The sequence below is a fragment of the Gossypium arboreum genome, chromosome 3 (genome assembly GCF_025698485.1).
Source record: "Gossypium arboreum isolate Shixiya-1 chromosome 3, ASM2569848v2, whole genome shotgun sequence".
Classification (NCBI taxonomy): Eukaryota; Viridiplantae; Streptophyta; class Magnoliopsida; order Malvales; family Malvaceae; genus Gossypium; species Gossypium arboreum.
In genome coordinates this window covers 8,444,800-8,588,978 of record NC_069072.1, presented here as the reverse complement: position 1 = coordinate 8,588,978, position 144,179 = coordinate 8,444,800, and the positions used below count along the sequence as shown (strand labels likewise).

The following is a 144,179-nucleotide window of genomic DNA, read 5'->3' as shown; positions in this document are numbered from 1 at the left end:
TGCTCAAGGACTACGACTGCAGTATTGAGTACCACCCCGATAAGGCCAATATGGTGGTCGATGCATTAAATCGTAGGGCTGTAACTGATCTGAGAGTAATGTTCACTCGATTGAGTCTTTATGATGACAGAAGTCTTCTGGCAGAGCTACAAGTGAAGCCGACATGGATTGAACATATTAGAGCTAAGCAGTTAGAGGATAAGAATCTCGAGATGCAATTTCGTCAGGTTGAGACTGAGATTACTACAGATTTTGGGCTGAATAATGATGGGGTATTATGCTTCCGAGGTAGGATCTGTGTACCTAATGATGAGGATTTGAGGCTATTGATTTTGAGGGCAGCACATAGTAGTCCATACGCTACGCATCCTGGTGGGAATAAGATGTATAAAGATCTCCGAGAGTTGTACTGGTGGCCAGGGTTAAAGTGTGAAATGACTGATTTTGTTGCTCGTTGTTTGACTTGTCAGCAGGTTAAGGCTGAGCATCAGTTACCTTCAGGTTTGCTACAGCCAGTTAAGATAGCGATGTGGAAATAGGAACGAGTAACGATGAACTTTGTTAGTGGGTTGCCCCTAACACCCACTAAGAAGGACTCTGTTTGGGTCATCGTGGACCGATTGACCAAGACCGTACGTTTCATTCCTGTTAGGACAGACTTTTCTCTACAGAAGTTGGCCAAGCTGTACATTTCTGAGATAGTGAGGCTGTATGGGGTACCTGTCTCGATCATTTCTGATAGGGATCCTCATTTTACGTCTCGATTTTGGCAGAAGCTTCTGTCAGTCCTTAAGGAAGCTTCTGCCAAAATTAATACGTAAAATCGAGACGTAAAATGAGGACTCAGCTTGCCCTTAAGGAAGGACTCATTTCAAATGCGGATTTAAAAAGGAAGGACATGATTGTTCTTAAGGTCTCGCCATGGAAGAAGGTTCTGAGGTTCGGTCATAAGGGCAAGTTGAGTCCTCGATTTATTGGGCCGTACCGGATTTTGATGCGAGTAGGGCCAGTAGCATATCAGTTGGAGCTACCTCCAAAGTAGGATCGTATTCATGACGTGTTCCACGTCTTGATGTTGAGACGTTATCGCTCTGATCCCATACACATTGTGCCTGTGGAGGAGATTGAGGTTAGACCAGATCTAACGTTCGAGGAGGAGCCAGTTCAGATTTTGAATCATGACGTTAAGGTTCTGCGTAGGAAATCTATTTCGTTAGTGAAGGTGCTGTGGCGGAATCATAGCACTGAGGAGGCTACTTGGGAGCCAAAGGATTCAATGCTTCAGCAGTATCCTCACCTTTTCTGATCAGGTAAAATTCGAGGACGAATTTTCTTTAAGGGAGTAGAGTTGTAGCGCCCTAAATTTTTATAAATTCGACTTTTGTGATGGTTGAGCATCGAAATATCTGAACAATTTCTATTGTGTTATTTTGGTGGTTAAGAGGATATATGATTTGGGGTGTGTTTGGGAGGTCCCAAGTTCGAGCCTTAACTTAGGCTAAATTTTAGTTTTTATTTGGATAAAGCTTGACTTTTGGTTAATGGGCTTATGAGAATTTATTGGTAGGAACTTAACAGAATGGGCCTGCTGGTCTGGTGGTTAAGTGGAGTGTCAGTCTGCTCAGGGTCCTGAGTTCGAATCTCTACAGTGGCTTTGGGATTATTTTTGTTGCAAGTTTCCGCTAAATTTTGGGCTTTATTAAAATTTTGAGTTTAGGGTTTAGTGAAAATTAGGGGTTTTCAGTATGTCATTATTTTCCTTCTTTTTAACAAAAGCTTTTTCCTCTGCCGTTTTCTTCTTCCAAACCCTTGTTGTCGAAATTCTCTACTTCTTTTCCCATCTTTTCCGTTTTTCTTCTCTTTTGATTGGTTGTGGCGTGTTGTTAGTGGTTTCGTCGATTCGGTAAGTTTGGTTCTTAATAAAGTTAAGTGATTTCCTTGGAGAATTATTTAAAAGGGATTTTATTTGCTATTTAGGGATTATCGAGGTTCTGTGGATCGCTAATCAGGTTCTAAATAGTAAAGAATCACCGTTATTCATTGAAAGCAAGTAGATCTCTCGTTTCGGGATTTGCCTATTTCTCAGTAACTTGAATTAAGTGATTAAAGGGTGAAATACTGTTTAATAATAGGTTTTGGAGTGCTTGGGATTACGTTAGGCTTCGATTGAAACCAGATGTGTACTCCGATTACGTAGAAAATGAGTTTCGACGAAAGCCGAAAAGTGGCATGTCGATGCCACATGGGCGTGTGGTCTGCCAGTGTGGTAGCCTGCGTCGCGAGACACGGGCGTGTCACTAACGAGTCAGGACGTGCGCGCACTACACCGATACGACAGACACGGGTGTGTGATGGCTTGTAGGCCGTGTGTTAGGCACGGGCTTAGGTAAATAGGCCGTGTGGGCCACATGGGCGTATGGGCCCATGCGGGTGAATCACACGAGCGTGTGGGAATATGGGCTAGGCCGTGTGTTCCACACGAGTAGGGCACACGAACGTATGAGCCTAAGTTTGCTGATTTGTTCTGTAAGATTGCACGAGTCGCCTAAGTCGATTGTGACCTGACTGTAGGTGCGATAAGCATTACTTAGTCCCTAAACTCTGATTGGTTATTGAAAAGTATGTTAACATAAGCATGTGTATCTGTCTGATTCTATAAATCTGCTCTGACATGATGTTGATATGATCTGTTATTTGCATATTAGCATGCCATGATATTTATGATGCATTGCATAGGGTTGGGATTGTTGTGAAGAGAAGGAAGTCTGAGAGGTGATTAGCCTGTTATCTGGCAGCTAAGCTGCATACTTATGATATGTGCAGCAATGTGGTACTTTATGGTGTGTAGGGTTGGATGGGTCGATTATATCCCCATATACGGTGTGCAGAGATTGGTGGGTCGATTTTATCCTCACATGGTGTGTTGGGTTGGACGGAGATGGTGTGCAGGGTTGGTGGGCATGTTTTCTGATATCTGATCTGTTATGCATGCTATATCTGTATGGCTAAGGCCGAATAAATTTATTCTATTATCTGTTTGTATGCATGTTGTTTGTGGGTATGTACACACTGAGTTTGCAAAAACTCACCCCTTTGTTTATTTTGTTTGTTAAGTAATCTTCAGCAGTAGATGGATCGGTGTGATAGAGGGCTCGATGGTGACCACTGGTAGACATTTACGGATTTTTGAGTAACACTTTATTTTGCCTGCTTTATTTAAATATAAGTTTTGGGATTAATATGTATTTGGACTCGAACTATTCTTGGGTTTATTTTTGGATTTTAAATTGTTAAATTATTGATTTATGAATTAATGATGTTTTAGTTTCCGCGTTAACAAAATGTTTTCACGTAATAATTGGAATAGAGATTTCCCGACGTAAGTAAAGATAATAAACTGAATGATTTTTCACTTGATAAGGTTTCCTAAAAGGGTTTCCTAAAAGTACTCTCATGTGACGCCGCCAGATTCGGCCATAACGTCTAGGCCGGGTTTAGGGTGTTACAAGTACATACGATGTGTACTGAACTGTAATCCATTAATTCATATACATGTATGCTTATTCGAGCTATGAATCGATATGCTCTCATGAGCTGTAAATTGGCAAAGCTCACACGAGCTGAGAATCGATAAGCTCTTACAAGCTGAGAATCGGTAAGCTCTCACGAGCTGCAAATCAGTAAGCTCATACAAGCTGTGGTATGTCCGCAATGCATGCAGGACCTCAATCGAATCGGTAGCCCTAATGACATGTCATTTGTATCCAATGAATTCCTAAGGTTCAAACGGGACACGGTAATTGTCGGATATGCGATCGGTATTTATACGAATCACATACATATAATTCAATTTAAAATATATAAATTTACAATTTAATTACACAAACTTACTTCAACAAGTATACGTAGATATGGAGACGACTAATCTGATGTTTTCTCTTTACCTCGATCTAACTCTGTACAAGGTCTAATAGGATCTATACGAATGAATTTAACTCATTTCAATATAATTCTCATTCAATTTAATCCAACATGAAAATTTTGGCAAAATTACCATTTTACCCTATACTTTTAATTCCTTTGTAATTTAGTCCCTAAGCTCGAAAATAAATTTCATGTAATTTAATCCTTACTTAAGCCTAACCGATTTTTATACATATTAATAGCAGCCTATATAATTCACAATTTCACAAATTTTACCATAAATTTATCACCTTTTTCAATTTAGCCACTAATTGATGATTTCACAAAAATTCTCTTTGGAAAAGTTGTTTATCTAACAACAACCATTTATTTTCTATCATCAAACTTCAAAAATCAAGTATGTTCATCAATAGCAAAACCCTAGTACTTTAACAGCTTTGCAAATTAATCCCCGGGCAAGCCAGATTAAGCTACAATGAACTCGGAAACATAGAAATCATAAAAAACAAAACAAAAATACATACCTAATTGAGAAAAATAAGCTAGCCTAAATTTCAAGCTTCTATGGCTAGGTTTTCTTTTCTTTTTTTAAATTTTGGTGGAAGATGATGATAATGGATGATAATAGTTTATTTTATTTAATTTATTATAGCTTTAATCATTAATCTCCAAAATTAACCTTAATATTTCATTCAATTTCCAATAATGACTACTCATGCTTATCCACTAAAAATCTTAATGGCTAATTACTATATAAGGACCAATTTAAAATTCTAAAGCTATTTAATACCTTTAGCTATTAGAACTCAACTTTTGCACATTAAGCAATTTAGTCCCTTTTATCAAATTAAGTATGTAAACGGTAAAATTTATTAACGAAATTTTTATACAGTACTTCTATCATATAGTTGAACATAAAATAATAAAATAATTTTTTTGACTTCGGATTTGTGGTTCCGAAACTAGTATTTGGATTTCACTGAAAATGGGCTATTATAATGTCATATCAGATTTGTCATGAAGTCACATGCACGATTATAAAACAGAATCAGTAACTGTAACACCCCTATACCATGCTCGACTCAAGGAACCTAATATAGGAATATTACATTTGGTGCCAAAGTAATTCTTGGCTAATCACTAATATATTAGAACATAAAAATGGACACTTGGAACATACTTAATATTTTTCCTAAGTACATGCCATTCTATTCAAATTTTTTAAAACATACCCTGTTGTTGCTTGAAGATGTGATGAGATGAAAGCTTGCAATCTCAAAATTCAACTCTTCAAAAATTCACATACCTAATCTGCAAGACGGAAACAAGTCAGACAATGAGTATACACCCAAGAGTGTTACTATAATTCAAATACTTAAGGTAAAACAATATATATATATATATATATATACATACATTAAATCTTACCACTACTTTACCTTAAATAAATCTTTCATGCATTTAAACTTTAATTTTAATTTAATAATATGTATTTTAAATGACTTTTCTTCATTTTAATTTATATATCTTCTTACTACATCAATAGCCATTTCATGCATTTCATCAATAACCATTTCATAAATCATTATTTTATAAATTTCATTTCTATATCTCAATTCAATAACTTATTCTCAAGAAAATATTCATTTCTATTCATAATCAATCAATAACAACCAATTGTTCAAGACTTTAATATAATCATTGAGTAATCATCGTTATTCAGTAACATTAGTCTTTCAATAATTATTTAAACCAACATTTTCAATAAAAATAATTATAATTAATTCATATGATTATATTCAATTAACTCATACACTATTTTATTATTTCCTATTCATTTTATTTTCACTTCTTATTTCGATATCTCAATTTCAATTTATATTTCAATTCATAATTTTACCTTATCATACTTTCAATAGTTCAATCGATTAAATTCATTTGATTTTCTCATTTTATTTATTCAACTGAATTCAATATCGATAATTCGGTATTTAACAATTTTATGAAGCTTAAGCTCATGTTTCAAATCTCATGTCTCAATTCAATTTACAATTCAACTCATAATTTCTTTCTAATATCTTTAATAGTACGATTAATCAAATTTATTTAATTTTCTCATTTCAGTTATTCACCCTATTAACTAACCCGGACCTTGGCAGATACACGGATCCCACCAACACACACTCAATGCCTCATTGGCTTTGCCAAAGTAAATAGTAACAGTACGATACTCAGTACCTTATCGGATTAAATTGAAGTAACAGTAACAGTACAACACACAATGTGCCTCATCGACTTAAAGTCGAAGTAACAGTACGACACTTAATTTGCCTTATCGACTCAAGGTCGAAGTATCCCTGAACACTTCCAATCTTATGGCATGCCAACTATATCTGACTCAGCCTAACTAGTTAATAGGGCATTCAAATCATTTTTCTATTTCAAACTCACTTTCAATTCAATCACAATTCAATTCAAATTCACTTTTTCACTTTCTAATCAATATACAATTCAATACCAATACATATGTAATATCCCGAATTAGGGCCTAATCGGAATAGTGGTTTCGTGACCACAAATCCGAGATAGAAATAATTATTTTATAATTATTTTGAGGTTTATGATATGATTTCATGATTGTGTGAAAATTTCGTGACGAAATTCTATGCATAAAGTGCTTAAGTTGAAATTAGGGACTAAATCGAATAATTTACAAAACTTGCATTCTAGAAGTTTTTAGTATGAAATTGCTTTGGAATATTAATGAGGAGGTCTTAAATAGCAATTTGACTAATTTCTAAGTTTATGGACAAAAATTGGACATGGATGGAATTTTTGAAAGTTTAGTAAGGAAGGGCATTTTGGTCATTTGGCTATTAAATGAAATAAAATGGGAAAAATAACACAAAAATGATCATCTTCTCCATAAGTTGCTGCCAAATTTTTCTCTCCACCATATCTAGGGTTTCAACACTTTTAAGCCTTGATTGTAAGTGATTTCTATGCCCGTTTTTAATGATTTTTATGTTTTTGAAATCCTGGTAGCTCGATTTAGCTTATGCTAGCAATAATTCAACCTAGGGTTCATATTTGGAAAAATAACCCTAGGTGAAATTTGTGTATTTTGGTGTTTTATGATAGAATATGAGGTTTTAAATTATGATAGACAACTTGTGGTACTCGGTTTTAAGTGAAAACGAGTAAAATGGCTTAATCGGTAAAAATACCTAATATTCTTAAGTACATGTTAGAGTGTGAATTTGATGTTGCTATAGAAGGGAAAAATGATCAGCATGTCATAAAACATAAGAATAAGGGATGAAGTTTAATTCCCGAGCCTAGGGGCAAAAGTGTAAATATGCAAAAGTTTAGGGGCAAAATGGTAATTTTACCAAAGTTCGTACTAGGGGCTGTTTTAATGAATGTATGTATTAAATAAATTAATTTGGTATTATAGATCAAGAGAAATAAGATTCAAGTCGTGATCGAGGGAAAAATAAAGTTTACGAGGAATAGGCTCGATTGCTAATATTTTGTATCGAGGTAAGTTCATGTGTAAATAAGGTAACATAATTTTATTTTAAGTGATTTAATGATATTTGTATGATATGATATTTATTATCATGAAATATTGTGCTTTGTGAATTATTATTTGGTAATATGCAAATTATGTGAACAACTTGATAAGTTTTCGAAGAAGGTGATCAAAATGTAAAATTGAGAAGAATCCCGTTTGAACCTTGGGAATAGATTAGGGTACAAGTGACTTGTCAATAGGATGGTTGAGTTCCGAACTCGTTGAGTTGAGTCTGAGTTCGTTTATGGGCGGGTTACATGGTAGCTTGGCTTCATAGATTTCAAAAGCTATTGAGCTTGTTTAGCTATGAGTATATCACTTATGTGCACATTATCTGTGTATCCGAAATCATATTCCTATGTGTTCAACGGGAGAATCCTAAGAGAATATGGAGAATACTTAAAACGAAAGTGATTCAATGATGAATGTGTTGAAGAAGTGAAAATGGACAGGTATGAGTTTAATCCTTGGTTGAGAATTTGGTAAGACAAAATTGTGGTAAGATAGTAAGTATTCTTATGATATGAGTGTCTTAATGATGTTTATGTTGTATTGCATGATCATGTTACTTGTTATTTGCATGTGAACTTACTAAGCATTTATGCTTACTCCCTCCTTTTCATTCATTGTAGTTTTGATAAGCCGGCTTGAGAATCAGGATAGGTTGAAGGCTCGTTCACACTATCCGAATACCTAAATTGGTAAAATGGCTTGTATATTTTGAGTGTGGCATGTATAGCAATATACTCACTTGGTGTAAATGATCATATGATATGGTTATGGTTTGGTAAGAAAAGGGTTTGTAAATGATTAGCTATTGGAATGGCTAATCAAGTTTATATATGATAACATGTATGCTTTATGTCTTAACTAAACAATGAAAATCCTTGGAAAGGTAAAATTGGCCACAAAACAGAATCAGACAGCAGCAGTGACATGAATTTAAAAAATCACTAAAAATAGTATAAATGGAATTAAAGAATGAATAAGTTATGAAATAGAATCTTGATGAGTCTATTTTCATATGGATGGAACAAAACAGGTAAATGAGTTATATTTTATGAGATATTTAAGTTTTGGTGGAACAGGGTTAGAGTGGTCTCTGAATCCCCTGTTCTGAATTTAAAAATTCACCATAAATTGTAAAAAAATAATTACAAGTCATGTTTTATATGTATAGATTCCTTATTGAGTCTAGTTTTATGAGAAATAAATGGAATAATCATTGAAACTCTCTACAGGGATATATATGATTCGTAATACACAGGGGTCAGAGTAGTTGAACCCTGAAATAGGGGAGAATTTAATCAATAAAATATACTAATTAGCTAGACCAAAAATTCTAGAAAAAAATTAGTAGATAGATATATGAATCTAGTTTTAGGGAAAATTTACGGATCTTAATTTCAAGTTTCGAAACTCGAGATATGAATTTTTAAGCGACTGTGACGCAGTTAGCCAACTTGTCTAGAAATTCTAAAATAAATTGTTTAAGCTGTTTAATTAATGAATTAAGCTTAGTAACACCTCGTACTTGACTCCGGCGAAGGTCTCGGGTACGGGGGCGTTACAACATATTTCAGATAAACACATAAAATCATACTTTGATTCAATTCAATCCACTTTTCAATCAATACACAATTCACATATTCACCATATTCATAATTTAATTTACTTTTATTCAATTCATATTTTCGATTCATTTTCCATTCAAGTTCAAATCACTAATCACTTTTCAATTAATATACATTTCAAATAATCACATATTTTCTTCATTCAATTCATTTTGATTCAATTCAAATCACTTTTAATTTCTAATTTGTTCACATTTAATTTCAATAGCCATAAACACTTTTAAATCAATTTCATTCAAATCAATATCATTATTTCAATTACTTTCCTAAATTTATCTACCATGCTTTTTAATTAAAATATAACAATTAATAATAAATAGATTTGAATTATAGTAATACAAACCCGGATTTATTTGATTACTACTCGACAACTTTTTCCTTTCCTTTCGATGCCGATGCCTAGGGTTCCTTGTTAGCTACAAAAATTAAAATTATTATATCATTAATTACATCACTAATTATAACAAATAATTAAATTTTTATTCAATTTACACCTTATTTTCAATTAGTTCCTAATTAACTCATTCACTTTACTATCTTAATTCTCACCTCATTCTTATTCAAATTCCTATCAAATTCAATCTAACTATCAAGTATTCATAATAAAACCCTAATTTAAAATTTCTTTCAATTTAATCCCTCAATCACAAAACTTATAGCTTCTTTTACAATTTAATCCCTTTATCACTTCTAACTTGAAATTCATTCAATTAAACCCCTAATTCATTTTTTTTTTGTTCAACGTGAACTATATTTGAAAACCTATGAACTTCCAAAATATTAACTTAATTTCATCAAAACCTTATTTTAAAACTTCAAAAACATCAAAATTAAGTAAAAAGAATTTAATTGACTTACCTTTTAAAGCTTAAAGCTTCAAATCCCTAATTTTTTCTTTTTCTTTTCTTTCTTTCTGGCTTTCCCTGTTTCGAATGCTCTTTGTTCTTTCTCTTTTTTTATTATTCTTTTATACCTTATATATATATATATATATATATATATATATATATATATCTATATATATATACACTTTATTTTATTTATTTACTTAACATATATTATAATATATTTATTCTAAATATCTATTAAGTATTTAATCATATACATACAAATGTACACCATCAATACCATGCAATTGTCATTATTTATTTTATTTTTCACATAAAAATCATATAATTTAATTATTTAATTAACAATAATATATTTTAATCTAATTATCTATTACATTAATATTTAGTAAATAAATTATTTTATAATAAGAGTACATATATCTATTTATTACAAATGTACCAATATTTTTATTACAATTGTCATTATTCAATTTATTTATTATACAAAAATCTCATAATTTAATTATTTATCTAATAAATATCTTTTATTTTACTAATGATAAATAATAAATATCTTATGCTTAATTAATAAGTAAATTAAATCTATAATTTATAATTGTATGCTTATTTTAATTACACATGTATTATTATCACATATTTGGCTTCATTTTAATAATAATAATAATAATAATAATAATAATAATAATAATAATAATAATAATAATAATAATATAGTTATACTAATAATAATAATAATAATTAAATCTACTTGCTGCCTCAACCATTAAGAATGATTTATTTGCCATTGTGATCCCCCTTTCTTTTCATTAATCTATAATTAAACTTTTACCCTTAATTCAATTTAATATTTTTTTTAATTACCCTAAATTAAGTTACCTAATTAAAACTTAATTAGGCACACTACTAGACTCATAAATATTCCTAATAATTATTTACTAATTCGGTTTACTAAGACAAAGGCCCGATAATTCACTTTTCTGATGCCTGTGAATTTTGGGTCATTATAGTAACAATCAGTCTAACATGTTTAGATACTGCATTTTCTTCATCAACAGGGTAACGTAGAGGCGTACCGACAAACTTAACAGAATACAGATCGTACCTGATAATTCGCACACATAGACAATAGCATATTACGTTTTGACGGATCCTACTCACTTAGGTTCAAACATAATAGATACAAGTACATATTACAAGTTGTTCATCATCAGTCTAACACGTTTAGATATAGCATATATCATTCATATATCAGTCTTAGAGCATAACATAGTCCTCTTACGATCAAATTCATGTCATAAATACATTATGGAGGTCAGTGCTTGTGTTGGGAAACACTCATGGCCTCAAAAATAAGAATCAAATCCTATTCATATGCCACATGGCCTGGACACATGCTCATATCCTTACCCGTGTGGCTCACACGGCCTGGGCATATGCCCATGTCGTTTTCCCATGTGGTTCGAAATTATAAACAGTGAGTTACACGGCCTGGACACATGCTCATGTCCTTGCCCGTATGGCTTACATGGCCTGGGCACAAGCCCATGTCCTTACCCGCGTGGTTCACACGGACTGAGCACATGCCCATGTCCCTGGCCATGTTGTTCTAAAGCATAAACAGTGAGTTACACAGCCTGGACACAAGCCCATGTCCTTGCTCGTGAGGCTCACACGGCCTGGGCACACGCCCATGTCTCTAGTCGTGTGGCGTCGACAGTCCTGTTTTTCGATGATTGAAAATATAAAAAAAGAGGTGTTTCGACACCCACCTGATACAGACTCAATGTAGGAGCAACATGGATGAATTCCTGTCCCAACTGGTGAATTAACTAGAAGGAGAAGTCAGACCCGTTACAGAATTGGTATAATGTAACATAACAAAAAGAACGGTCACTTGATAATAACGAACCCAAATGCATAAACTGAAGAACGCAAACAAAATGATAGAAATTGTCGCAGAACAAGAAAGAACAAAAAGAAAGCAATAGCGCTGGAGGTTTCTAGAAGGTTTTAGATAACCAACAGAAACTAACTACCTTTTAACAAATTTCAAAAATAAAACATTCCCTATTGTTTCTACCATGATTCAAACACAAGACCAAGGATTATACAAAAGCTTAATCATTGAACAACTAGGCTCATTGTTGACATCAATTGACTGAATTTAACTTATAAGCCAAACATTGAAGGGTAAGGGTTTAAGCAAAATGAAAAAATTTTCAAAAACAAAATTTGAACCCAGAACCTCGCACACATACCTAGAACATTTGACCACTAAACCAAACCAATTTACTTGTCAAGAATTTCCAAAGTCTAAATTAAAATCAAAGGATAACCTCTTTTGGTTCCAAAACGTGATTTCTTCTAAGCCAGTTTTTAGGATGTTACAGCTTCCAATGATTCTGCACAACCATAGAAAGAACCAAACATATCATTGTAGGTTTAACAACTAGGTTGAACGCAAAATGATAATCTACTCCTACAATTTGAGTAGAACCTTTTGCAACAAGTCTCACTTTATAACTATCAATAGAGTGTTCATATTTTTGTTTTAACTATAACCAACAACTAGTTGGATTAGGTGGAACCAATTCGCAAGTTCTATTTCATTTTAATGCATCAAACTTTTCTTGCATTGTTGCTTTCCAAAGATGATATTTTTAACCATGTTTATAAGCCGTGGGAGGGATGGAGGTGGTAACATTCGCATTGTAGTCAATAGGCTTTTTGGGCTTGAAAATGCTGTTTTAGGATCTAGTATTAGAACTATTGTAACCAGATTCAGTTATATAATTCAAGGATCAGTTATTCGGTTGTAAGCTTTAGCTTTTCTCATGCTAAGGTGTATATATACCCTTCTTCTATTCAATGAAATTCAAGCTAGAATCATTTCTTTCATTCATGAGTAATTGTTAGTAGTAGTTATTACCTTGTGTGAGATATACTTTCATCTAGAAATTGTGGGATGGAATGGGCATGTTTGATGGGTTGGGTTTGTTGGATGTCTGGGTTTTGGGATGATGTAGGAGGGTAAGGAGTAGTAGATTGAGGCATAATGGATGTTTCAGCTGAAGCAGGTGAAAGAAGGTTGATTTGAGAGGATGTGGTCCTCAAGTTTTAAATAGATGGTGGTCAATTTTTATGGGTATAAGTAATAAGGGAAGGTGGTGGAGATGGAGGAGTAGCAGAGGAAAAATAAAATTCGACATACTTGATTTTGGTAGTTCCAATGGAGGTGCGGCAATTTTGGTGTAATATGAGAAGAATGCACGACAATGTTGGCGTAATATGAGAAGAATGCAAAATTGCAATTTTGATAGGTGGTAACATATTAAATCAAAATTCTAGGAAGAAGTTCAAATTTGGAAATATCTTAAGAGATATTTGAGGAAGTAACATTGAATAAGGATTTTTTACTAGACTCGAAAATATTTTGGATGGATAAAGGATAAATCCAATCAATTTTTGAAATTTTCTTTTTTATGTTGGAAAAAAAAATTTCTTCAATAAAATTAACATTTCTCATGTGGCAAATTTGTTATTATGGTTGAAACTTTTTTAAAAAAATTGATTGGAAAAGTGTGTACAATCAAGTATATTTGGTGTAGTGATTCACAAAAATGTCATATTAACCCAAATAATTTCTAAGGGCTGAAATGATTAAAATGATAGTATTTAGTGGCAAATTTGTTATTATGGCTTTCCATTCTAACCAACAGAGACAAATTCAATGGACGAAACCAGATGATGGTGGAATGATATGTAAGCTTTATTTAATTCAAAAACAACCATTGCTGATTTTAACGAGGAACTGCAAGGCATCATCCCATCTACACCCATATATTTATTTCCATATGTAAGCTTCTACACAAAACTTCAAGAATTTTAAAGAAAAATTTAGTACAACTGAGGAGGCCTGGTGAGGCAGTGAAATTCAAATAACACATGCATCAGCATCACCACGGTTTCAAGTCCCCAACTGGTCCTGCTGTCCAGTTCAAAATCTTTTCACCAGGCTTCAAGTATATACTCTTCTGATGTGGCAATTTACGAGCTAGCCCATTCAATATTTGATGGAAAGCATCTCCTGGTAGTGCAGGTTGCGGGAACAACATGGCTCGTTTCATCGAAGGATTAGCCAGAAGCCTCTGTTTCCTTAATATTACTTCCGGAGGTATAGATGTGAGAATCGTATCTAACTTAGGAACATCTTCTTCTGCAACAAACACTCCGATTTCCTCCCATGGAATAGCATCAGCAAAGGGTAACACTATATCATCAGCAATGATGACAGGAATGCACCCAAATACCACAGCTTCCACTAGCCTCGGACTCCAGGGTGCCCACCCTAGTGGGCACAAGCAGAATATAGCTCGTTGCATGTCCTCGTAGTAAGTAGTTGGATGTTCAGTGGAGATGTCGAAAAGTGGATTGTTCTTGAAGTTCTCCCAAACAGCTGCCCTTGCACCTCTGCCATTCGCCATAGGAGTCAGTGAGGATCAACAATCAACCTAACAGACTCAATAAAGCAAGCAACTTGATGCAAGGGATGAAGCCAAAATAAAGCACGAGGACATGGCATCAAATCTAGATATAGAATAAAAAAGTCTCATGTCTACTTCATGTAGTCATTTGAGTAAACAATCAACCTGAACACAAAAATACCTTGAGCACAAAAGAAACATACCTTGCGTAGTAGCCACCTTCAGGGTCATTATTCACATCATAAAACAATCCACGGAAGTAGACAAAAATAGACCGTGGAGTATCTAGTGGAATCTGGCGGGCCTGCATCTTTTGAGGGGGAGCATAAGGAGGAATTGTGATTGAACCCTCGTTCAAGCACACATGGTTCCGTTGTCCAAATGTCTGAACCAAGGTAGCACGCTGCAGGATTGGAAGGATTCCCCTCTCAATTGCTTTCTCTTCCTGGAGAAGATTCAGAAAACTGAAATAATCACGGATAATCAACTATAAACAAAAAGTACCAAAAATTAACATAGAGCAATCATCAGTTCATTACTTCAGTGAGTACCAATCATCCTGATCTAGGAGTCAAAAGTTCACATCCCAGCATACATGTTGCCACATATAACTTGCTGATATTACACTATCTATTGATTACCAATTTGGTTGCATATGAAGATTAATGCCAAAATGGATTGAAAACATCTTTAAGTATATACCATGCACGGTTACGTAAATTGCCAACCTCAACAATACTTGTAAATACAAAGAAGTAGAGAACCGGTTACCTGATAATGAAAGCATGCTCCAAAATCATGGGGTACAACAAAGAAATGATCAGCACCCTCTGATCTATTCCAGTAAGGCCAGCTTGAGGAAATAAGCTGTATAGCACTTCTCACCATCCGTGGAGACTTGAAGGGCAATGGCAAGCCAGTAGGTGTAAGATCACAAGTGGCATAGATAGGGGTATAAAACCAATCAGCTTCCTCTGGATTGAGGGTTCGAACAGGACTGGATAAAAGGAACCTGTGCATGTAGATCTCAGCAGCAAACATATGTGAAAGACATCTGGGGTCTTTCTGAAGGATTTTCTTGTTGTATTTGCTCGGAAGCTCGTATACATAAACTTTTAACCTCCCTACTGGATCATCTTCCAACACATCACCAGCACTTCCTACATTATTCAAAACCAACAACTTTAAGTGATTTAAATCCAACCAAATTTGAACAACATTAAAAAAAAGAAAAAAAAGAAAAGAAAAAGAGAGATACCAGAAATTCTCTCAGTGCGAGGGTTGCGCTCAGCGGCAATGCTACAAACAAAACCAAAAGCAATGAAAAGAAAACCCCAGAACCATTTCCTCATTCTGGCAGAACCTGAAGCACTCGGAAGAAGGATGGACAAAGAAATGAAAAGGGGCCCTTTATGAGATTGAAAATAAAAACAGGCATATTTAAGAGAAATGTAAATGGCATACGTTTGTTCAAATATGGTGGGACGTCATTAGGAGTAGTAGTTGAGTGAGATTCCTTAAAGTTGAGTTTATATTGATTTTTGGGGGTCTGAATAAGAAATGGAAATTTCCAGTTAGGGAATTGAAAGTGAAAACTGGGAGGCATTGCTTCAAGAAACAGGGAGGACATTTTCCTTTTAATATACATAAATGATGTTTGAACGGTTCTGTATAATATATATGTATGATGTTTGAAGTTTGAACTTAAAAAATGTAGCCGCCACTTACGTGGCTGGCTTAGTAGCAAACTTGGGGTTTAAGTTGATTAATATGACTCTTAATTATTCACTTGTATAATAAACAAAATTAAGTGAAAGCAGCGTTTGTTTTGCCGGTTCGATGACAGGTCGGTGTCGTGTTTTCCAGAAATTATTGGGCCTATTGTTGTTACTACTTCTCTCTAACTCTTTTTGGGCTAAATTTCGAGCCTATTCGAGAATCACAAATCAAATCCATGAGTCATCTTAAAATTTAAGAATAATCACCCATTTTGCTCACTTAAATATTATTATTTATTTAGTTATTTAATTTTTTAAAATTAAATATTTTAACCACTTTCCTATCAGTTTCCATTACATGGATGACGGATAACTAATGTGGCTTTTTATTGATTTATTAATAAATTTAACCTTCTAATTTTTACATATTTTATTAATTTGATCTTAAATCTTAAAACTTTTAAAAATCAACCCTCAATTTTTACAATATTTTTCATTTTAATTTTAATTCTAAGAAAATTCGATGATTTTAGCCTTCAATATTACAAAAATTTTAATTTAGTAACAAATATGAAAGTTTCAACAAAAGGAAAAATAGCTAAAAATTTATTTTAGATAAAATATTAAAATTTTGATTTAAAAATAAAAAGTATAAATAAGCCATAAATAATAAATAAAAATACAAAAGAGAGGAAATATATCAAATGATTCAAAAAGAAATGAACACAAAATGAATTAATGATTATTAAAGAGAGATATGACACAACACACCTGATCCGATCATCGAATATGAATGCGAGATATCAAATTCGTTGCTGAAGCAACTAAGACTAATTTTATACTTGCATCTAGATATCAAACATGAGATCATTCATATCAAACCATTTCAAGTAATTCAATTCGTTGTTTAGACTTTTAAATCAAGTTGGAAGCATTTCAAAACAATTTCTAGGTGTCCAAAGGTGATTGGGACCAAGTACGTGTTACAAAAATCGGTTAAGAAAATTGTAATTTTAGGTACAACAAAAGTTTAAAATTTTTCTAAAACTGAGTATTTGTGTTATTTATAGCAATAAACCAATTGATCGAAATAGTACATGTGTTTTGTATAAGGTAATTAAGTTGATCCCAGTTTTCAACTAAACAACATTTTTCGCTATCCTCAAATCATGAGTTGCTTTGAGTGAGGGCTTAAGCAACACGAACTAAATAACATAATGAAAACTTTTAATTAACTTTCAATAGGAAAATTAATTTCTCTCTAAAATTAGTATCTACGCGTTTTTTTCTAGAAAGTAGATTTACTTTCTGGTAGAATAACAACATTATATGATGTGTGCAAATTGTTTAACTGGTGGTTCCTATTTATACAGATAATACAAGAGTTCTATTTGAATAGGGTCTAATTAAATAATAATAATTTAATAGAAAATATAGTTACTAGGGTTGTCGCCCTTACATGGTATAAGGCCAAATTGGGTCTTTTTGTATTGGGTCCAATTATATGTATTCCTAGACTTTAATCTAACACTTATAATTTAATCCAATATTTATTTTCTATTACCTAAAGCATTATTTATTTATTTATTTTAATTAATTTTATTTAAATTAATTTCTTAATTAAATTATTTTCTCAACCTAATTCTAATTCTATTAAAGCCACTGCAGACTTTACTATTAGAATCTATTAGAAAATATATTTAATTATATTATTTAAGAAATTATTAATGACTAATTAATTTAATTCCTATTTTAAACTTTAATTATTTAATTATAATTAATTAAAATAATTTTAAAACATTAAATTAATTCTTAAGTTATTTTTATCTTGTAATACTCCCTACCCATATTCATTGCGAATAAGGTACGAGGTATTACCGGAGTTTACGATTTTTTTTATATATATTCAATATAGCCTCTTTATAAATATCTAACATTGCCTGCAATATTAAATCGAGACAAAAAATAATCCACATCAACCAATCCAATTCAACATATTTTCAAGATAGGTTAACGCATATATATTCACGCATATTTATAAGATAACATCATCGTATACCAAAACCAAGATTTGTTAGCCATACCATTGGTTGTCCTTACATTCATTTCACAGAATCATTTACTTTATTAGCTTATACATGCCATTGATTTCCAAAATAATTTTTTTTTATATACTGAAATCTTGAGGTTGATAGTGTGATGTGTTTCCGACCAAATCTGACCTCCGAGCTCTTAACACTACAAAAAGGGAAAAAGGAAACGGGGTAAGCACTTCGTGCTTAGTAAGCTCATGTAACAAGAATTATATTTACCTAATATTTTCAATACAATACAATAAACATTCATATATCCATTCAATGCATTATTACCCTAATATGCACAAACTCAACATTCAAGTTAGTACAAAATTTCCATGTACCAATAATATATACCATGATTGATGAGCTCATCAATACCATGATTTCCATTTCCTTGTTATTTTTCCATATTTATCCCGTTGAATTTATCGAAATTTCGATGGATTTTTCAGAGGTACACTTTTAGTGTACAATTCCGGGTCCGTCAATTCATATTCATGTGCGCACATTTCCATTTCAGAGAGTACACTCCCGCGAACCTCAACCTTACAGCGGGATTACCAGTCTAGGCTAAATCCCCTGTAATATAAACTCATAGAGTATTGTCGGGATTACTAGTCCAGGCTAAATCCTCAGAACGACAATTACTCTAATGAGCTTGGATCTGAATTACCGTCCAAAGCTAAATTCGCACCCTAATTCGGATTACTCGTCCGGGCTAAATCCATTTTCCACATATTCTTCGGGAGGGCTATATCAGGATAGGATCACCCGTCCGGGCTTGATCCTTTTTACCGTCAATTCCTTTTCAGAGATCCATCGAATTTTTCTTTCATTCAACCGGGATTTCTTCCTCTTTTATCAAATATGTCAATGTTTCATAAAATTTCATATAATGAACATTCAAATCATATTCATATAAAAAACATGCATTTCAAGCATTTAAGGATATAATTCAAGTTACACGAACTTACCTTGATACTTATTTGTAAACAAAAAAAATCTACTGATCCCGAACTTTTTCCTTTCCTCGATCTAGCTTCGTATTTGAATCTTCTGGATCTAAATAAATAAATTTAATTATCAATTAAATGCATTTCATGTTCATATGCAACATTCTCTATAATTCAACTATTATTATTTATAGTTTATTCAAAGCTGTCTATTTGAGTCATAGTCACTAAATTATTTATAACCAGGGATTTAAATAGAGGTCCGATATCGTTATAGTGACCGTTATATAGTGGTAGCGGCACCGTCCGAAACCGCTATTGCTGAAAATAGCGGTGTGAAGCGGAGTCACACCAATAGCGGTGGGTCGCGGCCGCAATTTAACGGGTAACGGCCAATTGCGGCAATAACGGACTGCTATTTTCGTTATTTCCCGTTACAGCAAATTAAAAAAAATGCATCTTCTCTAAACAAAAATCAACAGCAACAGTGAAACACAATCAAAGGGAATATATTCCTCTACCTCCAAAATCAGAGTGTTTTCAATAAAAAATAAAAAGAAGACCAAATAAACAGGGGAAGAGGGCCTCGCCTCACTATTGTTCATCATCTTCGTCCCCTTCATGACCACGCCCACCTTTTGCTTCCTCCCCCTTCTTCTTTTGCTCCCTGCTTCTAGCCATTCCACTTTTTGCAGGGGAATAAGCTGAAATTTTGTCTTGATTTTTGCTTTTTTTGCAGTGCAAATAGACTTTAGGTTAGGGATGAAGATGAAGGGAGAAGGCCTCTTCAGTTTGATAAGAGTTTTGAGAGGATATGATATGAGTTTTTTGAGACTTGAGAGGACGATTCACAATAGAATTTAGGAGGCCTCTTCAGTTTTTTCTTTTGATTTCCTTTTTTCTTTATTTTTTATTTTTTTTCCTTTACCCACCGTTTCTAGTGTTCTCTTAACTCTTAAGTATTGAGTTTGACAGGTAGTAGGAATGTAGGACAGCTGTTAGTTTATTCTTAATTAAAGAATTAATGTTTGACTTAATATGATATAGCCTATAGAGACTTGAAATTAAAGCTCATAAATGAAATTCATTATACTGATTAAACATATATATAATTATTTTTAAAATAAAACCACTATGTATTATTTAATGAGAATGATATCCTCACTATGTTTATTAAAATTAATATAAAAATTTTGAATGATAAATTTGAGGATTTGAAAGTTTTAAATTTGATTATTGTTTATATTTTTCTATATGTATTTTGGATTTAAATTAATTTTTATATTATATATAAAATGTAAAAAACTTTTATATTGTAATATTTGCTATTTTATATAAAATAATTAATGATTATAAAAGTTGTGCTCTCAATCTCATATCATATTAAGTGTTAGAAAACACTCTAAAATTATTAAAATGACTTTTATAATTATAATTATAATTATTATGATTTACAATAAGTTGTGCGAATTTTAAAAAAATTCCCGACCGCGATACCCGCAGTGACCGCAATAGCATCCATTATGTCCGCAACCGCAATAAACGCAATGCAACCTAAAACGCGGCCGCGACCACAATTTAAATCCCTGTTTATAACTCAAGCTACGGAACTCCAAATTAAGATCTATTAATTTTCCCTAAAACTAGACTCATATATCTTCTTACCATAAAATTTTCAGAATTTTTGGTTTGGCCAATAAGTACAGTTTATTCTTTAAAGTAACCCCTGTTCTGCTGTCTGACAGTTCTGACCCTTCTTCACTAAAAATTAATTATCTCTTCATACAGGATTCAAATGATGTTCTTGTTTATTTCTATTAAAAATAGACTCATTCAGGATTCTATACATATAAATTTAAGCCCCTAATTATTTTTATTAAATTTTTTTATGATTTTTCAAATTCAGAATAGGGGAACCCAAATTCATTCTGCCCTTGTCTCACAAAATTCATTATATCTCAAAATTTACAAATCTATTGCTTACGCTATTTCTTCTATGAGAAACTAGACTCAATAAGCTTTAATTCCATATTTTTTTCATCTTCTAATTCGATTTCTACAATTTATGGTGATTTTTCAAAATTAGTCTACTGCTGCTGTCCAAACTGTTTTTGTGCAAGCTGTTTATTACCATTTTTCCCCTAAGCTTTTAATAAATGATAATTTCGTCCCTACTCAATTAGCCTCTCAATTGACCTGATTTTTCTCAATTAACATTTTATTCTATCACCTTAAACTAGTTTACAACCTTTAGGAATCATAATTTCAGCAATAGACTTTAATTCCAAGCATTTTCACAATTAGGTCCTAAAAATCAATTTCTATTGAAATTACCTAATAAAATCATCTCATAAACAAATTAAAGCTTTAATTTCATTCTATTTCATCATAAACTTACAGCACTCAACCATGGTGACTTTCAATTTCATCCATGAAATCAAAAACTAATGAATTTAATAGTAGGACCTAGTTGTAAAAGTCTTAGAAACACAAAAATTACAAGATAAAGGCAAGGATTAACTCACTTGGTGCAAAAATTATGAAATATCAGCTTAGAGAAACCTCCTATGGCGTTTTTAGCTGCTGGAATTGAAGAGAAATGAAGAGAAATCTAGATATTTCCTATTTTGTCCTAGCTTTATTTAGTTAATTTTACAATATTCCAATTTTGCCCTTAATTTATCAATTTTCCTGCTGATTTCATGCCCTTGCCGTCCAGCCATAATAAATTTTGGGTCTAATTGCCTTTTAAATCCTTTCTCATTAGACTCTTAAGCTATTTAATTATTCTAGCAATTTTTACACCTATTACAATTTTGTCCTTTTCATTTAATTGACTACCCAAACATTAAAATTTCCTAATGAAATTTTAATACCACATTACTAACATTTCATAAATATTTATAAAATTATTTTTGACTCGGTTTTACGAGATAGAGGTCCCGATACCTTATTTTTACCCAATTTCTTCAATAATTTCTTTTCCTAACTAACCACTAAATCGGTAAAAATTTTCTATCAATATTTTCATATGATTTTCCTATCATATCAATTTTTATGCAAAAATATTGAAATAAATTTCTCTTTAAATCGGATTTGTGGTTACGAAACCATTATTTTGTTAACCTTGAATTTAGGCCATTACAACTCTCCCCCCTTTTAGGATTTTCGTCCTCGAAAATCTTACCAGTAAAGAGGTTTGGGTATTGTTTCCTCATTGCCTCCTCCGGTTCCCATGTCGCTTCCTCAATCCCATGCTTTTGCCACAATACTTTAACCAAATTTATCTTTTTATTTCTAAGCTCTTTTGTCTCCTATGCCAATATCTTGACCAGTTCTTCACTGTAAGTCATATCCGGTTGAATATCCACTTCTGTCGGAGAAATAACATGTGAAGGATCTGACTGATATCGTCGTAACATAGATACATGAAAAACATTATGAATTCTATCAAGTTCCGGTGGTAATGCCAATCGATAAGCGACCGGTCCAATTCTTTCTATGATTTCATATGGCCCGATAAATCTCGGACTCAGTTTACCCTTTCGACTGAATCGGAGAACTTTCTTCCAAGGAGACACTTTCAAGAATACCTTGTCACCGACTTGAAATTTAATCTCTTTTCGTTTAAGGTCGGCATATGATTTTTGACGATCGGAAGCTGTTTTTAGACTATCTCGAATAACTTTACTTTTTCTTCTATTTCCCGGATCAAATCAACCCCATGTATCTTCCTTTCACTGAGCTCTGTCCAATATAACGATGCTCTACATTTTCTACCATACAAAGCTTCATACTATGTCATTTTAATACTCGACTGATAACTATTATTGTAAGCAAATTCAATCAAAGGTAGATACCTCTCCCAATTACCTTCAAACTCTAGTATACAACATCGGAGCATGTCTTCCAATACTTGAATTACACGCTCAGATTGACCATTTGTCTGAGGATGAAATGCAGTGCTGAAATACAACTGAGCACCCAAGGCTTCTTGCAATTTGTCCTAGAAACGAGACGTAAATCGGGGATCTCTATCTAATATAATGGTGACAGGCACTCCATGTAGCCTGACAATCTCAGATATGTATAGTTCAGCTAATTTATCTAAAGAATAATCCATACGTACCGGAATAAAGTGAGTTGACTTTGTCAATCGGTCAACAATCACCCAAATAGCATCTTTTTTCCTCGGAGACAAAAGTAACCCCGATACAAAATCCATAGTGATTTTTTCCCATTTCCATTCCGGTATAGTAATTGGCTAAAGTAACCCCGAAGGTACCTGATGTCCAGTTTTAACTTGCTGACATATTAAACACCTTGATACAAACTCAAAGATATCACGTTTCATTCCCGACCACCAGTGCATCTTTTTCATATTATTATACATTTTATTACTCCCCGGATGTACAGACATAGTACCGCTGTGAGCCTCGCGTAGAATCTTCTGTATAAGCTCTGAATTCTGAGGTACACATACCCTACCTTTGAATAATAAACAACCATCAGAACCAATCTTAAATTCAGAATCATTACCTGACTCACACTGTGCCCCTTCAACCTGTAACTTCTCATCATTCTTCTAAGTTTCACATATTTGTTGTAAAAATGTCGGTTTAGCTTTCAATTCAGCTATGATTAAACCATCATCAGTCAGTGATAACCGGGTATTCATAGCTCGTAAAACAAACAGAGATTTTCGGCTCAAAGTATCAGCTACAACATTAGCTTTACCTGGATGGTAATTAATAATCAAATCATAGTCCTTTATCAGTTCAAGCCACCTGCACTGTCTCAAATTCAAATCTTTCTGTGTCATCAAATATTTCAAGCTTTTATGATTAGTATAAATATGACATTTCTCACCGTACAAGTAATGCCGCCATATCTTCAGCGCAAATACAATAGCAGCTAATTCAAGATCATGTACTGGGTAATTTCTTTCATGTGGTTTAAGTTGTTTTGAAGCATAGGCTATTACTTTACCTTCTTGCATTAAGACACAACCTAAACCATTTAATGAGGCATCACTATAAATAACAAATTCCTTACCCGGTTCAGGCTGTACTAATACATGTGCTTTTGTTAGTAGATCTTTCAATCGATTGAAACTCTGCTGACATTCATTAGTCCACTCGAACTTTACATCTTTCTGTAATAATCGAGTCATCGGAGAAGCTATCATAGAGAATCCCTGTACAAATCTCCGATAATAACCAGCTAAACCCAAGAAACTTCTAACTTCAGATACATTCTTTGGTGGATTCCAATTGACAATAGTTGAGATTTTACTTGGATCTACCCTGATGCCTTCGGCCGATATAATGTGTCCAAGAAAACCCACTTCTCGGAGCCAAAATTCACATTTACTGAATTTAGCATATAACTGCTTCTCTCGCAGAATTTGCAATACAATTCTCAAATGTTCTGCATGTTCTTCTTCATCCCGAGAATAAACCAAAATATCATCAATGAATACTACTACAAATCTATCTAAGTACGGTCTGAATATCCAGTTCATCAAATCCATGAATACTGCAGGTGCATTAGTTAGCCCAAACGGCATAACCAGAAACTCATAATGTCCGTACCTGGTTCTGAAGGCTGTTTTTGGCACATCTGACTCCTTTACCTGTAGCTGATAATAACCCGATCGAAGATCAATCTTTGAAAATATAGTAGCACCTTTTAGCTGATCAAATAAATCATCAATCCGGGGTAACGGGTACTTATTCTTTATGGTTACTTTATTAAGCTGTCGGTAGTCATACACAATCTCAAAGACCCATCTTTCTTTTTCACAAACAAAACCGGAGCACCCCAAGGTGAATGACTCGGTCGAATAAAACCCCTATCAACAAGCTCTTGCAACTGTGTCTTTAACTCTTTTAATTCTGTAAGAGCCATCCGGTACGGAGCTATGGAAATCGGAGTAATTCCCGGAATCAACTCTATAGAAAATTCCACTTCTCTTTCTGGTGGCAATCCTGGTAATTCCTCTGGAAACACATCGGAAAATTCACATACCATCGAATCGCTCAGTATTTTGACTCGAGATACTTTGGTGTCGAGTACATAAGCCAAGTAAGCATCATACCCTTTTTGACATACCTCTCAGGTCATCATTATCGAAATCACATCGATAACCCTTCATCGATCGATTTAACCCGGAGCAACTCACTATTCTGACATTTTAGCACAATATATTTTTGTCTACAATTTACTACTGCATCATGCTGGGTTAACCAATTCATGCCCAATATCACGTCAAATTCATCAAATGGCAGTAACATCAAATCAGCCGGGAAACAATAACCTCTTACCATCAGTGGATAATTTTTACAAATTTTTTCCACCAATACAGACTGGCCCAGGGGGTTCGAGACTTGAACCACAAATTCAATAGGTTCAACAGATAAATTTTTAACAATTGCAAGTTTAACACATATATATGAATGCGTAGAACCAGGATCAATCAATGCAGTAATATCAGTATCAAGTAAAGAAAATGTACTAGTAATAACATCGGGTGCTGAGGCATCTTCTCTGGCACGAATGGCATATGTCCTAGCAGGTGCTCATGCCTCAGACCTGCCTGCAATATCTTTCGTAGCTCCTCGGCTACCACTAACATTACTAGATGGTCGAGGTGGTCTACCGCTCGAAACTGGATTACTCGGCTTTGATATCTGTTCAGCTTCTTTTTCACCCCTTTCTAGACAATCTATGAGGAAATGGTCAAAAGAACCACATCGGTAACAAGCCCCGCTCTTTAATCGACAATCACCAAAATGAGCTTTATTACAGTACTGGCATCTCGGCTTAGAAGTGCTAACACTGCCAACACTGGTCACTGATGGAGTGGAAGGTCTTGGATTAGTGCGTTGAGAACCTCGCTCTCTACCCGAATACCCAGTGGCTGAGGTAGAACGATCCTGGTACTTCTTCAATTTCTTTGAAGCAGAAAACTAGGATTTTCCCATCAGTCTTTTACTAAAAATTCGAGCTTCCCTCTCAGCCTGTTTCTTTTCTTTGCTCAATTCTTCTGCTTTATAAGCTCTCTCTGCCAATGTAGCAAACTCTCGAATTTTAAGAATTCCGATCAGTAGCATAATGTCTTCGTTCAACCCTTCTCCGAATCGTTTGCACATTTCAGCTTCTGACTGTACCCATTCTCGAGCATATTTACTCAATCGAACAAATTCTCTTTCATACTCGACATCGATGATCATTCGTGTTTCACTCAAGAAATTCTTTTCTCTTTTGATCGAGAAACCTCTGACTGATATATTTCTTTCTGAACTCGGTCTAAAAGAATTCCCATGTAATTTCTTCTTTCGGAACAACTAAAGCTTTAGTATTCCACCAATGGTAAGCTGTGTCTTTTAGCGGTGAGACGGCACATTTGAGATATTCTTCTGGTGTAAAAGATAATTCCTCCAAAACCCGAATAGTGTTTTCTAACCAGAATTTAGCCCGTTCGAAATCATCATCAACTCTTTGCTCGAAATTCTTATTTATATTTTCGAATTTTATCTCTCGGAGCTTTCCTTTCCTAATGATTCAAGACTGCACTGTGGGATTTGGGAACCGGTGGAGGAGCAGGAGGGAAGCTTGAACTTGTCGCACTCTGAGGTTAGTTCTTAAGTATTGACTAAACCATTCATTCATCATTTGAAAGAAGGTTGTTTTTGCCTCCTCCCCTCGACCCTCTGTCTCGGGCCTTTTACTGCTAGTTTCTTCTCTTTGTATTGAAGCCGGAGCATGACTCCCAGCTTCCTCAGATTGAGCTCGGTCAAATGACATTACTATAAGAAAAACACATTTTAAATAGTCAGGAGATATCAGACTATCAATAATAATTTAAATGGCATCTATAGCTAATCCCGTATTTGCTACATCGGTCCTAGAACCGGCTAAACTGTAGCTCTGATACCAACAAATGTAATACCCCCTACCCGTATTCATTGCCAGAATAAGGTACGAGGTATTACCGGGGTTTATGATTTTTTTTTATATATCCAATATAGCCACTTTATAAATATCTAACATTGCCTGCAATATTAAATCGAGACAAAAAATAATCCACATCAACCAATCCAATTCAACATATTTTCAAGATAGGTTAACGCATATATATTCACGCATATTTATAAGATAACATCATCGCATACCAAAACCAAGATTTGTTAGCCATACCATTGGTTGACCTTACATTCATTTCACAGAATCATTTACTTTATTAGCTTATATATGCCATTGATTTTCAAAATAAAGTTTTTTGTATATACCGAAATCTTGAGGTTGATAGTTTGATGTATCTCCGACCAAATCCGACCTCCGAGCTCTTAACACTACAAAACAGGGAAAAAGGAAACGGGGTAAGCACTTCGTGCTTAGTAAGCTCATGTAACAAGAATTATACTTACCTAATATTTTCAATACAATACAATAAACATTCATATATCCATTCAATGCATTATTACCCTAATATGCACAAACTCAACATTCAAGTTAGTACAATAATTTCCATGTACCAATAATATATACCATGATTGATGAGCTCATCAATACCATGATTTCCATTTCCTTGTTATTTTTCCATATTTATCCCGTTGAATTTATCAGAATTTCGATGGATTTTTCAGAGGTACACTTTTAGTGTACAATTCCGGGTCCGTCAATTCATATTATTGTGTGCACATTTCCATTTCAGAGAGCACACTCCCGCGAACCTCAACCTTACAGCGGGATTACCAGTCCAGGCTAAATCCAGTAATATAAACTCATAGAGTATTGTCGGGATTACCGGTCAAAGCTAAATCCTCGCAACGACAATTACTCTAATGAGCTTAGATCTGAATTACCAGTCCAGGATAAATTCAGACCCTAATTCGGATTACCCGTCCAGGCTGAATCCATTTTCCACATATTCTTCGGGGAGGGCTATATCAGGATAGGATCACCCGTCCGGGCTTGATCCTTTTTACCGTCAACTCCTTTTCAGAGATCCATCGAATTTTCCTTTCATTCAACCGGGATTTCTTCCTCTTTTATCAAATATGTCAATGTTTCATAAAATTTCATATAATGAACATTCAAATCATATTCATATCAAAAACATACATTTCAAGCATTTAAGAATATAATTCAAGTTACACGAACTTACCTTGATACTTGTTTGTAAACAAAAAAAATCTACTAATCCCGAACTTTTTCCTTTCCTCGATCTAGCTTTGTATTTGAATCTTCTGGATCTAAATAAATAAATTTAATTATCAATTAAATATATTTCATGTTCTCAGTAACACCCTATCCCGTGAAATCGCGCTGAATAGGTAAGGGCATTACCGGACTTGTAACTCATGTCGAACAAGAAAATTTTGAACTTTTCTTGAAATAAAGATCGCTCATTTAAATAAGTACTAAGCACAACCAGAGGTAAAATTTAAACTTCACTAAGTAAACATTCAAAGATGCCATTTTCGCATGGCTTATATACATTAACCAAAAATATTCTTCCGCCACTAGTCTATTCTATACATGCCATAAAATAATTCTAAACATAACAAGAACAAGCGGTGGATAGTGATAGTGTGACTAGTTGTTTGACGATCCCCGAGCCAGTAGCTTCAAGAATGAGATTTATAAAACAGAGGAAACAGAGTAAACGGAGTAAGCATTACAATGCTTAGTAAGTTTTAAGCAAGGTCAACAGATAACAATCAAATTATAACATAGTTGTTCAGATATTTTATTTCACTCTTCCTTCGGGCATACCATCTCTTTACCGAATATGCACATCTCATCATATACAATAGGCAAATAAACTTTCACATAAAAGTGAGCTCATGTGACATAAATATATTATATGATTTCACATAACCTCTCACACTGATCTGATGTCACATAATCATAGGAATAGTCTCATAGATTGCTCTCGTATGCATCACATAACTACCTTATGATTTAGTTCAAATCAAGCTCACATATAAACTTGGAGTACATACTGTTTAACCTTTCGCATTGAATATATTTATAAGCAATTCTTATTACGAAGTCTTATAGCTTTAACCTCTACTCGGATTATCGGCGAGACCTTTAGCTCGATTTAAATCTCCACACGGTTATCGGGTCTTACCGGACAAAATCTCCACACGTAGTCATCGGGTCTTACCGGACATAATCTCCACACGTAGTCATCGGGTCTTACCCGAATATATTTCAAGTTTCATGTACATTTAATCACATGTTACAACATTCACATCGACTGTCATATTTGTAATTCATTTGCCTCATCAAATATCTAATAATACACACCTTTCACATTGGTCGTTCGGCCACAATATACGCACATCGCCTACATATTTCACACTAGCCATTCGGCTTTACCACATATACATATCTCATATATATATTTCACATTGACCATTCGGCTTTACCACATATGCATATCTCATACATATTTCACATTAGCCATTCGGCTTTACCACATATATGCATGTTCATATTCACCACATTGGCCATTCGGCCTTATAACACATATGCATGCTCACATTCATCACATTGGCCATTCGGCCTTATCACATATATGCATGTTCACATTCATCACATTAGCCATTCGGCCTTATCTCATATATACACATTCACATTCATCACATAAAATCCTAAATCAAAATATAAATTTTCATGTATTCACATCACAATTATCCAAATATACTTCACATTCCACATATACTATCATGTATACACTTTGTCTTAGCCAAATCTACATCAATCATTTTCCAATGAATAATTCAATTTCACGCCATACTATCATTTCATATTCGAATACTCATAAACTTACAATTTCACAAATTTTAATATCAAAGATCCGTCTAACACTCATATATCGTTTTACAATATCACGATTTAGAATTCACGTATGGGTTTAATCAATAGCTTATGAGCAACTAAAACAAGTTTTATCCATGTTTACAACAAAATCACATATTCACTACGAGCTGTTTTCCTGAGCAATAGTCACTAAATTATTTATAACTGGAGCTACAAAACTCCAAATCACTTGCCGTTAATTTTCCCTGAATATAGACTCGTATATATTCCATCCATAAAATTTCCAGAATTTTAGGTTTGGCCAATCAATACCAGATTTTTCTTAAAGTTTCCCCTGTTTCACTGTTTGACTAATCTGACCACTCTTCACTACGAATCAAATTTTTCATTGTACAGAATTCATAATGTGTTCTATTTGATTTAATTTGAAAATAGACTCATTAAGGAGTCTAAGCATATAAATCTTATCTTATAACCATTTTTGTACAAATTATAATGATTTTCCAAAAACAGAACAGGGGATTTCGGAGTCATTCTGACACTGTCCCACACAACTTTAAATATCTCTTTATAGGAAATTTCTTTGCTTCCACGGTCTCTTTTATAAGAAACTAGACTAACTAAGCTTTGATTACATATTTTATTCAGCCTATAATTACACACCAACAATTTATAGTGATTTTCTAAAATCACGTTACTGCTGCTGTCCAAAGCAAATTATTACAATTTGCTCTTAAATTTCCAAGTCCAAACACTTATGAACTTACCATTTGAGTTTAAGACATATCATGACCACATCATATCTTATTAAATCAACTCATTATGTCCTATTATGATTGAATTTACTCAACGTTTAATCACTTAAAACTTACCTCGGAAGTGGTCGACGATTAGATGTCCACGGCTATTCGTTTACTTTCTCTTTTCCCCTATCCGACTTTGATCCTCTTTGCTCTTAAGCTTAAGTAAAACAATAAATTGCTTAAGTACTTAACTAATATTATTCACTTAACAATCACATTTGGCAATCACATATCATTTAATCTTTGATTAACCAATTTAACACATACCAAAATCCAATCATACATCTAACCTTTATCTCAATACCAAACCGAGTTATAAGATCATACATTATACTAAGCATATCATTAAACATACCTATTCAATTTAGCTAATTTCATAACCGATTAATCACCTTACCCCACATTACTCAATGCTGAATATTAACCCAACATCACAAGCATAATCACCATGAAACTTACCTTAATACACATTTTATCCCATTGCCGAATACATATATATATATATATATCATCAAACAAATATTTATTCACATAACAACAATTCAAGCACATCAAAGCATAGTCGAATGTATCATTCTTCTTAAATTCAAAAATAAATACATGGGCTAACTTCAAAATCTATTTAACAACTCAACTTTATAAACACATATTCGGCTAGGAAGAAAGATTGATAATTTAACAGCCTTAGCTTAACATATAATTTGTTGTGACACATCTTTAAACATTCTTTTATTCCATCAACTCAAAACACATTCATCACTCTCAATAACTAAACACATATTCGGCTAGGAAGAAAGATTGATAATTTAACAGCCTTAGCTTAACATATAATTTGTTGTGACACATCTTTAAACATTCTTTTATTCCATCAACTCAAAACACATTCATCACTCTCAATAACTAAACTCATATTCGGCAATAGCCTCCAATATAGTGACTGATTCTTCTCAACTAGCACCTAGTGTACACACATGATCATTTGTTTGATTCAAGCACCTATCCACCAAAAATTCATCCAAATTAACGAGAACAACAACCACATTCTTTGTTATCTACCATGACCGAAACCCATATTCATTCACCAAATATCAAAAATTTATCATCAATTTGACATATAAGGACATAACCAAATGTTTCTTGCAACACAAACTCAAAAATTAACACATGGGTCATGTTATGAGCACCAAAACAAACTCAACTTCACAAAATTTCCAAAAGAATCACATGATATCATACCTTAATTCCCCACACAAGATGGCCGAATGCCTTAGGTGTGCTTTCTTCCATTTCTTGGTTAGTTTCGGCTTAAGAGAGGTAGGAGAAGAAGATGAACATTTTTTTTCTTTTCTTTTGTTTTCTTCCTTCAATTCACGGCAATGGAGGGGGAGGGGCATGGATGAGACAACTTTGTTTTCATCACCCCTCTCTTTTCATTACTTTATTACTAACCTCTTATTTTATTCTTTCTAACATAACACACTAACACAACATGTTTCCAACATGTTTCACCCCATAGCATGGCCGGCCACTAGCTTTAATTTTGGGTAATTTGACATGCAAACCCATCATTTTCATAACATGCATTAATAGGCTACTTTACATTTGCCTAGCACATTTCTAAATTTTCTCACATAAGTCCTATTTAATAAAATTCACTTACAATTAACAAAATTCAAACATGAAATTTTTACACATGCATATATACATATAATAAGCATCAGCTATGACGGTTAATTATTTTTATGACTCGATTTTGTGGTCTCAAAACCACTTTTCGACTAGGGTCAAATTAGAGGTGTCACATGTTCATATGCAACATTCTCTATAGTTCAACTATTATTATTTATAGTTTATTCAAAGCTATTTATTTGAGTCATAGTCACTAAATTATTTATAACTCAAGCTACGGAACTCCAAATTAAGATCCGTTAAGTTTCCCTGAAACTAGACTCATATATCTTCTTACCATAAAATTGTAAGAATTTTTGGTTTATCCAATAAGTACAGTTTATTCTTTAAAGTAACCCCTATTCTGCTGTCTGACAGTTCTGACCCTTCTTCACTAAAAAATAATTATCTCTTCATACAGGATTCAAATGATGTTATTGTTTGTTTCTATTAAAAATAGACTCATTCAGGATTCTATAAATATAAATTTAACCCCCTAATTATTTTTCTTAAATTTTTTATGATTTTTCAAAGTCAGAACAGGGGAACCCAAATTCAGTCTGACCTTGTCTCACAAAATTCAGTATATCTCAAAATTTACAAATCCATTGCTTACACTATTTCTTTTATGAGAAACTAGACTCAATAAGCTTTAATTCCATATTTTTTCATATTCTAATTCGATTTCTAAAATTTATGGTGATTTTTCAAAGTTAGTCTACTGCTACTGTCCAAACTGTTTTTGTGCAACCCGTTTATTACCATTTTTCCCCTAAGCTTTTAAGAAATGATAATTTCGTCCCTACTCAATTAGCCTCTCAATTGAGCTGATTTTTCTCAATTAACATTTTATTCTATCACCTTAAACTAGTTTACAACCTTTAGAAATCAGAATTTCAGTAATAGACTTTAATTCCAAGCATTTTCACAATTAGGTCTTAAAAATCAATTTCTATTGAAATTACCTAATAAAATCATCTCATAAATAAATTAAAGCTTTAATTTCATTCTATTTCATCATAAACTTACAGCACTCAACCATGGTGACTTTCAATTTCATCCATGAAATCAAAAACTAATGAATTTAATAGTAGGACCTAGTTGTAAAAGTCTTAGAAGCACAAAAATTACAAGATAAAGGCAAGGATTAACTCATTTGGTGCAAAAATTATGGAATATCAGCTTAGAGAACCGTCCTATGGCATTTTATCTGATGGAATTGAAGAGAAATGAAGAGAAATCTAGATATTTCCTATTTAGTCCTAGCTTTATTTAGTTAATTTTTCAATATTCCAATTTTACCCTTAATTTATCAATTTTCCTGCTGATTTCATCCGTTGCCGTCCAGCCATAATAAATTTTGGGTCTAATTGCCTTTTAAATCCTTTCTCATTAGACTCTTAAGCTATTTAATTATTCTAGCAACTCTTACACCTATTACAATTTAGTCCTTTTCATTTAATTGACTACCCAAACATTAAAATTTCCTAACAAAATTTTAATACCACATTACTAACATTTCATAAATATTTATAAAATTATTTTCGACTCGGTTTTACGAGATAGAGGTCCCGATATCTTATTTTTACCCAATTTCTTCAATAATTTCTTTTTCTAACTAACCACTAAATCGGTAAAATTTTTCTATCAATATTTTCATACGATTTTCCTATCATATCAATTTTTATGTAAAAATATTGAAATAAATTTCTCTTTAAATCAGATTTGTGGTTACGAAACCACTATTCCGATAACCTTGAATTTAGGCCATTACATATACTTAGCGAGAAAACACATTCATTGCGAATATTGATACATATGATCTATTTCTCTTACTTCATTGTTTTTATTCATTCCATTGTTATTGGTTCTACATGCAATTCATTTTTGGTTATCTCGATCTAGAGACGGGATCATTTGAAGATAATTAGGGCTTAAATAATTTGTAATTAAGTTTTGGCTTATCGCCTATTAATTATAAAATTATTTAGTCACGAAGTCATTTCATTAAAGTATCATGATTGAACTCTCTCTTATTATATACCATTATGAAAGCCACTCATTGAGTGCTTGTCTGGTATCCTTGTCATAAGTGTGTTACCCTCATAAGATATCCTTAATCTTTTTGGGATAAATTTATTCTCCTAATATAATTATATTTTATCTCATTGGAACCATTGCATATTCCCTAAGGAAAAGTTAATTACTAACAAATAGTAATTAAATTATTTATCACTCAGACAAATGACCCATGGTCATGTCACTTTCATCTATCATTTAATGCCAATGAGAGGATATCATTTACCATTTAATTGGGATATGAATTCTACTATTGTGGAATGATGCTCCTTATTGTAGAAATCGTATACTCAATGTTCCAACTTTTAGTTCATTATCTATTTGAAATTAGGTTTTTATTTACATCAAAGCATAGAAGTCACATTGATATAATCTATCATCCACTTAGGATTGAGTTATAACACAGAAACTTAGCTCTGATCAAAAGAACCAAAATTTGTAGCTCGAGTACCCGAACCATGGTTGGTACGACTAGCATTTTGTTTCATGTCAACATCAGTATTATCTCCATTGTTCGTAACATTATAAGCATGTGACTCCTTATTCTTATAATCTTTGGACTCTATCCAAGCCAAAGTTTGGCTATGAGATTCGACAACGACTTCATTGTGAATAACATATGAGTTTGTCTTATCAACCTTTTTATCTAAATAATCTAATTTTCTCTAATTCATTGTGATTAGATTTCACAAAAGCTTTTAGTTGCATCATCTCTCTTGTGAACTTGTCCATTATACCAATAAGATTTTCAACGGTAAGGACCAGTTTATCATTTGTGTCCTCTTTACTACGTGTACGTGTCACGGGCCAAAGTGCAAAGCCCGTGACCATGTTAGAAGATGTGCCCCATGGAGGTCTGTCAATTAGTTGGGGATCATTTAGCACATAAGAATTGGCTTGATTTCAAGAACTATTGGAAAAGCCTATTAGACTGAAGCCTGGGTGACCCAATGATGAAGATATGGCAACATAGGGCATCTTGATAAAGATAGGAACTAATCTTAAAAGATTGATAGGAATCATATATTTTAAAGATTAGATTAGATTTGATATTTTGTAATCTTGTAAATCCCTAAAATCAAGGGATAGGCTAATCTCGTCGTCCATTTAATTTGGTCTTAACCGTTGGTTTTAGGGGAGCTCAACTATAAATAGAGAGCATCCCCCTCACTTGTAAACCATCCATTGTAACTTGAATTCTTAAGAGTAATAGAATTCTTTGAGCATTTACTCAAACACCTTTTGTGCGTTCTTTCTATAGCTTTTTGTTGTTCTTTCGTAGCTTCTTTTGGCACAATTACTTTTGCTATATAAATTGGTGCCCTGGAGGAATTCTAAAAGAATCCACACTTTTGGGAGTAAAGGCTGACTTAGGCAAGTTTGGAGCAAACAGATCGCCTAAAGCCACAAGGATTGCGAGACGACAGATCTAGCCCCTTGACAAGCGGTATCTGAGCTATTGGTTCGAAGGCACTATTGGGATATTAAAAGAAGTTGTTGATCAGAATGAGCCAATTGAGACTTATGGGAGGGCCAAAAAAGTAAGTCGTTCGAGGAACATGCTGTTAGCTTTGGAAAATCGAGTGGGTAATCTCGAGGAGTCCATAGGGGATATAAAGAAGACGCTTGAGTTGGTTGAGGGACACACAGATGAGTTTGATTCAATGGAAGAGAAAATAAGAGAATTCATGTTAGATTCTCTCGGTGCTAATGCTGAAAAGATGAATGGATTAGTCTATTCCACTACAGAAAAGCTAGCAGAGAGGGATAATACTCTCGAGGATATGGTGTTAGCCATGAAAAAGGAAATCGAAGAGCTTAAGAGGGAGTTCAGAATTTACAAAGCTTCTTTGAGTAATGGGATGTTGACTTCGAGGCCGAAGCAACAAGCAATAGATGTTTCCAAACCAGAGAAGTTTAAGGGTGCAAGGTTCGCAAGGGATGTGGGCAATTTCTTGTGGGAAATGGAGCAATACTTTCGAACGATTAGTGTCGAGGATGATGCCATTAAAGTAAACACTGCTTCAATCTATTTATTGATGTTACTCTCTTGTGGTGGTGTCGTAGGTCCACGAATGAGAAACGTGGTAGGAACGCAATTGGGAATTAGGAGGAGTTCTAAAGAGAGTTGAAGAAGAAATTTTACACGCAGTATGCCGAGAATGAGGCTTGGGTATAGTTGCGTCGTTTTACGCAACAAGGCACTGTTCGGGAGTATGTTTGAGCATTTAGCAAATTTGTAATACCCCAAAACCCAGCCTAGAAGTTTAGATTGAATGTGAAACGACCCAAATTTTAAGGTCATCGAAAAAGTGAATTTTCGGGTCTTTGATTCTGAAAATTAGATTCGTAAATATTTATTAGAAATATTTACGAAGTTAAGTAAGAGGTTAATTAGATTTTAATTAAGTAAATCTAGCTTAATTAAGGTTAATTTAGTGAAAGGACTAAATTGAATAAAGTGTAAAAGTTTAATTATAAACTATAGAAAAGTCAAGGGACTAAATTAGCAAATAAACCTTATGTGACAAGTGTCCGTAAGTATAAATACATATGTATTATTTTAATTGGTACAAATGTATGTATATATATGTATTTACTTATTATATAAGTAAATAATAATATAAAGTAAATTATATTATATTATATAATTATAATATATTAATTAAATAAAGAATGAATAAAGAAAATAAAAGAAATAAAACATAAAGAAAAGAGAAAGAAAGGCACGAATAGCAGGGAAAGAAAGAAAGAAAAAGAAAAGGAAAATTTAGGGTTTTAGAGTTTCAAGCTTGATTGGTAAGCCAATTTAATCCATGTTCTTGTAATTTTGGTGTCTATGGAATCCTAGGAAGAAATACTAATTGAATTATGTTGAAATTTAGGAAGATAGTGAATTTTTAGATATTGATTAAGTTGAATTATTGAGTAAATTATGAGATAAAATGATAGAAATTTAAGTTAGAAGTGGGAGAAGGATTAAATTGTAAGAGAGAGATATAAGTTTTGAAATAGTAGGGATTGAATTGAGAGAATTCTATAATTAATGTTTTATACTGTAAAATTTAAGAGTTGAATAGTCTAAAGTGATAATTGAATGAAAATATATGATTTATTTTGAAGAAAAAGAATGGTTATGGTGGAAGGACTAAATTGAAGTTTATGTAAACGTTACATAGAAATAAAAGAGTGTGTTATTAAAAAACATACATTGATAATTTTAAATGTTAAATTTTATGTAGCCAACGAAGCACCGGAAACGTCATCGAAAAAGAGAAAGGAGAAAGTGAACGAGGATATCGAGTAAACTCGAGAATTACGGTTTGTATTTCTATAAACTATGCTTAATAATTTAATAAATGTAATTGTTATTTTTAATTGGTTAGTATGTATGATAAATGATGTGATAGAAATTGTTACTGTTTATGTATCAAAATGAAATGATTCAAATACCCTATTAACAGTGTCGGGCTAAGTCGGATATAGTTGGCATGCCATAGGATTGGAAATGTACAGGGATATTCCGACTGTGTGTCGATGAGACATCATATCGCTTCTCGATTCGTTCCAAAGAGGTACTCAGACTGATCGCTCTTTATCATTATCGTTATTACCCTTACGGTGTATTTCGGCTTCGACCGATGAAATACTGTATGATATCTCGGTGTGTGGGTTGGATCCGTGTATCCATCCAGGTCCGAGTTATGTTAATAGGGGTAAATGAAAGTACTGAAGACCGACTGCTATTGATTATGTGACTGTGACTGTTATACGATTGTTGAAAGGTATCGAATGATATGAAAAATATATAAAGAATTGTTTAATTACATTTAAGAGCTAAAAGATGAAGGCAAGAGATTAAGCTATTAAGACTATGAAAGTAAAAGTTTTGAGTTACAATACATATACATGGCTTATTATTGTTCTAAGCATTAGTTATAGAAATACCACTGAGTGTATACTCAGCGTACGGTTTGTTTCCGTGCACAGGTTAGGTACAAAGTAACTAACATCTCAGCATCCGAGCTAACTCCCGAACTCAAGTAATTGGTGAAGTTTCTTGTCTTAAAGAATGACATGTACCTAGGTCGTTTTAATGTTAAATTGTTTATAAGTGAAATTAGTGAAGAATGTTAGTAGATAGTTAATGGATGTAATGAGTGTGTTATAATATAGTCCTTTTTGAATTGAATTGAATGGTACTTAAGTGCAAATTTTGAAATAGTTTGTTTAAGGGTTATTGAATATAAGTGTTAGACTATGGTATGATGGTTTAACGAGTATTAAGTGTGTTTATCATATTTTGGATTGGTTGAAAGTTTGAATATTAGATTGCTTATTGTTTAAAGTTTGCAAGGTTGGTAAATTTGAATTCTAAAGTTCTTTTGGAGTCCATACGGTATGTCACACAGGTGTGTGACCAGACCGTGTGAGACATACGGCTTGCACACGGGCATGTTGTTAGGCCGTGTGTCCCCTGCACCTAAAATGCTACAAACAGGTTGTCACACAGGCTGAGCACACGGGCGTGTGCCTTGGCCGTGTGAAATTAATTAATTTATAGGTTTAAGTCAGAGAGCCCCACGGGTTGATGACACAGGCGTGTCACATCAGCCACACGAGCGTGTCACATCAGCCACACGGGCGTGTGGTACTATTCAAAGGAAGAAATTTTGAAATTTCACGAAAAATTTTCTAAGCTTTCGATCGAGCCCTGGTTTGTTTAATATGTTCTTATTAAGTATCGTGGGCCTATTAAAGCTATATTTAGATGTATAGTATTACATTTATTCTTGTTTTACGTGTAAATGTACTGTAATGACCGGTAATACTCCGTAATCCTGTTTTGACGATGGGACGGGGTTAGGGGCGTTACCTTTAGTGGTATCAGAGCTAATCGAGTTTAGTCGATTCTAGGATTAAGTCAAGTATTAAAAGGAGTCAAGAGGTACATGCCATTTTTATGTTAAATTTGAACCAGGATTGGATGCTGATATATATATACTGATAAATTAACTCTGTTTTATAGTGAGTAAAAGATGTCTAACGAAAGTATCGAGGGTACCGATCAAGAAATGTACAGTAGAAATGAATCACGTGATGTAAATGAATCTGAACCCACAACCCCAAGTGTAGACCCGGTAGGTAACCAACCACCAAATATTGGAAGGGATAATACAGAAATATTTAGAATGATTGTCGAAGCTCTTCAAAGAGTGGTAGGAAGTATACCTACTACTACTTTTACCCCTGCTACCCGACGAGCCCCTATTAAGGAACTACGAAAGTATAGAGCTACAGAATTTCTGGGATGAAAGGGAACTGATTCAACAACAGCTGAAAATTGGTTAGAGATTACCAAGAGAATTTTGAAGCAATTAGAATGCACACCACAAGAAAGTTTAGTGTGTGTTGTTTCTCTGTTACAAGAAGAGGCTTACAGATGGTGGGAATCAGTGATTCAGAATGTACCAAAAGAACAAGTAAACTGGGAATTCTTTCAACGGGAATTTCAGAGGAAGTATTTGGGAGAGACATATATGGAAGACTGGAAACAGGAATTTTTAATGTTGAAGCAGAAGGATATGTCTGTAGTGGATTATGAATGAGAATTCTTGAGACTGAGCAGATATGCAACTGAATTTGTACGTACTGAAGCTGACAGATGCAAGCAATTTCTAAGAGGACTACGAGATGAATTCCAACTGCAATTGATGCCTCTACGGATTATAGAGTTTGCAGATTTAGTAGAAAGAGCTAAAATGATTGAACAAGTACTAGGGAAGAGTAAAAAGTCTGAAACTGCCTGTTCAACTACAAAACGTCCTAGAACTGTTAGTTCAAGTCTACAATTCAAACGATCGAGGGAATCTCAGGGTAGTGGAAGATTCAGTTCAAGACCAAAAAGAGGAGACAGAAGTTGAAAGAGACAAAGCATCAGATTCTCTGGCGATGTCGAAGCCCATTTCGAACATTGAAATTCCAGAATGTGAATATCGTGGAAACAAACATAAGGAAGAATGTAAAAAGTTAACTAGGGGTTGTTTTCGATGTGGATCCACTGATAATTTTATACAAGACTGTCCAAAGATTGGTAAGGTAACACCAATGGTATCACAAAGATCTTAATCTGTTTCCAAAGGTCAAGGGTCTGGCCAAAGTGGTCCAGTTGCTAGAGGAGGTACTAGAAGAACTAGTGAAAATGCTACACAATAATTTGAAGTATGAGTTTCAGCCCAAGCATATGTTGTAGAAACTCGAGATAAGGGAGATGCTCATGATGTGGTGATAGGTATATTCTTATTACATTCAGAACCCGTTTATGTTTTAATAAATCTAGGATCGTCACATTCCTATTTTAATACAAAATTGGTTGAGACGGGAAATTTAATACCTGAATTGTCTAAAGTAACGATAAAAGTGTCTAGTCCATTGGGGCAAACTATGTTAGTGAATTAGATATGTCGAAGATGTCCATTAATGATTCAGGATAAAATCTTTTCTGTTGATCTGTTGATCATGCCATTCGGTGACTTTGATATTATATTGGGTATGGATTGGCTATCAGAACATGGAGTAATTTTGGACTGTAATAAAAAGAAATTCACTGTTCAAAATGAAGATGGTGATCAGATTGAAGTAAATGGTATTCGGACTAGTGGTTCAGCTCAAATCATTTCTACAGTTAAAGCTAGTAAGCTTCTTTATCAAGGATGTGCTACTTTCTTAGCATATGTTATTAATTCCAATTCAGCTGAAAGTCAGTATAGTAAAATCCAAACTGTATGTGAATTTCCTAATGTGTTTCCTGAAGAATTGCCTGGATTACCTCCTAATCGGGAGGTTGAATTTGCGATTGAAGTATACCCGGGTATAGATCCAGTGTTAATACCTCTATATCAAATGTCACCTAATGAGTTGAAGGAGCTGAAGGTACAACTGCAAGACTTATTGGACCGAGGGTTTATACGACCTAGTACGTCACCGTGGGGAGCTCTAGTGTTATTTGTTAAAAAGAAAGATGGTTCGATGTGGTTGTATATTGATTATCGACAGTTGAATAGGGTGACTATCAAGAATAAATACCCGCTACCTCGCTTTGATGATTTATTTGATCAACTAAAAGGAGCTTCTGTATTTTCAAAAATTGATTTGAGGTCAGGATATTATTAGCTAAAGGTAAAAGAGAGTGATGTACCGAAGATAGCATTTCGTACACCGTATGGACATTATGAATTTTTGGTGATGCCATTTGGGTTAACAAATGCTCCGGCTGCTTTTATGAATCTTATGAACTGAATTTTTCAGCCATACTTGGATCAATTCGTAGTGGTTTTTATAGATGATATTTTAGTATACTCGAAGTCTGAAACTGAACATAAATAGCATCTTCGAATTTTTTTACAAATATTGTAAGAGAAACAACTATATGGGAAATTGCCTAAGTGTGAGTTTTGGTTAACGGAGGTTGTATTCCTTGGTCATGTAATCTCAACAGATAGGATAAGAGTCGACCCAAAGAAGATTGAAGCCATACTTTAATGGAAAGTTCCCAGAAATGTGTCAGAGGTACGTAGTTTCCTTGGGTTGGTCAGATATTATCGAAGGTTTGTGATTGGATTTTCAAAAATAGCTTTACCGATGACAATGTTATTGCAAAAGAATGTTCCGTTTGTTTAGAGTGAGCAGTGTCAAAAAAGTTTTCAAATGTTGAAGCAAATGTTGATAGAGGCACAAATGTTGACTTTTCCAAAATCGGAAAAAGATTTCGTTGTGTGCAATGATGCTTCCTTAAATGGTCTCGGGTGTGTACTGGTGCAAAATGGAAAGGTAATTGCTTATGCTTCACGGCAATTGAAACCGCATGAATGTAATTATCCAATACATGATCTAGAATTAGCAGCAGTGATATTTTCCTTGAAGATTTGGAAACATTACCTATACGGCGAAAAGTGTTATATTTACTGTAACACCCTAACCCGTATCCGATGTCGGGACAAGGTACGAGGCATTACCGGACCTAAACATACACATACATGCAAAAATCGGGCCATAAAATTTCTTTTAATTCAAACTTTTCAAACACATGCATGCCGTCCCTTAATTGGGTCTACGAAGCCTAAAACATACATTGGGATTAATTTGTGACTAAACTGAGAGCTCTGAGAAGATTCGGGAAAACTTAGGAAATTTTCCCAAGAAATAGGGTCACACGCCCGTGTGGACATAGGGACACGCCAGTGTGTCTTTGACACGTCCGTGTCCTCAGGACGTGTAACTTTCTATTTATGATGTTAGCATGCAAATCGAACCACACGGCCGGGCCACACACCCGTGTCTCCAAGCCGTGTCCCTCACACGGTTGAGACACACGACCGTGTCTCAGCCCGTGTGGCTAACACTTAGGCTATTTTCCAAGCCATATTTCTCACCAATTTAATTATTTATTTCCACCAATATTTTAATACATTTATGAATCAATTTAAGGTATTCAACCAAGCCTTATAATTATCATCGTTTGTTCATTTCGTAGCCATATCAATCATGATAAAATCATAATAATTTGAATCTCAAACTTACTAAATACAAGCCATACCAATGGCTAGTTACAGTTATACCATTCATAAGCCAACATTGACTATTCAATTAATATATATCAGTCATATCTCTATAATTTAAATATATTTTCATAACAACTTATCTTGATTTCATACTATTTCATATTTGAGCTTAAATAACCAAAGTATTTGAAATATCATCTTTATTCAAATAGCACACATGAGATACATAATTCCATAATTATGAATGAACATATTTATCAAACATATTCCATATTCATATATTAATGTCTCATGTCTCGATATATCAATAACCGTCATTTTCATGAATTTTGAGTTCAATTTCATAATTATTTGTCTCGTGTTTAGTTTATTCCATGTCGGAACTTTATTCATTTGATCATTTGAAATATCAATACATACGGACAGTACACTCAAGATGAACAATTATATAATCACAAATGAATTCATTCATCAACCAAGTTCTATATTCATGTCATATCAACTTGTACTTCCTTATATCACATAATTCCATATAACACTTACCAAACTTTGTCAAATTAGTGAACGTCTTATGGAATTGAGTACTTCATTTTCTCGATGCCATAGTTCAACTATGGTCTTACACATCTTCACATAATGATGCCAAACCCTAACTATGGTCTTACACATATTCATATATCGATGCCATAGTCCAGCTATGGTCTTACACGGATCACATATCACATATTGATGCCATAGCCCAGCTATGGTCTTACACGAATCACATGTCTCATTGATGCCATATCCCAGATATAGTCTTATACAGTAGCATATATACACCGATGTCATATCCTAGATATGGTCTTATACGGAAGCACATAATTACATCTCTCCGATGCCATAGCCCAGCTATGGTCATATATGGAAATCACATATCACATGTTGCCATGGTCCAACCATGGTCTTTTCCTTCAATTCGTTTTAGCCACTGAACGAAAGTACTCAACCATGAAGCTAGAGTATGAAAACCAGCTTGAACCCTCTTCCGTGTCTGTTTTTCAGCTGATGAAAATGAAGAGAATAGAAGAGAATTCTAGATATTCCCATTTGGTCCCATTTTTATTTAATTAATTTTGGCAATTTTCTAATTTTTCCCTTAATTCACCCATTTCCTGATTTTTCTCAGCTATTGCCGCCCAAAATATCTCTTATGGGCTTACTTTCACTTTAGGTCCTTCCTCATTTGACAATTGAGCTATTTAATCCTTTTAGCAACTTTTACACTATTTTCAATTTAGTCCTTTTTATTTAATTAACCACCCAAACGTTAAAATTTTCTGATGAAATTTTAATACTACCTTATTGATACTCCATAAATACTTATAAAAATATTTACGGCTCGATTTATAAAATCAAGATCTCGATACCTGTTTTCTTCAATTTCTTGACTTAATAAATTTTTATAAAACACAAATTACTAATTTAAAAATCTCTCAAAAATCACATTTGGCTCATAATTATTAAATAAATAAATTTACGAGCTTATTTGTCAAATTTAGTGGTCTCGAACCACTATTCTCGACATCATTGAAAGCCGGCTATTACATTTACACTGATCATAAAAGTCTCAAGTATCTTCTGTCACAGAAAAAATTAAATTTGAGACAACGTCGGTTGATAGAACTTTTAAAAGATTATGATTGTGTTATTGACTATCATCCGGGTAAAGCTAATGTTGTAGCTAACGCACTGAGTAGAAAGACTGCAGTTGAACTGAGAACAATGCTTGCACGACTTAGTATCACAGATGGTGGAGGTCTTTTAGCTGAATTGAGAGTAAAGTCAATAATGTTTAATCAGATTAGGTCAGCACAATTGACAGATGGCAAACTAATGAAGAAAAGAGAGATGGTACAGAACAGTACAGCAGGGAACTTTAATATTGAAGAAAATGATTGTCTGAGATTTCAGAATCGACTTTGTATCCCAACTACTTCTGAAATAAAGGAATTGATTCTTCGAGAAGCTCATAATAGTCAGTTTGCATTACATCCTAGAGGAACAAAAATGTACCGTGATTTACGGGAAGTGTATTGGTGGCCGGATGTGAAGAAAGATATAGTGGAATATGTGGCTAAATGTTTAACATGTCAATGAGTTAAAGCTGAACATCAGGTTCCGACCGGATTACTTCAGCCCATTAATATTCTTGAATGGAAATAGGACTGCATCACGATGGACTTTGTAACCGGGTTACCATTGTCAGCAAGTACGAAAAATGCTATTTGGTTGATTGTCGATCGACTTACAAAATCAGCTCATTTTATAGCAGTCAGAACGGATTGGTCACTACAAAATTGGCAGAAACTTATGTCCGGGAAATTGTGAGATTACATGCTATTCTTGTATCGATAATTTCTGACCGGGATCTATGGTTTACATCAAGGTTTTGGAAACAGTTGCATGAGCCCTCTTGGTATTCGACTTCATTTTAGTACAGCTTTTCATCCACAGGCCGATGGAAAATCAGAACGAGTTATTCAGATTTTAGAAGACATGCTCTGATACGTGATATTCGTGATAGGTTTTAAATATTTATAATCAATCGTTCTTGAAACTAAATATTATCACGATGAAGGCAAGTGTACCAATCGAACAGTAGTATAGCTTTAGCAAGACCGGATTATCGAACCCAAAGGAACTAAAAGTACTAGTATCAACTTTCTTTTTATTATCTAGCTTAAAAAATAAAAGTGTTTTGTTTATCTGACTAATTAACTAAACTAAGAAATCACAAAAAAAATTTTAAGGAAAATACTTTTTGGAAAACTCGATTGATTAAGACTAACAATGTCTAACCCTAGATTGAATAATTGAAATCTCTTTCTAATTAACCCCCTAGAGTTGCATTAACTCGATCTATGGATCCCCTTATAAGGTTTCACCCTAATCCGAAAAAATCTTGTCACCCTATCTCTAGGCGCACAATCAACTCTGCTTAATTATAAAAAATTTACTCTTAGACAGGGTCTATTCCTCCTCTGAATAAGAGCCTAACTTGAATCAATACTGTGGAATATCAAAACAAGAATTAAGAACACATAATTAAGAACAAGTCAAATATTTATCATACAATTCAGATAATAATAACAAGATCTGTCTTAGGTTTTATTCCCCTTAGGTATTTAGGGGTTTTAGTCCATACTAATGAAAGAAAACATCTTGAAAGAATAAAAATAACAAAACATATGAAAACCCAAAACTCCTGAGGGAATTTAAAGATAGGGAGAGAAGTGAAACTTCCTGGATGATGAATGAATTCCTTGAACTAGAGTTTTGGAGAATAATCGGCGTGAGAGTAGAGGAGGATACTCCGGTGGTGTTACAGGTTCATTAGTCCATAAGTCCTGCGCCAAAAGAATATTATATCTGGTGGTAGCTATGGTCGTGGTCGAGCAGGACATGGCAGTTGTGGAGAACCTTTCCCGATGGAGTTTTTAGTTCCTATGTGATGATGAGCTTGATGAGCTCTTTATAACTGTGATAAAATCAGGAAATTTTTAGGAAGTATAAGGAAGCATAATTACTCGAAATGGAATAACTGAAGTTGATAATTATAAAATAAAAATTATAAAATCTAATAGAAATAAGATTAAAGAAAAAAAGTAGTCTTAAAATAGAATAAAAATAAAAACATAAAATAATAAATAAAAGTTTTTAAACATCTTCATCGCTAGGTGGTTCGCGAGGTGGGGGTGGCGATAAGATGTGGAAGTACTGACAAATCTGTTGTAAAGTAACATCAATATTATCAAAGCGCACTGTTGCTCAAATCGGGTAAGGCGCTCAGAGATGTTAGCGTATGAAACCGCCGCATGAATTGGACGAGAGGGTGATGGTGGCTGAGACGGTGGGTCCTCATGACGTAGAGGGACATCATCAGTAATATCCTCAGGGTCTCCTTCCTCAGCTGATTGGGCAAGGCGATACTGAGAAGGGTGGGTTCCTTGACACTTCTCGATCATCCTAATACTAAGCATGCTCGAGAAGCCTTGTGGGGACATCTGGCCAGTAAGAGTAAGGGAGGATGATTAGGCTGCTATGTTGAGGAGCCCGAAGTGCCGTGCCAGTCGAGTCATGTAAAGGCCAATGGAGATGACCCCCCTCCGATGTCGTTCCGTCTGGTGGCGAATGGCGAGGGCAATAAAGTAGGCGAGGTCAAGTACATGTCCGTTTGCCATGCTCCATAGAAAGTATGCCTCATAAGTATTGACGACGTCGATGTTCTCTCAACGTCCTATCAAAGTGTGTGCCAATATGGCGTGTAGGTACCTCAAGGAGGGAGAGAGAGCTGATGCTTTAGAGCAGCTCAGGTGGTAGGTGGCTGAACCGGGGACCAAAGCGTACCAGCACTTCTAGGGAGAGTAGTGGATGTGGCGATGGAGAGTGTCGAGGTCGTTCTCATCCATGAACTCCTCTGTGTACAGGCCCAAAGCTATACCGAACTCGGGCACACTCAACTGGCAGACTAAATCGCCTAGACAGAATTGGACTATTCCAGGATCATCAAAGTTGGTCATGACATCTTGAACATGGAATGTCGAGCAAATTTCAATTGTGAGCTCAAGGTACGTCGGCTCGATGATCGCAATGAAGAGGTCCCATGGATTGGTTGTCAGGAGTGCTCGTACATCGTCAGCCAACTGGACTTGTTCAAGCGCTGTCCAGTCAATGCAGCGGCCCACACCTAAAGGTCAGGCCCGTAGGATTTGGAATAGTTCCTCCTGATTGCCGGGTGGAAATTGGAGGTATGAGTGGTAAATTTTCGAGGTAGGGCCCGAGAAAGGCGCCCATTTCCGCTTTTTTGAAACGGGAACGGCAGTTTTCTTGCCACGTGAGCTTGAGTTGGTATACATGCAAGAAGAACAAAGAATATAACATAACTAACTAACTCAAGAAGTAATCATGAATATAGTTAAACTAATCAGTCCAACCAACAATACTCAGCAGTTTAATCTAAATGATAGAAGTTTATATAGCAATTGACATAATAAAAGCATGATTATTTTCAACATAAAATGACTGAACTAGACTCTTATGGGAACACACGAAAAGAATGAATGTATCAGAAAGCATTGACTAAAATGACAAAGAATAAATGTATAAGCATGGCTATAGTGAGAACTATGAATATAAATAAAAAATCTGCCAAATAAAACCATAAGAGTCATAAAATTAGTAAAAGGGATGAAGAAAATAGAGAGAAAAGAGTTAACAAACTCTAAAAAGATGAGAATAGGTGTCAAAAATGGAGTTGGAGGCGGTGCATTGGCGTGGCAGAGAGGCCATGTGAACTTGCAGCGGGTAGGGTTAGGGATTTTGGGTAAAGAAGATGATGAATAGTAAAGGGTATTTATAGTTTTGGGACACACGGCCAGGGGACACGCCCGTGTTCCCCAATTTTTTTGCCCATATGATTCGAAAATTTTGAATTTGGGCGCGCCTGACATTTGACCCACGCCCGTGTTCTTTGGACGTATAGGTGCACACGGCCGTGCCACACGCCATGTCTGTCTTTGTTCGCTTCTCCCACGCAAGTGTATCTAGGCCTACGCCCGTGTTAATCTGACAGGTTCGACCACAGGTTCTAGACACGGGCGTGGCGAATGCCCGTGCTATTTTTTTAGGTTCAACCACGATTTTACGACACAGGCATGTCGCACGCCCTTGTTGTTTTGGCAGATTCGGCCATGGTTCTAACGCACAGCCGTGGCGACTTATCGCATCCCGTGTTGGGGAAAATTTTGCCTTGTTTTCACACGGCCTAAGGCACGCCCGTGTGCCTGGCCGTGAGTGCTTTAGAAAGCCTGCGTTCCATGAGTTAGTTAGTATGTTAGATGTTAAAACTAAACTTTAAAGAAATTAATATTTTTAGTGCTCGGGTTATCTCCCGAGAAGTGCTTATTTATAGTCTAAGGTCGATTTACCTTTTTGGTGAATGGTTATAGTGGTTCAAGGAGTTTATACTCCTCATTCCTGCTATGAATCTCATCAAAATAAGGTTTTAGGTGGGTATTGTTTACCTTAAAGGTGTTGAATTTGGGATGACTTACCTCGACTGTACCAAATGGGAAAATGCTAAGTACCGTAAGAGGAATTTCTTCATTCGGTTTGACAGTGCCAATGTGAGGATCTGCGACATCTAATGAAACTTTATCTCCAACCTTAAGTTGATTTGGTGAGGCATTGAGCTCGTTCTGACGTAGTTTTGGTTTATTGTATTTTCTCGGTTTAAATGTCAGCCATTCATCTAACTCCTCGATTCGTAACCTTTGTTCTTCATGGGTAGATTCTTTGTTGTGGATTGAACATGGCTCATGTGTGTCCTTCGAACTTATTTCCTGCAAAATAGGATGCATTGTATGATCAATCTTAGTAAAACAATTTGTACAATCATCTTCAATTTTCGATGTATTGTTCGGGTTGCGAGCTTAAAGGTTGATTGTTTCGTCTCCTACACAAAGTGTGAGTTCACCTGTGCCAACGTCAATAATTGTTCTAGCAGTTGCTAAAAAGGGCCTTCCCAAAATTAAAGGAGCATTACTGTCCTCTTCTATGTCTAAAACAACAAAATCAACTGGGAATATAAATTTGTCAATTTTAACGAGTACATCTTCAATGATACCCCAAGAAAATCTGACATTTTTATCTGCTAATTGAATGTTCATCCTAGTTTGTTTGGGTTTCCCTAGACCTAGTTGCTTAAACAATTTGTAAGGCATAACATTGATATTAGCGCCTAGATCAGCCAACGCATTATTAACATCTAAACTACCAATTAAACAAGGAATCGTAAAACTCCCTAGATCTTTTAGTTTGTTGGGTAGCTTATTCTGAAGAATGGCTGAGCAAACCGCGTTCAACTCCACATGCGACCTTTCATCTAACTTTCGTTTATTTGCTAGAAGCTCCTTTACAAATTTGACTGCGTTCGGCTTCTGCGAAAGTGCTTCAATAAACGGTTGGTTAATATGTAGTTTCTTTAAAAGTTTAAGGAATTTACCAAATTGTTCGTCTGAGCGGTCTTTTCTTGTCGCATTGGGGTATGGCACACAAGGTTTATATTCTGTACTTACCAATTTTTTTTCATTTTGGCCTACCTTATTCTTACCTTTGCTTACCATCGGTTTTGGCATTGGTTTTGCCAGTAACCCTTCATCATTATGAATGGCAATTGTGTTGAGTTTCTCCCTTGGGTTAGATTCAATGTTGCTTGGCAGGCTACCTTGTGGTCGTTCGGAAATCAACTTGGCGAAGTGTCTAATCTGAGTTTCGAGCCCTTGGATTGATGCGTGTTGATTTTTGAGTGCCGTCTCAGTATTTTGAAAACGAGTCTCTGACACCGAGATGAATTTGGTTAGCATCTCTTCAAGGTTCAGCTTTTTCTCCTGCTGGTATGGTGGTTGCTGAAAGCCTGGAGGGGGTGGTGGTTTTTTATTTCCATGGCCTCCCCATGAAAAATTTGGGTGATTCCTCCAACCTGCATTGTAGGTATTGCTATAAGTATTGTTTTAAGATCGAGGATTATTACCCATGTAATATAACTACTCGTTCTCTATGTTGTGGCCATAATATGGGTATTCTGAACTGTTCGATCCACCTCCACTTACTTCGTATTGCATTACTAGGTGAACCTGTGAAGAACTAAGAAAACCATCAATATTCTTATTCAAGAGTTCTACATGATTAGAAAGCATGGTGACCGAATCAACGTTATAAACACCGACTGTTTTCGTTGGCTTTGTCCTCATGACTTGCCACTGATAGTTATTCAGTGACATCTCCTCTATAAATTCATAGGCATCTTCAGGTGTTTTATTATTGATGGTTCCGCCAGCAGTTCCGTCAACCATTTTTCGAGTCGAAGGATTCAGGCCATTATGAAAAGTTTGAACCTGCAGCCAAAGTGGTAACCCATGGTAAGGGCATCTTCGCAAAAGGTCCTTATATCTCTCTCACGCATCGTAGAGTGTTTCTAAATCTATCTGTACAAAAGAAGAGATATCATTACGTAATTTAGTCGTTTTAGTTGGCAGAAACTATTTTAATAAGAACTTTTCGGTCATTTGTTCCCAAGTAGTGATTGCCCCTACAGTAACAAATTCAACCACTGTTTAGCTTTGTTTCTCAATGAAAAATGGAATAACCGAAGGCGAATGGCATCATTAGAAACACCATTAATTTTAAATGTATCACATAGTTCTAAAAAGTTTGCTAAGTAAGCGTTGGGACTTTCGTCCTGCAAACCATCAAACTGAACAAATTGCTATATCATTTGAATTGTGTTAGGTTTCAGTTCAAAAGTATTTGCAGCTACAGCAGGTCTAACTATACTCGATTCAGCTCCTGTTAAAGAAGGTTTAGCATAATCATACATAGTGCGCGAACCAGGATTTTGATTAACAGCAATCGTAGGAGGTAGCAAATTTTCTTGGTTTTCAGCCATCTCCTTAGTGGTGGTTGAAGTATCTTCCTCTTGCTCTTCTGTGTAACGTAAGCTTCGCCTTATTTCTCTTCAGTTTCTGCGAACTGTGCGATCGATCTCACAATCAAACAGTAATGGTCCTGACGGGTTTCTCCTGGTCATAAACTAGAAAAATCTTTCAGAAGAAAATAAATGAAGAGTTAGAAAAGAAAATAAAAATTTAAATTGCAATAAAATTAAAATGGCTAAAGTAATAAAAATCGAGTGTTCCTAATATCTTAGCTCCCCAGCAACGGCACCAAAAACTTGATACGTAATATTCGTGACAGGTTTTAAATATTTATAATGAATCATTCTTGAAATTAACTATTATCACGATGAAGGCAAGTGTACCTATCGAACAGTAATATAGCTTTAGCAAGACCGGATTATCGAAACCAAAGGAACTAAAAGTACTAGTATCAACTTTCTATTTATTATCTAGCCTAAAAAATAAAAGGGTTTTGTTTATCTAACTAATTAATTAAACAAAGAAATCACAGAAAAGAAAATGAGGAAAAATACTTTTTGGAAAACTCGATTGATTAAGACAATACCTAAGGAAAAATCCACCTAGACTTCACTTGTTATTTGACTCTAAATCGGACGATTTATTCATTCAACTTGTTCTGTAGAGATCCTTAAGTTATATTATTATTTCTCTCGAGACTAACAACGTCTAACCCTAGATTGAATAATTGAAATCTCTTTCTAATTAACCCCCTAGAGTTGCATTAACTCAATCTATAGATCCCCTTATTAGGTTTCACCCTAATCCGGCAAAATCTTGTCACCCTATCTCTAGGCGCGCAATCAAATCCACTTAATTATAACAAATTTACTCTTAGACAGGGTCTATTCCTCCTCTGAATAAGAGCTTAACTTGAATCAATACTGTGGAATATCAAAACAAGAATTAAAAACACATAATTAAGAATAAGTCAAATATTTATCATACAATTCAGATAATAATAACAAGATCCATCTTAGGTTTCATACCCCTTAGGTATTTAGGGGTTTTAGTTCATACTAATGAAAGAAAACATCTCGAAAGAATAAAAATAACAAAACATAACAAAACCCAAAACTCCTAAGGGAATTTGAAGGGAGATCTTCAGTCTTGATGGTGAATCCAGCTTCTGAGATGGATTGATCAGCTTTCCTTGAGCAATTTCTTGCTTCCTCCTATCCGTCCCCCATTTTCCTCCTCCTTTACGGTCTATTTATAGGCTTTGGAATGCCTAAGAGCCCTCAAAAGTGGCCTTTTCTGAATAGGACTCTGCTTGGGCTCGATAGGGACACATGTGCGATTACTTCAGGCCATGGTCAAGCCTGTTAAATACGCACGGACGTGTGGTCTACCCATGTGAGTCGTGCTTCGATTCTGCCAAATTGACATGACCGTGTGGTCTGTCCGTGTGAGGAAGTCCAAGCCGTGTTGATTTCGTACGTTGGCCCATTGTCTCCGTTTTTGGCCCATTTCTCGTTCTTTTCACTCTCCTATGCTCACCTAAGTATAAAACATGAAATTAAGGCATTAGAAGCATCAAATTCACCAAATCTAAGGAAAAATCATCCATAAAATATGCTAAGAATGGGATAAAAATATGTATGAATTACGGTTTATCATGCTCCGAGCTTGTATTATTGATTTTGAATCAGGTTGGAAACGTTATTTACCGTTAGCTGAGGTTTTATATAATAATAGTTTTCAATCAAGTATTCAAATGGCACCGTATGAAGCTTATATGGTCGGAGATGTCGATCATCAGTATGTTGGACGGAACTACATGAAAGGAAAGTGGTTGGTTCAGAGTTGATTCAAGAAACAGAAAGTACTGTTAAAAAGATTCGAGAATGATTGAAAGCAGCTTTTAACAAGCAAAAATCGTATGTAGATCTGAAACGTTGGGACATTGAATACTCAGTTGGAGACAAAGTATTTCTTAAAATCTCTCTTTGGAAGAAAATATTGAGATTTGGTCGGAAGGGTAAATTGAGTCCACGATACATTGGACCATATGAGATTATAGAAAGAATTAGACTGGGGGCATATCGTTTAGCTTTACCTCCTAAATTACAGAAGAAGAACCGATTAAGATACTGGCATATGAAGAAGAACCGGTTACGATACTAGCATATCGTGATTTCAACTAAAAATATAGAGATTTTACCTGATTTGTCATATGAAGAAGAACCGGTTAAGATACTGCCACGTGAAGTAAAGGAATTACGTAATAAACAAGTTCCTTTAGTAAAAGTATTGTGGAGAAGTCATAATATTGAAGAAGCAATGTGGGAACCGTAAGATACAATGAGATCACAGTACCCCATCTCTTTTCAGGTAAATTTCGAGGACGAAATTTATTAAGGGGGGAGAAATGTAACGACCCAAATTTTAAGGTCATTGGAAAAGTGAATTTTTGGGTCTTCAATTTTGAAAATTAGATTCATAAATGTTTATTAGAAATATTTACGAAGTTAAGTGAGAGGTTAATTAGATTTTAATTAAGTAAATCTAGCTTAATTAAGGTTAATTTAGTGAAAGGACTAAATTGAATAAAGTGTAAAAGTTTAATTATAAACTATAAAAAAGTCAAGGGACTAAATTAGCAAATAAAACTTATGTGACAAGTGTCTGTAAGTATAAATACATATGTATTATTTTAATTGGTACAAATGTATGTATATATATGTATTTACTTATTATATAAGTAAATAATAATATAAAGTAAATTATATTATATTATATAATTATAATATATTAATTAAATAAAGAATGAATAAATAAAATAAAAGAAATAAAACATAAAGAAAAAGAGAAAGAAAGGCACGAATAGCAGGGAAAGAAAGAAAGAAAAAGGGAAAGAAAAAGAAAAGAAAAATTTAGGGTTTTAGAGTTTCAAGCTTGATTGGTAAGCCAATTTAATCCATTTTCTTGTAATTTTGGTGTCTATGGAATCCTAGGAAGAAATACTAATTGAATTATGTTGAAATTTAAGAAGATAGGGAATTTGTAGATGTTGATTAAGTTGAATTATTGAGTAAATTATGAGATAAAATGATAGAAATTCAAGTTAGAAGTGGGAGAAGGATCAAATTGCAAGAGAGAGATATAAGTTTTGAAATAGTAAGGATTGAATTGAGAGAATTCTATAATTAATATTTTATGCTGTAAAATTTAAGATTTGAATAGTCTAAAGTGATAATTGAATGAAAATATAGGATTTATTTTGAAGAAAAAGAATGGTTATGGTGGAAGGACTAAATTGAAATTTATGTAAAAGTTACGTGGAAATAAAAGAGTGTGTTATTAAATAACATACATTGATAATTTTAAATGTTAAATTTTATGTAGCCAACGTAGCACCGGAAACGTCATCGAGAAAGGGGAAAGAGAAAGTGAACGAGGATATCGAGTAAACTTGAGAATTACGGTTTTATTTCTATCAACTATGCTTAATAATTTAATAAATGTACTTGTTATTTTTAATTGGTTAGTATGTATGATAAATGATGTGATAGAAATTATTACTGTTTATGTATCAAAATGAAATGATTCAAATACCCAATTAACAGTGTCGGGCTAAGTCGGATATAGTTGGCATGCCATAGGATTTGAAGTGTACAGTGATATTCCAACTGTGTGTTGATGAGACACTGTATGTGTCGACTACTGGTACTGTTTCGGATTCGTTCCGAAAAGGTACTCTATATCTGATCATTATCAGTATCGCTCTCATTCATTGTTATTGTTACCCTTACGGTGTATTCCGGCTTCGGCTGATGAAACACTGTATGATATCTCGGTGTGTGGGTTGGATCCGTGTATCTGTCCAGGTCCGAGTTATGTTAATAGGGGTAAATGAAAGTATTGAAGACCGACTGCTATTGATTATGTGACTGTAACTGTTATACAATTGTTGAAAGGTATCGAATGATATGAAAAATATATAAAAAATTGTTTAATTACATTTAAGAGCTAAAAGATGAAGGCAAGAGATTGAGCTATTAAGACTATGAAAGTAAAAGTTTTGAGTTACAATACATGTACATGGCTTATTATTGTTCTAAGCATTAGTTTATAGAAATACCACTGAGTGCATACTTAGCGTACAGATTGTTTCCGTGCGCAGGTTAGGTACAAAGTAACTAATGTCTCAGCATCCGAGCCAACTCTCGAACTCAAGTAATTGGTGAAGCTTCTTGTCTTAAAGAATGGCATGTACTTAGGTTGTTTTGATGTTAAATTGTTTGTAAGTGAAATTAGTGAAGAATGTTAGTAAATAGTTAATAGATGTAATGAGTGTGTTATAATATAGTCCTTTTTGAATTGAATTGAATGGCACTTAAGTACAAATTTTGAAGTAGTTTGTTTAAGGGTTGTTGAATATAAGTGTTAGACTATGGTATGATAGTTTAATGAGTATTAAGTGTGTTTATCATATTTTGTATTGGTTGAAAGTTTGAATATTGGATTGCTTATTGTTTAAAGTTTGCTGGGTTGATAAATTTGAATTATAAAGTTCTTTTGGAGTCCACACGGTATGTTACACAAGCGTGTGACCAGATCGTGTGAGACACACGGCTTGCACACGGGCATGTTGTTAGGTCGTGTGTCCCCTGCACTTAAAATGCTACAAACAGGTTATCACACGGGCTGAGCACACGGGTTGATTTATAGGTATAAGTTAGAGATCCCCACGGGTTGATGACATGGGCGTGTCACATCAGCCACACGGGCATGCCACATCAACCACACGGCGTGTGGTACTATTCAAATGAAGAAATTTTAAAATTTCACGAAAAATTTTCTAAGCTTTCGATCGAGCCCTGGTTTGTTTAAGATATTCTTATTAAGTGCTGTGGGCCCATTAAAGCTATATTTGGATGTATAGTATTGCATTTATTCTTGTTTTACGTGTAAATGTACTGTAATGGTCAGTAATATTTCGTAATCCTATTTCGGCGACGGGACGGGGTTAGGGGCGTTACAGAATCCTAGAGGTTACATTGGCCACCAAAATTGGTGGAAACAAAAACTTTAATTCAAACCAAGAAAACCTTTTTGTTCATTACGTTTGAAACAATATTAAACCGGCGTCAAACATTCGGAAAGAAAATCCATAGTTTCTAAAGTTCTGTCCAAATAACACCTTACGAAAGTCTAGCATAAAAAATTGTACCAGAATTTATATAATCATTTTACAAACTAACTTAAAATTACCTGTATAAAACTTATGAGATTCTACTTAAACTGAATCAAATCATATTTTTTGAGACCTCCGGTATGCCGAGTCCAACTCCAAAATACGAAAAGCACCTGAAAGGAAAGTGACTACAGAGATGAGCTGCGCAAGCTCAGTATGAGTCCAAAACATGAACAGATGGTAAAAGACGGAGTGACACAATAAATACTTTAGACAAGCATATGTATAAAAGTATCACTTACGAAAGTCTCAATCGGTAAGTCAAATACAGTATCAAACAACAGAGATAATGATCCAATCGTATGCAATAATCAAAACATATTATATGACATTAACTATATTGTCAATAACCAAAAGTTCATACAAACAGACAAAATGTTCTGACAAACAAACATATATTTACGTGCGAATGAATGCACAAGTCAAAATCCCACCCCACCAACCAAACACCACTTCGTCCATCCAGCACACCACATAAGGGCTATGGTAGGCCCGTCCACCATGCACACCACATAGAACCATAATAGGTTAATCTACCCCAACACACCATAACGTAGAACTATGCCACTTGAGTAACTGTATACAGTTGAGTTGATATACGTATAGGATAGTATGGTAAACTGCTATAAAAAAGCATCGCAGTTAAAATGCTAAGTCTATCTCCCTTTTCTTCATAACCAGATCCCAAAATTTTATGCTATGCAACAATGCACACATTACACAGCCAACATATAGAAACGAACATTAACATTTTCATGTGGGGGTCTACATGCCCATGTGAAGGCCACACACGCCCATGTAAGCAGCCTGTGTAACTTACTGTCCAAAAATGCCAAAAATAAAGAGTAGAGGAGACACGGTCGTGTGAAGGCCTCACCCACCCATGTGGGTACACATGCCCGTGTGGCCAGGCCATGTGGTACCAAAATTTGCCCAAAAAGCCTAATTCCCAATTTCGTATGGCCCTGTGGGCCACCCATATGGGGCACACACCTGTGTGGTCACGAAACCATACCGAAATAGCCTGAAATTCGTGTTTTTGACATCGAAACAATCCCCATCCTTTGGAAATCCAGAAATGTACTGAAATATGCAGAATATCATGCAATCCATCAATAACTCAACACTTAAAATCAATAGTTTTAAAAACACACCTTAAATCAGAATTGTAAACAACAAAGATTAACTGCTTCTCCTTTACAAGACTATTCTGACTCACATTCAATAACACGAAACACACAAGAGCAATCTCCTTTGACGAAACGATAGATAACAAGTGTGTAAAATAAAGAAGCAAGAAACAAACGAAATTAGGATTAAAAAGAACAGAAAAAGGAATAATGGGGAAGAAAAAGAAAAAGAAAAAAATGAAAAACGTAAACTTATTTTCTATTTTAAAATTAACTTCCCATTTTTAAAAAAATAAAATGAAAACAAATAAATATAAAAAACATTCACAGGGATTCGAACACGAGACCCAGAGATACACTAACACACAACTAACCACCAGACCAGCAGGCCCATTCTGACATTAAAATGCGAAATTGAACCCAAATGTTGAACCCACTCACTGACCCTAACCACAAACCTCGAAACTTCTAACCCCAGATTCCAGGATGTTATAACTCACCCATCCTTAAAGAAATTTCATCCCAGAAATTTCCTACAAATAGGACAAATTTTTAAAAACAAAACTCACCACTACGCTCCCGTTGCATACTCTGACCTCAAAACACTACCATATCATACTAAACCTTAAATTTTCACATACAAACCCAGAACACTTAACCAGTGAACCAGATCAATTCACTTTTGTATTACACACACAAACACAATGCCATATTCAGAAAGTCAAATTATTCACAAACAATAGCAAGCAAAGTCAACAATATTACACAACTATGCCTGACTCAATGTCGCCGAGGACAGTCCCAAATCTGATTCCCCGTGGACCCGCATATGAGACACACTCCCAACTTTTTCCAACAATCGCCCGGATGATATTTCTTACAATGCCCACAAACTAACAAACTCGTGCCACTATTGGAACCTTCCATATTGCTCCAACCTCGAAGGACTACGATCTCTTTTCTTCCCACAATCTGCACACCTACCTTGAACCATTTCTCTAGTTCTCTCTAAACTAGCCTCAAGAACTTTCTCTAACACTTCTCTCACAACCAGAGTCAACACCTCAGTGCCAACCTCCGGGTCATTGCTACTTAAAGGTGGTGAAATCGTATTGACTTCCGACTCCTGAACAAACACATGTCCCAAAGAAGCCGATGACTCCTCAAAAGTCTTACCAGACAGACCCTCACGATATTGCTTATTACTAGAATCCATATTGAACTTCGAACTAACCTCAAGAATCTACAATACCAAGATCAAACACGAAGAGAATTGTCTAAGCATTATAGTTCTAATCTTACAGAATTAATTTGACAAGTTCGGAGTTTCGCATGGACCAGCAACGAAGTCTCAAACATTTTATTTTCTCAAAACCTTTTTTCAAACACTGTGGTAAAATTTTTTTAAAATTTTTTTAACAAATACACGGGCACATGGTTACATAAAAACACAGGCCAAATTTTTACAAACCTGGCTCTGATACCACTAAATGTAAAGCCCCAAAATTTGGCCTAAAAGTTTAGACCGAATCTTGGAGGTTACATTGGCCACCAAAAGTGGCGGAGACAAAAACTTTAATTCAAGCCAAGAAAACCTTTTTGTTGATTATGTTTGAAACAATATTAAACCGGCGTCAAACATTAAAAAATAAAATCCACAGTTTCTAAAGTTCAGTCCAAATAACACCTTACGAAAGTCCAGCATAAAAACTTGTACCACCGTTTATATAATCATTTTACAAACTGACTTAAAATTACCCGTATAAAACTTATAAAATTCTACTTAAACCGAATCAAACCGTATCTTTTTGAAACCTCCGGTATGCCGAGTCTAGCTCTAAAACATGAAAAGCATCTGAAAGGAAAGACACTACAGAGATGATGTAACACCCCCAACCCTTATCCGTCCTCAGAACAGGATTACGAGGCATTACTAGTCAATACAGTTCAATTACTATCATTAATTAAAATAATTGTTTACACTTATCATAAATTTTAACTTATCATCCCTTTAATGGGCCCTCGAAGCCCAATATGAACAGTAAAATCAATTCAGGACTACTTTAAAATCACTACGAATTTTTCTCAAAACTTTCATAATATTCCTTATGAACAGTACCCATACGCTCGTGTAGATTTATTTTCAATTCGAATTTATTTCAGTTTTCATACGGCTAAGGCACATGCCTGTGTATAAGCCATGTGTCTCACACGGTCTGGTCACTCGCTCGTGTGCCAGGCCGTGTGGATTCAAAGTGAGTCTTATAATTCAAGTTTACCAACCCTGCAAATTAAATCGACAAGCAATTTAACTTCTAAACTTTTAACACGTTATATAATCAACCATTATTTTTTTTATAACAATATTTACAATAACATTCCAAAATGACCACTTTTAACATCCAAGGTACATTCCATTTACCAAAAAGGAGAGTACTTTACCACTTTGAGTTCGGGATCGGCTTGGATGCTGAGTTGTTAATCACTTTCATACCTAACTTGGGCACGGAAACAAACCGTACGCTGAGTATGAACTCAATGGTATTTCTATAATCTGAACACTTAACAATATATCATACACTTAAATAATATGTCAATCACAATTATATATTTATTCACTAAAAAAATAATTCCTTTATAACTCACTCAATTATTCTCATCTACTAACCCGATTAGCTTTCAAAATAAATTCACAAATCATTTGAATAATAATATTTTCCTTTCATATATAGTTCAGAGATACATAATTCATATGCCTCACTCATACTTCAGTTCACTGTTCAGCATCAATAAATAATATTCAACTATTCACTTCTCAATCAGTATTCTGTACTTATCCATTTCAATGACAGTCAGTATTTTTCAGTAATGATCAATTGATCTTTATTATGTAGTAACAATCAATCATTAGAGAAATCAGTCATTTAGTACTTTTATTTACCCTTGACTTGGACATAGACGGATACACGGATCTAACCGACACACCAAGATCGGACTTCGAAGCCTCATTGGCTATGCTTAGTAAATAAAGATAACGATGACGATACTCAATGATTCATCGAATTAAATTGAAGTAATGATAAGATCGACACACAAGGTACCTCATCGACTTAAAGTCGAAGTAACAGTACGACACTTATAGTGCCTCATCGACTCAAGGTCAAGTATCCTGAACACTTCCAATCCTATGGCATGCCAACTATATTCGACTTAGCCCGATCATCATTAATAGGGTTTTAATAAATTTTCAGTTTCAATCAATACACATTTCAGGTTTAATCACATAAATTAATAATTCAATACAATTCAATATACATTCAAATTTCACAATAATTACATACGCATATTTATTTCATCACATTTCCAATCAATTTAATTTTCAATATAACATACATTCAATATTCAATTTCCATATCAATCACATATAACCATATAAATTCAATAAATTCACATACCAAACAAATCTATTTCAATTGTAAAACACAATCCAATTAATTCTAACCTTAATTATTTATCATAACATTTAATCAAAATACAACAATTAATAATTAAATTCACTATCAACCAAAGTTCACTCAAATTCCAAATAATCATCTCAATGCACTTACCATACATATTAAATAATAATTTAAACAATTAAATATTAAGTTCGGATTATAGAAATACAAACCGTAATTTCCCGAATTGTTCTTCGTCCACCTTTTCTTTTCCTTTCTTCATAGATGTCTTGGAGTGCGATGTTAGCTACAAAAATTAAGATAATTTTCATAATCATTAATACAATACTAATTTACATTTAATATGTAAATTTCTTATTCAATTTTATTCAATTTCTACTTTAATTTCAATTTTAATCTTAACTAAATTCACTTACTTTTCTATCTCAATTCATACTTTGTTTCTACTCAATTTTCAACCAAACTTAGACATAACTATCTAAATTTCATCATAAAACCCTAATTTCAAAATTCTTGGAATTTTATCCCTACTATATAAAACTACTAACTTCTTTTACAATTTAATCCTTTAATCAATTCTAACTAAAAATTCTATCAATTAAACCCTTAATTCATCATTTTTTCCCTTAATTCATCATTTTTTTCAACATGAACTATACTTATAAACCTATGAACTTTCAAAATATTAACTTAATTTCATTAAAACCTTGTTCTAAAGTTTCTAAAACATCAAAATTAAAAGAAAAGGACTTAATTGACTTATCTACTTAAGTTCCAAGCTTTAAAATCTCTATTTCTCCCTTTTCTTTTCTTTTTTTTTTCTTTCTTCCTTTCTCCCCTGTTTTTCGTTTCTATTCTGTTTCTTTCCGTCTTTTTGTTTCTTTCTTTTCTTTATATCTTATATATATATATATATATATATATATATATATATATATATAGTTAATAATAATAATAATAATACATTATAATAATAATTATAATAGATATCTATTTACTAATTAGATATAAATATTACAAATGTATGTATTTTTATTAATACACTTGTACTAAATCATCACCCTACATTTTCAAAATCTTAATTTATTTTATAATTTAATATTTTAGTATAAAAATCTATTAACTTAAATAAAAAGTAATTAAATAAATATATTACAATTGTATAAATATATGCATTACATATGTATCATTTAATCACCATACACTTGTCTATTTCCAATTTATTTCATTATAATATAATATATAATATAATTAATATAATTTAATATTAACCAACATAAAATTTAAGATTTTATGCACATTGCCGCCTCTTTCCTTGAACTAGGCTTAATTGCCTATTTAGTCCATTTTATATTCTTTTAATCTATAATTAAACTTTCACACTTTATTCAATTTAATTCTTATACCTAATTAACATTTATTCACCTATCCACAATCTAATTAACCTCACAATCAACTTCGTAAATATTCTAATAAATATTTATGAATCTATTTTTCAGAAACGGAGATCCAAAAATATATTTTTCCGATAACCGTAAAATTTGGGTTTACAGATGAGCTACGCGAGCTCAATGTGAGTTCGAAACATGAACAGATGGTAAAAGATGGAGTGACACAATAAATACTTCAGACAAGCATATATATAAAAGTATCACTTACGAAAGTCTCAATTGGTAAGTCAAATACAATATCAAACCATAGAGATGACGATCCAATCATATGCAATAATCAGAATATATTATATGACATTAACTATATTGTCAATAACCAAAAGTTCACACAAACAGACAAAATGTTCTGACAAACAAACGTATATTTAGGTGCGAACGAATGCACAAGTCAAAATCTCACCCCACCAACCAAACACCACTTTGTCTATCCAGCACACCACATAAGGGCTATGGCAGGCCCGTCCACCATGCACACCACATAGAACCATAATATGTTCATCCACCCCAACACACCACAACCTAGAACTATGCCACTTGAGTAACTGTATACAGCTGAGCTAATATACGTATAGGATAGTGTGGTAAACTACTATACAAAAGCATCGTAATTAAAACTGCTAAGTCTATCTCCCTTCTCTTCATAACTAGATCCCAAAATTTTATGCTATGCAACAATGCACACATTACACAGACAACATATAGAAACGAACATTAACATTTCTGGTTGAATAGATTCAGATTTGATTACACTTGTATTCTAATATTTAGTTAGGACAACAATAATAAACTCAAACTTATTCATCACATTAACGAGCAATAAAATTAAAGACCATAAACGCATATATATACATGAACCAACTGAAATCGAGTCTCAAATACACTTACCAAAGCTTGAACGAGGGTTAAATTACACAGAAACATAAAACAGATAGTTTATGACTCAAAAAAATTCTATAAAATAGGACCACATGACCGTGTGGCCCAGCCGTGTGGAAGTGACCAAGTCGTGTGGGGGTTTACATGCCCATGTGAAGGCCATATATACCCGTGTGAAGGCCACATACGCCCGTGTGGAGGGGACACATGCCCGTGTGAGTAGCTCGTGTAACTTACTGTCCAAAAATGCCAAAAATAAAGAGCTGAGAAAACACGACTGGGTGGAGATCTCATACGCTCGTGTGGTACCAAAATTTACCCAAAAACCTTAATTCCCAATTTTGCATGGCCATGTGAGCCATCCATGTGGGGCACATGCCCGTGTTGCCACTTGTGTGGTCACGTAACCACACTGAAACAGCCTGAAATTCGTGTTTTTGACACCAAAATGATCCCCATCCTTTGGAAATCCAGAAATGTACTGAAATATGCAGAATATCATGCAATCCATCAATAACTCAACACTTAAAATCAATAGTTTCGGAAACACGCCTTAAATTGGAATTACAAACAACAAAGATTAACTGCTTCGCCTCCACAAGACTATTCTAACTCATGCATATTCGATAACATGAAACACACGAGCAATCTCCTTTGACGAAACGATAGATAACAAGTGCGTAAAATAGAAGAAGCAAGACAAAATTGGAATTGGAAAGAACATGGGGAAGAAAAAGAAAAAGGAAAAAATGAAGAACGTAAACTTATTTTCTATTTTAAAATTAACCTCCCTTTTATAAAAAATAAAATAAAAACAAATAAATATAAAAAACACTCACAGGGATTCGAACACAAGACCTAGAAATACACTAACACATAACTAACCACCAGACCAGTAGGCCCATTCTGACATTAAAACGCGAAATTGAACTCAAATGTTCAACCCACTCACTGACCCTAACCACAAACCTCAAAACTTCTAATCCTAGATTTTGAGATGTTACAGAATTGATGCTTTAAATCTCTGACTTGAGCGAGAAAGAAGCGTTCTATTAGTTAGAAGATGGCTTAGAGCCGTGGGTAAAAATGAGTTGTATAGGCAAGAAATCACCGAACTTACTGTAGCCATGACCAAAGCAGAGTCCTTTTTTGAGCTTGATCCAATGAAAGGCAAGTTCGAGTCGTCTAAGCACAATGGAAAGGGCAATGGTGAGAGAAACCATGAGAAAGATAAAGAGGGACATAGTGATGATGGCAACAGTATTGATATCACCAATGGCAATAGGAAACACGAGATGTGAAATGCGGATCCAACAACCCAAGGGACAAAGGGAAGAGAATAAAATGCTTTCTTTGTTAAGGACCACACATGGCGCAAATATGTCCAAAGAAATTGATGATTTCGGCTATCAAGAAGAAAGATGAGCTGGAGGAAGCAAAGCCTAGTGAGAAAAGACGTCAATGATTAATTCGATGGTACTCACTTTTACAAAGAGAAATGGCAGGGAAGGGATGATGCTTGTGGACATCAATATTGCAGGTCAGAAGTGGAGTTTTCTTGTTGATACGAGAGCATCAGACTTATTCATATCGAAAAAAGCTGCGAAAAGCTTGGTCTTTCGATTAGAAAATCGAACAAGAAGATCAAGACCATAAATTCTGAGGAGGCCCCAACTATGAGAGTAGCTCGAAACGTGGAGCTACAAATCGATGAATGGAAAGGCAATGAAAAGTTTGAGGTAATCCAATTAAATGATTACGATTTTGTACTTGGCTTAAACTTCCTTAGCAAGATCCAAGCGGTTTTGTTTCTATGGGCATATCAAATTCATATTGTTATTGGTCCGTTATCATGAATTATTGTGCCAGAGCATTGAGATATGAAGGTTGGGATCAAGATGTTGTCATCAATCCAACTAGTCAAATATGTTTCATATAGGAGAAACATTGACTCGATAGAACAAAATACTACGAAAGCTCCTTCGAAAAAGTTAGTGGAGCATGAGATCGATATGAGGCTTGTAGAGTCGACTGTGGAGCCGCCACTTAGAGAAATATGGGTTGTGTATCGGACTTTGAGGGGAAAGAAGCGATACAAAAACAGTTGAAACCAGTAAATACCGCGAGTAAGGTATATTGCGAACATTTTGATAGTGTTTTGAATTCTGACTTGTTGGCTTAGCAAGGTCGTAGGGGTCTTTTCAAAATTCTTAAGCAAGGAGGCCGAGTGACTATGGGCGATACGAAGCCAAGATGTGAAAATCAATGGGATTCCAATGGGAACAAGTCAAAATTGGGGCAAGTTAAAGCGAAGACTTCTTGCCAACGAAATATACTAGCAAGTGCAATGGCTCAAGTTAAGAGGCGACGGAAGCCAAGGCAAAGGTTCCGAAAGAAGGGGAGACCCGATCGCAAGACTAGTCAGGGAGGAGCTAAGGTAACGAGAGAGTTCAAAGGCGAATCAAGTCAGTGTCATTCCGAAGGCGCAATAAAGATGTTACGGGAATGGGTGGGGGAGAATGTCACAGGCCAAAGTGCAAAGCCCGTGACCATGGTACAAGATGTGCCCTATGGAGGTCTGTTGATTATATGGGGATCATTTAGCCAACGAGAATCGGCCTGATTCCAAGAACTGTTGGAGAAGCCTATCAGATTGAAGCCTGGGTGGCCTAATGATGAAGATATGGCAACATAGGACATCTTGGTAAAGATAGGAACTAATCTTAGAAGATTTATACAAATCATATTTTTTAAAGATTAGATTAGATTTGATATTTTGTAATCTTTTAAATCCCTAAAATTAAGGGATAGACTAATCTCGTCCGTCTGTTTAATTTGGTCTTGATTGTCGATTTTGAGGGAGCTCAACTATAAATAGAGAGCCTCCCCCTCACTTGTAATCCATCCATTGTAACTTGAATTCTTAAGAGTAATAGAATCCTTTAAGCATTTACTCAAACACATTTCGTGCGTTCATTCTGTGGCTTTCTGTTGTTCTTTTTTAGCTTCTTTTGGCACAATTGCTTCCTCTATATAAATTGGTATCTTGGAGAAATTCTAAATGAATCCTCATTTTTGGAAGTAAAGTCTGACCTAGGCGAGTTTGGAACGAACAGATTGCCTAAGGTCCCACAAATTATGAGACGAAAGATCTAGCCCCATGACATTTGAGCCATCATGAAAATCTGAAAGTACAAAACACTTAAACAATAACTAGTTAAGGGTAAACAAGCCTGGTTGTTATGCACTCAAGAAGAAAATCAACTCTATGGGGCAAGAAAAATAAAATGAGATTACCTCATTTGTTAATTTTAAAGTGAAAATCAAACATAATATTTTGAATGAAATCAAAAGATTACTCTCTAGCAAAGTTTTCTACAGTTTTAAGAAGTCAAAGAATAAGCTTAACTCCAACAGGATTTGAATTGCTCGAAACAGCTTGAATTTTTTATTCAGGTGTTGCTGATGTACTAAAATCATAAAAATTAACTATAGCCTATTTATATGATAAATAAAAGATTTGGAACTTTTGGCACAAAATTCAATCCACAAAATATTTTTTGATTTTTCTCTTTTTCAATTTTTATTTATGTTTTTTTCTTTTTTCGTGGGAAATGTTTTTTTTCAATGTACCAATGTTCCATGAAATAGTATACAAAATTTCTGATAGTTTCAAATTCGTTAACCCACTGAAAAAGATGGTTTTCCAAAAAAATTTCAGGGTAAAAATATTTTTAAAGGTTGTTTGATGAATCAATGAAAACAATTGATAACACTAATATTTTAGAGTTAATTTATTTCTTATTTGAGCGAGGATTTTAGGATTTTTACTTATTTTTATAAATTAATTTTGTTAAATTTTAAGAATTTATGTTTTAAGTTAATTATATATTTATAGTGTTAAATCAAACTAATTTTGATGTGTTCTTATCTAATGTAGGTCCGACAAAGTATGAGAAAGAACAACTTGACAAAGCAGATTTCAGTTCAAACGGAAAATGTCTCCGCCCAACGAAAGCAAACAAACAACTTTTTGCTCTAATGGAACGACAAGATTTTCCACTGGAACGACGCATATACCTGGTAATTTTTTTAAAAGTTACAATTTTTAGGGGTTATAAAAGGGGGAAAAAGAAACCAAAAAGGGGGGGAGAGAAGAGAAAAAAGAAGAGCCGCCCAAGCTTTCAGACATCAAGAATCAAAGGATTCTAACAGGATGACGAAGTTTTTCCATCGTTTTTCTTTCTTGTTTCCTTTTATTATGTTTAACGATTGTTTTAATTTTAATATGTTTCTTAAATTCTCCATGAATTAAATCTTTTTTTTTAGGGTTACAATGGATTTAATACTTAGTTAATTGATCGTTATCTATTTTTATATATTTTTATTGTTAATAAAATTTAAATTATTTATTCATTCTCATTCATCTTTGATAATAGTCTAGCCAACTATTAGTTTGACAAGCCTAAAGAAATCAAAAGAGGACTTTGAAGTATAGAATGAATAGCTCTTGGTCTTAATAAAATGGGACAATCTGTGATTTGTAGTTAGGATAGGAATATACCTGATTACCTTTGGTAGCCATAATGGGGGTATTTCTTAATCAATTTTATCTATATTATTGGCATAAGAATATAGCTCAATAGTTGAATTAAATTAGTTTTTTACTTGCTCGAAAGAGAATTAAGGGAATTTTAGTTATCTTGGTTAATAATTAACTCTATTAGGATAATTTGGGTGGAGATGGATCAATTAGTTAATGCATTAGATGAAATTGAAATACTAGGGTTTTGCTATTGATTGTTTATTTGATTTAATTTCCATTGCTTTTTTTTATTTACTCTTAAATTAGTTAGAAAATTTTATTATCGATTAATTTGGATTGGTTCTAAAGTACTATTTGGTGATTGACGTTTCAACTAGTAATAGCTTTTTGTAGGATCAATATTTTATACTACTTGAAACGATACGTATACTTGCGTGTGCAATTTTCGATCAACAATAATTTGTTTAGCATAAGGAAACCACTAAAAGAGCCCAAATCTGATACCAAATGATAAGAGAAATGGAGCAAGATTGAATTCAAGTTGTTTGGACAATGAAAAAGCCGAATCGAAGAAGAAAAACTCTATCTTGGAGAATAAACAACCTGAAACGCAAAAAATAAACTCATAGGAGTTATATGAAATCGGCAATAATAAAACAACTAAAACAAGAAATTTAAGAACAAAGATTAAACATCCAAAACAATAAAGAAAGAAAGAAAGAAAAAGGAAATTAATTAAAATATGAATGATGAATCGAATAAACTGATGGATATAGATAGAAGGGTAAATGTTTTATTGAACCCTTCGAGGAAGATTTCCCGACAAGCTCAACCAATGGGTCTAACCAACCCGCTAAAGTCGAACTCTAGTAAATTGGAAGGTGAAGTGACTCATAGAAAATTTACTTCTAAGAAGAATGAAAGAGAAATCTCACAAAAGAGTTAAATTTTTATTAATAAATGAATGATGTTTAATGAATAATGAAGAGATATATAGGCTAATTAATTACATCCAAATGAAACTCTTAAGAATAATGATACTCTAATTAATCTAAACAAAAAGTAGTTTTAGTGGAACTAAACTTTCTTGTTAACTAAAAACATAAAACTCTAAACAACTTTAAATATTTAAAATTATCCTAAAATTTAGAATAAATAAATAATAAAATATAAAATCTAATAAATACAATATTGATGTCATATATAATTAAAACTAAGCCTTAAAATCAAATTCAAGATGATTTAAACTCGAATTAAAACTCGAAACTCGTAATTTTCATAATAATCTAGCCAAAAAATTATACTAGTATAGTCTTCACTAAACATTCATAACTTGAGCTCTCGAACTCTAAATCGAGTGATTCAAAGTACATTTTGAGGTTAAGAGATAGATCTTCGATCGATATGTAGACATATTGACCTAGAAAGGCTTAGATCCCTTTCAAAAATACACCGCAAGTCAATTGATTATAGCATGGGTTAGGCATGTGACCTTGATTGGACTCAAGTGTAAAGCCTAAACATGTTAACATTTTCCACGTGAACTTCTCATCAGGAATTAAGCTCTTAAGCCCATGAACAAACTTAGACCCTTCTAATTGATCCTCGCTCCTTGGTGTTTGGATGGTTTTTGGAATACATATTAAAAAATCATAGTTATTTGAACGAAATCAAATTTTATTTTTATTTAATTTATAAATAATTTTAATTTTTATGAGGTAAAATAAATTTCTATATAAAAATTATTTTTAAAAATACTATATAAAAGTTATTGTTTTTTATTTACCCAAAAATAACTTTTTAAAAATATTTATGAAAAAGGACTCATCAAATAGTGTTCAAAAGTTATGAAATAAATCTTATTTTGTTAAAATAAATCCAAAACTCAAAATCTAAAATTAGTATGAAAAAATTAAAAATTATATTAAATCGAATCAAATAATTATGGATGATTTAAAAATTTTAAAAAATTCAATGGAACCAAATCCAACTCACCAGAAACTCACATGGTTTTGATTCCAAAAGTAATAGTTGGGCCAAAGCCTAATGTCACCATCCACAGTACAGCTGATTGCTTCTCAAGGTCATGTTATCATCTTCTGATGAGTAGGTATTATATGGAAATGATGGCCTTCCAAGGTTGCAAGCATGTTTAGAGCATGAAAGAAAATGGGAAAGTAACAAATCTGAAATCATGTCCCTCTACCGGTTTGGGTTGATTGGGGAGAGCGTCATGCACATGCAGGATGGTAGGTGTTGGCAATGTTCATTCACCGAACTGAGATTGGGAAAAAAGCATGAATGACCCACATTCCAGTCCTTTCACTTTCACCCCCGCATGGGGCTAAGGACATCGCCTTATCCCCCAATTACACAATGGAAAGGTCCCAATCTCACTCTATTTTGATTTTGCATGCAGGCCCATTTTGAAAAAAGACGCTCAACCCTCCAGGTTTAGGGTCAAAGACAGCTACAGAGCTTGTCTTTTTCCCCAAAATGTCTCCAACATGTGTCCAGCACACGTGTGCTCGGTCTTTTTTATCGCTTTAGTAGCTGCCAATTGTAGCCACATTCAAAATATTTCGGGCTCAAGAAAGACCGCATCCCGATTGATTGCGCTTTAGACATTGATTATACCACACCTTCTTTTTAGCTTTTGTATTTAAACTTGTAAATGTCCAAATAGCTAGCGAGGATCACTATATTTATCCATAACTTGGGTATTTATTTGAACTCTTTTTGTTTTCACTAAATATGGCTTTGTATTTTGAATATTTGATTGCCAAGATGAAAATGTAGTTGGAGTTCTCTCCATGTGATGAGATGCAACATAATTAAAAAAGGGAGGGTGGGGAGAGTATGCAAAATGCAACCCCATCTGATGGGGTGGAGGTGCTGGTGGTTAAGGCCACATGTTTCCCCATAAATGCACGAAAACCCCAGGGGCCTGGCCTGCGCATTCAGACTCCTCCCTTTTGCTTGTACAGTTTTTTATGTCTCCTTGTGTTGTTTTCATTGTCCCCTACCGCCTTGTCCATGGTTCATGGATCCCCGCCTAACTTCCCCCCTTATAGTCGTGGCTGCATGTTAGCCTTTGCCTGCTTTCCTACAAAATGGTTACATCTTAATTTAAAAGATGATAATATCAATATGTCGACGCCATTTCTGACTCATCTCCCCGCTGTAAATTTTCTGGCACCATCGACATATTGTCCCATATTTTTTGAGTGTCAGCCACGCAATCTTGTTCACTAACAAAACCATCTTTGATGTCATATATGTAGATTTATGGTCAGGAAAGTCGGTTTCCATATGAAATAAGAAATATTATGCACCCTTTTCGATTACCGGAAATAGAGACAAAAACGGAAAATCAACTGTCATCTACACATTTAATTATTGCACCTTGGATTCATTTTCCTAATGCTTCCAACTCCCATATTTTGGCCTTCTATCTGATCTTCGTTCGTGCACATTATATCTCTTAGTATGACTTTTCTTGTAAACTACTCTCCAGACAACGATAGATTTTGACAGCGATTGCAAAATGACAGTTCAGAAAGGCACAGCTGCACTTCAGCCATTTACTTTAAATGGCTGATAAATGGGATTATTCCCCCTCCACATGATGAGTTTGAGGTGCCTGGTGAATCAATAATGTTTACCATTAATTAATCCCAACCTTTGTCATCATTTTCTTCAAATGTGCATGTGAACATGAAAGCATTTATTATGATTCCATGGTTATTAGAAGAAGAATTATCTTTTGATTATGGACTAGACAGAGAGTCGTACAAAAGGAGATAGAGTTGTCTCATAGTCTAAATGTCTAATTATAATACAGAAGAAACAGACACTGAAGGGGGGAAAAAAAAAAAACCAAAAGACAAAAGAACGTCTACAATACAATTTCTTTTACAGATTCCAGGAGGGAAAATGCAATATTCTGCTCCATTTTCTTATTCCGTTTCCACCCTAAACAAGCTCCCAAAAAGGTGCCTTTTGGCTGAAAAACCTTGCTACCACCCTAGAATCTAATATGTTAATGGCCTCCCCAGATTTGATGCATCTTGGTGTCTTGTATTGGTTAACAGAAGATCCTTGAGACACACAGAAATCCATGAGTGCATCAAATGTTCCATGTTGCACCACTCTTATCTCCAATGGTCCAATTGAATTGTCCTTTCTCCGACATCTTCTATAAACAGAATCAAGAGATTCTTCCACCGTGGAGCAACACTGCTCCATTATCTTAGGATCAAGTACTGGAAGATGATTATTCCCTTTGCTTGTGAGCTCCCAGAATAGCACATAATGGCCTGGTATGGAGGAAGTGTCGGCATAGCTAGTGTACTCGATCAAGAGGATACCAAGCGACTCAACAATGACCTTTGCCTTTGTCACTGCCTTTAACAGGTCTTCCTCACTGGTTTTGTCTGTGTCTATGCTTAAAACGACATTCCTCCGATGCACGAATCGAAATTGAGGAGCTTTATTGTGGAATCCAGTTACCATTAGAATGTCTCCAACTCTATATCTATACAGGCCTGGAAAAAATTATATTGATATATGTTCAGTTCAATTTCCATTTTGAATTGGAAAACTTTTCAGTTTTATTTTCATATAACAAGGCAAGAACTAACCTGTAAAAGTTGTGACAACGAGTTCATAATACTGGCCAAGCTTAACATCCACGAGCTCAACAGTTTCAACATCTTCCTTTTCGGTCTCTTTTTCCATGCAATTTTCTTTGCAAACACCATTGCATTGGACATATTGAGCTCCATCTTCGTTTTTTTCCTTCACAGGTAAGAACTCGAAGTAAGCCATATTCGGGATAAGGGTGTAAGAGACATCCCAGGGCTTGCTCAGTGGTTTGAAATTGATCCCAAAGTAACATTCTGAAGAAGCATACATTGTGGAAACTAAAGGTAGCCCACCACTGTAGTATTCAAGAGTAGATACATATTGTGCCATGGAACCTGTAACAATAACTTCAATGTATTTTGTTCTAGGCCAGAGTTTCTTAATTATCCCTTCCCAGGATTTACTACTGCATTCATGTTCGATCAAGTCGGCTAACTCCGGTTTGGGTTTGTTTAGAACTAGTGATACTACTTTTCTGCAACCGGGGTCAGTGATCCAATCACTGACATGACCCGTTCTAATGTTGGAGCAGAGCTCTTTCCAATTATCTTCCAAGAACTTGATGGCCCGTAGGAAAGCAGAAGCAAAAACTGCACCAACTCTTAAAACCTCTTGTCGTTGTACTAAACCGCAAAGTAGTTGACAGTACATGCTCTGCTTGCTGTCAGAGCACAAGATGGTCTCATCAGGACTAGTGAAAACATTGAAGCGGTTGAAGGGTCGATTCTGGAAATTATTACTCTTATAGTAGCTTGTTAAGACAGGCCTCGCCATTAGACCGGAGGGAGTTTTAGTCTCCGGCTTAACAAACAAAAGATACATTGCTTTTCCTTCGTCCAAGCCGTCTACATACCTGCAATTTAACAAGTCGGGATCTTTTGTGACAAATGAAACCAAAGAACAGAATTGGAAGGAGCTAAGCTTCTTTTTAACAGGAAAAATATGTAAGAGAAAAAAGAACAGAAATGGAGGTAAGATAAGCTTCTTACTTGTTCATCACTGGCACAAGCAGATTATAAAAGAATGTCTTTCTGTGCAAGTCTTCAGCAGTTGAAGGCATCATCTTTGGCTGCCCACCAGAAGTACCGGAGCTTCATCAAGAAAAAGATAAATGGTATTCACCAGGAGTAAGCATCAAAATATATGATCATATAGATTCGTCACTAAAAAACAGATAAAAAAGCAACGACATGTATGTATACCTTGTGAGCAACTCAATGATTGGTTCAGCAGAAATGATGTTTGACGAATCCCCATTGGCAATTCGCTCAATATAAGGTTTGATATCTTCATAATTCACCACTGGAACTGTCTTTTTGAAAACTTGCTTGTCAAACTGTCCATCCAGGAAGCCCTTAAGATAATCCGTACGCGCATTTCGTGTTATTATCTCCTCTAATACCCGCTGCTGTATTTGTTCAACATTTTCCGTAAGGTCCTCCAGTATCTTCATGCCAGCTTCATTATCGTTCGGATCATAATTCGGCAACATCCCTGGCAGCTGGCAAGGATTACCTCTTGTCATTTGATTAACGTCTTTGGGTTTTCTAGAGCATGTGCTGAACTGCTGTTTGACCTATGAAAAGCAATAAAAAGGAAAAGAAAGCTTAGAGTCATTGAAGAGATTAAGAAAAGAGATGACAAAGCCAATAGAGCCATTGTCTCTTTTCTTTGAACTGAATTAAAAGCAACCTTATCAGCTTAAGCGAAGACAATGAGAATACTCAGAAAACACAGGCATGGAGCATACCGCTGTGCAACTTATGGGGCATGCTCTCATATTTAAAAGCCTAGGCCCTTCTAGTCTCTCTCTCTCTCAGCTGGAATATGTTTCTAGGGAACTGCTGATGAGAGCAGGAGGGGGGAGGGGAAATGATTAAATAACATATTCTTGGAGGCTTTTTTGGAAATGACGTATAATAAAAAATCTCTCCAAAAATAAGAAGAAAAAAAAAGAAGGGAAATGTGAGGGAAGTAGAGACTGTGGTGGTCCTACACACGTGGTGTTGTCTACTTAGCTGTGAGATTAGCTGCGGCTATTGCTGGTCAATACTACCTATAACTATAATCTACAAGTCCCTACTTTTCCCATCACTAAGTTATGGAAACCATTAAACAATTTCTTGTGAGATTTCAAAACCCAATCACAAGGGTTTTTTTTTTAGTATTAGTTTAGTGTACATATGTTAATGCAGAAGGCCTGGTCAGCACATCCATTAAGATGAGGCAGATGGAATGGGAAGAAAATAAGATAAATGATTAAGAAAAGAAATCTTAAGTTTCCATGAAAGAATAGGACAAAGTTGCAATCATGAATATCTCCTCTTTACAGATCCCCTAATACTGCCATTGCCAAGAGATCCTAAGGTAGACACTATTTTGATAGGGTGGGGGGGCATCCACACATTATTCTATGATAGATAATAGTGGTATGCAAGTTGTTAGAATTGATTTTAGGTGGCATTACACATGGGGATATGCACCAAATAAGAGAAAAGGGTAGATTTACACTCCCCTCAAATGTATGTATTTAGCTGACGCCCCCCTGGTTGATTCCAGGCTGCCAATGCACTGTTTGCAGCTTTTTATTTCTCCATAGGGTTTTAAGACAAATATTACGAGGAGTGGGAGTAGGCTGAAACAAAACCAAGTTTGTTTCTTTCCATAGAAAGTAATGATGATGAGAGTTGTGGAATATAATTGGATATGGTTTCAAAGTCATCACCACACAAATTCAATATTTGGGTTAAGCGAGGCTGGCTTGTGTTTTCTTGCATGACATGTTCAGTTGTTCACCACATATATCCATCTTATCAATGGCTCCTAGAAACCAATTCTGTTAGAGATGATTCAATCCCTTCATGGAAAAGAGAAAAAAAGAAATAAATAAATGAAGTATATAGAATTATAGATATGGGTTGTCATATAAGTGAATCATGTGTCTTGTCAGGGACCCTACCTGGAATCATCAAAATTATGATTGGAAACCGAGCAGTGGAACCAATATTTTTATGGGGATCTAAACCAGGAACTCTCTCCCACTGGATTGTAAATTTTAGGTCAAAAAAGTGTTTCCTTGCATCTGACACACCCGGTAATTGAAGGATCCAAGACACCCCCAGTACTCCTATTCTACACTATCTGTTGCTTCTTAACTACTACGTGTTACATATGAAGCAAAACTCCATGAGATTGTATCTTTAATTTGTCTAAACATGAGTGAAGCTTTGCATTATATGAATTAACATCAGTGGCTGAAGCGCAACCATTGAGGCTTGGTTCTGAATCAATCAAGAATCAAACATGCATCGAATCAGACAGCTTGAGTTTAATTAATGCCCTTGATGACAAATGTGAGGTGAGGTTCCATGGCAAGTGGATGTAATTGTCTACTATATTCATCATCTTCTTTCTTCTTGCCTCCAATGTAATGTTATAATCATATTTTTAGTGAAGGCAGCAGATTGGATAGCAAAACAATCTTTGAACCTTACGTGTTCAGACAATTGAATTGTGTCTGTTCCTTCTTTGTTATAATCATCTTTATTGAGAAAAAAAACAACAAACAGGTCCTAACTGTAATGCATCTTACAGGGCAAGCCAAAAAAAGTAGTGTGTTAATATTTAATTTAGTTAAATTTTCCTATTAGTTTTTGTACTATGCATAATTTATGAATTCAGTCTATGTACCTTAATTTGGACTTTTTCAATCTTTGTACTTTAAAAATTTTAACTCTCACTAAATGGTAGTTATTAAATTCCTTAAACTAAGTTTTATTATTTTCAAAATATGATGCATCAAGCATATTATTGTATTTTTAATGCCACATCAAGTTTAAAGGCGAAGTCAAAAAATGATTAAAGGGTAAAAGAATCCACAATGTAAAATATTTACAAAAGATTTACAAATATATTCATTTAAATTTAATTATAAAACACATTTAGAATTATTCGAAATGTTTATTGGCTGGTAATTTGTGCTTTGTACAAGTAAAATATTTTACTATCAAACTTTGCTTTATCCATCCCTAAAGAATTTGAGTATGAAACTATTAAATTTAAAAGTTAAATTTATTTATTAATTGCTCATAATGAAATAAAATTTTAAATTTTCAAGTGTTTTAAATTTCTCATTATGAAATAATTAAAATAGGCATAGAATTATTTCATATTGCAAAATAAAACATAAGGCTACATACATTAAAAAGGTGAAATGCAAAATTTGTATCATATAAATCATTCAATTGATTGAAAATGCAATAGAGTTATTAAGTTAATAAAATTAATGTGATTTGTTACTAAGTTTATCATAAAAAATTATAAATTCGATAAAAAAATTCAATTTAAAAAGGTTAAAAGCTAAATAGAGGAAAAGTTAAAATTAAAATTTGAGATGTCAAACATAAATTACAATATTTTAATTATTAATGATAAGGATTAAAATAAAATTCTTCAAAATTTATGAGGTTAAATTGTAATTTGACAGTCTCCTCTAGATTCATCCCTAGTCAAGTTGTTATTTCCTAGTATTACTTAAAAATAATAATAAATTTAACAATTGTTGTTTGTATTAAGACTAAAATTATAAAATTAAAAAATATAACAAAACAATGATTTAGTTGGAGAACATAAACTAAATTCACAACTTTACACATAATATAGGACTAATAACAAAATTTAATCAAACAAATTCAATTGCTACTATTTGGTCAGGAGTGAATTTTAAAAATTTAAAAAGTATAAAGATTAAAATTAACCAATTCAAGATTAGATAGATTAAAACTGGCCAATTCAAAAATTATAAAGGCTAAAATTAATCAAATTAAAGTATAGGTATTAAATCCACAATAAAAATTATTTAATACACCAATAAAATTTTAAATTGTGTCATATATATAGTAAAATATTAATAATAAAAACACAAATACTCTTTTAATACTACTTGTAAAATAAATGCAAATATAGGAAATATTCACCCAGAATTTGAGGTTTAGTTTCCATGGAAGGTGTAGAAGAAAAGCTCCTACATTTTTTTTTTTAAGGAAAAAGACATTGCAATAACACTATTTAAAAAAACAACTAAGCTATCATTTCAATTCTACTGCTTAGAAGTAGTTCTAGTACTCCGATGCTTAGTATCCAGAACCGTCACAATTTTAATATCAATCTTGAAATTTATTAGTACCACCAATGAATTCATCGAATCTGAAAGAGAGACTTTAGTATTTTTAACAATTTTAAAACGCTTGCCACGATCCTTAATGGTTTTATTAAGAACCCGACATTTCTTAATAACAGTAACTTTCTCAGCTGTCGCAAGCAGTTTTAAAACAGCTCCTACATTTTTTTTTTTATTGCATATTGTACCCCCCCAAGTTAGAAAAAAGGTAGAGGGCAAAGAGCAGAATGTGAAACTTTGAATTAAATTCTTTGGTTGTTTTTTAAGTATGTGGATTTAAGGAAGGAGTTAACACATTGGAGACAATGATTTAAAAAAGAATTGCATGAATAAATTTTGGATTCTAATTAAACATGGCGGAAGAAGTCAAACTGAAATATAAATAGTTGAAACAGAGTGACAGCAGTTGCCTGTTTTGTTTTTATTCATGGTTAAAGAAGTTGTTACTGCAGATCCAGGATGAGGCCGTATCTAAGCACAAATCCTTATTCATGTGTTGGGGTTAATATTAAAATTAAGACATACATATCGGGATTTGCTAGATATTGTTTCAGAGGTTTTGATGTTCAAAGGTAGAATACAAAATAGGTGCCCTGTGGAGGGGACAGCATGAGCAATGCAGGGAAGCTTTGGGATTTATTTATTTATTTGACCCAACCATTCTTTGATGAGAGTTGAAGCCAATTGAAAGAGTTCAACCACGGAATATATTAGTTTTCAAAGTTGATTTCGTGCTACTTAATAACCTTTTTTTTTTTTATCAAGTTAAGAGTAATCAAGCTTGTCATATGCCGAAAGGTAAGAGGGTTGGGTTAAGCACATCATTATTATAATATTTCTTTATCATCTTTCATCCACACACTGATGAAATTTCACCGGATCCAAGACTAAAGCAATGCTCAATTTTATAAAAACCACATATCACTATTACCAAATTAACATTTGTGCTTTTGTTTTTTTTTTTTTTCTTAAGGTTTTATTGATTTTTTTTTTTATCAATTAAGTTAGTGTCAACTCATTTATTAATATTACGATTTTTTTTTTCACAGAGTTGGTTTTTATTTCATAAAATGGTCAGAACACTAATATTCTAAAATATTATTTATTGACTAATAAAAAATGGTTATATAGACTACATTATAAGTAGAGATATGAATAAAAAAGAAAAGATTAAAAAAACACACGCACACATAGGATCACATGATGTAGCTAAGAGCGGGGTGGCGGCCCATTGCAAATATTAATGGACAGGGTGATGTGGGTGGCGCCAGCGAAACGGATGAGATTAGATGGGCTTTTTTATTATCAGGACCAGATGGCATTAAATGCTCTCCAGCTTTGACCGCCAATATCAGTCAACTTTATGCTTTGTCTTTCATCATTCACTAATTAAAGACAATTATTTTTGGATTATTCAATTTATTTCTTTCTCCTAGCAAGGGGGGAAAAGATTACATGTTAGCTTCTTTCAACATGCATGTGAGGTGGGTTTAATGCAAAAATTATATGATATTAGTGCTATAAAGCATTAATTATTGTGTGATTTTTTATTTTTTTATCTATATATTAAAAGAGTGTCCATGACCTTTGCCATGCGACACGTGTACTCTTTAATTTTGAAGGTGTATGGTTTTTCTTCACCATAAGAAAATGTTAAATTTTAATTTTACTTGATTTAATATTTAGACAACAACTTTTCGATTTAAATGTGATGCGGTTATATATAATTTAAATGCCTTGATAATTTTATAAGTCAACACATTTTTAGATTTGTCTTACTTTTCTTTTATCATTATAAGATAATGGTTAAATTTCAATTTTAGTCTCGTACTATGCTAAAATTTGAATTTAAGCTATATGCTTTAAATTTTGATATAATTTGGTTCACTATTTTTATAATGTTATTAGTTAGTCTAAACGTTAATATTGTTTTTATTTCAATTACAACATTAGTGTCATTTTTCTTAAGAGCACTATTCCAACAAATATATATATATTATCATAATGAATTTAAATGAGTAATTTTAAGAAAAAATCCACCTCAACATTTTCTACACTTTTTTTACATCACTACCAAGTGAATTTTTTTATTTTAAAATGTCTCACCGGTGAATTTAACAAAAGTATTTTAATAGGGGTAACAATTACAGTTGAATTTTTTTAATTTGAAAAGTAGAGGGACTAATTTTTTGTTGACATATTTGAAATTGTTGCAATGTGCAAAGGAAGTGTCAACTTCTGTCACCACTATGACAAAAAAAACTTGTCATATTTGGAAGATTGACAATTTAGTGTACCAAATAATTGGGTTATGATGATATCATGGGATGATTCAAGCCCATCAATAAAAATTAATTCATTTGGAGAAACATTTTTGAGAATCAGATTGAGCATATCAAAGCCCTTGGGTCAAGAAAGTTGGATTGGATTGAAAGTAGAAAACTTATCTGCCAACAATCTATTTTACTTTGGCCATTCACATTATATTGTATTTAGCTATTTTAGCTATTGTTTGGAAGGGATTGTGATTGATCATCATTATGTTAGCAACTCTAAAAAACCTTTATATAATCGAGAGACTTGTATAGGTTGATGTACGAATATTTTAGTGTAGTTATCTGACTAATAAGGAATGTTATTTGTGAAAGTGCATTTGAATTGAAAACCTATTTTTGATTGATTTTACAAGCTAAGTTCTTAAGGAAGAATTTAGTGGTGAATGATTTAGTCTTTGAAGTACAAAAGTGAGTATTCTTCATTGGGGTGTGCTAGAACTAGGATCATTGGTTGTATTTGTTTCAAAGATAATGGATTCATCTTACTAGGTTAGGCTCCGCAAATGTAGAGAAATCGAACTGCTTAAAAAACTTTTTTGTCCTTTGTTTTCATTGTGGTTATCACAGTTATTGTGGAAGTGACCACTTTCGAAGTCACTTCTGCTCATACTTTATTTAGTGCAACTTAGCAACTAGTTCAAGTCAACAATTGGTATCAAAGCTTCCCATTTAGTGGAGATTCCTTGTGTTGCTAATTACAAGTTATGGAAGGACCATCAACCACTTGGCCCCCAATGTTGGATTGAGGAAATTATACTTACCGGAAGGAACTCATGAAAGCTTTCATCAATTCTATTGATGAGAAGCTCAATTTTAGTTGAAGAATAGTTGAAGAATTTATGTTGGGCGCCTTGAATCTCCTTTTCTTTTTTCTTTTTTTTTTTTTTGTAAGATTGAAGTTCCCCTTGGTGTGTGAGAGTTATTCCTTAGTCTCCAAGTTGATTTTATACTCTTTTCCTCCCTTTTTTTCCCCTTAAATAGTCTCATTCCTTGTTTTTAGAGTTTTGATCGTGTCGCTCCACCAGGTGCAAAAATTGCAGTGAAGTGGACTGCTTGCTATCAGAATTTCTGAATTGATGATTGTGCTCTATTGCACTCCTTTTTACTTTATGCTCCAAATCTTCCATTCTTCATCCTATACCTACAGTATCGAGAGAAAAATAACAATTAAAACTAAACTCACTCTAAAAATGATAAAAATCAAATCAAATATAATTATTCCAAAAAAAAAATATAATAAAAATTAACCAAAATACTAAAATTACCTCCTAAAATGCTATAAAAACTATACTAAAATAACTTCAAATATGAGAGTTATCAATATGGCTATAGTAGGGTTGTTAGGTTTTTTGGTGTGTGTTTTTGGTCTATGACATGGTCTTTCCTATTGTGTCTTCGACTTTCGACCCATTTACATCTGACATTTTAATGAATGAACTTTCATTAAAAAAGAAAAGAAATGGGATAATATTTAAGTACCTCTATACATTTATTCTTGTTGTTATTACTAGCTTCTAATGTTACATGTCTTGTATGTGATTTTACGTGTTTAATATTTAATTATTTTTAAAATATTATATTTTTAATTGTGGTAATTAGTGTAAAATAATGTTTCTTTTTGAATTATTGAATATAATTAAAATATATTAACTTGTCAATTCATATATTATAATAGAAAAAATTTGAATAATAATTATATCATTTTAATATATTTAACATACAATATAGATACAATATAGTTATACTTTATGTTAATGCAAAGTAATATTATTTGAAATAATAACTAATTAACACAATTAACTCTAATATTAATTAAGTAATAATTAATATGCTTAGAATTCTAATCAAGTAATATGTAATGACCCGAACTTTACGGTTATAGGAAAAGTGTATTTTCGGTCTTCATTTCTAAAAATGAATTAAAAATATTTATTAAAAGTATTTACAAAGTTAAGTGAGTGGTTAATTAAAGTTTAATGAAGTGAATTTAGCTTAATTAAGGATAAATGGATAAAAGATTAAATTGAATGAAGTGTGAATGTTTAATTATAGAATAAAGAAAATTGAGGGGTTAAATGAGTAAATAAGCCAAAGTGAGTGCCAAGTGTGTGATAAAAATAAAATACATGTGTGATAAATAATGTACATACATTTGTAATACATGTATGTATTTACTTATTATTTAAGTAAGTATTAATGTATTTATTATTATTAAATTGATATTATATGATAAATAAATAAAAGTAAGACAAATGTATGGTAATGATTGGATACAAATGTATTAATAAAAATACATACACTTGTAATACTTGTATTTAAGTATTAATAGATATTTATTATTTATAAAAGATATTTATTAATTAAATAATTATGTTATAAGATATTTATATGATAAATAAATTAAATAAAGACAAGTCTATAGAAATAAATTGATACAAGTGTATTAATATATATGTATACAAATGTAAAAGAAATAACTGGTTATTAAATAGATATTTATTAATGTTATTATATATATATATATATATATATATATATATATATAAACAAAACAAATGAAATAAAGGAAATAAAGAGAAAAAAAATAGAATGTGGAACGAAAAGCAGGGGAAGGAAAGAAAGAAAGAAGAAAAGAAAGGAAAAAGGAGAAATAGGGATTTTAAAGTTTGAAAGTTTAATAAGTAAGTCAATTTAGCTCTATTTACTTAATTTTAATGTTTTAGAAGCTTTGGAACAAGATTTTGATGAAATTAAGTTGATATTTTGAAAGTTATTAGATTTCTAGATAATGTTCATGTTGAGTAAAATGATGAAATAAGGGTTAAATTGATAGAAATTCAAGTTAGAAATGAAATAAGGATTGAATTGTAAAGTAATTCATAAGTTTTATGTTGAAGGGCTAATTTGAGGAAATTTGAAACTAGTGAAATAAGCTGAAAATTTAGTAGTTAAATTTGAGTTTGGATGGAACTTGAATAGAAATAGAGTATGAATTAAGTTAGTAAAGTGAATGAATTAGTTAGGACCTAATTGAAAATAAGGTGTAAATTGAATAGAAATTCAATTATTTGTTATAATGAGTGCTGAAAATTAATGGTATAATTATTTTAATTCCAGTAGCTAATGTTGTCTCGGGAAATCTCGGCTAAGCAAGGAAAAAGACAAAGACAACGGGAGTTAGCTCAGAAATTACGGTTTGTATTTCTATAATCCGAACTTAATACTTAAATTGTTGGATTTATTATTTAATATATATATAGTAGGTGTTTTGAGATCATTATTTGAATTGGATTGAATATTGATTATATTGAATTGATTTATGAATATATGTAAATGTTTGAATTGAAATGAATATTGATGTGGAAATTGAATAATAAATATTTGTTATATTGGAAAATATATGTAGTTGGAAGTGTGATGAAATTGATAGAAAATGTGATTATTGTGAAATTGAATATTTATTAGTGAAAAGTGAATGGATTATATTGAATTGAAAATATATAGTTAATTAATTAAAATATGAATTAATTGAAAATTGAAAAGTGAATTAAATACCTATTAACTAATTGGGCTAGTCGGATATAGTTGGCATGCCATAGGATATGGAAGAGTATGGGTTTTGCCGACTTCGATCGAGCACTTATGTGCCGACTCTTTATTCTTGATTAGCGCTCATCATATCGATTTGACACTTTGTGTGTCGGATATTATTCTTTATTACATTCTTTATTCTTGTTTTGATTTGTTCGATGAGGTACTCTGTGTACCATCTTTATCTTATTCTGTTCGATTTATTCGATGAGGTACTCGTGTACCGCATCTTTATCTTTATTCTTTATTCTTTCCTCGGCCGGTGATGAGGCACTATGTGTCGTACTGGTGTGTTGGTTGGATCCGTGTATCTATCTAGGTCCGAGTCATATTAATAGGGGTAAATAAAGGAACTGGAAAGATCGACTGTTACTGAATAATTTAATTGTTACTGTATATCTGATTTTTACTAAATAATTGACTGTTACTAGATAACCGATCAATTGATTGATACTGAAAAACTAATTATTATTGAATAATTGATTGTTACGAATAATCGATATTCTTGAATAAATAATTGTTCGATTGGTGATTGTTAATGAATATTACTGATTGATTAATTGCTACTGAAAAATAATAAATGATTTTAAATTTAAAGTAGACCCAAACATTGGTTGGAAAGTGAATGTTTGAATATTCATTGAGTTTGAATAGTTCAATATATATAAATTAATATGTTTTATAATTGTTTAAGTGTCCAGATTATAGAAATACCACTGAGTGTATACTCAGCGTACGATTTTTTTCCATGCGCAGGTTAAGTTAAGGCTAGACCGTTGAATCAGCATCCCAAGCTGATCCCGAATTCGATGAGGTGAAGTATGTTGAGTATTGGTAATGGCATGTACCTAGGATGTCTTATGAGAGTCACCTAGGTTGTGAAAGTATTGATGAAATAAGTAAATTATGGTTGGCAATGGTATATAGTATGAAGTTGAAATAATTGATAAAGTAAGTGATATACTTAAAAAGATTCATTGGATAGGTTATAAAATGTTTTAGATTGGTAAGATTTGAGTATATTTAAGTGTATTTGGATTATTTGAATGTTGGCAAATTGTTTTGGTTGGAGTTTTAATTTGCTGGGTTAGAAACATTTATTTTAATAAATGACTATAATTGAACTGTACCGATCGGTAATGCCCTGTAATCTTGTTTCGGGGACGGATAAGGGTTAGAGGGTGTTACAAAATAACTCTATTTTACATAAATAAAATTAGCATAATTTAAAAAAAATAATATCAACACAACATTTTTTTAAGTCAATTTTTTAACTAATAATTATAAATTTGTTATGAATATCTTATTAAGTAGATATTCATCATGATCAAGATAAAGTTTTGGTGTACATAATTAGAATTAGATCTCTACTCTTTTTTTTTTTATACTTCTTATGCCTATAAATAGAAACTCTGATGTAGCTTTGTAATCACCCCTTTTGATCAATAAAGTATATTCTCTATTGCTTTCATATTTTCTTTGTTCTTTATTCTCCCCATCTCTCTTTATTTTATAACACGTTATCAGCACAATGATTCTCAATTTTTTCAAAATCTTTCGAAGTCGTCCCACAAATCAAATTCATTTTCACCTTAAACTTCCATCCTTACAACTTTATCTTCAGGATGTTGAAAGATTAAATCTAATGGTGGTTGTTACAACATTTATAAATCACTATATAGTAAAGTTTATATTAAAATCCTTAAAATGATTTAAAATGCTAGAAGCATATTGAAATTTTAAGGAAATTATTCATTTATATGAATTGAAATAATTGAACATACATGGTAAATTTGACTTAGCCAATAGTAGTTGAAAGAGGATTATAAAATGATCCAAAATACCTATTTGTATTTTTATAGAAGGATCATGGTTAAAGTTGGCTATGATTATTGTTGAAACTCCTGAAGAGATCAAAATATGTTTTCCCAAAATTTTCCCTTACTCATGATTTTCAAAAGAATGGTGATATAAATGCTTAACAATAAATTCAAATAGTCATTTGAAAAACTAGTATTCAAGATTGAATATGTAGAATATGAGAAAGTATGTTATGTTTTCATGAGGAGGAGTAAATACGCGTTACACTCTTTTTCCCTTAATCGAGGTTTTGTCCCATTGGGTTTTCCTGGTAACGTTTTTAATGAGGCAGCATATTATGCGTATTGTAGATTGTATACTCTTTTTTCTTCATTAGGTTTTTATCCCACAGGGTTTTTCCTTATAAGGTTTTAACGAGGTACATTATCTACCAATAGACATCCAAGGGGGAGTGTTATGAATATCTTATTAAGTGAATATCCATCATGATCAAAATAAAGTTTTGGTGTACTTTAAATTCTAATAGTTATTAGAATTAGATCTCTACTTCTTTTATACTTCTTATGCCTGCAAATAGAGACTGTGATTAAGCATTGTAATCACCCCTTTTGATCAATAAAGTACATTCTCTATTTGTAACGCTCCAATTTTCGGGAATTCTATGAATGTTGGCATAGGTTTAATTATGTTAGTGGGCCTCTAGAAGGCCCAAGCTTAAGATAGAACCTGGCAATTTTAGTTAATTTTTGTTCCATAAGAAAAAGGGGGTGAAATTATGAAATAGGACCTATGTGAAAATGTTTGAAAATGCTATAGGCTAAATTGAAGTGGCCAAATAAATAGAAGTGCAAAATAGGAGGATTTGCATGACAAACCTCCCATTTTACATGAAGTGGCCAGGCATCATGTTGTTGTAGACAATATGAGCACTTGATATCCATAATTCATGGTACAAATTGATAATGGGTTAGGTAAATGTTCCATGATAATGGATTAGGTAAATATTCCATGATAATGAGTTAGGTAAATGTTCCATGATAATGGTTTAGGTAAATGTTCCATGATGGGAATTTCATGTCTTTTGTATTAAAGAATTAAATGGATGAAATATGAAATTTTATTAAAAAAAAAAGGGGTGAAAAGAACAAAGTTTTGTCCATCTTTGTTCATCATAGCCTAAAGTTAGAGAAGAGAAAGGAGAGGAGAAAGCTCTTGAATGTTCGGTCACTTGGGGAAGAAAATTGAAGGTAAGTTCATGGTAGTTTGCTTTTATTTTGAGGTTTATGAGTTCTTCTTGATTCTACCTTAACTCTTGAAGCATATTTTGGTTTTTGGTTGTGTTGTGAGCATTTGGTCATGAATTAAAATGAAGGAAATGGTTGTTGTTTCATGTTCTTTTGATGAAAAATGGAAGATAGGTGAAGTTGAGCCAAACAAATGAACATGCATGTGCCTTAGATGCTAAAGGGAAAAATCGGCTAACATGTTGTGCTTTAAAATGATGAAATGGAGATTATACTTAAGTAAAATCATAGATATGTGATGATTGATTGGTGATATACATGTTTAAATAACATGCATGCAAGTTATGTGTGAAAGAGTGAATTTGGTAATAAATCTACTTGGGACAGCAGCAGTAACGTGATTTTGGAAAATCACCATAAATTGTGGTAGATGAATTAGAAGCTGAATAAATTATGTAATTAAATATTAATGAGTCTAGTTTCAAATGGAATAAACGAGAACATATTTTGAATTCTGTACAATGAGAAATTTAATTCGTAATGAAGAGTGGTCAGATTAGTCAAACAGTGAAACATGAGAAACTTTAAGAAAAATCTGGTATTTATTGGCCATACCAAAAATTCTGAAAGTTTTATGGATAGAAGATATATGAGTCTATTTTCAGGTAAAATTAACAGCACTTGATTTAGAGTTTCGTAGCTCCAGTTATAAATGATTTAGTGACTATTATTCAGGAAGACAGCTTGCAGTGAGATTATGATTATGTGGTAAACATTGACAAAAAATTGTTAATGAGTTATTGATTTCTTATAAGCTTACTATGATCTGTAGTTGTGGTTGGCCGAATATTGTAAGGGGTTAATACGTAGTTCGTATTTGAATAGTTAGATTAATGTGTTAGTAATCCAATTGTAGGTAGTTCATGTGTGGATCTCATCAGCATATCGTCGCAAACAGGTGTGTAACTAACACCCTCTTTCTTAGTCTGGATCGGCAAAAGTCGAAAAGCCGAAATGTCGAAAACTGGTATTTTGTAGATTTGTGAGTGTGCGAATGCTCGTGAGGTAAATCGATTAATGTTTTTGATAAGCTGCAAAATTTGGACTGCATAGTGCATGATTTATGTGCCCTTGATATTTTTGGGCTTAATGGGCCAAAATTGGAATGATGGGCCAACAGACCCAATTTGGTAAGAACCCTCGGTACGTGATTCTGTTAGTACGTGAAAAGTAGGAATATGCATGAAAAACCCTAAAATAGATAAATTACTGAAATACCTTTAAAAGTAGAAAATTTACAGTTTTACCCCTACTAGATAAATTACTGAAATACCTCTAGGGTTAAATTGACCTAAATGCATGTTTGACTGTTGTTATTTACTGCATGCCATGTTGTTATTATCTGATGCATGAGATTGGGATATTGACGGAGGAAGTCTTGAAAGTGGCTTGTCCACGTCTTGGAGGCTTTGCCTCAATTCTTGATAATCGAAAGCAACAAGGCTACAAGCTGTGGAGTGTTGGGTGGTTGGGTTGAGCTATTCCCACATGGAGTGTATGGTTGGTACGGGTGGAGTGTAGTGGTTGGTGGGTTGAGTAGTCTCCCAAATGGGCTTGCATATGTTTCTTGATGTTGCATGTATTTTGAAATGGGCCTATGGGCCATCTTGTTATCTGAATAAGGGCTAAGGCCCGGTTTATAATGTCTGAAAAGGGCTCGGCCAGATACCACTATTACTGAATGGGCTTGGCCCAATGGGCTTGAGTGACTTGGGCTTTGAATGGGTTTTCCTTACACTGAGTTTCCCCAAACTCACCCTTCTTTAACCTTACAGGTGAGCCTTGATGTGGGTGACTTGGAGCCGAGAGGATTCAGAGTGGCCATGGTGAACACTTTTGGGTTTGAAAAAGAGACTGGTTTTCTTAAGTTATTTTTAATTACTATTTAATTTTTGGGTTGTAATAAGGCCATTTTAACTTTATTTTCTTCTTTGATTTTCTGGGATTATATTGTTTTAAACAACTTTAAATTGATGGATACTAATTCAAATGGGCTAGACTTAGGGCGTGATTTCAAAACGATACTTGTTTTTTTTTTTAAATAACACGACGTCACGAATATTTGATTTACCAAAGATAATCACTCAAAGAAATTTCAACTTGTTATAACCAAGTGTGGCAATGGATGTGGGCATGTCTAGAATTGGATCCAATCGGAGAGCTTGGTACTTAAGCAGCTTTCATGGCTCACCTCCTTTGTTATGGATACCTACCTGGTGCCCAGCTTCCATTCACTTGGTTAGTTTGACAAAAGTCGGCTTTTTAAAACACTAAAAAGGGAACACGGGTTTTTGATTTCAAAGTGGCACGTCGGATTCGGCCTTAACGTCTGGGCCGGGTTTGGGGTGCTACACTATTGCTTTCATATTTTCTTTGTTCTTTATTCTCCCCATCTCTCTTTATTTTATAACAAAATTATAATTATCACAATTTTCTCTATATTTTATACTTAGAGTTCTACTCAAGTAATTACTCTATTTTAAATTTAGCACAACTTTTTAACTAATAATTATAGCTTAAATTATAATTATTTTTAAATGTATAATTATCACCACTTCTATTTTATTTTAATTTTTAACTAATAATTACAAATTAAATATATATAATTATTTTAAATTTGAATTTACTAGTATGATGAAAAATAAATGATATTATCATCAGTTCAAAAGTTTTTCAAACTCATGTTTTATATATTACTAGTTCCCATGTCATGCGTGTTGCATGTGAGTTTTCATGTTCATTTTTAAAATTTATTAAATAATATGTTATTATAATTTTAAAATATATACCTAACTAATTAAATGAGAATTGATCTACTTATGTCTATTACCTTTGAAACGTAATTGAGTATAATAAAATAATATTTTAAAAGTAATGAAAATAATTGATTGAGTCCTACATCGATCGGTATTAACATTGTTGCCTATGTAGGAGAACGTGGGTTCGAGTGCGTTGAAACATATTTACAATTTTATTTAACGATTGAGGAAGGACTATGGATAGTTATAGGTATTTGTATTGAAAAAAGTAATGAAAATAAAAACCGAAATCTACCATTCTACCAATAGTAAAATATTAATTAATTAATTAATTAGATAAAATAACTTGTCATTCAAATATGATAAACATAGATGATACAAAATACTAACTCTTAATTGATTGATTTTCTTTATTTAAGTTATCAAATAGATATGAGTCAAGATTTATGCTTAATCGAATTGATTAAATGCAATTAGTATTTATTTAAAAATTAATATCTTTTGAGTTTTGACATATAAATTAAGAATATATAAGTAAAATTATACATTATAGATTAGATTATCAATAAATTGATATTTTTTCATATATATATAATGTTAATCTCACATATTTAATTTTAATTAATAATAAAAATTAATTTTAACATTATTAATTATTATTATATTTAAAATAAAATCCTATTTATATTTAAAAATCATATTTATTTAATTAAAAACTTTTATTTTTATCTATTCATAATTTATAATTTTATTAACTAATAATATATTATTTTGTTCTTTTAAGTAGAAAATTTAAAAGATATGAACAAATTAATTAATTTCACATTAAGATACAATCATATCAATTAATTTTACTTTTATTATTAAATTATTTATTCTAATGTCCATTTAGTAGTATAATTAACAATAAAAGTATTCTCGTTAGTTTAAAAATATTTCAAACTCGCTCTTTTATATATACTAGATTCTAATATTACATGTATTGCATGTGATTTTATAAGTTTAATATTTAATTAATTTTAAATATTTCATTTTAATCAATTAAAGTATTGTAATAGAAAATTTTCAAATAATAATAAAAAGTATTTTAGCATATTCAACGTATGAGAAATTATTAGATAACCCTCTCTTATCACATCAATCATGGTCCCTATCCAATAATATATTGTCATGAAAAAAACATTTTTACATGTCATTAAAACATCATCCTATATCCTTTACTAATTATTCAATGCCATTTCAACATATTTTTACATGTCATTTACACATCTTTTTGGTAATTTTTTTACCCTCCATGGTCCAGGGCTAGGTCTTAAGGTTTATGATCCAAGATTTCAAGGTTCAGGATTTAGGGTCGGTCCAGTGACCATGTTAAAAAAGTTAATCAATAACATGAAAAAATATGCTGAAATGACATTAACTAATTGAGTAAACTAACAAAATAGTCACTCTTGATTATCTCATATTACATATTAGTCACTTATGTTTGAAATGTTACGTTTTAGTTACTCACGTTATCGCGCTGTAACATTTTAGTCACTGAGCCATTAATTGTCATTAATAGTGTAACGGTAAGTTGACATGACACGTTAAATCATCATTTCAAACAAAAAATTTAGGTTAATTTATACAATTGGTCCCCATATTTTTTTTGTTTTGAGCAATTTAATTTTTTTCTTTTATGTTCTTTTAACTTTTCTTTTTTTTTTTCATTCTCTTCTGCTTCTCCAGCTATTTTTCTCCCTTCTATATTCCTTTTAATGTAGTTTTCCTATATTTTTCATTTGTTAAAACTAGTCCCTATACTTTTTTTTTTTAAATTTAATTTTTTTGAGTAAGGCAAGATTGTGGACTAGTTTTAACAAATATAAAATATACAAAAACTACGTTGAAATAAAATAGAAAGGAGGAAAATAAAAGGAGAAGCAAAAGAGAATGGAAAATAAAGAGAGAGAAAAAATAAAGTTAAAAGAACATAAAAGAAAAAAATTTGCTCAAAATGGAAAAACATAAGGATCAATTATAGAATTTAACCTAAAATTTTCGTATGAAATGATGATTTAACGTGCCACCTCAGCTTACCATTATACCGTTAACGTCAATTAACGGTTTAGTGACTAAAATGTTATAACACGATAATGTAAATGACTAAAATGTAACCTAAGGCAAATAAAAGTGACTATTATAATAGTTTATCCTAAATAATTTATAAGGGATACGGGAAGATTTGAGGTGTCTGTTTTATTCAATTGTTTTCATTTTTTTCTCTAGTTTGTAGGTTTTGTAATAAGAAATCTACAAATTTTTCATATTTTGAAACCCATAGAATAATTATAAAAGCTTTTGAACAATCTATGGAAATAAACAAACAATAAACATACATATGCTTTACTTTTCCATAAAAAGATTTCTTGAAGCAACTATTAAGTTACAGCAGTGAATGAAATTAGTTTGGAAGAGATGAAGAAAACAGGGCTTAAATGCTTCCTAGTTCCTTCATCATTCAAAACCTTGTAGGATGGATGTTTAGAAGAACCAACAAGGAAGGTGAGTGAGTCCTGTCAATATATATTATTGGATTCTTCATATGCCTTAATAATTTTTATATATAAATTAATATGCAACTAAAAATTAATACAAATTTTAAAAAAAATTAACACAACTCTTTTTACATTAAATTTTTTAACTAATAATTATAATTATAATTATAATTTTTGCCATATTTTATGCTTTAGTTCTATCTAAGTATTAACTCTATTTTAAAATTAACACAATATTTTTAATTAATAATTATAAATTAAATTATAATTATTTTTAAATGTATATTTTACTTCAACTTTTTATGTTTAATTGTGGATAAAGCCTTAGAAATCAAATTTAAAGCCCAATAACTAATGAGGTCCACCTTTGGACTTTAAAAGTCTGATTTATAACCAATTAGGATTAAATTGATTTTAAAATGGAATAGACATCCAATCAGTATCTAAATTCATTTTATTCAATCATAAATAGTTAGTTCATGGCTCGACAAAATTGAATTTCTACTTTCTTTACATTTACTAGTTATGTTTAGAATGTGACTACAAAAAATATAATTATTTAATAACAAATATAAATGAGATGATAATGAGTTTGTATTTTAATATTATTAAATATGTGCTCGATTCTTTAATTTATTATTTTTAATTAATTTATTTAAAGATAATATAAAAGTATGAAAAGTAAAAATACATTAAGTATAATTTAAAAATATATATATTTTTTGTTTATAATTGAATTAATGATTCGGTAAGTAAAATGCTTAAATATAATATATATATATATATATTGACATTTATTTTAATATTTGTTTTAATAATTTTAAAATTAAAATAAAAGAAATATACTTAGGTGAATTAATTATAATTTTGACATGTGACAACTCTTGTCATTTAATATCTCATCAATTATGATCTTAACATATTAATTAGGACCCACAATTAATCAAAATATATAATGATTTGTGTTCATATGGTAACAGTAAAAGTTCCTAACGCAATAATTAGTTTTTCTGGTATTCTTAATAACCACACATTTTAAAAAAAAAATTGTATTATGGATTATATTTTTTAATCAGTGTCCATGCCACTTTTTAATCCACTTTTTAATCATCCATAATGATATTATTTTTAATATTAAATTTATTTATATTTTTAAATTTCATAATTAAGCTTTTAATAATTTTTATTTTTGTCCTTCTAAAATTAGTCTCAATACTTAATGTTAATTTTAAAAATATTTTCACATTAATGTTATTTACAATTTTTAATTAAACTCTTCATAACATTTATAATTAAAGTTATTTATAATTTTAATATTTATAACACCTTACACTCTACTTGAAAGATGACCGGATGTATGATGTCACATCGATTACCAAACTAACCTTAAGTAAGTCAAAACAATTGCAATCATGATTACTATTCATGTTGACAATTTATTCTAAATATTAGAACTTAATCGTTAGTAATTAACTAATACTAAAATTAAAACGAACTTAAAAACAGCATACATAATTCAAATTATAAAAAATAGTAGTCAACTACCAATACCTAATTCTTGTGTATCGATACCCTAAACTAAAAATTCAAGTTGGCAGTTACAAGGGCCCAAGTTTTTATATATAGATCTATGTTCTAGTACCTTATAACTATATTTTGATACCTCTTGTCTATGTTTTGATAACTCATACCTATGTTCTTATACCTTGGGTTTGAGGTTTCGATACCTCAACCTAAAATCATATTAATTGCAAAAATTTACATAAACCAACAACCATCTTCCTAAAATACCTCTAGCTATTACTAAACATGCACCAAAGCTTATCGTGCTCAAACATCATCTTACATAATATTGCTACAAAGTGCAAAACATAATGATAGTTTCAAGACTTCATATACAATGACCAAGTCACAGAATAATACATCATATTTATAATTTTCACATTATAATATATTATTAAAGTCTCACTGACTAAAATTAGACTCATAATTGAATACATGGATATCCAACATTCCCCTAAAAAAATAGTGTTTTTTAAATACACAATAAGCATAATAGTAGGTACATATTATCGAATCTACTGTGCATGTATAACACGATTCTAATTAATCCTCAAATAATAAATGTTGCACAAAGTGCCACAATATTGAACCTCATAGGTGCATAACACACTCGTACACAAGAGCTAAAATATACCCTATGGTATGCCAACTATACCCAAATACCATCCGAAATTGTTTAATGAGCTTTTAACTTATTCAATATTTCACATTAATAACATCCACATTAATAGCAACATAAGAGCATCAATTCATCGATAACATCTAGATTACTACAACATCAAGTAATCAACTTCATGCATATTGCCAACACACATAATCCCATAACTTTATTCATCTTTCATAACATCACATTATAACATGTTGGGAAAGTATTCGTGTAATGCAATGAACAAGTAAATAAAGCAAAATCAAAAAGATCGGACACGTAAATTTTACGTGGAAAAACTCTTTAAATGAGGATAAAAAACCACGAGCAAAAGGAGATTTTACTATAATAAAGGAGAGTGCAAAAGATGAAGAGAATCAAAGGAAAACTCCAAGCCCCAAAAGAAAAACCCTTTAAAACAAAAAACAGAATTCTCTCAATTTAAATATTTCTGTTGAATAAAACCTAGAGTAATTAAGGCCTATTTATAGGCTAAAATTCATAGCATATATGACTACAACAACCTTAGGTTAAGAAGAATTTAACTAGGAGAAGAAAATAAAAAAACTTGATATGCACGTCACCACTTCGTGCTGTGGCATTCGTGTCATTGGGACAAGAGTGCATTACGTCGTTGGGATGAAGGCTCTTTTCTTGTCGTGATGTCCACTGTTCATTGGGACAAAAAGCACTTCCTCTTTGGGACGTCACACACTATTTAATTCAAAAATACGAGGCATAACTCTACATAAAGTATACTAACAAAGTTATCTCATATTAGAAATAAACATTAAACCAAATGAAAGTGTAAGCACAAACTAACAACTCCAATCATGCTTCAATCACTTTCTCCTTGCCCTTTGATTTCAAGCTCTCACCCACTTCTATTGCTTCAAAATCAATTTCCAAAATTTAAGTAATGTTAGAATAGTGGCATAATACAATCAAAACACCTAAATTAAAAATAAACATGCAATTCAATCAAATCGACACTTTTCGATCTAAATGCCATCGAGAAACCTATCCAAACCTATCTAACTTCTAATCTAAATTCATAATCACCTTTGGGGACTCAAATCAAATGTAAAAATACCAAGAGACTCACTATACACTCAATTGAGCGACACTTTCCCTTAAACGCCTATCAATTATGCATGAACAAACCACCAAAACTAATTCAACACCACGCTCAACATTCATTCAACTTTATAATCTCATTTTTAACTTCAAACAGTCCTAGAAACATCAAAGAGCCTAAGAAACTACTTTGCCCAAACCAAAAACATTGTCAAAACAAAAAATCAATGTCAATAACTACTTAAATCATTTTCAAGATTAAAAGAAACCATGTTAGAGTTAGAAAATCATTTACCTTTATGGACAATCAGTAATCGAATAAAAATACTTGAATAAAAATACTTAGAATCTTGACTTCTTTCAACAACTGAAATCATGCAAAAATAAAGGAAAATAAAGAGAAAAGTAAGAAATAATATTTTTAATCTTAAATTCTCATATAAAAATATACCATAAATTATGTTACTTTTCAAAAATCTTGCTCCCCAATGAAAATCCTAAAGAGAATGAAAAAGGGGTTTGAGAGAGTTTAAAAAACTAAAGAAAATTGAATACGTTCTCTTCTTCTTCTTTTTTCCTAACTGTCCAACCTATAATATCACCAAGGGTCAAATTGCAAATGGGCCCTTGGGAAGATAACAATTTAAACCTTCTCTTTTTATAAAACTTTTTGGGAAAATTATGATTTTGCCTCTCAAATTTTGAAAATTTTACGATTTAGTCCAAAATGCTTAATTACCCAACTAAACCTCTTAAAAATCCAAATCGACCACTAATTAATATTCTACTTCTCATGTCAACTCTAATTCTTAAAAACCTCTCAAATCGAACTCTTGGATCACCCTAAAACACTAATCTGACCAAAAGTCTGCTAAATCAAAACCATTTGAAAATCGGGTCTTTACAATTCTGCCGTCCTTAAATAATTTTGTCCTCAAAATTTACTTGAAATGAGGTTTAGATACTTCTATTACATAATCTCTTTCGGTTCCCTAGTCGCCTTTTCTACATTGTGACTTCTCCACAACACCTTCACCAACGGAATACACTTGTTTTGCAGCTTATTCACTTTTCGAGCTAGTATCTCAACTAGATATTCCTCATACAAAAAATCTAGGCAAATATCAATAGACTCCATGGAAATTACATGTGACAGGTTCAACCTATACCTCTAAAGCATCGAAACATGAAACACATTATGGATGTAACACATTATAGATGTGACTCTACTTCGACGGCAATGCCAAACGACATGCAATTTGGCTTCCCTACCTTTATGGAGCCTTGCTTAGAGAGATAACCCACTATTTTAACACCTCATACAACAAGTAATTACAAGCTCTAACACCCACCATCTCACTTTTATACCTAAGACCTTGATCACTCTCCTTTAACTTTTCCCTTTAAAAGCTTAGGACAAGTAACGCACTTGATTTTACATTCTCATAAAAATTCTTTAAGGAACAAGAAAAAGTACTTTTAGTTTAATATATCTGTAACAACTTGATTTCTTGTGTTATCAAAAAATGCAATTTTGGGACCTTGATTTCGCAAACTGAGTCCATAAATGTTAAATAGGGATATTTACAAAGTTATTGTGTAAATGAACTGAAATTCGGTTAAGTAATTTAGTCAAAGTTGTGGTTAATTAAGGCCCAGGGACTAAATTGTAAAATTTCAATCGTTATAGGTTTTTAATTAGCCAAGGTTTAGAGACTTAAACTACAATTAGCCAAAGGTCTAAAATGGTAAATAAACCATTTTTTTTATTGTGGATAGTGGATGATGATGGTAATTAGAATTAAGATTAATTAATTATGATTAAAGTAAGTTAAACCATGATTTAAATTATTAATCAAGACTAAAATAAACTAATTAAACTATAAAACCCAAAGTTAGTAGAAATAAAGATGAATTCATCATATTTTTTCACCGATTGTGCATTCTTGAAGAAGAAAACTCTATTTAGGAGTTCAAAACAAGCGACCATCAATTAGGTAATGCAATTAAGTACTTTTATTGTAATTTTTATAGATTTGAGGTCATGGGAGCTTGATTTAGTTAGCCCATGTATCAATTTGTGAAACTGTTAAAATTTTAAAAAATTTTCATTATTAAGAATTGAATGATTTAGGTGTTAAATTGATAAAAATTATGCTTAGTTTAAGAAAACTGACTTAATTATAAAGTTTAATTGTTAGTTCATGCATTAGGGACCAAATTAAATAAAATGAAAAACTGTTATAAAATTTCAATAGGAATAGGAAATAAAAGGTCCCTAATGAATATATGTGAAATCAAATTTTAATTTGAAGGTCTAGATTAAAAGTTATGCTTGTCTTGGGTTGAGGGACTAAATTGAATAAATTACAAAATATTTGTGACTTTTAATTGAATGTGATTTGATATGGAATTTGATATTTTTTATTTTTGGATTATTATTTGTAGCTAAAGACAACAGAGGGCTGTCGAGAGGGAAAGAAAAGGCGAGAGTCGACGACGAGTAACTCGAGTCTTCAGTTTGTATTTTTATGATTCAGATCACTTTAATTGTTGTATATTTATACTGTTTTGCATAGTATGATATTGAGGTGAGTTGAAAATGTTTATTTGAATTGAATTGCTATGATTGAGACTGATTATTGAAATAGTGGACTAAATTGAATAAAACAAAAAGTATTATAGCTTGATGATTTATGATGTTTAAGATGAAATTGAGTTGAGATATGTTGTATAACTTGATGAAATGATGAATTGAGATTGATAGATTCTCAATTGAGTTATATCATGAATTCAGAAAAATTTGTTACTTTCTTAACTGTTCAAGCAAAATTGAAAATAGTTGGCATGCCATAAGATAAATTAAGGTTACTTTGGTTATATGTCGATGAGCGTTAGACACATTTTCCTTCAGATTTTCCAATGAGTGCAGGGCACAACTTTTATTTTGGTATACCAATGAGCACTGAGTGCAATTTATTTACTTTGGATGTTTAAATGAGGCGTTGGATGCCAAATTGGTGTGTTGGTTGGGATCCATATATCCGTTCGAGTCTAAGTCATGTTAATAGGAAATATAATTTTTGAATTGACTGAATGATATTTGAAAGTGATTAAATGTTACAAAGTTGTACTATAGGTACTTATATACGATATTTGATTTCTGAGTGTGTAAAAGATTATGCGAGTTGATTAACAAGCCAAAGGGCCAATTTGGTAAGGTAAGGAATGAATTGTTTGATTTGGAAATAGAATGAAGTATAATCAAATTTTACGAATTGAGTAGATGTGCAAATATAATTGGCATTGTGATATTAGTATGAAATCTTGATATAGATAATTAATTCAAGTGAAGTATAGGTAATTCATTTAAAGTATTGGTATAGTTTCTTTTGTTGGTTATACGACATGTACCTAGGGTGAGTCAGTTTTGATATAATACTATATATTTTAGAATATTTGAATTGGAAGTTTGGTATATGGATTTAGTCATATGGATGCGAAATGCTTCTGAGTTTGTTATATAGTTTAGAAATGTATAAAAGATGTAATTGCCTATGGTACTTGTGGATAAGTATATATGTTTAAGATCTTAAATGAATTGGACTAGTTAATGAACTTATAAGTAATCTGACATTGGTGTATAGTTGATTAAGGTATTATAATTCATGTGAATTATATATTTTGGCTAAAAGTATGGTATGAATGTGTATATTAGTTGATTGGAATTTGTAAGTTGATGTTTCATTTAGAAATTTGTGAAAACACTATGTCATGTCATGATGTCGAATGTTTGTCATCGTGACAAGACTAAGTTGCCATACCATGGCACGACGTTGAGTATTGAACACTGCAATGAGGCCTACTTAGTATGTTACGTCGCGACAAGGAACTCATTTATGTCGCGACATCAACCTGATGTTTTGGAATCTTTACAATTTGGTCCTAATTCAACATCGAGTTAGCTTTAGAGGTTTCGTAAGCTTGTATAAGACCCAAAAACGGTTGTATATCATATTGTATAATTGTATTGCTTGAAATTAATTATTAATAGTATTAATCAAATTTAATTTGACTGTAGTTGCTCTGGTAACGAATGTGACACCTTGTAACTCAGACCTAGCGGTCGGGTTAGGTAATAGGGTGTTACAATATCACTTATACAAGTTTTCTCAATTTATAAGGAATCGAGACTTGCTAACATAGTATATCTATTACAATAAATCTTCCTTTTAAAATAGTAGAATAATCAAGATAGAAAATATCTTCAATAAGTTCAAGATCAGTCTTCAAATCTTCAAGGTTTCTAACCAGGTTACTTGATCTAATCCAATCTCTTCAAACTAGGGAAGTCTATTTTTGTAACATCCCTTAGCCTTTCAGGAAGACATAGTGTATATTATTATTCAGACAGACTGCCTGACGGGCTAGGGCATTACTAACGGACTCAAATCCTTGGTTTAACTTAGAATTTTTAGAAAAACAATTATGAAAATTTTCCTTAGTGTAAAAGTCATTTCTCTTCTTTCATTTGATAACGCGTCTTTAAAGAAAATAATAGAAGTTATAAAAGGAAAATCTATTATTTAACTACTGCCTAGTTATGGCATATATACTGAAATCATAAAAATTCATGATCAGCAAATCAAGATAGTCCGGCGTACACTTTCAAAGAAGGGACAAGTCTCATTTAAGATAAAATAATACAACGGCATAGTTAATTACAAAAGTTAAATAAAAATCATATGTATACGCAACCCTCCACCTTGCCATGCATGATAAAAAAATAAACAAGTGGTTCACTCGTAACCGCAACTCTGGCATTGTCCACTTCAACAGAGCCTTCTACTACTATCAAATTTGCAACACCCTTAACTTGTCTCTGTTACCGGATTAGGGTTACGAAGTACTACTGTACAATCAGAAACATTTAACATCATAATATTTAAATAAATTAAATTTATTATAAACTAATCAATCATATGCTTTTTGTCCCTAAATTGAGCCTTCGAGGCCCTAAAAATAACTTATAAGCAATTCGAGACTAATTCAAAACAAAACAGAAGTTTAAAAAAAAAAAGATGCAAAAATGTGAAAACAAGAGTCACATGACCGTGTGGCCAGGCCGTGTAACATTAGAGCAAGGGACACACAGCCGTGTCCCAGCCCATGTCCTCACCCGTGTAACTCACTGAGTTGCCTCACATGCCCGTGTGCCATGTCGTGTGCTAGGCTGTGTAACTCTCTGAGTTGCCATACATGCCCGTGTGTCAGGCCGTGTTACTCACTAACTTGAAACACTAAGAAATTTCAAATGACATGCGGTCGTGTGACAACCCGTGTCCCAGGCCGTGTGAACCTAAAGATTTACCTAAAATCAAGTCATTTCAAGTCCAATTCATGCATAACTAACCATTCCATTTGGGCACACAATCAAGGGGTTTAAACATTATTCAAACACACATAAACATGCCATTTCAAACATCCTAAATCACCTAACCAATATGCCATTCAAAGGTACTACAATTGCATCAAAAACATTAAAGATCAAACCAAAGCAATTTGACTATATCTCAAACAAAAAACCTAGTTCACTTAACTACCATACATGACCATTTGCAAGCCATCAAAACATGCCAAAATCACTTTATTTACAAGCACTTAAAAGTGGTCAATTTGACATAACTTGGCAAGGCATTAAAGTGCACCAAACCAACCACAAACTTTAAAGCATAAACATACCAAATCATTATTAACACATTCTCAAAATACCATTACAAAATATCCTATACATGTCATTATTAGCCTTGGCCAAAATACACAAAAACTACTGAAATGATTGCTGGATAGTGTGATAGGTCTCCAATGAGCTTCCAACCAGTCGAGCTTCTGACAATCTAAAAGACAAAGGAAAGTAACTATATAAGCAATAGTAAGCTCGAATAAACTTAAACATAACTTACCATGTCCTTTATACAATTTATAAATTAAACATAAATTATTACCAACGTCATAAGCTTAGTAATAACCTATACAACATCACCAAACTCACAAGTTAGTACACTTGCTCATGATGCTAATGAAATCAACCATAAGATATGTAGTTTACCACATATAAACACATCATTTAACACAACAATGTTATCATAAGATCATGATTCATTCCATTTGCATACTTACCATTTCATTTCCTTTTCTTACTCATTGAACTATCTAGAATTACATCAAATACTCAGGAAAGCTTACACATACTATACCTTTATTTATAACCTTAACCTTTCCTTTACATCAATGCTTACATGAACTATGAAATGGGTCTGCTCACATGAGCTATAGATTGGAACGTAAGCTACACAATGCTGCTCACACAAGTTGTGAAGAATCCGTAACAAATGTAAGACCCCAGCCATCGGTAGGACATTCAAGACCAACACCCGAAACATGAAATCTCTAATGACATGTCATTTGTATCCTAAGAATTCTTAAGGTTCAACCAGGACTCGTTATCCATCAATTCATCACAACATAGATACATTTATATATAGATTCATTTATATTAAAACAACATAGTAAACATTCAATTTAGCTAACATTAAAACAGTCACAGTTCATATGAACTTACCTCGACAAATAGGGCGTAGAAGTAAAGTCTAACTATTTCGAAGCTTTAGCTTTTCCTTGATCTAAGTCCGACTGGGGTTTATCTTGATCTAAATAACTAATTTCATTCAATTAAGTACTTCTAGAATAATCTAGAATCCATATTTATACAAAACTACAAAATTACCCCTAATACTTTAATTTTTCACAATTTAGTCCTTAAGCTTCTAACTTAAAATCTAACCATTTTAACCTAAATCCAACTTAACCAATGTTACAAGGGACTTTGAAACAACCCATTATTACCAACATTTCTCAACAAAACCTATGAATTTATACTTTTAACAATTTAATCCCTATTTCTAAAATTAATCAAAAATCACTTAATAAAACATGTTTATTTTACAAAAAAGATTGATAACCTATCAACTAACATAAAAAAAAAACTCAAAAAAATCTATGGCAAGTCCCTTAACCTTTAACAATTTTGCAATTTAACCCCCAGACTAGCTAGATTAAGTTAAAATGGATTCAAAAACATAAAAATCATTAAAAATCGGGCTTGAATTCACTTACATGCAAGATGAAAGCCTAGCCGAATGCTCAAACCATATTTTAATGGTGATTTTTAGTGGAAGTAGGAAACGGGGAAGAAGATGAACATAATTTCTTTAGTTTCCAGATAGCTTTTTAAACACCGTGACGTTGCCAGAGAACTTTAACTAAAGTTATACATTTATTTCGTAACTTTTTAACTTTTCGAGCTAAAATTTTGATCGGTTTTTTTACTATACAACATATCTGGTTGAATCTCAACATCCACAGGTGAAATCACGTATGAAGGGTCTAACCTGTACCGCCGTAACATTAATACATAAAACACGTTTTGTATTTTCTCTAATTCTGACGGTAAAGCCATACGATAAGTCATTGGCCCAATTCTCTCGGTGATCTCATACGGCTCGGTGAATTGTGGACTAAGCTTTCATTTTCGGCCAAAACGGAGAACTTTTTTCTAATGTGATACTTTTAAAAATACTCTGTCGCCGACTTGAAATTCAATATCTTTTCTTTTCAAATCCGTATAAGATTTCTGACGATTAGAAGCAACTTTCAAACTGTCATGTATTACTTTGACCTTTTTTTCAGTTTCTCGAATCAAATCAACATCGAATATCTTTTTATCACTCAACTTAGTCTAGTATAACAGAGTTTGACATTTTCGACCATACAAGGCTTCGTATGGTGCCATTTTAATACTTGCCTGGTAACTTTTATTGTAAGCAAATTCAACCAACGGAAGAAATTTCTCCCAGCTACCTTCGAACTCTAAAATACAACATTTGAGTATATCTTCGAATACTTGTATTACTCGCTCAGACTAACCATCTGTCTGTTGATGAAATGTTGTAATGAAATGTAATCGAGTGCCCAGAGCTTCATGTAATTTACTCCATAATAAGGAAGTAAATCGTGGGTCCCTATCAGAGATAATAGACACAGGTACACCATGCAATCTAACAATCTCAGAAACATATAATTCTACCAACTTTTCAAGTGAGTAATCCGTATGTACTAAAATGAAATGTGTGGATTTAGTCATACAATCCACAATAACCCAAACAACATCTTTCTTCCGCGGAGATAGAGGCAATCCCGATACAAAATCCCTCGTAACATTTCCCATTTCCACTCTGGAATCATCACAGGTTGTAATAATCCAGAAGTTACCTGATGCTCTACTTTGACTTGCTAACAAATCAAACATTTCGATACAAACTCTGAAATCTCTCGTTTCATTCTCGGCCATCAATACATTTGTTTCAAAGTTACCGTACATTTTATTACTATCAGGGTGTATCGACAAATTACTACTGTGAGATTCCTACAAAATTTTCTGAATAACATTAGAATTCCTCAGAACACATTTCTTGTTTATGAAATACAAACTACCATCCGAACTAACATGAAAGTTTGAATCATGTGTCAACTCAATCATTCCCGTTTAGAAATAAACTCGGAGTCATTTTTCTGAGCTTCACAAATCTGTTGCAGAAACATCAGTCTAGCTTTTAATTATGCTAATATAGAACCATCATTAATCAACGTTAACTGAGTGTTCAAAACTCGTAAAGGAAACAAAGATTTTCTACTTAAAGCATCAGCAACAACATTAGCTTTTCTCGGATGATAGTCTATGATCAAATTGTAATCTTTTAGCAATTCAAGCCATCTACGTTGTCTTAAATTCAATTCTTTTTGTGTCATTAAATACTTCAAGCTTTTATGATCCATTAAGATATGACATTTTTCTCCGTATAAATGGTGTCACAAAATCTTTAAAGCAAATACAATAGCTGCAAGTTCTAAATCATGAGTCGATAATTTTTCTCATGCGGTTTCAACTGTCGTGAAGCATAAGCTACCACTTTGCTTTCATGCATAAAAACGCAAGCCAAACCATTTAGTGAAGCATCATTATAAATCACAAATTCTTTACCGGACTCTGGCTGAACCAACACAAGGGCTTCGACCAACAACACTTTCAACTGATTAAGGCTTTGTTGATACTTTTCAAACCATTCGAACTTGACATCTTCTTGAAGCAGTCTCGTCAATGGCGTTGTTGTAAAGGGCTTTGCTCTCATCTTATAATTCACCAAAAAACTTTAATTTAATTTTAAATGATATATTAAATAAAAATTTAGTATTCATAATAATTTTCTCTAATTTTAATTTATTTAAAATGATATATTTAAGAGAATTAATGAGTACGCTACTTAAAATGTCAATTTAGCATTTGTATATTTATATTTAACTCATAGCGAAAATTTAAGTTTTTTTCTTTTTTAAATTTTTGTCAAAACATTGACTTGCAATCTTAAAATCCATATTTGAAACTATAAAAATAAAATACATTTAATTTTCATAAATAGATAATGTAAAATATTAATATTAGTGTGATCTAAAGATAAAATTTTAAATCACTTAAACTACAACATGGTATCTAAATTATATATTTTCTTTAAGTTGGCACGTAAATTATTTTTGATTATAAGTGATACTTAAATTATATTCCATTATTTAAATTATCTTTAAAAGTTAATATTGTTAAAAGAAAATTTAGACAATTATCTTGTAATACTTGACACTTTTTAACTAAAAAAATTCAAAAAGTTAAATATTACTTTTAAAATTTGAAAACATATTCATCTATTTTGTTTTTCAAATAAAACTTCAGTGATAAGAAATTTAAAAACTCGTCAAAAGCTCATCCAAACCTAATTTCAACAATGAACCCAGATTTCATTTTTTTTGTTTTGTTTTTAAACCCCAATTGAAACCCATGTGTTATTTTTTTAAGATGATTTTTTCATTCTTTTAGATATTTACAAATTAAAGTTATCTAACAATTAAAAAATACATTAAAAGAGAAAAGAATTGTGGTGGGAGAGAGAGTATAAAAATATTTGAAAATTGTTAATTTAATTAAATTTGACTTTTTAAATTTAATTTAATTTTAATTTAAAAGTACTACATGTCACAAAAATATTAGATAAAAGTTTTTTTGTTAACCGTGTTAACTTTTTAAGGTAATTTAAATAATAAAGTATAATTTAAGTACTATTTGTGACAAAAAATTTAGGTATCAAATTGAAAAAATATAATTTAAATATATTTTATAATTTAAGCCAAATTTAAATACAGCAACTATTATTTAATAAATTCTCATTTGTTAAAATTTATTATTAATTAAATAGAATAATATTAATTTTGATTTGAGAATCCGGCGTGGATAATTCCAGCATAAGTAAAAGATGAGTCAAGTTGAATTTGAATCTTCAATGATGGAATCAAAGCGCTCAAATCATTTTCTAAATAAATCTTACTTTTTGTCACGTTTATTTTTTTAATGAAATGTCACGTTTATTTTTTAACTTAATGTTTTGTCACTTTTATTCATAATTTTAGATTATAAAATAAATATTTTATATTTAAAATAATGAAAATAATTCAAAATTTTATATAAAATTATTTTTCAAAAATACTATATAAGAATTATTTACTTTTTATTTACTTGAAAATATAATATTTTAAGCTTTAATAATTTCTAAAGTACTAAAATAAATTTATTTTGTCAAAATAAATTTAAAAAGAAAAAATTAAAACTAACATAAAAAATCAAAATTGAATAAAATCAAATTGATTTATTATAGACAATTAAAATATTAAAAAAACCAACAAATAAAACTGAATTCACCTAAGAGAAGTATTTATTCACTTATGTAAAGAGAGGGATATATCCCATAAGCTAGTGGGTAGGATGGAGGGAAAGTATACCTATCTTCACCTCTCTAGAAGATAGATACACACTTGACTATGTCAAGCTTTTTCACTCAAGGATGGGAGAAAAAAACAAACCAAGTCTTCTTTCAATATCAAATTGTAATGTATCCAATAAAACCACTCAACTTGTTCTTTTAAAACAAAATTATAGTATTCTCGGTCAATGCAACTACTCATTCTAGTCTCTCATCTTTGAATATTAGTCAATTTCACAAATTACTATTCGACTTGTTTTAATGGGTTACTTTTTCAATATTTACATTATTTTCACTCCTCAATAGTTAAGAAAATTATTAATAATACATTTTATTTACAAAGTAGAAATATTATTATGATAATTGTTTGGTTCAAAAACACCAAGAGGGTGCTGAATTTGTATTTTAAAATTTTTTTATAATTTTTTTTAAATGATGAGAAAATGAAAGAAAAACTTGACACTTTGATTTATAGTGGTTCGAGCCCTATTGTCTACTTCCGCTATTTTGGTATACCTCAACTTTGGATTTCCCATTTCACTATACTTGAATTTTTACCTTTCAAGTAAAATATATAACCTTTACAATACTTATATTTTCTCACAAGACTAAAATAGAACTTTCCCCCTAATTTTTATGCCTTAACTAGAATCCTCTAGTTTTTACAAGGTGCAACTAAAACCTTTTACAAAAATATTTAAGGTTTTATACCTCAAAATTTTGAAGTAGCTCTATACAACAAAGATGAAGCATGCAAACAAAGAAGGCCTCTCAAAGGTGTGTGTTTACAAGTGTTAAACTCCCTTAAAGAATGAAAATGAGAATGATAAAAAGATCTAATAATAAGCACTTATATTTATATCAAGGAATGAGTTTGTGTATGTTTATAGTCGTTGGAGATGAATTCTAGCCATTAGAAGCATAAATTTCGGGCTTAAAATCCCTTGCAGAGCTTTGGGTGCAATACCTAGCCTTTAGGGTCTAGTACATTTATTCAAAACTTGACTGTTGAGCCACAAGTATTGCACCTTAGTTGGAAGGGTGCGGTACCTCTTGAGTAGGGTGATGTATCTTTACGCCTTTTTGCACATTGACTTTTAGGTACCACACTTTTTGGTCAATGTGTTTTACCTAGCTTGAAAATACTAATAAAAACAATTCTTAAAAATATTTTTCAAGCCTTAAAATTATTTTGAAAGTGTTTGATAAAAATTTCAACTATATTTCTACCAAATGACTTAAAAATATAATATATAAAATTTATCTTAAATGTTATTATATTAAAATCTAAAGACCATCAAAACTAACAATAATATTTTTATTTTTTATATTTTAATATAATATTTTAAAAAAATATTCACATGAGATTTAAACCTAAATTGTCATTGTTTTCAACCGCTTAACTTTACTTTTTCAATCAAAACTTTATTTATTTTATATATTAATTTTTATAAATATATTTGTTACATATGTTCTTTTAATTATAATCTAATATTTTTTTTTATGAAATAGACTGCCACATGCTCTAATATTTCATTTTTATTTAACCTTTTAATTTTATTTTTACCATACTCCAACAATGTGTTATTCTTCTAAATTTATTTGTCTATAAATTAAATAAAATTTTCTATATTCTATAATTAATAACCCAACACCTTTCATCCTCAAAGTTAGCTTAGGTTAGGTATATTTATTTGTTTATTGTTAGTAGTACTATTACAAGTTAGATACTACGGATTTAAGTAACTTTGGCTTCAACATTTTTATAGTAGCTATAAATTAAAGAATTATCATATCGCCTTTTTATCTCTATCAAGTTTTCTCTACACCATGTGCAATTCTAGGATCTTTTCTACCTTTTTATTTCTTTTTCCGAAATCTTTCTTAAAAAAAGTTGTTCCAATATTTTGAAAATTAGTTTTAACCTTTTAACATGATGGTAAAATCCGGATTAAAAATTAAACTAATTACTTTTATCTCATGACCCTTCATTAGCCATTAGAAAACATATTTAAATGCAATTAAAGTTATACTAATAATAATAATATTAACTAAACTAAAACTCAATAACATCTACTCTCACCAAATTCTAAAGGAAGAAAAAGGGAAGAGTATTAAATCCAGATTTACAACATATGGGGACAAAATAATGGAGCTAATGGGCTCCGGAAACCAAGAAATTAAGTTAGAAAAACCATATTAATTAAAGAGATAAAAATGGAAAATGGAAGACAAATGAACAAAGTGGCAATTATTAGATGCTGAGAAGATAGTGCATGCATGCTCTTGAATCCAAATCCCAACGCATTTACATCAAATTTCTCGCCCCTTGTAATATAATATGTATAGTCTCACCTCAAAAGTCTTTGCATATTTTTGACCTAATATTGTGACTTTGTATATTGGAATCAAATCTTGCCAAGTACTGCAAATTAAGGATAAACATTACACTGCCTCTAAAGTCAGCATTTCTAACTTGGGATACGCACTTTTCCCTATTTGAAAATACCTATACATCATACGGAAATCGGATATATTTTTTAATGATTTGGGATTTTTTGAAAAAAAAAAAAAAAAAAACTTTTTGAGGGAAAATTGTCTGTTTCCTGATGGCTGAGTTTTATTCATCAAATAGAACAACTCTTATTATATTTTCTGTTTTGGGGAAAAAAGTTAATTAGTTTTAAAATTCCTAGGATTATTTTTTGACTTCAAATCTCCTTCAACATCCCATTTTAATTGGATGCATGTTTCTTTCTTCATCATAATATTTTAATTAATATCCAACAACATAAATCTGATAATAAAATAAATATACCTTCTACTTCGTAAGACAAGAACCTTTAATTGAACCAACTTGCAGTAGATGAAAATTGGAGCTTTATATAGATTTTGCCACATGACATGTATTTATTATCATGAAATATTTTATTACATCAAAATTCAACACTAAATTAAAATTTAATGCCAACATTTTATTAACATGTTTAAAACACAAAAAATATAAATATAACCCATGCCACCCCCATCATATATCACATCCTTTTTGTTTAATTTTCATAATTTAATGGGAATGATTGTTTATTCAACTGAATTACATCCTGTGCCTCAAGCCTGCTTTCCTTGTTTTTCTCTTTTGACTTGCCAGTTGCCATCATTATCAAATATATTGATTTGTAATGAGGATATTTTGGCTAAAATTTCCAGTTATTAATAATTTAGGAAACCAGGAAAGAAATTATTTAAAAATGTGATTCATCCTAGTAGTAGGCTATAAGGATTTTCTTTTTTTAGTCACATGGATTTCACCTCAATTTCCCGATTTAAAGTTTTTACTTTTTCTTATATAACCCTTTTGCTAACACATTTTATTATGATATTTTAAAAAAATTTAAGTAATATATTATATCTAATAATATAATTAAATGCAAATTGGTAACTTCTTATTCATAACTATTTTATATAATACTGTTTTTGTTCAAATTCATCTTTTAATAAAGGGCAAATGACACTGAGGCAAATACTTGTAGTATCTATATAATGTTATAAGTGGGTCCCTTTAGGTCAAAGCATGCTGCCAATGTTAATTAATCACTAGTAAATAGATAGGTCTTCCTAGAGAAATGTTTTGTTCAAAAAAGCATGCCTATGTGTCCTTTCCACATGCAACCCAACATGCCGCCCCCTTCATTTCATTTGAGTGTGCTTATACATGCTAATGTGAAACAAGAATGGATACCCCAAAAACTTCAAAAGCAAGGCATGTAAAAAAAAGAAAAGAGAAAACCCTCTGAAAATAGGGAGAAAAAGGCATTGCCCCCATGGGATTGAAGAATATCAAGAAAAAGCACACATTTTAGCTTCAAAAAGCTGTGAAAGATCGTGGAACTTATCATTATATTTGGCTTAAATTGGATGCACATGGCTGATATTATATGATATTCCGGGTTTATTTTTTTTTTTATATTTAAAAAGGCTCAGTTGTATTAGTTAGTCTTAGGGCAACATGGCCTTTTTCGCAGTGTTTAGAGGACTACACGTAATATATAGATATATTTTGTATGGATTGTGTTGTTTTGCGTCAAAAGAGAAATCTTTTAGACTTGTATTCTAAGACTGGAGATAAAAAGGTATACTTGTGGAAATGATGGGTACTGACACATGAAAATGATATTTGGATTGGCAATCATATGGTACTGCAGCAGCTTGTAAACCTTTTTGAATGAAGTTATATATTCAGAGTCATGCAGACTCATAAATACTAGTGACTTTATTTATTAGTACATTTACATGATTAGTTCCGGATTCAGCTCAGGCTCTCTCTCTCTCGCATGTCAGAATCTTTGAAGAAAGATAATAGAAAATCAAGGCAAAGCGAATTTGATCATTGGGAAGTCAATGAAAATTTTGCTAGAAAGTTCATTCAAAGGAGCACTTGTCAATCATGGGAATCATATTAAGCTGGTGATGAGCCCATGATTGCACTTATTGCAGGAGAAATCATCAGCTTGTTCAAACTCATGGCCCAATGGATATGATTGAACTCAAGGCAGATGAATCATCACTTGTACTGCTAAAATCACCTGAATATATGTAACTTTGTAATCTCTCAAACCCATAAATATTACAGCACAATCACTTTGATATCATAGCTAAATTCATGTGATGAATTTAGTTATTATATTATTAAAATATTAAATAAATCTAAATTATAATAAAATTAATATTTATTATATAAAAATATTTTTTTAATTTTAATTTTATTTAAATTTTTAATATTAAAGAAATTAAATCAATTCATTTAATAGTACACAAACAAATTTAATTAATTACATTCACCTAAACTCATACCATGGGATGCCCTTAACTGCAAGTAGCTCATTTCCTACTTATATTATTATGAATAAGGAATGTATAAAATTGTGATTTCACGTCGTCCTTATCTCTTTCCAATAGACAAATCAGATTTTGAGGAAAAATTTGATTTGTCATGCTCTTATTGATAAGGAATAAGAATGATATGGAATCACAATTTCATACAATCCCTTCTCATATTTTTATCTAATTATTGAAAAAAAAAAGCAACAGAAAAAGGTTGTATACACTCATTTCCTACCTTAGATACATAAGAAAAATTACATTGAAAATACAAGAAACATGAGAAGATGTGTGTTTCTCCAACATCATATGTATCATCACAAATATTAGGAAAAGTGGCTTTGTATTGAGTGACTCATCATGAAGGGCAACTGTGCTCATGGGAGTTTATGAGGGTCCAATCAGAAGCAAGGGCCCACACTAGGATCATTATGCAAGCATGGGACAATGTTCTTTTGCTCACTCCTAATTTTGGATTTAGAAAACTATGGATGGCATTTGAAAAATTTCTCCTTATTTAAACCCCAATGCAAATGGCTGATAAACAAGCCTCAACTAGCACCCTCCTAAAAACCACCGAGCTATATTATTGTTCTATTCCATTCCCAAGACCAAGAATTTTCTCCCTTTATCCCTCTCCCTTTCTATCTATCTAATCAGAAAAAAAGGAAGAAGCATTAAGACCCCAGAGAGACAAACACTAAAGGAAATACAAGTTATTGTTTCTTTCATTATCTTCATGGATTTCAACAACTCAAAGACTAACTCTCCTTCTTCTTCTAAAAACAAGAGAAAGCAGCAACAAAAGCAGCCTCAACAGCAACAACAGCAACAAGAGGCAAGGTTCTTGGGAGTAAGGAGGAGGCCATGGGGCAGATATGCAGCGGAGATAAGAGACCCTTCCACGAAAGAAAGGCATTGGCTTGGCACTTTTGACACTGCCGAAGAAGCAGCCTTAGCCTACGACCGTGCCGCTCGCTCCATGCGCGGCTCTAAGGTTCGGACCAACTTCGTTTATTCCGATATGCCAGTTGGCTCATCGGTCACCTCCATCATTTCCCCTGACGAATCACAGCATGACATGTCGTCAATTTTTCCCATTCACCCACCGTTCCACCAACAAACGGATGCTAACCAAGACCAGCTTTTCTTCACTCAAGACCCTTTCAATGCCTGCCACTTCTCTTCTGGATGGAACCAAGAGAGTAGTGATACACTAGTGTCTTACACCCCCATTACTGGCGTCATGGATGCTGCTGGAAATGGTGGTTCTCAACAGTTCAGCGATGACTGTGAGCTGCCACCATTGCCTCCTGATGTCTCTTCTACTTGTTATGGCTCTGGAGTTGATATGAGTTATACTTATGGATCGTGGAGTGACACTGGCCTTCTCGGGTCTGCAGATGGATTTGACTCAGGAGTCGGTCAACCATTTTTCGACTTTAACTCTTACGAACTTATGCAGCACACTCCAGTCTTCGGGAAGATACCATCGGTTCCTGATACGGTAGCTGAAGGATTTGATTTGGGTTCATCATCATCGGGCTACTTCTTTTAATAGCAACTACAACTTCTGTCTTCTGTTATAAAATACTATCATTTCAAAAAAAAAAAAATTGTCAGTCTTAGTTTGGGGATGTTGCTGTTAGTGGCTTTTTGCTTATTTTGATGATTTTGGGGCGTACGTAAGTACGGGTTTCATGGGTTGTTGTTGGATTTAGGGTCCAATTTGGGGAAAAGGGTCCTGCTTCCAAGCCTGTTTTTGTGGTTCATGTCATTGCCTTTTTCGGTCAAAGGTGTACGGGGCCAAGATAAATGGCCTTTTTTGGTTTGTAAGTAAATGTAAAATGTGTGATCACAATTCACACCATCGCCAGCAGCTTGAATGTTTTTACTTTTAATGGATTAACACGTGTTCTTAATAGACATGTGTTGTAATAGGGTGCCGCAATCTAAGAACTCCAAAGATTCATATTATGACGTCAAAAAGTGCTGCCACTTAGCTCTAAAATTAAACTAGTTCAGCTCTAATTTATTAATGGGAAAACAAAATTTTAATTTACGCAGCCCAATAAGAAAGAATCCCCAATTGACGCGTTTGAATTTTTTAAATGAAATGATTAAGGGTGCCATCTTGGAGAAGCAAACACCCATTTTGTAATACCCCACTGAAGGCGACTTTACTACCAAGCATAGTGGTTGCCTTGCCATTTGAATAGTTCCTGGTAATGACGACATCTTTGACATCACTATACTCCATGGTCTTGGTGATGAAATTCCGTCACCCAAGTGGAAGAGCCAACGTTATTAGTGCTGCTTATATTGTTGATTGTGGAGTGTGATAACTGGCTCCTGTGTGGATGTGGGTTCAGAGAATCAGTGCTTATAAGCCGCGTATAGTCTGCGTGAAAAGTTCCAACGTCCAACCGCGGTCCCATTGTGCACGCTAACAAGACTTTGTTCACTCAAGCTTGACTTTTCCTTTAAAATCTTCCATCTTAACACTATAAAAACTATAAATTATATCTTCCCTTATGTCACTTGAAAGCGTCAACGTATTCTTATGGTCTTTTTTAAACAATCCGTTTCTTGGAGAGCCCGGGAACTTCACCTTCAACCTCCTATTGGCCCCAAGAATCAACACACCAGGTTTCAAGTTCAACTCTTTTTTTTTCCCCTTTCATTTTTTAGTTAAGTCTTATTAACGAATTTTAGGTGAACCATGAAAGAGATATCATATCATTAGCAAAGTTCTTGCATAGGGCAGCTATTGTTTCTTAATAATCCTGATTGTACAACTTAGGAATAAAGGCCATTGATAAGGGCTTCTTTTTGTTTTGTTCTTTTGCAGGGGTTTATTATTACATGCCAAAGTTGTAGCGAGCAGCTGTGAAAGGAATTTACCTTTTAAAACAGGAGTTAATTCTTACAGCTCCTTCCAATGTCTTGGATGGACTTTAGAATTGGAATTGAGGATGTTGGTGGAGCAGTATTACAGGAACTGTGGAACAGGGTGGGGTTGCAAATAGTGGATCTTGCTAAGGAAACAAGGGATGTTGTGCTTGAGAAAGACAACTTCCGAGAATTCTCCACTAGTATCTCTGAGTTGGATACTCTTTTGCAGGCCCTAAATGTGAACCAAATTGAAACTTCAATGGGTTCAGAATTCACCAAGGCAGCATTGGAGAAACTGGACAGCCAGCTAAGGAAAGCCCACAAGATGATCAAGGATTATAAATCCGGAAGCTATCTCCGGTTCATACTTCACTCGCATTCGGTGCTCTCGCAGATGCAATATTTAGCCAAAGATATAGCTGCAATCGTTTCCTCATTTGAGTTGATTAATCTTGATATGGCAGTGAACTTGAAGAGTATGAATACCCGTATCATCGAGCACCTGGGTTCAATGGAGTTCCGCATGTCAGCATCAATACAAACAATTGCTTCAGAAATAAAGAATTCAATATCCCGGAGCAGTAGAAACAGAGAGAGTGCTGTGAAGCTCCTGGAGAAAATCGCGGAAGCAGTCGGTGCCAATGCCGATGCATCTTTGGTGAAAAATGAATTGGCACTTTTGAAGCAGGAAAAACATGAGATGGAAGTTCAAAAGAAGCTGGCGGTGTCACTTGAGCTTTCTCAATTGATACACTTATTGTACAGTACCGAAATGGTTTCACGGCCACTGAATGAGGATACCTCAACGTACCACAACCAATACCCTATCGGTTCCTTCATATGCCCCTTGTGCGATGAGATGATGGTAGACCCGGTTGCAATTATCTGCGGCCACAGCTTTGAGAGGAAGGCTATTGAGGAATATTTCAAGCGTGGAAACTATGATTGTCCCACTTGCCGACAAGACCTTCAAAGTCTAGAGCTTACTCCTAATGTTAACCTCCGGAGCTCTATACAAGAATGGAAGAAAAGAGATATGGACTGGAAATTTCAAGCTGCAGTTGCCGGTATCAATTCCGATGATCCTTTTAGAAAAAACAAAGCCTTCGATGATATGCAGGATCTGGTGGACATCTCTGAATATGCAGTGAAAGCTGCAGAGGAGGGACTCATACCGAAGTTCGTCGAGTCGTTAAAGGACACTAGGCTTAACAGTGTGGCTGCAGAGAAATGCCTTTATTGTTTAGCAAAATACTGTGAGGACCATCAGGTAAGGAAAGACTGGGTTTCTATATCTGTTTAAATCTAATCCATTAAGTATATTCTTTTGTTATTATATTTCTCATTGGAGCAAGCATTCAAATATGATGATTAAGATTTCTTTTTTCGGAATTGCAGCTACAGCTTGTTGACGCAGGAGCTGTTCGCCGCATTGTGAAGCGCATGTACAATGGTGAAACAGAAGCCAATTCAGTTTCCATCCTGTTGGAACTGTCTAAAACAGAAACTCTCATAGAGAGAATAGGGAATACCAAGGATTGTATTCCTGTCTTGGTTTCTTTGCTCAGTAACCCCAACCCTGATACCTCGTCGAAAGCTAAAGCTGTATTGCAGAATCTTTCTTCCAACACACACTTCGCTGTGAAGATGGCTGAAGCTGGATACTTTCAGTCATTTGTTGCTCGATTCAACCAAGGTGAAGCACTAGATACAATCGAGATAAAAAACTGATGGTACGATATGTTTATTGAGTAAATTAACCTACTTGAAAGCCTGTTCTTGCAGTTGCAGGACAACAAGAGACCCAAGCATTGATGGCTGAAGCCTTGGAAAAGATGCAGCTCAAAGAAAACAGCATCAATGACCTGAAAGATAAACAATTTGTTCACAATCTAGTTCACTTGCTATCCTCAAATTCCCCAGCATGGAAATCTGCTTGCATCAAATGTGTCAAGAAGCTTGTACCGTATCCCAAGATGGTAAAGCGGTTTCTATCAGATCCGGAAACTATACCACTTTTACTTAATCTCATTTCATTCAGGTCAGATCCTCTCCTTAAACAAGAAGCTGCTGAGATTCTAGCTCTACTGATAGAAGCATGTCAGCCTCCTCAATTTCAGATGTATCAAGGGCTCCAGGAGCTGCAATCACAGCATAATGTCGATCTCCTTTTGCAGTTTGTTCCAAAATTTGATAGTCAATTTAAGGTCAAGTTCTTGCACCTGCTGCTTGAGCTAGGCAATAAGTCAAAGACAGCTCAAAATCTAATACGATCGAACACAGATGCCATGGATAACCTTTTTTCTTGCCTTGGTAGTGATCATCCTTCAGTTAGAAAATGGGCAATGAAGCTAATACATTGTGTGTCTGAAGATCATCCTGACGGGGTCCCTCTCCCACCATCCCCTGGAAAAGAAACTGCCATCAACACCTTAGCATCCATCCTAGCATGTTCGCCTAATTGTGAAGAAAGGTCCCTTGCTGCTGGAATAATTAGCCAACTTCCAAAAGATGATATGGTTATTGATGAAGTACTCCGTAAATCAGAAACTTTAAAAGCTATTCATGAAGTGATTTGCAATTCGGAGGAAGAATTTGGTGTGATTGGAGCACCCACTAACCAAGACAAGTCCCTACTTGAAAATGCACTAGCTGCACTTTTACGATTCACGGAACCCACCAAGCCCCAACTCTGGAGGCAAGTAGGACAGCTTGAGCTCTATCCATCTTTAATTCGACTGCTTTCTACAGGTAGCTCGCTGGCCAAGCAGCGAACTGCCATTGCTCTTGCACATCTATCACGGTCCACAAGCCTGTCAGTCGCAGAAACAAGCATCAGACTAAAGCAAGAGAACTCCATGCTACTGCTTAGCATGAAGAAGCTCTTCCCTAACATGTCGTGGTGCTGCTCAGGCTCAGCAGACAATGAAATTTTATGCCCCCTCCATGGAGTTGCATGTTCGCAGAGACTTACTTTCTGCCTTGTCAAGGCAGATGCTGTGAAGCCACTATTGCGAACTTTGAGTGATACAAACTCGGGTGTGGCAGAGGCTGCCCTAATGGCGCTTGAAACATTGTTAGAAGATCACAGCACATTGTCACATTCAAATGCAAGTGCTGCCATTTTAGAGAGTGAAGGTGTTGTGGCAATTCTGCAGGTCCTAGAGAAGGGATCCTTGTCTGCCAAAACAAAAGCCTTGGACTTACTCCAGAAGATCCTAAACCATTCACAAATAAGTGATGTGTTGTTTCGGAGGTGTGAGGGAATCCTTATCCAATTGCTCCACGACGATGCCCTTCGAAAGAAAGTAGCTCTGGTGCTTAAGAACATGAATGTTCTTCCTGAGCAATCCTCATATTTCTGAAATTGTTGGTTTTCTGTAAATAGGAAGCCTGAACCAAAAATTGTACAGAGTCCTAATCAATTCTTTAGGTAAGGTCAAGGGTTGAACTCAGCCCAAAACCAAAAACATAGCATATTCATTTTTCAGCTGATCAGAAATAATAAAAAGAAATTCTTTAGAACAATGCTTAATGAGTTAATGAAATACATCACCATGCAAACAGAAAGGTCATATGCAGATTGATACCATGGAATCATGTTGTTTTAGAGTACATAATGTATACTATTCAGAGTGGTTCAATGGAATTAATAGGCTTCTCAGCAGTTTTGAATGGACTTAGAAGCATCTATGATATATATTGTTGTATTTATTATATGCAAAAGCGGCATTGTAAACCATTCTGCAAGTTGCAAAGCCTTAAATCACTTTCCAACACCTGATTTCACATCAATTGCCTGTGCAGTGAATGCTTTACTTTGGATAACAAAGTTACAAGTGGTTCACTCCTAAGAAACAACAAAAGCATATTTCCACATTACAGATATTAGGATGGGTTAACAATAGATAGTAAATAATTTGATATTCTAATCTATTCTATCTGATTTTGTTAAACGCAAATATTATGAAATTTAGTTATTATGAAATCAGATTTTTTTATTTTATTTTAATGATTTTAGAACTATGATGATAATAAAGTCCGAATAAATTCATAGAAGAACCTTTTGGTACCTTTATGTGTTATTCTATTAAAAAATATTAGGATATTGTGAAAGAATGGGTGATGCATGCCTTTAAAGAATGACTAATGTGGTTCTTATATGGAAGGTGAAAGTTCCTAATGAGTTTATTCAATTTAGGTCTATAAGTACTAACTTTTTTGTTCAACATTCTGTTGGGAAATGTGTTTAACATAAATGTGTTTATATTGTAATAAATATGTAAATTTTTTCTATGTATTTGAACGATGAATAAATAAGTTTTACATTTCACTGTTATGTCTTATATTTCTATATTTCATATTTTGCATGCATAGCGAAATTGTGACAAGCAAATATTAACTCATTTGTTATCTATGTTCAAACTGATGATAAGTGGCATTGTAGGAACGTTTACATTGCGAGAAAGACAACTTACTTCAATAGATAATCTAAACGAGTCTGTAATATCATAAAAGAATCAAAATAAACATTTGATTCAAATACTAAGAAGAATTATTATGTAGTCTACAATTCCAATTGAGGAGATGGCTAGTATTGACTATCGGAGCAATTGACTCTACGGGTAGAGACATAGATGTATTCATCGGTAGAATAATACATTGGAATAGATCTAAGATAAATTAATTTTGAATTTGTTTTTGAATTAATTCACTTGTGATATTCAGGTGTGATTTATCTAAATCCTGAGTTAGTCACTGACCATGTGTATGTAACTCATGTGCTTTGATATAAGTGAAGGTTTATACTCTAAAAATGATCGAGTCGATAACCAGTATGTTGGGTACATGAGTTTTACTAGCAACAGTGAAATTCATAGCTCAATTAAAGAGTTAACGATATCCTCTCATTAGCATTGTGTGGATTGATAAATATGGAACGTGACCACAGATTGCTTATTCTTGAATGAGCAATTTATCACAGTCATTTGTTGATAGTGATCATATTAATCATTAAGAAGACATAATGATGACAATAAGATAAAATAAGATTGTATTTAGTGAACGACTTTAACTCAAAAGAATCAATGATATTATATGACAGTAACATACATATGACGAGGTCATTGGACAAAGCAGTTAGATGAATTGCTTTCGTAAAGAGTATGTAATTAGGAGTTTTCAATCATGATACTTTTTATGAACTGACTTAATGATTAAGTAATTTTAAATTATCGGAATGATGTTTCTGGACATAATTGCAATTATTAGAGCCTAATTGTATATGTCTGATTGGTCTCTCCGCTAGGCTTGATCGGACTGTATTTGAATTAAAAGAAAATTTTACAACTTTGAAAATAATTTAATTGAGTCGATTTATTTGACGTGGAATTAAATTGGGCGGTCGCAAGAATTATTCAACTAGAGAATTTGATTAAAAAATTTTCTTCAAAAATTAATTTGAAAATTTTAAGTGATATTTTGGAAAATTAATTTTGATCAAGTAAAATTAAATTGATCAAATTAATTAAAATTAATATGATATTTTTAAAAATTAATTTTCAAGTCAGACAATTGGCCTAATAGGTAATTGAACTAGAAAATTGGACCTGAGATCGTAAATTAGACTCAGGAGCCCAAAATCAAAACCAAGACCCAAAAACTGATCGAATCGGGTCTAGTTTATGAAACCGAGCCGACAGTCCAACCGATGGCTAGACAAGACCGATCAGAACGTCCTAGCCCGAACAGAACCGGTAGAAACCGAACCAGCTCAAGGTGCCGGCAACTGCTAGAACGACATTCTTGTGGCCGAAAAATATCGGCAACAGTGGGTCTTTGGTTGTTTAGCAGTGGAAGAATTACAATCCTATTAAGACTCTACCAGAGAATTTGATTTTAGATTAACTATTCCAAAAATAATATTATTTTAATAAATTTAATATTAAATTTAATTTAATACTTATCTTAATAGTATTTTATTAATTCAATATTAAAGTGATTATCTTAATATTAAATTTAATTTAATATTTATCTTTTAAATAAATATTCTATTAATTTAATAAGATTTAATATTAAATTTAATCTAATATTTATCTTGATGAATATTAGATTAATTTAATATTAAAGTGATTAAGTTTAATCATAGTTAAACTTTCTAAATTCTCTCTATATAAAGAGAGCATTGGATCATTATCTGGACACACTTAAATTCAAGATAAAGTTGTAGAAATAAATTTCTCTAAAAAATTATTTTAGAAAATTTTTAGAGATATTTTTATTTACAATTTGATCCAAAAGTTTAGAGAAATTACGAAATTACCTCACTTGTAATTTTTGTGAAAAATTTTCTAATTCAAAGCGAATCCATACTCGGCATACATGAGCTTAAGGATAGTGAAGAAGGCTACTCGGTTGAAGCATTCATCCTAGATGAATCGAAAAGTGATGCGGTCATTGAGAGCACCAAAAATATCCTATTCCTTGTAAAATAGTAAAAATAACAGTAAAGGGGGAGTAGGGTCGAATCCTTAGGGACCGGATTGTATGAATGCTCGTTTCTTGAAATCCTGGACAATTTCTTGGCCAAGAAAACTTGCGTTCCTAAAAAATTAAAAAAAAAACAAAATTAAGAATTTCGATCTGAAAAAATAAAATAAAAACAAAATTAAGTTGAATTAAAAATTGTGAAATTAAATAAATTGCGAAAATTAAAATGAAGAATATAAAAATAAACAGAGTTGGGAAGAGAGAGAGAGTTTCTTATGTGGCAAGATTCCAGCCTTCGGTTGTCTCGATCCGTCTTGGGTTCGATCCTTGGCTTTTTAAGTAAACCTTCTCGAGCAGGATAAGCCAGTTATAGTGGAAGAGGACGCCTATGACCACCAGCTCCAAGGATTTAGACTTAAATTAGGCGGAACCTAACTTTAGCCAATAATTGCTTTTGTGGGACTATCTTCTACTAGATCATCACTTTCCAACGGCGAATACCACGCCGTTTTGTCTCTTGGATTCGCCAACCTCTGACGCAAAAAGCCAACGAACTGACTGTGTAACCTTCCCAAAAGGTATAAAGCGGTCGTTCCTTACACAAGTTGAAAAGATCACCTATTAAGGGACATGGATGGAAGCGTCAGTCCCGTAATGCGGAGAAGCAATGAATACCTTGTAGAGAAGGCTAAGCACGGATTCTAAGCCTCATGAACCTTTTTGGGGGATTTCGGCAACCTTTAGCTAGATTGGTTTAGTGACTCATGATTTTTGGGAAAGAAATAAATATAATAGAAATGAGATTTTTATTGAAGAAAATAAGGAGAGAACAAAAGACTGAATTTTTGGGAGAGGGAGTGTTTACAGGAAAAAGAGATGTTAAATATATGCCACTCCATCCCCTATTTATAATACTAGAAAACCTAGTCTATTCCTAATTAAATTCTAAAAGATAAATACAAATAAATAAAGATTATTAAAGATAAATGAAAATAAATCATAAAATTAAATTTAAATCAAAATCTTTAATAATTATCCTAATATAATTGAAATTAAAATAGAGTCTTGTGCTATAAAATCTCTTCTTTTGCATTCTTGTCCTTAGGTCTTCCATGTTTGCATTTTCGGCACCACCTTTTTCCCCCTGTCGCATGTTGGCCCAATTCATCTTTAATTTCACGCTTTTCACCCTTAAATTTATTTTTGCCTTCAATTTAATCCCTAAAAGATAAAATAACATAAATAGCCCCAATTAGTAGAATCATACTCAAAATAAATATGCAATTAGCAAATAAAAATATGACGTTCTAGATTATTATCAAATTCCCCCCTACTTAGCCTATGCTTGCCCACAAGTATGGCTCCTGTCCACTGTGAAAATTAGTCCTGCCATGAAAGAAATTCTACTCCAAAGTTTTTTAAAAATTAGTCAAAATTCATACGAAAAATAAAGAGAACCCTTAGCTTGATTTAAGTAAAATTGAAAAAGTGTTCCAATTAACACACACAAAATTAAGATTGACTTGGATTATTTCATGAAAATTAGGTAATTTACCAAACCTATCAAGACACCTTATTTATTTCTCCCTTTAGTCTCCAAATTTTATTAATGCATATTTATTTATTTATTTATTTTTTCTTTTTTTTTTACTTTAATTTCAATTTTATTTATTTACTTTCACTTAGGAAAAATATTGAACCTTTTGACTCAAAGAGAGATGATAGCCAAGCATCCCACCCCGGTTACTCAGCCCAACACATTCCTAATTTTTATTTTCTTAAGAACATATCAAACATTTTGACGGGAAGAGAGATGACAGCCAAGTACCTGACCCCGATTACTCAGCCTAACACATTCTTAAAAATTAATTTCGGTTAGCAGAGTTGTACCTAACACGTCACACAACCTTTTGACACAAAGTAGGATGACAACCCAAGCACCTTACCCTGGTTACTCAGCTAGTCAAGTCTTAAGTTGCACTCATAACCACGAAAACATTATTATTATTATTAAACAAAATTTTAATTTTGGAGAACTTAGGAAAAACAATCAAGTGTCAAAAATAAGTTTCAGTAACCACCTTAATAGTCATGAACATATTTTAAGCATGCAATTGTATTAAGTGTCCTCTTTGTATTTAGACTTAATCAAATTTACTAAAAGCAAAATAAGGTTAATTCTATTAATTATAATTATTTTAACTAAAAGAAATAAAACAGTGGAGCTGAAATCTATAAAGCAATTAACTCAGTAGATAAGAATCATGCATGCAAGTCAAACAGTGGCCAAGTCATGGTCAAATTCTTAGGCATGAAAATAGGCAGAATATTCGAAAAAAATAAATGTGGGCAGAAATAAGCACAAGGCAACAACAACAGTAACAAAACAGTAAAAGCAACAGATAAAACGGCAGAAATAATAAGGAATACCTCCCCCTACTTAAAACACATTGTCCTCAATGTGGAAGAAAATAAACAAATAGGTGGAAAAAGTTTAGAAGAACTCCCCGTGTAATTACTGTCGTAAAGGACGGCACATGCGGAGAGGAGGGTGATGGCGCGGTGGTTTCATGTGGAAGGGAAGAAGAAGGCAAAGCAGCGAGGGGTGGCAATAGGGTATGTGACATGTGCGGCGATGGCTTGGCTTCGGGTTCTTACCTTGGTGGCTGAAAATCGATGATGGAGGGGTGAGGAAGAAGGTGCGGCAGCTAATGGGATTTTTGGTGAAAAATGGGTTTATTTTTAGGGTTTGGAGGTGTATAGGAATGGTGTTTGGCTGAAGGGTGAGTGTTTGGAGGCAGGTTTTAGGGAATCTAGGGCAGGAATGCGCTATTCCAGACTAGAATAGGGATGAAATAAGTGCTGTTTCATGCCATTTTTTTTTTGTTTTTCTCATTTTTCTCCCTATTTTTGTGGTAGTGTACCTATATAAAAGAAGAGAAATTAATTACCACTCAAACAAAATAAAGTAATAAAATAAAATAAAATAAAATAAAGTAATGAATAAATAAATAATAAATAAAATAATAAATAATAAATAATAAAATAAAAATAAAGAAAAATAAAAATTGGGTTGCCTCCTAATAAACACTTGTTTAACGTCGCTAGCTTGACGCCTTAATTAGTATTGGGGCTGTTCTAGCTGAATTCTTTCGTTCGTATGGGCTTGGAAATTTTCATTTTTTATCACGTCCACCATATTTGGGTTTGATTGTCCTTGCGCCTCTTTCTTTGGTTTCGTATTTTCCTCAAAGTGGTTAATCCCTTTTAAGTCGACAATGGTCTCATCATTCTCCAAAAATGTGCATTTGAGATGCTCGAAAAGTGGTTTTAATTTCAGATCTAGTGCCTGCACAATAGAATGTAGAAGTTTAGTATCCATAGGAGCCAATAATTTATTAACAAATTCAAAATCATCAAATATCATTTTAGATTTATCTCCATAAGATGACTCAAAAGTTTTTTCTACTGATGAGTCAATTATGTCAACATGGTTTACATCCAAGACTTCACTTGGGTAACTAATAGTGCCATAAAGGTTAAACTTCACGATATCCCCGTCAAACTCCATCGTGAGGGTTCCGCTTCATACATCAATCTTAGTATTTGCAATACTAAGGAAATGTCGCCCCAACAAGATGTTTGAAGACCCAAGAGTGTTATCCTCCTCCATTTTTATCACATAGAAATCTGCAGGGAAGATAAGCCCATTGACTTTGACTAATACGTCTTCGAGGACTCCTTTGGAATGCACAATGAACCTATCTGCTAATTGAATGATAAAACCTATTTTTGTTAAAAAAACTGCTTTAAGTGATTCATAAATAGAAAAAGGCATTACATTTATTGAGGCCCCTAAATCACACATACCCTTCTTAATTCCCAAATGGCCTATTTTGCATAGTATTGCAAACATACCCCTATCTTTGCATTTCGCTGGTATTTTTCGCTGTAACACTGTTGATACATTCTCACAAACACTTACCTTTTCATTACCTGTTAATTTTAGTTTGTTGGTGCAGAGTTCTTTAAGGAACTTGGCATACCGCGAAATTTGTTTGATGGCATCCAACAGTGGTAAATTGATTTCGACTTTTCTGAACGTTTCGAGGATCTCCTTATCTTCTTTACCTTTTCGACACTGATTTAATCGTCCTGGGAATAGAGGTTGGATTTTCGGCAATGGAGGTTTCGCTCGAATCTGTTCGTTATTTTCAGGATTTTCCTGGGCATTTTCTTGGCCAAGATTCCTACCAGGAATTGGTTCCAGTACCTTTCCACTTCACAACGTCACCGCATTTAAGTGTTGTCTTAGATTAGGTTCTGTTTGTGACGGCAGCTTCCCTTGAGAGTTCAATTTCTCAATTGATATGGTCAACTCCCTTATGGATGCCTCAGTTTTCTGTTAGAAATCCTTCGTCTCTCTTTGGAAATTAAGAGTTTGCTGTTGAAAATCAAGGACATTAGCTGTAAATTTATTGACCAAAGTTTTTAGAGAATTACCTAAATCTTGTGGCTGTAGTGGAACTTGATTTTGGTATGGCTGGTTATATCGTGGATTGGCCCCATAATTTAAATTAGGATGGTTTTTCCATCCTGGATTGTAGGTATTAGCGTAGGGGTCATATCGCCTTTGTGGTGGCCTAGGGAAATTTTCCACAATATCTAAATGAGCCATAGTATCATCATACAGGCTGGGACATGCATCAGTTATATGTTCAGGTGTAGCACATATTCCGCATACTCGGATTGGTCTTGCTTTTTCTACAACAAGAGAATTCACAATATTAGTAAGTCTATCAAGTCTATCCTCAACGGAAGAATTACTTAGCTGGTGAACCCTTCTAAGGGGTTCAGAATTGCCTCGAAATTGCTGAGAATTTGTAGCCATCGTGGAGATCAAGTCTCTTGTTTGTTGAGGAGTCATGTTGACCAACACTCCTCCACTAGCAGCGTCTACCATATTCATCTTCATGGGTTTCAGGCCTTCATAAAAGTACTGGAGAAGAGATTGTTCCGTTATATCATGTTGTGGGCAACTTGCACACAACTTCTTAAACCACTTCTAATAGTCGTACAAAGACTCTGCTTCTTTTTGCCTTATTCCAACGATCTCCCTTCTTAACTTAGCTGCACGCGACGCTGGAAAAAACCTGTTGAGAAACAAACAAGAAAGATCAGCCCAATTCGTTACAGATCCAAGAGGTAAATAAATTAACCATTCTCTAGCAGAATCTGCTAAGGAAAAAGGGAAAGCGCGCAATTTGATTTGGTCCTCAGTTACCCTCTGAGGTTTCATACTAAGACAAACCATATGAAACTCTTTCAAATGCTTGTGGGGATTTCCATTTTTCAACCCACGGAAAATTGGCAGTAGTTGAATTAACCCTGACTTTAGTTCGAAATCAGTATCCACAGTAGGATACGCGATGCACAGTGGCAGTTGTTCTGCTGGCGCTTCGGCCAGTTGCCGAATTGTCTGAGCCATAGGTTGAGGTGCTGAATTAGGGTTTTCGTTAACCCTAGCGTTAAGCACTTCTTCTAGGGAATCGACTTCTACTTTTTTGCTTTCAAAAGTTTGAGCAGAGTTTTCGTTAACCCTAGACCCTGCTTCGTTGTCGATTCTGATTTTTGGCGGTAGATTACTTTGAGTCCTAACCACCGTTAACTACTTTTTCCTTAGCTTTGTTTCCTTTCGATTAGCTCTTTCAGTTTTTTCAATTTCCGAATCAAACGCAAAAGTACCTGGAGCAGATTTGGTCATAAGAAACAAAAAACAAGATTAGTACGTTGCCGATCCCCAACAATGGCGCCAAAATTTGATGCGGTCATTGAGAGCACAAAAAATATCCTATTCCCTGTAAAATAGTAAAAATAACAGTAAAGGGGAAGTAGGGTCGAATCTTCAGGGATCACATTATACGAATGCTCGTTTCTTGAAATCCTGGACAATTTCTTGGCCAAGAAAACTTGTGTTCCTGAAAAATTAAAAAAAAAACAAAATTAAGAATTTCGATCTGGAAAAATAAAATAAAAACAGAATTAAGTTGAATTAAAAATTTCAAAATTAAATAAATTGCGAAAATTAAAATGAAGAATATAAAAATAAACAGAGTTGGGAAGAAAAAGAGAGTTTCTTATGTGGTGAGATTCTAGCCTCAGTTTTCTCGATCCGCCTTGGGTTCGATCCTTGGCTTTTTAAGTAACCCTTCTCGAGTAGGATAAGCCAGTTATAGTGGAAGAGGATGCCTACAACCACCAGCTCCAAGGATTTAGACTTAAATTAGGCGGAACTTGACTCTAGCCAATAATTACTTTTGTGGGACTATCTTCTACTAGATCATCACTTCCCAACGGTGAATACCACACCGTTTTGTCTCTTGGATTCGCCAACCTCTGACACAGAAAGCCAACGAACTGACTATACAACCTTCCCAAAACGTACAAAGCGGCCGTTCGTTGCACAAGTTGAAAAGATCACCTATTAAGGGACATGGACGGAAGCGTCAGTCCCGTAATGCAGAGAAGCGATGAATACCTTGTAGAGAAGGCTAAGCACGGATTCTAAGCCTCATGAACCTTTTTGGGGGATTTCGGAAACCTTTGGCAAGATTGGTTTAGTGTCTCATGATTTTTGGGAAAGAAAAAAATATAATAGAAATGTGATTTTTATTGAAGAAAATAAGGAGATAACAAAAGACTGAATTTTTGGGAGAGGGAGTGTTTACAGGAAAAAGAGATGTCAAATATATGCCACTTCATCCCCTATTTATAGTACTAGAAAACCTAGTCTATTCCTAATTAAATTATAAAAGATAAATACAAATAAATAAAGATAGTTAAAGATAAATGAAAATAAATCCTAAAATTAAATCTAAAGAAAAATCCTTAATAATTATCCTAATATAATTGAAATTAAAACAGAGTCTTGTGTTATAAAATCTCTTCTTTTGCATTCTTGTCCCTAGGTCTTCCATGTTTGCATTTTCGGCACCACACTTTTTCCCTCTGTAGCATGTTGGCCCAATTCATCTTTAATTTCACGCTTTTCACCCTTAAATTTACTTTTGCCTTCAATTTAGTCCCTAAAAGATAAAATACCATAAATAGCCCAAATTAGTAGAATCATACTCAAAATAAATATACAATTAGCAAATAAAAATATGACATTCTAGAGTATTATCAAAAGATATAATTTGATTAAGTGTTTATTATTTTAGATATCACAATCAAGTTTTTATTTTGGAAAAAATTAAAACTCTAATTTTTCTTTAAATTTAATTTTTCGCTGCATTTTTTTATCTCGATTTTCCAAGACATTCAAGTGAAAACTACATGAGGCAATATTGCTTAAGGTTTATGTTGTGAGTATACTTTAAAATATGACATATTTCGTTGGCTTAGTTGAACATTAAAAGTTAGGATCTAAAATTTTTGGAAAACCTCCAATGATTGTTCTTTACCCTACTTCATAGAGTCAAAAAAAATATCATTAAAGCCCACCATTTATACCCCGCCGACTATCTTGAAGCTATGTGGTAGGCATTGAGCATACTCAGGAAGAATGAATGTAGAGGTAAATGGAATTCTGCCTCAAACAAATGTAGCAATAAGCACACCTCTCTTTTAAAATCAAACTCTTTGATGTCACTTAAATGTTTTGTCTCGTTAGGAATGATAAACTCAAATTTGAGATTTTCTAGCTCGAGGCCTCTTCTGGCTAATATTCTCCTCATGAAATTAGAATTTGTGTTGTATTTGTAAATGTCCCCTTTAATAGGAATATCCATCGCTCTGAAATTTCTACCCCTTACTCCCTTATTAGATATTTTCCCCTCACTCCTCACATTTCTCCTCCTACCACTTCTATTGATGTTTTAGCCTAGGTATCCCCTTACTCTCACCATATTTTCCCATACTTTTGTCCTATAAATCAATTATCAATTTTTAAACCATCAAAATACTAAAATTATGAACCCTAAATTGAATTTATCCTATTGCCTATTTGAAATCAAAATAAAAAAAAAAGCTTACAATGAAAAAAATAGGAAAAAAATGAAATACTTATTGAAAGAAAACAAAAGCTCTCACTATACAAAAGTTTTTGTAACACTTCGATACCCAACCCAATCGTCAAGTCCGAGCCACAAGGTGTTACGTTCATTGTCAGAGCAATTACAATCAATAATATTCAATTCAACATCATTATACACATTTAAATACAAGTAAATCATGCATATTAAACAATACATAATCATTTACAGGTCTTATACAAGCTTACGAAAGCTCTTTTTCTAACCCGGGCTCGAAATAGGACTAAATTGTAAAATTTTCAAAGTTTTGAGTTAACATCGAGACTTCAGGGTTTCCTCGTCGTGACGCGACTCTCTGACTTAGGTTCATTGTGACCTCTAGGCTACGTCGTCGTAACGTGAACCCTAAGTTGTTTCTTGTCGCGATGTTGGGGGTATATAATCGCGACGTGACAACCTGTAAAAATCAACTTGTTACAAGTTTGATTAACCTGAAATCACACATACTCTATTCCCATACAACCAAATCAACAGTATACCAATTGAAGTCAAGCCAAAATATGCCAAAATGATACTTCAAAATAACATCAACTACCAAATTCTAAAAACCAACCAACTATCTTAGGTACATGCCACATTCACTTTAAAAGGCACATTACAAACTTTTTTAAGTTGTAAAATCGATTCTTAGGTGCTGGAAGGACTTCTCAAATTCCCAAGGTTCACCTATACTAGCTCACGGAGAAACAAACTATACGCTAAGCAATAGAGCTTAGTTGCACATTTACAATTTAAAGTACAACAACATAAACGTTAGAAATATGTGTTCAAGCTAATTCAAGTATGCATGCATATGAAATCTACCAATTCATATCTTAGGTACCAAACTTTTCATCATCAAGGAGTACTAAAGTATGCATTTATCAAATACCATAACAACTTATCCACATTACAACATGTAAGGTTAATTCAACTTATTCATCAATAGCTAATTAATCACTTCATACCAATTTAATGATATCCATGAATCAAGCATTCATTTAGGATTATCTATAACATACCATTATGTTATACTATTCATGTACTATAACATAAAATTCATTCACTTTGTTGTCACTTTATTCAACTTGTTTCTAAATTCTATCGACTTATTTACTTTTGTTTCGACCATTAGGGCTCGACTTCAATTGATTCACATAATTATCAACATGTTTTTCACCATTTCAACACATATAACACAATTGGTTCAATAGCTTCATATACACATTATTTACCAAACTTACAATTTGCAACCCCTATCAACCTGACTCAGACTTGGATAGATACTCGGATCTTCCAACCAACACATCAAACCAGCACTGCAGTGCATCACTGGATAAACCAAAATAGGGTAACTAGCACGTAACATGCATACTGGCATACAAAACACATCCTAGTGCAAAAAAACCATACTAGTCCACGAAGTGCATCTTGGCGCACGAAGCGCATATCTGGCACAGAAGGTGTATCCTAGCACATAAAGTGCATTCTGGCGCATAAACACATAATCTCATATACAAATCAATCCTATGACATGCCAACTATATTCAACTCAATTTGAACAACTAATAGGGTACTAATATTCAACTCATTTACAATTTAGTACAATTACCATTTATTAAGCATATTCACAATCATAATCCAATCAATTAATACATCACATAAGCTTCATATCATTCAATACATTTTCATCCAATCTCATAGAACATATCATATTTCGAGTAATTTATAATATTTTATAACTTATTCGATTTAGTCCCTTATTTCGACAATTTACAATCAAGCTCAATTCAATAGCTTTATTACCATTAGGTACTCACCTTGATATTTCTAGATGTAGTTAATATGAATACACAATCAATTAGCAGAAGCCTAAATCGTAAATGTACAAATCGTGATCTCACATCACTCGTTAACAACTCTTACTTTCCCTTTCTCTCTCAAAAGTTTTGCATAGACGTTAGTTGAATTAAAGGCTAAAAGCTTTAAAAACCTAGCAATGGCGTTAAGCTTCTTCTTTCTCTTATGGTCGGTTGGAGAGGATAATGTTTTATCTCTCCATCCACCAAATTTCATTTTTATACTTAGATTATTGTTTAATTACCTTTAATTAATCATGTTTTAATCTTAAATAACTGTAATTTACTTATTAATCCACAATCAACATTAATTTCTACTAACATGTGTTTAATAATGGTTTAATAACCATTTTTGGCCCTTTAGGTAATTGCAATTAAAGTCCCCAGACCATTTCCTAATTAAAAATCTATAGCGGTTGGACTTTACAATTTAACCCCTTGCCTTAATTAATCGTAATTTTGACTAAAAATACTTATCCAAATTTCAATTTGTCTATAAAATAACTCTATAAATATCCTTATTTAATATTTATAGATTTAGTTTACGAAAATAAGATCCCAAAACTGCATTTTCTGCTACCACTGGAAATTAGGCCGTTATAGCTTTCTCCAACAATAGAGAGAGATGTGAACTAAAGAACACATGCACTTGATAAAATGAAAAAAAATCTCTACAACAAGTGAGAGCCAAATGACGTTTTAACATGACCCTTCCCAACAACTGTTATAATACCTATCGATTTGCTTGACGAATTAGAACTCTACATCCATCGATAATAATAAATTCGAAGGCTGCCATGAGTAAGCCAAACAACATCACTTACTAGTTTCTTACGTGCACACCCTTTCAACTATCCCTTCACTCCATATTCATAGGTGCATGCTACATACAATTGTGAAACGTCCTTCACTAGCATCTTGCCCAAAAAAGGAAGAGGAAAAAAAGAAAGTCGATGATGAGCAAATATTTGTTACCTATTTTGGGTCCTTATTCGCTCACATTTGCATTTTTTTCCTAAGTGATTTTTATTTAGTTTTGAGTCTTTTAGTTGATTTTACAACTAGTTATTGCAAAATAAGTCATTATTTATTTTTAGTGTTTTCAGATTATTTTTAATACTTTTTTGTATACTTTTTGTTTAATAAGTTTTTTCAAGTTCTTTGGTATGCTATTGGAATGAGTTCAAAAGAAGAAAAAACAAGCTAGAAGAAGTGAAGAAAAGAAAAGAGTAGGAAAAAAATAAAAAAGCATGCATTTTGCCTCGGAAGGTCGCAACTTTGGTCATCCTACATAGTAGCTTTAGTGCAATTTTGCACATTAATTCTCCTTTGATTTTTTAGCGATGGCACTTTGGTCTTTTCACCCTATTTCATGGTTTTGTTGAACATTTTCAAAATATTTATAATATTCCAATAGTTATAATTGAAAAGTTACAAATGGTCCAAAAGTTATGTCACTTGGTTATTAACCAAGAGTTGTCACTACTCATGGTGATGAGTTATGTATCTTATTACCAAAAGTTATGGATAAGCCATAAAAGTAACATGTTTTTAATCCCATTCTTAATGTGTTTTTGGATGATTAATTATATGAATTAGTGAATTCGATGCTCCTAATCTTTTAAATTCATGTTTCTATACTTAGGTGAGCATAGGGGAGCGAAAAACGAGCCAAAATCGAGTAAAAAGAACTGTTTCCACACACCCATGTGAGCCACAAGGGCTGGCCACATGCCCATGTGCCAGTCCGTGTCGATTTCGCACCCTGTTTCCCTGTTACGCAAAAAAAAAAACCCAATTTTTAGGGTTTCTGAGCATTCTAAAGTCTATAAATGCACACTAGAAAAGGACCTAAAGGGGGACGCATAGTAGAACGTAGAAAAGACTCGAAAAACACCGACGGACTCAAATCAGAAGCAGGATCTCATTCAAGACTGAAGATCTCCATTCAATTTCTTTAGAAGTTTTTTTTGGGTTTCTTTATGTTTTTTTGTTTTCCTATTTTTGAGATGTTTTCCTTTCTAAGTATGAATTAAATTTCCTAGATACCTAGGGAAGATGAAACTTATGACAGATCTTATTATTTGATTTTTTTGAAGTACATGATAAATATTTGTTCTTGATTTCAATTATGTTTGCTTACCTTCATGTTTAATGTTTTTAGGATATTAATTCATGATTGATGTGGCTATTCAGTGGAGCAATAGTCCCTGTTTAAGAGTAGATCTAGCATAATTGAGTGGAGTTACATGCAATCCTAGAAATAGGATCACATAAATCTACTGGATTAGAGTAAAATTTAATAGGGGAATCCATAGATCGAGTTAATGCAACGATAAGGGTTTTAATTAGAAAGAGATTTCAATTAATCAACCTAGAGTCAGTTATTTTTACTCTCGAAAGAGATATTAATATAATTTAGGGATTTCTACGGATCAAGTCAAATGAATAAATCGTTTAATTCAGAGTTAGAATAATAAGTGAAGTCTAGGTGGATTCTTTCCTGGGTATTGTCTTTCTCATAAGTTTTCTTTGATTATTTTCCCAATTCGCTCTTTGTCGCTTAGTAATTAGTTTAGTTTAATTTTAGATTAAAAACAACCCTTAAATTTATAGGCTAGATAATAAGAAGATAGTAATTACTAGTACTTTTAGTCCTCGTGGATACGATATTCCCGACTCACCGTAGCTATACTACCATTCGATAGGTGCTCTTGCCTTTTTCGTATTTTAGTTAGTTCGTGACATCATCAGTTATATCACTTAATTAATAGCAAAAAGTCATAATTACTCAAACTGATACCTATTGAACATTTATATTGATAAAATATGTGACTATCCATTCAGATAGTTATGTCTCTATAAAGAGACAAAAGGACTCCTATAAATAGGAGCGAACTTTCATTTGTGTGATACACTAAAAAAATAAAAACATTTGTTTCTTTTGATTCTCCTCCATCTTTTATTATTTTTAAATTGTTCTATTGTTTATAGAAATTGATATTCTTACTACACTTTCCTCAATATTCAGTGGACTATTTCTGCCAGTACAAAATATAAACATTTATTGGGCTTCATTGTATCCTTGAGGTTCATTTGTCAGTAACTCTTTTGCAAAAATATAGGTGAGGGTGAATAAAACCTTAAAAAAAGTGGTATTGATACACGCATTAAAGTATTCATTAATTTCTCACAAGTTTATTTTATCTCCACACACCAACAAGTTTTACCTTAGGAAAGCCTTTTATAAGGTAGAAACTTAAGTTTTTCAGAAAAAGAGACATCAATTTAGATTATAAACAATTCTAAAGTTTATTTTTCTTGTCTTTCATAGTTTCTAGTCGTCGTAATATTCAACTTTCGATTTGCTTGTGGAGTATAACAACCCATTAGAGATTTAACTATTATTAAGTTTTAAGTTTTATTGTTTCTATTTTGTTACATTTCATCTCAATATCTTGTATGTTGCTTGACAATTCACAATGTGCTAAATTGTTTATGTGGTTGGTAGATCTGTAGGTTAATGACTTAGTAATTAAGATAGGATTAACATTTGATTTAGAAAACATAGTTCCTGTTTAAAAATTTTTAACTTGTGCACTTATGTTAATTCAGGTGACACACAAGTTAACAAAAATTTTAAAGAATTCTACGCTAATGATATTGTTAGGAGGTTACCCAAGATTGATTTTAGGGAAAGCAACCAACTAAGAACTACATTGCACTCAAATTTAGGTGAATTGTTAAACCAATTAGTGGCATTGGGAAGATGCAATTATGGCACTTCTACTTTTTAGCACTTGGCTTAAATTTGGAGGCGCATCTATATAATCGATTCTAGATTAGGATTAATCTAGTATAGGTTATTAATTGTCATTAACTAAATGTGACCGTAGGCCATAACATTAGTGAACTGAGGTTGAATATTCAAAATAGCATTTTATTATTTTGTTTACTTTATTTGTATCCATTGTACACATTTTTCATATTTCTTTATCTTATTATCTCCTAACTTAAGTTAGTAATTTAGTGAGGTAGTGGGTCAAGTTAGTTAATTGAAGTCAATTGCACACTTTCCTGTGGGTTCGATTCTTAAAATGTTTCCTTGTAGATTTATTTTATTGTAATTATTACTTGACAACGATATTGTGCATTTGCAGTTATCAAAATAGTGAAAACAAAACTACCTAACTCATGGATTTAGAAAGGAACTGTCCTTGGGAGAGACGTCTCAAATTAAGGAAAAGATATCCAAATCTGAAGTGGCAATGACTACTAGGTCAACCCAAATCCCAACGGACCTCACCTGGATCTTGCCAAGTCTAACATGTTAGCATCCAATGCAGAAGACCGCCTTGATTCCAACAAAAAGAGATGGAACACATGCAAAGTTATGGAAATCCTTGGTGACAAGAATATTGTTGAGCTCACAAGTAGGCCCATCTCTATCTAAGGAGGTAGGAATAGAATTGTTTAGCATCACGATTATAATGGCAATTTCTCAATAAAGAACGCTTATCGCCACCTTTAGAGATCTCGTCACCAAAGCCAACCTTCACAGGTCTGCAACAAAGTAACTTGGAATAATGTTTAGAAACTACACCTCTCCTTCAAGTTGGTTTTATTCTTCTAGAAAAGGTGTAACAATTTCCTAAAAGTAAAGGAGTCTCTTTTGAAAAAAAAATTCATATTAATGGTGACTACCCACTATGTCGTAGAAAAAGGGAATCTATAAAACATCTCTTTCTTTTATGATTTCTCCATAGTGATCTAGTTTGGCATCCTTTCTTACTCTTAAAATTGGTTCATGAAGCTCACATCCATTTCTTCCTAGATCTTTCAGTGGCTTTAAGTTCACAATATCACCTTTCATGGAGTAAGAAACTTCTATACAACCTTCACTTGTGCACTCTAGATAATATGGAAATCAAGGAACTAGTTTGTCTTCAACATCTTGCCCAACCCAATCGACATGGGCAAATTGAAAAAAAAATTGAGGTGTTGAAATTAAGTTGAATATTTTTACAATAGTAAAAATGTAATTTCACAATTTTAATAGCCTATATCTTTATAATTTTCAAAAGATTAAATCAATTTTTATCATGTTAGGGGTCAAAGTGTAACACCCCCTACCCGTATCCGTCGCTGGAATAGAGTACGAGGCATTACCGAAGAGTAAAAAAACACTTACAGATAATTTAAATATATTTTCATAACAACTTGTCTCGATTTCATACTATTTCATATTTAAGCTTTACTCACCAAAGTATTTGAAATATCATCTTTATGTAAATAGCACACATGACGTACATATTTCCATAGTTAAGAATGAACACATTTATCAAACATATTCCACATTCATATATCAATGTCTTACATTTCCATATATCAATAACCGTCATTTTTCTTGTTTTTCAGATAATTATGTGTAACCATTGATAAGCATGTAATTCACTGTTTCTTCCTGTCAATCACAATTTCAAATGACAAATTCGTGTGAATTAGCTCAACCTCATTAGGTGTTTAAATTCTGTCACTTTGATTCACATACTCATAATTTACTAACATATCTTGTCAAACACAATCTCTGAATGATAAAATCACATAATTGAGCTCAATAATAATAATGATAACATTACTTACATTTATTTTTCCATATGTTACATTTACGACTTACCAACTTGTCCATCCAAGGAACAGCTTACGGATTTGAGTACATCGTGATCTCAAGCCCGAATCTAATCAAGCACATAAGTGCTAAGCGGAAGTCTGCTAAATCAAGCACATAAGTGCTAAACGAAGCTTAGAAATCAAGCTCATCGAGTGAATGAAACCCCAAAAGGGTTAACTGAAACTCATATGAGTTAACGGAAGCTCGTAAGAGCTAAACGGAAAGCAAACACGAGAATTCGCAACAAATGCTGAATCTCGGTTTACTTGGGTAATTTACCGTCAATTCATATTTTTCACTGAAAGATTGTACTCATTTCCTGCGTTCCGTTCCTCTGAAATTCTCAGTTTAATTTCATAACTTTTGTACATAATTTACTTATTTTCAACAATTAACATACATAAATATTAATCACCATTCATAAAATAATATTGAAATTTAATAATATTAACAAATGGTCACTAAATTTAGTTATATAAACTCACAAGTTCGATTTTTATTATAGCGATAATCATAATTTCATAATAAATATTCCAAATAAAACATTATATCGTTTCTAATTCAACACTTATCGATTATAATCGGGCATGTAATCAATTTATACACGATTCATTCATATATTTTTGTATATTTTCCTCCTCCTCCTCTCCATCCACATCCTTAGTATAAACAACACACTTGTAAGTAACATTATCTATAATTTTCACTATCTATTTATGTGAATATTCAAGCTGTCCATCTGGGTCATAGTCACTAAATTATTTTTATCTTGAGCTACAGAACTCCAAATTAAGATCCATAAATTTTCCTAGAAACTAGATTCACATATCTTCTTACCATAAAATTTTTATAATTTTTGGTTGGGCCAATTAATACATTTTATTCATTGAAGTCTCCCCTGCTCTGTCTGTCTGACAGCTCAGACCCTTCTTCACTAAAATTAATTATCTTCTCGCACAAGATTCAATGATGTCCTCGTTTATTTCTCTTGAAAATAGACTCATTCAGGATTCTAAACATATAAATCATTCTGACCTTGTCTCACAAAAGTTAATGTATCTCATGATTTAAAATTCCATTGCTTACATAATTTCTTTTATAAGAAACTAGACTCAATAAGCTTTAATTTCATATTTTATTCATCCTCTAATTCCATTTCTACAATTTTTGGTGATTTTTCAAAGTTAGACTACTGCTGCTGTTCAAAACAGTTTTAGTGCAAAATGTTGATTTCCATTTTGCCCCAAATTTCATAATTCATACAATTCAGTCCTTGCTCAATTAACCCCTCAATTAAGATAATTTTCTAAATTAATACTTTTCTTAAACATTATAAGTTATTTCATAACTATTTAAATTCAGAATTTCCACATAAAACTCTAACTTCAAACTCTTTTACAATTAGGTCCCAAACATTCACTTTCTATTCAATTCTTACAATAAAATCAACATATAAACAATTTAAAACTCTAATTCCATGCCAAATCATCATATACTTCCAGCACATATGTATATAAACTTTCAATTTCTTTCATAGAATCAAAAACTAATGAATTCAACAAGTGGACCTAGTTGTAAAAGTCACAAAAACACAAAAATTTCAAGAAATAATAAAGAATTGAACTTACTTGGAGTAAAAATATGAAAAACCAGCTTAATAGAACTCCTCCATGGCGTTTTTCTGATGAGAATGCAGAAAAATAAAGAGAAATCTAGATAATTCCACTTTAGTCCTAGTTTTATTAAGTAAATTTTGCAATTTTCCAATTTTACCCTTAATTCTCCTTATTTTCTTGCTGATTTCATGCCCTTGCCGTCCAGCCCAAATAAACCTTGGGTCTATTTTCCTTTTAAACCCTCTTTCTTTTATCAATTAAGCTATTTAATCATTTCCCACAATTTTGCATTTAATACAATTTAGTCCTTTTTGTTCAATTAACTATCAGAACTTTAAAATTTCTTGACGAAACTTTAATACTAACATATTAACACTCCATAAATATTTATAAAAATATTTATGGCTTGATTTAAAATTATCGAGGTCTCGATATCTCATTTTCGATTCTAATTATTTTAATATTTATTTTTAGTACACTATTCACTATTTTCAAAAAAAAATTTCCTAACTTCACATTTAATTTATACTCACTAAATTAATAATATTTCCTACTCATTTGTCAGATTTAGTGATCTCGAATCACTATTCCGACACCACTGAAAATTAGGCTGTTACACAAAGTGCAATTTTACTATTACTAATATAATTTCTTATAAATTATAAAGGGACTAAAAACGAAATTTTCATTTTACGAGGGGTCAAGGCCCCGTGCCATCCCCTGGCTCCGCCACTACGTCTAATATTTCTTTTTAATCGCCATTATCTATTTATCTTTTAATTTTTATTTGCCGTGTACCAAAAAGAAAATTTTAAAAATCACCATATATTTTGTGTACAAGGGACTAATTTAATTTGGGAAAAGAAAAGAAACTGCATAGAAGGCTCGTAAAATTGGGTGAAGAATATTAGATTATAATGAGGATGAAAACAATACATATAATAGATAATTAATCCACAATTATAATCGTAAACTCTTTTAAAATAATAATAAGAAATAACAGAAGCCTTATTAACTACTGCACCTACAAATTCTAGTTACCTTCAACGTGTCATTTTAATCTTTCCTTAATTAGTTTCCATAATTTCAAGCTCACCCACCCCTCCTCTTAAATCTGATCCACGCATTGCCAATCAAACTTGCTTTTTACTATCCACTTACTGCAACTTTACTTGAATTGAATTTGGATAAAATGGTTTTTAGAGCAACAATATACATTGGCCTTCCTTATATTATTTGTTGTTGATTTTGACATGGTAAGATGAAATTGTGTTGCAGGGTTATAGGAAATCAATGATCACTCAATTGGAAACTAAGAGCCCGAAAAATTATTTGCATCATCCACGAAAGGAGGTGTTGAGTTTTTAAGTAAAAAAAAAAGATAAAAAAATAAATAAAATTGTGTTGAAAGATGAAAAACAGAAGCAAAAATCGGATGTTGAAAGAGAGAAGAAATTAACTTTTCTCACATACTTTTTCCAGCAAAAATAACTTGTACATATATGGTTCTATTACATTGGAAGAAAATAAACTTTGCTTGTGCAAGTGAACAAGCTGTAAAATCATCTTAATGATAACCTAGAACCTATCTAGAAACTGCTAAGTACTTGGCTAACCTTAGCTTATCAAAAAGTTGATGTCAAATCAAATACAGGTCACATGTTACAAAAAAGTACCTCATCTAGATTACTTGCATGCTGCTACATTTCATCCGAATTACTTGCATGCTGTTGTTTGTAGTGACCTTTTTAACACTCTTCCTTGGCTACAAAGCAGCAGACTTTAATTTCCTTCTTCAAATACTCGAACCTTGTGGCAACCAATGGCTTGGTTAAAATATCTGTGAGCTGAACCTCCGAGCAGCAATTGACCAAGTTGATTTCCTTTGATAACTCTACCTCCCTGATAAACCATAAAAGTAGCACATTTTAATCCCATGTTTAGCATGTTTTTGGATGATTTATTATTTAATTTAGTGAATTTGATGCTCTTAATCTTTTAATTTCATGTTTTATACTTAAGAGAGCATAGGGGAACAAAAGGAGCAGAAAATGGGCCAAAAACGGACAAAACGGGTTGATTTAAAGATCCACGCGGCCAAAACCATTTCCACACGGGCTAGCCACACGCCCATGTGGCAGCCCGTGTCGACGTCACTCCTTATTTCCCAAAAATATGGAAAAAAACCAATTTTTAGGGTTTCTGAGCATTCTAAAGTCTAAATAAATACACTAGAAGTAGACCTAAAAGGGGCACACGGAGTAGAAAGCAGAAATTACTCAAAAAAAAAGCCGTTGGAATCATCTCGAAAGCAGATCCACTTCAAGATTGAATATTTCCATTCAAATATCTCTCGAAGTTTATTTAGGTTTTTTATGACTTGTTGTTTTTCTAAATTTGAGATGTTTTCCTTTTACATATAAACTAAACTCCCTAAATACCTAGGGAGGATGAAACCTACGATGGATCTTATTATTTAATTATCTGAATTACACGATAAATACTTATTCTTGTTCTTAATTATGTGTTCTTAATCTTTGCCTTAATATTTTCAGGATGTTAATCCAAGTTTGATGTGCTTATTCAGTGGAGAAAAAGTCACTGTTTAAGGGTAGATCTAGTATAATTGAGTGGAGTTGATTGCAATCCTAGAAATAGGACGACATAAATCTGCCGAATTAGAGTCAAATCTAATAGGGGAATCCATAGATTGAGTTAATGTGACGATAGGGGTTTTAATTAGAAAGATATTTCAATTAATCAACCTAAAGTTAGTTGTTCGCAGTCTCGAAAGAGATATTAACATAATTTAGGGATTTCTATGGATCAAGACAAGTGAATAAATCATTTGATTCAGAGTCAGAATAATAAGTGAAGTCTAGGTAGATTCTTTCCTAGGTATTGTCTCTCTAATTGTTTTTCTTAAGATTTTCCCAATTCAATCTTTGTCGCGTCATAGTTAATTAGTTTAATTTTAGATTAAAACACGTCCTTTAATTATTAGGCTAAATAATAGAAAGATAGTTATTACTAGTACTTTTAGTCCTCGTGGATACAATATTCCGGACTCACCATAGCTATACTATTATTCAATAGGTGTGCTTGCCTTTCTCAAAATATTAGTTAGTTTTGTAATCCATCACTCCCTCACAAAATGATACTTGATCTTGAAATGCTTAGTCTTGCCATGAAACACAGGATTTTTGGCAATTGCAACAGCTGATTGATTGTCAACTTTGATCTCTGTTGCTTCCACTTGCTCAGCATTCAAATCACTTAAAAGTTTCCTAAGCCAAATAGCTTGATTAAAAATAGTAGCAGCTGCAATATACTCTGCCTTTGTAGTGGATTGAGCTATTTTCTATTGCTTCTTAGAACTCCAACTAAAAATTCCTGTGTAACACCCCTACCCGTATTCGTCGCTAGAATAGGGTACGAGGTATTACAGGAGTTTACCGAATTAATTTTTTCATTATTATGAGTTAAATACTATTCATTTACCGAATCATGTTATGACGTCCCTTAGATGGGCTTCCGAAACCTAAAACATACATCAGGACCAAATCGGGATTAAATAAAAACCATAGGAAATTTTTCACAAAACCCCAATTTTTTTTTTTATGAATTCAATATAACACCTTTATAGATATCTAACCTTCCCTGCAAATTTTAAATCGAGACCAATCCAAAACAACCAATCCAATTCAACATATTTTCAAAATAGATTCATGCATATCCATAAGATAACCTCATCACATACCAATACCAGGATTTGTTAGCCATACCAATGGCTAACTTTACATTCATTTCACATTAACATTTACTTTATTAACCTATACATGCCATTGATTTCCAAAATAAAGTTTCTTGATATACCAAAATGTTGAGGTTGATAGTGTGATGTGTCTCCGACCAAATCCGACCTCTGAGCTCTTAATACTTAATACTTGTTCGTATACAAAAATCTACTAATCCCGAACTCTTTTTTTTCCTTGATCTAGCTTCGTATTTGAATTTTCTGGATTTAGTGCAAAAATTATGAAATACCAGCTTAAAGAACCCCTCCTATGGCGTTTTGGCTGATGAGAATGAAGAGAAATCACAAGAAATCTAGATATTTCCATATTAGTCCTAATTTTATTTAGTTAATTGTGCAATATTCCAATTTTGCCCTTAAATCATCCATTTTCTTGCTAATTTCATGCCCTTTCCGTCTAGCCCAAATAAGATTTGGGTCTAATTACCTTTTAAATCCTTTGTCATTAAAACTTAAGCTATTTAACCATCCCAACCACTTTTACACATTTTCCAATTTAGTCCTTTTCATTTAATTGACTACCCAAACATTAAAATTTCCTAACAAAATTTTAATACCATATTACTAACATTTCATAAATATTTATAAAAATATTTCTGACTCGGTTTTATGAGATCAAGGTCTCGATACCTTGTTTTTATCCAATTTTTTCAATAATTTCTTTTTTCTAACTAACCACTATTTTCATACGATTTTCCTATCATATCAATATTCATGCAAAAATATTAAAATAAATTTCTCTTTAAATCAGATTTTTGTTTATGAAACCACTATTTTGATAACCTTGAATTTAGGCCATTACATCCTGAACCTAGAGTGAAGAAGTAGCTCGATGTGCTCTTCGTATCATCAACTGAACCAGCCCAATCACTATCTGAATAGCCAACCAGCTTAAGTTCTTCAGCTCTCTCAAATTTCATACCATAGCCTAAGGTCCTTTTGACGTACCTTAAGACTATTTTAGCAGCCTTAAAATGAGCTACATTACAACAATGCATGAACCACGATAGAAGGCTGACTGCATACATAATGTCTGGCTTTGTTGCTGTCAAGTAGAGTAGGCAACCAATCAGACTTCTATAGCTTTTCTCATCCACTCGATCATGATCACTATTGCTTGAGAGTTTTTCTCCTAAAGCTATAGGAGTGCTAGCAGATTTGCAGTTTGCCATGCAAAATTTGCTTAGAACCTCCAATGCAAAAGCTCTGTGGCTTATGAAAATACCATGCTCATTCTGATTCACTTTCATACCAAGAAAGTAGGTCATCAAGCCTAAATCAGTCATCTCGAAAGACTCTTGCATCTGCTTCTTAAACTTTTCAATCAATTCACTTTTACAACCAGTAATCAATAAGTCATCCACATAAAATGAACAAATCAACAAATTTTCATTCTCTGCCTTCTTCACATAGAGTGTAGGTTCACTAATACTCTTGATACGAGTAACTCAGCCCAATTCAAAGGCCATAATAGAGATGAGTTTAGTTTTCCTCAAGGCCCAATTACGAGATCCAAATCCAAACAAATAAAGTCAAAACTCAACTTAGTGGTTCAAGACTTTATCACGAAAAAAATTCAAGAAGAAGAGTTGAAGTTTCAAGACAATAAATTCTGGAGTAATGATGAATTAGAAGAGACTAATTATGTTTGTGGGCCTAAACTCTCAATCTATGACGACAAGCCCATGTGGAAAATGCTAACAAGCTTAAGCATTTCACTTCAAGAACCCCAATTGATCTTACAAGCTTAGACATTTCATATTGGGTTTAAGTTTTAGGCTTAATTTTTATTATATATAAGCACAATATTTTGTTTATTAGCTCTTATTATTTTTTATTATTTTATTCCGAATTTTGATAATTATTAAGTATTTTAAGTTATTTAGGAATTTTATGTTAACAAGAAAGTTTAGTTTAAAACTATTTCTTGTTTAGATTAAATTAGAGTTCTAGTATACTTAGGAGTTTTATTTAGATTTATTTATCTAGCCTATATATAGGCCTTTGCATTGTATAAGGGGGACAATTGATTATTATTCTATTTCTCTTTTGAGTTAATAAATTCTCTTTGAGTTTTTTCTTTTCAAGAATTTCTCTTGAGTTTCTTTTAGAAGAGTTTTAACAATCTTTTTTAGATTGTGGGGATCATCTTCA

General features: G+C 32.9%; 5 protein-coding genes, 3 long non-coding RNA genes and 1 other non-coding gene across 10 annotated transcripts; 4 read left to right on the top strand and 5 right to left on the bottom strand.

Moving 5' to 3' along the window:
• Nucleotides 1–13,731: 13,731 nt before the first annotated feature.
• On the bottom strand, nucleotides 13,732–16,076 carry LOC108461372 (probable beta-1,4-xylosyltransferase IRX10). The gene is made up of 4 exons (XM_017761205.2): nucleotides 15,729–16,076; nucleotides 15,242–15,630; nucleotides 14,674–14,915; nucleotides 13,732–14,456 (listed from the first exon to the last, which is right to left on the bottom strand). The coding sequence occupies exons 1-4, from the start codon at nucleotides 15,820–15,822 to the stop codon at nucleotides 13,943–13,945; spliced, it is 1,239 nt and encodes a 412-aa protein (XP_017616694.1). The 5' UTR covers nucleotides 15,823–16,076; the 3' UTR covers nucleotides 13,732–13,942.
• Nucleotides 16,077–18,222: 2,146 nt separating this feature from the next.
• LOC128290482 (uncharacterized) lies at nucleotides 18,223–19,447 on the bottom strand. Its single transcript, XR_008280340.1, has 2 exons — nucleotides 19,241–19,447; nucleotides 18,223–18,426 (listed from the first exon to the last, which is right to left on the bottom strand). It is a non-coding gene; the product is annotated as an uncharacterized LOC128290482 (long non-coding RNA).
• A 31,672-nt stretch (nucleotides 19,448–51,119) lies between these two features.
• Nucleotides 51,120–51,226, top strand: LOC128290774 (small nucleolar RNA R71). The gene has a single exon (XR_008280561.1). It is a non-coding gene; the product is annotated as a small nucleolar RNA R71 (small nucleolar RNA).
• Nucleotides 51,227–68,785: 17,559 nt separating this feature from the next.
• On the bottom strand, nucleotides 68,786–70,966 carry LOC128290250 (uncharacterized). Its single transcript, XR_008279925.1, has 2 exons — nucleotides 70,339–70,966; nucleotides 68,786–68,946 (listed from the first exon to the last, which is right to left on the bottom strand). It is a non-coding gene; the product is annotated as an uncharacterized LOC128290250 (long non-coding RNA).
• Nucleotides 70,967–72,087: 1,121 nt separating this feature from the next.
• Nucleotides 72,088–74,901, bottom strand: LOC108461913 (indole-3-acetic acid-amido synthetase GH3.17-like). 2 transcript variants are annotated; one of them, XM_017761895.2, is made up of 5 exons: nucleotides 74,741–74,901; nucleotides 74,193–74,566; nucleotides 73,980–74,081; nucleotides 72,987–73,843; nucleotides 72,088–72,890 (listed from the first exon to the last, which is right to left on the bottom strand). In XM_017761895.2, exons 1-5 carry the CDS (start codon nucleotides 74,768–74,770, stop codon nucleotides 72,319–72,321), a joined length of 1,935 nt encoding a protein of 644 aa, XP_017617384.1. In that variant the 5' UTR covers nucleotides 74,771–74,901; the 3' UTR covers nucleotides 72,088–72,318. The 2 variants fall into 2 exon arrangements, with proteins under 2 accessions (XP_017617384.1, XP_017617385.1); XM_017761896.2 differs by having other exon boundaries at nucleotides 74,683–74,896.
• A 12,105-nt stretch (nucleotides 74,902–87,006) lies between these two features.
• On the top strand, nucleotides 87,007–89,107 carry LOC128290294 (uncharacterized). The gene is made up of 3 exons (XR_008279994.1): nucleotides 87,007–87,164; nucleotides 88,078–88,119; nucleotides 88,997–89,107. It is a non-coding gene; the product is annotated as an uncharacterized LOC128290294 (long non-coding RNA).
• Nucleotides 89,108–111,974: 22,867 nt separating this feature from the next.
• On the top strand, nucleotides 111,975–113,595 carry LOC108462083 (ethylene-responsive transcription factor LEP-like). The gene has a single exon (XM_017762082.2). The coding sequence runs from the start codon at nucleotides 112,346–112,348 to the stop codon at nucleotides 113,162–113,164; it is 819 nt and encodes a 272-aa protein (XP_017617571.1). The 5' UTR covers nucleotides 111,975–112,345; the 3' UTR covers nucleotides 113,165–113,595.
• A 304-nt stretch (nucleotides 113,596–113,899) lies between these two features.
• Nucleotides 113,900–118,029, top strand: LOC108463764 (U-box domain-containing protein 44-like). The gene is made up of 4 exons (XM_017763668.2): nucleotides 113,900–114,255; nucleotides 114,458–115,771; nucleotides 115,900–116,197; nucleotides 116,287–118,029. Exons 2-4 carry the CDS (start codon nucleotides 114,548–114,550, stop codon nucleotides 117,864–117,866), a joined length of 3,102 nt encoding a protein of 1,033 aa, XP_017619157.1. The 5' UTR covers nucleotides 113,900–114,255; nucleotides 114,458–114,547; the 3' UTR covers nucleotides 117,867–118,029.
• Nucleotides 118,030–141,347: 23,318 nt separating this feature from the next.
• Nucleotides 141,348–143,311, bottom strand: LOC108462084 (uncharacterized mitochondrial protein AtMg00810-like). Its single transcript, XM_017762083.1, has 2 exons — nucleotides 142,809–143,311; nucleotides 141,348–141,495 (listed from the first exon to the last, which is right to left on the bottom strand). The coding sequence occupies exons 1-2, from the start codon at nucleotides 143,309–143,311 to the stop codon at nucleotides 141,348–141,350; spliced, it is 651 nt and encodes a 216-aa protein (XP_017617572.1).
• Between the last annotated feature and the right edge of the window lie 868 nt (nucleotides 143,312–144,179).

Coding starts and splice junctions, on each gene's coding strand:
- LOC108461372 (XM_017761205.2), bottom strand. CDS start 15,822: ATGAGGAAATGGTTCTGGGGTTTTCTTTTCATTGCTTTTGGTTTTGTT. Junction 15,631..15,728: donor TCGCACTGAGAGAATTTCTG/GTATCTCTCTTT, acceptor TGAATAATGTAG/GAAGTGCTGGTGATGTGTTG. Junction 14,457..14,673: donor GAAGGTGGCTACTACGCAAG/GTATGTTTCTTT, acceptor GGCGAATGGCAG/AGGTGCAAGGGCAGCTGTTT.
- LOC108461913 (XM_017761895.2), bottom strand. CDS start 74,770: ATGAGAGCATGCCCCATAAGTTGCACAGCG. Junction 74,567..74,740: donor GCCCCATAAGTTGCACAGCG/GTATGCTCCATG, acceptor TGCTTTTCATAG/GTCAAACAGCAGTTCAGCAC. Junction 73,844..73,979: donor CTTGTGCCAGTGATGAACAA/GTAAGAAGCTTA, acceptor GTTAAATTGCAG/GTATGTAGACGGCTTGGACG.
- LOC108462083 (XM_017762082.2), top strand. CDS start 112,346: ATGGATTTCAACAACTCAAAGACTAACTCTCCTTCTTCTTCTAAAAAC.
- LOC108463764 (XM_017763668.2), top strand. CDS start 114,548: ATGTCTTGGATGGACTTTAGAATTGGAATTGAGGATGTTGGTGGAGCA. Junction 115,772..115,899: donor AATACTGTGAGGACCATCAG/GTAAGGAAAGAC, acceptor TCGGAATTGCAG/CTACAGCTTGTTGACGCAGG. Junction 116,198..116,286: donor TGTTGCTCGATTCAACCAAG/GTGAAGCACTAG, acceptor CTGTTCTTGCAG/TTGCAGGACAACAAGAGACC.
- LOC108462084 (XM_017762083.1), bottom strand. CDS start 143,311: ATGACTGATTTAGGCTTGATGACCTACTTTCTTGGTATGAAAGTGAAT. Junction 141,496..142,808: donor TGTAATGGCCTAAATTCAAG/GTTATCAAAATA, acceptor TATTTGGCTTAG/GAAACTTTTAAGTGATTTGA.